The sequence below is a fragment of the Glycine soja genome, chromosome 10 (genome assembly GCF_004193775.1).
Source record: "Glycine soja cultivar W05 chromosome 10, ASM419377v2, whole genome shotgun sequence".
NCBI classification, from domain to species: domain Eukaryota; kingdom Viridiplantae; phylum Streptophyta; class Magnoliopsida; order Fabales; family Fabaceae; genus Glycine; species Glycine soja.
Window position 1 is genome coordinate 1468209 of NC_041011.1, and position 144179 is coordinate 1612387.

The 144179-nt window shown below is 32.6% G+C and overlaps 13 protein-coding genes, 2 long non-coding RNA genes and 4 pseudogenes across 20 annotated transcripts; 8 read left to right on the plus strand and 11 right to left on the minus strand.

The window, feature by feature from the left end:
* Positions 1 to 6813: 6813 nt before the first annotated feature.
* LOC114370713 (kinesin-like protein KIN-14I) lies at positions 6814 to 13182 on the plus strand. Of its 2 annotated transcripts, none has more exons than XM_028328106.1 (20): positions 6814 to 7004; positions 7139 to 7364; positions 7561 to 7727; positions 7813 to 7956; positions 8093 to 8341; positions 8426 to 8497; positions 8753 to 8821; positions 8991 to 9062; positions 9151 to 9282; positions 9373 to 9454; positions 9580 to 9675; positions 9788 to 9961; positions 10045 to 10151; positions 10230 to 10408; positions 10548 to 10709; positions 10809 to 11062; positions 11189 to 11355; positions 11450 to 11632; positions 11993 to 12486; positions 12668 to 13182. In XM_028328106.1, exons 2-20 carry the CDS (start codon positions 7256 to 7258, stop codon positions 12792 to 12794), a joined length of 3039 nt encoding a protein of 1012 aa, XP_028183907.1. In that variant the 5' UTR covers positions 6814 to 7004; positions 7139 to 7255; the 3' UTR covers positions 12795 to 13182. The 2 variants fall into 2 exon arrangements, with proteins under 2 accessions (XP_028183907.1, XP_028183908.1); XM_028328107.1 differs by having other exon boundaries at positions 8093 to 8329.
* A 5730-nt stretch (positions 13183 to 18912) lies between these two features.
* Positions 18913 to 22755, minus strand: LOC114370714 (probable polygalacturonase). Its single transcript, XM_028328108.1, has 6 exons — positions 22588 to 22755; positions 21353 to 21667; positions 20776 to 20896; positions 20476 to 20650; positions 20317 to 20387; positions 18913 to 19962 (listed from the first exon to the last, which is right to left on the minus strand). Exons 1-6 carry the CDS (start codon positions 22597 to 22599, stop codon positions 19286 to 19288), a joined length of 1371 nt encoding a protein of 456 aa, XP_028183909.1. The 5' UTR covers positions 22600 to 22755; the 3' UTR covers positions 18913 to 19285.
* Positions 22756 to 29394: 6639 nt separating this feature from the next.
* On the plus strand, positions 29395 to 34859 carry LOC114372541 (fumarate hydratase 1, mitochondrial-like). The gene is made up of 17 exons (XM_028330147.1): positions 29395 to 29665; positions 29748 to 29865; positions 29945 to 30094; positions 30457 to 30567; positions 30739 to 30822; positions 31425 to 31523; positions 31643 to 31693; positions 31782 to 31831; positions 32304 to 32385; positions 32522 to 32616; positions 32719 to 32785; positions 32920 to 32970; positions 33129 to 33224; positions 33889 to 33987; positions 34086 to 34115; positions 34196 to 34261; positions 34544 to 34859. Exons 1-17 carry the CDS (start codon positions 29514 to 29516, stop codon positions 34628 to 34630), a joined length of 1488 nt encoding a protein of 495 aa, XP_028185948.1. The 5' UTR covers positions 29395 to 29513; the 3' UTR covers positions 34631 to 34859.
* Positions 34860 to 36849: 1990 nt separating this feature from the next.
* On the minus strand, positions 36850 to 38886 carry LOC114369447 (60S ribosomal protein L19-3). The gene is made up of 5 exons (XM_028326679.1): positions 38705 to 38886; positions 38425 to 38547; positions 37501 to 37814; positions 37286 to 37350; positions 36850 to 37205 (listed from the first exon to the last, which is right to left on the minus strand). The coding sequence occupies exons 1-5, from the start codon at positions 38814 to 38816 to the stop codon at positions 37181 to 37183; spliced, it is 639 nt and encodes a 212-aa protein (XP_028182480.1). The 5' UTR covers positions 38817 to 38886; the 3' UTR covers positions 36850 to 37180.
* A 2012-nt stretch (positions 38887 to 40898) lies between these two features.
* Positions 40899 to 42928, minus strand: LOC114369137 (60S ribosomal protein L19-3-like). Its single transcript, XM_028326322.1, has 5 exons — positions 42602 to 42928; positions 42371 to 42493; positions 41490 to 41803; positions 41272 to 41336; positions 40899 to 41165 (listed from the first exon to the last, which is right to left on the minus strand). Exons 1-5 carry the CDS (start codon positions 42711 to 42713, stop codon positions 41141 to 41143), a joined length of 639 nt encoding a protein of 212 aa, XP_028182123.1. The 5' UTR covers positions 42714 to 42928; the 3' UTR covers positions 40899 to 41140.
* Positions 42929 to 45080: 2152 nt separating this feature from the next.
* Positions 45081 to 46680, minus strand: LOC114369558 (ethylene-responsive transcription factor ERF073-like). Its single transcript, XM_028326786.1, has 2 exons — positions 46208 to 46680; positions 45081 to 46126 (listed from the first exon to the last, which is right to left on the minus strand). The coding sequence occupies exons 1-2, from the start codon at positions 46377 to 46379 to the stop codon at positions 45384 to 45386; spliced, it is 915 nt and encodes a 304-aa protein (XP_028182587.1). The 5' UTR covers positions 46380 to 46680; the 3' UTR covers positions 45081 to 45383.
* A 4715-nt stretch (positions 46681 to 51395) lies between these two features.
* Positions 51396 to 52741, plus strand: LOC114370929 (proline-rich protein 3-like). Its single transcript, XM_028328332.1, has 2 exons — positions 51396 to 51751; positions 52174 to 52741. The coding sequence occupies exons 1-2, from the start codon at positions 51472 to 51474 to the stop codon at positions 52506 to 52508; spliced, it is 615 nt and encodes a 204-aa protein (XP_028184133.1). The 5' UTR covers positions 51396 to 51471; the 3' UTR covers positions 52509 to 52741.
* Positions 52742 to 54650: 1909 nt separating this feature from the next.
* On the plus strand, positions 54651 to 55531 carry LOC114370872 (proline-rich protein 3-like). Its single transcript, XM_028328274.1, has 2 exons — positions 54651 to 54865; positions 54979 to 55531. The coding sequence occupies exons 1-2, from the start codon at positions 54688 to 54690 to the stop codon at positions 55311 to 55313; spliced, it is 513 nt and encodes a 170-aa protein (XP_028184075.1). The 5' UTR covers positions 54651 to 54687; the 3' UTR covers positions 55314 to 55531.
* Positions 55532 to 60130: 4599 nt separating this feature from the next.
* On the minus strand, positions 60131 to 64986 carry LOC114370137 (annotated as a pseudogene).
* A 319-nt stretch (positions 64987 to 65305) lies between these two features.
* Positions 65306 to 68156, minus strand: LOC114370095 (endoglucanase 17-like). The gene is made up of 8 exons (XM_028327379.1): positions 67824 to 68156; positions 67533 to 67739; positions 67190 to 67390; positions 66998 to 67090; positions 66737 to 66898; positions 66511 to 66622; positions 66242 to 66405; positions 65306 to 65932 (listed from the first exon to the last, which is right to left on the minus strand). The coding sequence occupies exons 1-8, from the start codon at positions 68067 to 68069 to the stop codon at positions 65600 to 65602; spliced, it is 1518 nt and encodes a 505-aa protein (XP_028183180.1). The 5' UTR covers positions 68070 to 68156; the 3' UTR covers positions 65306 to 65599.
* A 5699-nt stretch (positions 68157 to 73855) lies between these two features.
* LOC114371027 lies at positions 73856 to 74940 on the minus strand. The gene is made up of 2 exons (XR_003657988.1): positions 74863 to 74940; positions 73856 to 74751 (listed from the first exon to the last, which is right to left on the minus strand). It is a non-coding gene; the product is annotated as an uncharacterized LOC114371027 (long non-coding RNA).
* A 1127-nt stretch (positions 74941 to 76067) lies between these two features.
* Positions 76068 to 91931, plus strand: LOC114372170. Of its 4 annotated transcripts, XM_028329609.1 has the most exons (5): positions 76068 to 76621; positions 76709 to 76745; positions 77268 to 77370; positions 77486 to 77567; positions 87988 to 91931. In XM_028329609.1, exon 5 carries the CDS (start codon positions 88912 to 88914, stop codon positions 91804 to 91806), a length of 2895 nt encoding a protein of 964 aa, XP_028185410.1. In that variant the 5' UTR covers positions 76068 to 76621; positions 76709 to 76745; positions 77268 to 77370; positions 77486 to 77567; positions 87988 to 88911; the 3' UTR covers positions 91807 to 91931. The 4 variants fall into 4 exon arrangements, with proteins under 4 accessions (XP_028185410.1, XP_028185412.1, XP_028185411.1 ...); XM_028329611.1 differs by lacking the exons at positions 76068 to 76621; positions 76709 to 76745 and having other exon boundaries at positions 76764 to 77405; XM_028329610.1 differs by lacking the exons at positions 76068 to 76621; positions 76709 to 76745 and having other exon boundaries at positions 76764 to 77376.
* Positions 86606 to 86981, minus strand: LOC114372173. The gene is made up of 2 exons (XR_003658167.1): positions 86916 to 86981; positions 86606 to 86816 (listed from the first exon to the last, which is right to left on the minus strand). It is a non-coding gene; the product is annotated as an uncharacterized LOC114372173 (long non-coding RNA).
* Positions 91932 to 95462: 3531 nt separating the features above from the next.
* Positions 95463 to 105536, plus strand: LOC114372172 (ankyrin repeat-containing protein BDA1-like). Of its 2 annotated transcripts, XM_028329613.1 has the most exons (4): positions 95463 to 95832; positions 95902 to 95988; positions 102737 to 103439; positions 104666 to 105536. In XM_028329613.1, the coding sequence occupies exons 3-4, from the start codon at positions 102786 to 102788 to the stop codon at positions 105359 to 105361; spliced, it is 1350 nt and encodes a 449-aa protein (XP_028185414.1). In that variant the 5' UTR covers positions 95463 to 95832; positions 95902 to 95988; positions 102737 to 102785; the 3' UTR covers positions 105362 to 105536. The 2 variants fall into 2 exon arrangements, with proteins under 2 accessions (XP_028185414.1, XP_028185413.1); XM_028329612.1 differs by lacking the exons at positions 95463 to 95832; positions 95902 to 95988 and adding an exon at positions 102490 to 102653.
* Positions 105537 to 114766: 9230 nt separating this feature from the next.
* LOC114370800 lies at positions 114767 to 121756 on the minus strand (annotated as a pseudogene).
* Positions 121757 to 125058: 3302 nt separating this feature from the next.
* LOC114369516 lies at positions 125059 to 129294 on the minus strand (annotated as a pseudogene).
* Positions 129295 to 130502: 1208 nt separating this feature from the next.
* Positions 130503 to 132343, plus strand: LOC114370144 (annotated as a pseudogene).
* A 3088-nt stretch (positions 132344 to 135431) lies between these two features.
* Positions 135432 to 138119, plus strand: LOC114371057 (probable pectinesterase/pectinesterase inhibitor 41). The gene is made up of 2 exons (XM_028328462.1): positions 135432 to 136419; positions 137275 to 138119. The coding sequence occupies exons 1-2, from the start codon at positions 135432 to 135434 to the stop codon at positions 137964 to 137966; spliced, it is 1680 nt and encodes a 559-aa protein (XP_028184263.1). The 3' UTR covers positions 137967 to 138119.
* Positions 138120 to 141777: 3658 nt separating this feature from the next.
* On the minus strand, positions 141778 to 142526 carry LOC114369742 (pectinesterase inhibitor 3-like). The gene has a single exon (XM_028326989.1). It carries the CDS (start codon positions 142514 to 142516, stop codon positions 141965 to 141967), a length of 552 nt encoding a protein of 183 aa, XP_028182790.1. The 5' UTR covers positions 142517 to 142526; the 3' UTR covers positions 141778 to 141964.
* Between the last annotated feature and the right edge of the window lie 1653 nt (positions 142527 to 144179).

The window sequence follows — 144179 nt, forward strand, 5'->3', positions numbered from 1 at the left end:
ACAAATTTACATTATTAACTTTTTTATTTGTAACAATAAAAAATAATATCAAAAAGTTTATTATAACCCATACATCAAGTTCAATCATTTGAGCTAGATTTCCTTGACATATTATCAACTAATTAAAAAATTATCTTAAATATAACATGTAAGTTAGGATAGTTTATAATTATTACAAAAATGAATCAATTTATCACATTTCATAATTTATAATTAAATAATAGTGTAAAATATACTTTTATAATGTGAGCCCATTCCATTTAAATTATTTTATTACTGTAAATTTTATATAGATCACATTAAAAAAAAAGAGAAAACCTACCACACTCAATAATAAAAAACATTGTCAAGAAGTGGAATATAATCATTATTCTTAATAATTAACTTCTTCCTTTGACTGAACTTGCGTACTTAGTTTTTCAAATAAAAAAAGTCAATTAAGGTCATGGTTAGTTTAAAAAATATTTTATACTTTCAAGAAAAATTATGAAAGAATTTAATTAAAATGCATGGATAGTGTTATTATCATTAATTCAATCACTAATTATCATATACAAAATTAGTTTATTTTTTGTGCCTAAAAAAATCTTATTTTCTTTTAAATTAGTTTTCATGTTAGGCATTAGGCACGCGCAGTGGGTAGTGAGTAGCACGTTGCCGGCGGTTATGATGAAGCAAGAGAAAGGCGCCACGTCCAAACGATTTTTCCCACTCCGTTACCATTACATGCAATCCTGTGTGTGGGTCCCGTCCCGCTTTGGATGCTCTACGTGGCGTGGCCCCTTACCATGCTCCCGAACCTCATTGCTCTGGTTCCGAACCACCATTTTGAATATTTTGAACGTTACGGCGATGCTCTACGCCAATTTCACAATTATACCCTCCCCTTTGTTTCTCCCAATGTTCTTTCTTTTATTCGCAGCAAATGTATTTCTGTCTATTTTTCATATTTAAAAAAGACATTAACAAAAATTATCTTTTAGAGTATTTTAACAAATTAAATTAAAATGTATTTACAGTATAAGTTTTTAAAAATAAGTAACTTATGACTAACAATGTAACGAGTTTTTGTACTATGATTTCTAATTATTAACAGTATAATATTTTTATACCAATAATATATAAAATTTAAATTATTTTTTACATTATCATCTAGTTGTCTACGGTCTATATCATAAGATTATTAATTTATTTTAAAATTCATATTTAAAATGATTTCTAATTAAATAACATGGTAAAAAATTAATTTAAATATACTAATTGTTTAAAGGTCTTTTATATTCTTATTTAATAATCAGTTGTCATGATAATTTTTAAATTTTTGTATTAAACATCGTAAAGTCATATTTACAGTGTTTTTTAATTAGTTGACAATATAAAATATTTGTAATAACAATACTTGAAAATTAAACTGTTCTAAAATCCTTTATACTTACAATATATCATAATTAAACTCATTAAAATATAACTTATTAATCTAAAAAAAATATAACTTATTAAAATATTCTTTCTAAAAATAAGTAAAAAATATTTTAATAAATTCTTGCATTTAATTATTTCCATCAAAATGTAACACGAAGCTGTTAAACTTTAGTTAGGAGGAGTTCAGATAATTTTCATGAAGTTAAAATCTTTCAAGTACATTTGTATTGTTAGGTTAAATTATGAATAAATTCGTATATATTTTCAATAGATTTAAAATTTTATATCATATGTTTTTAATTAAGTCCTTATAGTTTTCGTATTTTGTGACTAAGTTCATACAGGCTACAATCATTTAAACGTATTAAGTTATCATTAATGTGACATATGAGAAGCATTTGACAATTAATCAATTATAACTGTATATCTATGTTCTTACTCATCTTACATATAAAAATTTGGATTTTGACTCCTATTAAGTAAAGATAAATCAAGTAATCTCAATATAATATATGTGTGTGTTTTAACATGGAACCGTGACAAAAATGCTAGCTGTCTTACCTTATAACCTGAACATTTGTATTCTCAACAATATATTGCTGGCTAAAGAATAGTTTTACATGTGTTTTACGCAACAAAAAAGGTTTTCTATTATCTATTTTTTTACACACTTATCTATTTTATTTCTTATGATCTTAAAACTCATGCAAATGTACAAAAATGAAAAAAAAATATTAAATCGATTGGGAAATTAATAATTTTAAGAAAAAAAATGGTGCTAAAAATCCGTCCAGCAAAAATGAGACTTTTTTTGGCACATAGCAAAAATGAGACTGGGCAAACTTACAGATTTAGAGAAAGAAAGAGAAAAATGGAAAATAAAATAGGAATATTTTTTTTTGTCAGCAAAAATATATATCATTGATTAAGGTACCGATAGCAAAAATGAGACTCGGCATACAGCGTATAGATTACATCAATTGCCCACCAAGAATAAAATAGGAATATTGATGGAGGAAAATTGAGAAATGGGTCAAATTCAAGATTAGAGTGAACTTGAGAAATAAAAAAAAAATTGTTTTACACATTGATTTTATTTGTAAGAGATGACTTCTTTTTTTTTGAAGGAATGTAAGACATGACTAATGAAGTGATGATCATATAATAATAATATTGAAGTTATAAAGTTACATTATTGGATATGCATACTATGTATGGAATGATGTCACATATGTGTCATTAAAAATACTTAAAAGAAATTTAAATAGCGTTAGCTTTATATGAAACTTAATTATAAATCCATAGTTTAAAAGCTTTCAAGGGTTTTTAATTAAACAATAAATAAACTTATAGAGACTCAATGTATTAATTTAATCTATTTCTTTAATATAAAAAATGTCTAACCGTTACACCGTTTAGTTTTAAACTTTACATAAAAACATTACATCTGTACTTCTAAATCAACAGAAAAATTTAGGGGTATTTAATTTGATTGTTTCCTATTTTTATTTTCACTGAAAATAAAAAATGATGATGAAAATGTGTTTGATTGGATTTTTGAAAACATTTTCAGTGAAATTATTTTTTCAAATGAACCAGAAAATGAAAACAATAAAATCTCGTTTTCAGTTGAAAAACAAAAATTTCATTTTGGTAAAATGAAAACGCGATAATAATGAATATAATTTTAAACAAATTTAAAAATATAAGAAGATAAAAGTCAATATATAATAAATTTTCATTGTTTTTACTTTTTAAAAACAAAAAATAAGAAGTCAAATCAAACATATTTTCAGAATTTTAATATTTTAAAAATAAAAACAATTTTAAAAAATAAAAATAAGAAATAAAAACACAAAATGTAAACAAAATATATTCTTAATTATCGATATAAAAAAAGGTTTTTATAATGTGACATTGATTGGTAAGCATAAGAGAATTAATTATAATATTTAGAATCAGAAGGACTAAAGGAGATATTCTTGTAGTTTGATTACGCCTTAAGAAAGTGAGTGTAACTATTTGTAAGCATCCTTAAAATATTGTTTTTTAAAATAATTTAATTGAAATATACTGATAATGCAAAGTTTATTATATCATTAAAAATTAACTTTTAAATAATCACTATAATATTCATATTTAAAGTATTATTTACTTAATTAATAATATATAATTTATAAGTACAATATATCAACATTAAACTTTCAAAACAAATATTAATCCTAGCAAATAAACAAAATAAAATCATTGAATTCTATTTCACTTAACCCCGCAAGCTTCAGCGTCCATCTACATCGTTAGACTTTCAAGACTATTAGAATAACTTGGATAAAGGTTATATTTATATTAACTTTTCTAGAATAAAATAAAAAAGAAAATAAAATAATTTATTACAAGTTAAAATCAAATTATATATTTTTATTTTATAGAAGTTATCTTATTTAGTTTCTTTAAAAACTAATTTTAACTTATATAATTTAATTTTAATTTATAAAAAAGGTTTAATTCATTTTATTTTTTTTCTTCTAAGTGTTTATTATTTTTTTATAGATTTAATTACTCATTTAGTATTTATAATTTTTAAATTTTAGTTCTAAAATTTATATTTTAATACCTAAAAGGTCTCTATCATTCAAATTCTTTAATTAACGGAGTTAACAAAAATTTAACAACAATAACTTTTTGGGAATTAAAATGTAAACTTCAATTACATTTATTAACTATAAGAATTAAAATGAATAAATTTAAAAATGATAAGGATTAAATGAGTAATTAAATTTTTTTATATTGATTATTAAATTAAAATATTAAAACATATTACTGATACATTATTATTATGATTTTTAGTACAATTTAAATATAACTTTTAATAAATAAATTATTTACTAATTTCTTAATAAGTATTTTAATAATATTGATTAATAATACTATTTTTTTTTTCATTGATAAAATTTGCCGCCATGTACCGTTAACCATTGTTGCTGCAAAGGCAACTGTATTCCAACAACCACTTCACTGACCGACAAAGACGTTCTGTCTACTAAGAGGATGTGGTGGCATGCTCCATTTAATTTTAAGTTATTACTTAGATTAATTCTATTATTTTATTGTAAAAGATGATGTGAAATTGTGAATACTTGCTTTCAACCTTTCTAACTAGCTCAAGCCAACATTGTGTGGCAATTTCGGTGAAGCATATCCATAATCCACTTTCGTGACTTGAAAACTTGATCACTTTCTATCTATAATGTATCAAAATGTTGAATTCTGTATGATTTTGTGCATTCTGGCTTAATAACTTATTGAGGAAAAAAGCCAGATGCTTAACATCAGACAATGACGTGACACTCACTGGGCGCGTTGTCACAAAATTCCAATTCATCAACACAAGTTGGCTTAGTTAAATTATTCCTAAGGTTAATTAGCCTAAACAATGATAATAAGCCAATTAGTAGCATCTTAAAGATACAAGCTTGTCGTCGTCATCATCATATCATCCTGTTGTTAGAATTATAAAACTATGATTAATTTAAAATTCCAACAGTATGATAGGGACCTACTAATTTTTTGCATTTTGAAATCGAAGAGCAAAATAATACTTTCAAACAAAGTTGATAGACTAAACGTGGTGTTATGTGGATGAGCATTAACGAAGTAGACAAACCCAACCACCTCCAACTTCTCAATGAGATTTTTTTTAAGTGTTTGAATTTTTTATTTTTTATTTTTTGAATCCCAAAGGAGGGATTTTATTCTAAGTTAAGTTAGGCAGGACATAGTACTTCACTTTTTCTTTTCCTCTATTATATTTTTCTCCCTTCCTTCTGAGCGGCCAGCAGATTATAACGAATATTAAGGAGGGTCGTCTGAATGGTCGTGGCATTAAGTGACTGTCATCATATCATGATACTTAAACAATACACTTAAATTTGTTTAAGAAGAAATATAAAGAAAAAGAGGTTATGGCAACAACCAATATAACCTACGAGTATTAGGAACAGGGTCCATGGGTTATGTGTGCAATACTCATATTTATTTTGTAAACATTACTAAGTCTAAACTAGAAACTCGGAAAAAATGAAGATAATTCAAGGGGGAATAGAAAACTGGCAAACCTTCATGTGCACGAGTTGGTTTTTGATTTTCATAAATTAGGTTGATGATTGTCGACATGTTATTGCGTCTCAACGGAGCAGTAAAAAGTAAAAACGAGGGCACCCAGCTAGCACCTAAAGCAGGGCCATTCATGGTTAGCCGCGTAACAAAATTACCAATTACCAATATGGCATGCTGACTGTGCCAGTTAGTTTCGTATTGCACTTAAGAAAAGAAAAACCAAAGTGAATCAAACAAAATCATTGTGATTTATAACAATAAAAGTTTGTGTTAAATGATTATTATTCAGTTTCCTTCTGAGAAATTCATTGGCAGGTGTTTCTTTCGCTTGTTTTTCCGCGTTACAAATAATAAATGAATAATTCTTTTTATAATTATATTATTTTTGAAAAGTATTCATCAAATATATTGATGATTATATTTAATTAAATTTTCTCTTTTAATTACATTTTTTTATCTATAAAATTTAAATTCAACGTCTTGTTTAAAGATATCTAACTTAGTTTTAGCTGGACTAATAACTTATTAGTTTAAATGAATAATTCTAAATGTTGACATTTTCTAATTAATTATCCTAATTATTTTTATATGATAAGTATTGAATTTTTTATGTTTTCAAAACATTAAATATGAAAGGAGAAGAAAACTTTTTGTTCATTCAAACATAAAATTTTCTAATTTGTTTTATATATTTTATTTAAAACATTTATATCATTTTATAAACATATCTATTATATTTTAATATTTTTTATCAAACAATATAAAATTATTTCACTTACTACTTCTCTTCTTTCTTTTTCTTTATATTTTTTCTTCTAAATCAAATATATCCTGAAAACATGATTTTTTTAAAATTTTTAGTAAAATCAGACGTATTTTTTATAGGAAAAAATAATCTTCGAGTCAGTCCGGTAAAAGCATGATTCATTTTTAGGTGTAAAGATAGAGTCGAAAGGTTTTGAAAAAAAATCCAACCAAAATTTCCTTTAAGGTTGAAAAATATGCAACAAAAATGAGCTTTTTAAAAAAAAATAAAATCAAGTGTCCCAAAAATTTTCACTTCCTAGGTTGAAGTGCACACGCGCCTTGAGACGAAGTGAAAGAAAACATTGTTGAAACTACAACGGAGTTAGGAAACAAACCAAAACATTAATATCTATTTATTAAAGTTTAAAACATAGGACCGGGGAGGTTTGGAAGATAGACAGGTTCGGAGGTGAGGCATGGGAAGGTGCGAAGCAACAGAGTGGTGGAGAGAGTATAAAGTGGATACCCAAAGAGAGAGAGAGAAAGGAAGAAGTAATTTGCGTTGTTTTGTTTTAGTACAGAGAAAGATAAAAAAGCAAAAGGTAACAAAGAGAATCTCTGTGTGTTTGAATTGAATTGATAACAAAGAAACCTCAGCAACACTCAACACTCGACACCACCACCATCATCATCAAGTGTTAAAATCAGAGAGACAGAAAGTGAGTGCAGATATAGATAGAGAGATAGAGAGAGAGAAGAGACTCAACTTTTGTTCTATTTCTTTCTTTTTTCTTCTTCTCTGTTGTTCCTCATCAATATTCTTTCTTTTTTCTCCTCTTTTTGGGTGCTGTAGAATCCAGCTCTCTGGTGTGGACAATGTTGATGAGTTGAATTGTTGAACATTGTCTCTGGTGGGAGATAGAGAGTTCAGCTTAATTAAGGCTCGGTTAGTGTGTGGTGTTGTTTGGTTATGGCGGCATTTTCGTTTTCAGTTGCATCTGTGGTGGAAGATGTGCTTCAACAGCACGGTACTCGCCTCAAAGATCTTGACTTGGAATCTAGAAAAGCAGAAGAAGCTGGTAATTTTCCGTTATTTTTTCTGGGATTCTGTCAAAATTCAGTTTTTGAATTCCGGGTTCTATGAATGTGTATAATTATAATCGTTGTTCTACCTTTTATTGAATTTTAATGGCTTGATACATGCCACTTTCTTTTGAAAAAGCAACTGGATTTCGTATTAGTGTTATCCTGAGATTGAAAGTCTTCAAAATGCAGCATCCAGAAGATATGAAGCAGCAGGGTGGCTGAGGAAAATGGTTGGAGTTGTTGCAGCTAAAGATTTGCCAGCAGAGCCATCTGAGGAAGAGTTTAGGCTTGGTTTGAGAAGTGGGATCATTCTCTGTAATGTTCTTAATAAAGTTCAACCTGGTGCTGTACCCAAGGTGAGCATGGTCTTGATTTGATGTACTCTCAGTTTTAATATTGATGTTTATATTATGCTAATGTAAACTCTGTATTATTCTTAAGGTCGTGGAGAGTCCTGCTGATTCTGCATTAGTCCCTGATGGAGCACCTTTATCGGCATTTCAGTATTTTGAAAATGTGAGGAACTTTCTGGTGGCTGTGCAGGAAATTGGAGTTCCTACCTTTGAGGCATCTGATCTGGAACAAGTATGAATTGAATTGTTAATGACACAACACAACACCATTTAATATAATCCCTTGGCACTTAGCAACATTGTGTACATTGGAAGTTTAATAATGTTTTTGTGTTGGTTTTCTGCTAAATTATTGGTTTGTGTTTTAGGGAGGAAAATCAGCCAGGATTGTGAACAGCGTCTTGGGTCTTAAGTCCTATAGTGAATGGAAACAGACTGGGGGTAATGGTGTGTGGAAATTTGGTGGAACTATCAAACCCGCAATCTCTTCAAAATCTTTTGTGAGAAAAACCTCTGAGCCATTTACTAATTCCTTGTCAAGGAACTCGTCCATCAATGAAAAATCCATGACTGTTCTTACCTCTGATGTTGAGTCTAATAAAATGGTTGGTAAGCTGGTAAGCTTTATCTTTGGCATTTGTCTGTTCTCTGAATTTGTCTAGTTGAACAGAAAGATAACTAATTCATTTATTCGCTTGCAGTCTGGGTCTCATTCTTTGAGTATGCTTGTTCGTGCAATACTATTAGATAAGAAGCCTGAAGAAGTTCCATTGGTAAGGGGCTAAGTTGTTCTGTGTTTCACAAAAATAATTTTATTTATTTATACAAATGGAGTATATAAGTCTGTTATGTTGTAAGCATTGAGGATCTACCGCCACATTATAATGCATTTAATAATTGTATGGGTGTTTATAATCATTGTTAAGGACTTCTTCCCTTTGGTTTCTGGATCAATCTTGTCATTTGTAATGCTAGAGGGCTTTTGAGATTACTTGCTTTAAGCTACATTGTTCTTCTGCATGGAACAGTTAGTTGAATCAGTCTTGAATAAGGTCGTAGAGGAGTTTGAGCAACGCATTGCCAGCCAGGGTGAACAGGTACAATACTTTTTACCTTAGTAATGTATAATGTCATTAGTTTTAGGTGATGGTGGGTAAGTTGTGATTTATATCACTCCATTCATAGAAAAGAAAAACTTGTTCTTGCTATAGTTGATTATTTTGAAAAGCTGTGTTCTTGGTTATTTATTTATCATGTAACTTACAGATAAAAATTTCTAGAGGTGCTGTGTCCCAAGGCAATGGATCTGTATCAAAGTTTGTTATGGCAGATAAAAAGGTAATAGAACTGGCCTCAAGCTTAACATATTCCATGACCTTCATGAAACTTGAAAATGCTTATACTCATCAATTTTTTGATTCACTAGATGGATAGCAAGATTCCTATGGTAACAAAGAAAGAAGGATTCTTCCATAAAAACCATGTTGATGATGTGGAATCGAAAAGACAACTTCTGAAGCAGCAAATGCTCTTTGATAATCAGCAAAGAGATATTCAAGTAGGGAGCAGCTAAGATAATATTAATCTTTTTAACTTTGCAATTTTTTTATTACTTATTAGTAAAATATTACCTCTTGTGTTTTTATAGGAACTAAAGCATACAATTCACACCACCAAAGCTGGTATGCAGTTCCTGCAAATGAAGTTTCATGAGGAGTTCTCCAATCTAGGTAATATTTTGCTTATGATTAATTTATTTAAGTTCTTTGCTATATTGTTTCATTCCATTCTACTTTGCATTACCATTGGTAGATGAGGTGCTGCATCTTATTTGATTTCCTATTCTTCTTTATAGGCAGGCATGTTCATAGCTTAGCTCATGCAGCTTCTGGATATCACAAAGTTCTTGAAGAAAATCGCAAACTATACAATCAAGTCCAGGATCTTAAGGGTAAATTTCTGATTGGCTGGCTGCTGTAAGCTTAGTATGAGTTATATCTTTCACACCTTTCTAAAGATTTTGTTCCCAAATAAAATTAAGATGGTTAATTTTGTTTGATCAGGAAGTATAAGGGTGTACTGTCGAGTAAGACCCTTCTTATCTGCACAACCAAATTATTCAAGCACAGTAGATAATATAGAAGATGGAACTATCACAATTAGTATTCCTTCAAAGAATGGGAAAGGGCGTAGATCCTTTAACTTCAACAAAGTCTTTGGACCATCTGCATCCCAAGGTTGGTTTGGTTTTCAGTTTCAGCTATCTCCAAGATCACTATAATTTAGTAAATATTGAAAAAATTTCTTCTCTTGTGTTCAGCGGAGGTCTTCTCTGATATGCAGCCACTCATTAGGTCTGTTCTTGATGGTTACAATGTTTGCATATTTGCTTATGGCCAAACAGGATCAGGAAAAACTCACACTATGGTAAGTTACACTTGGTTGTCATCTAAAAAAACTCAAAAATTTTAATGGCACTCTTTAATCTATGTTTTTTACGTGCAGACTGGACCAAAAGAGATCACAGAGAAAAGCAGAGGTGTAAACTACAGGGCTCTAAGTGATTTGTTTCTTACAGCAGATCAAAGAAGAGGCACTTTTTGCTATGATGTGTCTGTTCAAATGATTGAGATTTATAATGAGCAAGTCAGAGATCTATTGGTTACTGATGGATCAAACAAAAGATATCCTTTTAGCTGTTACCTTATAATTATAGAATACATATATAGTTGACTTCTACTTTGATTACTTTCTAATATTGGTTAGTTAAACTGAAGATGAAAACAACCTTTACTGATGATGCTTGCCCTTAACCATTTATACATTAGAAATTCGTAGTAATTCTCATAGAGGGCTCAGCGTACCAGATGCATGCCAAGTCCCAGTTTCATCAACAAAAGATGTTATTGAACTAATGAACCTGGGCCAAAGGAATCGTGCAGTTGGAGCAACAGCCCTTAATGACCGTAGTAGTCGATCACACAGGTATATCCTATTCATTGTCCTGTCATCCACTCTTGTTTATATACGTTTTTTTTTAATGAAACAATTATCCATTGACTTCTTAAATTATCAATTTTGTAGTTGCTTGACTGTTCACGTTCAAGGAAGAGACTTGACTTCTGGAACTATCCTACGTGGATGCATGCATTTGGTTGACTTGGCAGGAAGTGAGAGAGTTGACAAATCTGAGGCCACAGGAGATAGACTGAAAGAAGCACAGCACATTAACAGATCTCTTTCAGCTTTGGGTGATGTCATTGCTTCCCTTGCTCAGAAAAACCAACATGTCCCATACAGAAATAGCAAACTCACACAGTTACTTCAAGATTCACTTGGTAAGGTTTAAAAAGCTAGTTGTGCATGTATTTCACACAGCTGTATTCTTTTCTATTCGTAAGTTACACAATTCTCTCCAATTTGAATATCTCATATTCTCATTATGTTGGTTGTGTTTATTTCAGGAGGACAGGCCAAGACACTAATGTTTGTTCACATAAGTCCAGAGGTTGATGCTATTGGAGAAACAATTAGCACCTTAAAATTTGCAGAAAGAGTTGCTACAGTTGAACTTGGTGCTGCTCGAGTGAACAAGGATGGGGCAGCAGATGTCAAAGAGCTCAAAGAACAGGTTGATATTCAAATTTGACTGCTGGATCTCCATAATAATCTTCTCTAAGTTTTACTGCTTCAGAGTTAAGTTAAATTTTTTAATTGTGTTTCAGATAGCCAGCCTCAAAGCAGCATTGGCAAGAAAGGAAGGTGAATCAGAACATTCTTTATCAGGTAGCTCTGAAAAATATAGGACAAGGGCTGGTGAGGTATCACCTTATCATGCAAACCAACGGGGTGCTGATATTGTGAGCCTAGGGTGCCGGCAACCAATGCTTGATGTAGGCAATATAGAGGTATGTATATTTCATTTTTTGGTTATTTTCTGTTTTTGATAAAAAAAAAATTAATACTTTCCTCAATTTTGCTAAGTAGTTTGAATTTTGATGTATAGGAAAATAGTAATCTCCTTAAATTTTCAGTAATTTTACATCGCGAGTCCTGATATGATTTTGGAACAAAATCATGTTTGTTAATAACACAAACATACAATGAGATCCTCTAATGAGAGTTTTATGTACACAGCTTCTTATATGGTGTAGGAGCAAATTCATGTTTATCAATAAAAACAGTCCTAACAGTTGCATGAATCTGAACAATCAATTTACCTATTGCATGTTGAACTCTGATGGAATTTTTAACCATTGATCTTGCAGCTTCACAGTAATACCCCATTGAGACAAAAAACTCAGAGCTATGATTTTGATGAGATGTCGACGAATTCACCACCCTGGCCCCCATTGAATAATCTTGGACTAAACTATGGGGATGATGACAGAGAAACTGGTTCAGGAGAGTGGGTTGATAAAGTCATGGTAAACAAGCTAGATGCTACAAACAAAACTGAGAACATCTTAGGGTGTTGGGAAGCAGACAGTGGGAACTTATCTGAGGTATTTTATCAGAAGTATCTCCAAGATCCTTCCAAAATGGACCCAGAAAGATCCCACAACATGTTCATGGGAGGCAACAACCAGTTTAACGTTGCTGGTTCAGATGACATGGATGATCTTGATGATACAACCACTGATTCCTCGGAACCTGACTTGCTTTGGCAATTTAATCATTCCAAACTTGCCAGCATAGCCAATGGCAATGGTTCAAAGGCTAGGAGACCTGTCTCAAAGCCAACAAATAGCCCAATATTGAGGTAATGCAACAAGGGTCTTCTTTGAGAATGCTTCTTTTTCTATGCATATGCATGTTTGGTTTTGTTTGCATTCAAAATCAACAAGTATATTTCAAAAATTCGGATGAAAGAAAAGAAACATGCATGCACTCAATTTCATACTTTTTTTTCTCTGATATTAATCTTCTTTCAATTTTTGCAGCAAGAATAATGTTCATTCTTCTCTTGGTCCTTCACCTTCAAGGAAACAACAATCAAACGGTGTCAATCGAACAGCAAGACATCCAGCTCCAGTTGACATGAAACGTAAAACTGGGAGTAGAAAGTAAAACATGTTATTTATTTGGAACGTTAAAAGGGTGATTTTTTTTTTCTTTCAATTTTTTTAGATGGAGGGCTTTTGCAATAATATATATATATATATATATATATATATATATATATATATATTTTCGGTTTATGCTTGTAAGTTTTGTAACTTGTATTTACACAGATAATGGAGCAATAATGCCCGTTGCTTGTACCATGGGTCCATGACTTTTGTTTTTTTTTTTTTTTTTGTTCATTTTACACTGTAGCTTTTAGGTGATGTAAAAATTTCAAAACCACTGCAATGATCAAAGTAGCAACAATGGTCTGATTTGTAAAGTCTATTTTCTTATGTCTTGGTTGCCCGTCGCCCCTTCTCATAAAAGCTAAAGCTGTACTGTCTTTTGAATTTTCTCTTATTTATTTCCTTTTCTTGTTTGATGTATAAGCTATGTAACATGATGGAGTACGTGTTAAGCAATAATGTAAATGAAACATGAATTTAATGAATATACATTAACCATTTAAAAAATAATGTTGTCATTCAATAATGCAATCATATTATTTCAATTAGTTTAATAACCATTAAAATTTTAGTATAGTAATATCGTCATTCAATAATGTAATCATATTATTTCGATTAGTTTACCTACTAGAGTCAACTTAGTAGTTGGAAACAATTCGAGTAGTATGTACTCTAAATTCTAATCTTTTTTTTAAAATCTATTTAATTAAAATGATTAATTTCAAGCCAATCGAAATGCCTTTTAAATGTAATAGACTAACTTATTTAAATAAACATAATAAATTAGATAATATCAATGATAATGTTATATTATTATTACTATTGTTTTAAGATTATATACTTGTTATTTTATTTGAAAGATTTAATCTATTGATTTACTCGTTTACATAAAAATTTAGGTCCACTAACTTATATAAAAGCAAAAAAAAAAAAAATCGTTTAAAAAGTTTTTATCATAAAATAGACTTTCTGAATAATCTTGATGTTTAAAAAATCAAATCAAACAATAAAAATGCCCTATAAAGTTAAACTTAACTTAATATAACCTTATTTCCACCACTAAGCTCTGTATAAAGCTCAATTGCAATCCCAAATGTCATTTTATGGTCTTCTACTTGATTTCCAAACTTGCGTATAAGACCATTTTTGTTGTTCCACAAAGATAGAAGAGAAATCAATTTTCTCTCATGATGACCATTACCCGTAAGGATTTGGATCGGATCTTCTCTATTTTTTTTTCTCATCATTTCTTCTGTTATTAAGCTTTTGAGAAAATAAATGTTACTCTTCATGAAATGTGTATCATTTTTATTTTATTTATTTTCCCAAAAGCTTATAAAAATGAAAGAAATAGAGAAAATGAAGGAAACAGAAAATAAAGAGGATCCCTTTCCTACGTGTGAAGTGTTATTTGATTATTTAATTCTAAATTATTTGCTATATAGAATTTGAGATCCATAATTTGCTTCTTTTAAATTCTTTTTTTTGTATGTAGCATTACAAGATTTTTTAAAAATATTTTTTACGTGTGACAATAATTTTCATTAAAGATGTTGAGACTACCATTTTTGCCAGTCTTTTCATGTAAGCACAAATTAAATTACTAAACGATGGAAACTTATTTATTTATCGCTACAATTAGACTTTGAGATAATTGTTAATGTCTAGGTTTTTTCCATCTCTAGTCTCCAGAAACAGGATTGATGGCACAGTAAAATTCACTGCTGGAGTGTGACCTTTTGCTGTGGAGCTAATAATTCTTTTTTAGACCGGCTAATAAATTCTAATTCAGGTACATCATTTGTTTGTTATCTACAACGTTGGTGAAACATGCAGAGTGATGACGATAAAGAAAATATTTGCCTGTTGTGTAGTGAGGTGATTAATATGTTGATATCTCCAATAGATGCCCTTAGTTGTGGGGCCGGACCATCTTATTTATGGAAGAAAAATGTTCGACAAGTGGATGACCTTTGCCCTACAATATAAACATCATAATCGCAGGAGAAATAATTGTTGCCCATGACAGGCAAATCTAGCACTTATGATATCTTTGTTGCAAAGAGATGGATAATCATATGAATATGTAACATCTGCGTAATGTTAAGGTAGGGGTCCTAGGGGATAAATGTTAGAATTTAGAGTATGCATCCTAACACGCTGCCAATTTTTTTTACATTCAAACCACTTTTCAACAAACTTATCCAAACAAAATTCATTCTAATTATAATTAATGATACATATAATTGATTATTCAAATAATCTAATTTTCTTGTGTGATTTAATTTTTCCAGTTGTGATTTTCTTTTGCATTATATACACTACACTACTAGTAATATTATCCTAGTGATGCACCAGAAAATTTACTAATATTATTTAATTTTGAGGTAGTCTTAAAATATTTAAACTTATTTATATAGTTTGTGAATAAAATTATGTTTTATTTAAGATAAATTATGTTCTGTAAATATTTTTAAAATAATTTTAACAAATCTTCTAAGTAGATAAAAAGGTTACGAAATACTACAACGCACTTTTTCTTTAAACAAATTTTAAAATGAAAAATCTCTGTAAATATTCTTGTCAAAATTCATTTATAATGTAGATCAAACATAGGTACTAATGATTTGCATGGAAAAGGTCAAAACCTTTATGTACATAGTCTAATAACATAACTATAATAATTTAAAAAAATAAAGTCTAATTACATAAATATAATATTTTTTAAGCTTTCAATACTCTAGAGTTACAAGGTTTCATATACTTAGACTATATTTGTTTTTTTTTAGATCGGCCTTAGACTATATTTGTAAATGATTAATTAATATAGTTTTCAACTTCCAATTAAATTTTTCGTGGAATAATGTTTTTTTATTATTGCAAAGTTTCAAATCATTCTATACTTTTTTTTAATAAAAGGAAGAATAATATCAAATATGTTAATTTATAACAGCAGGAGATAAAAAAAACCAATAAATTAAGAACTACCTTGCCTATCAAATATAATAATAAGCACAACTTTAAAGGTGTTTGAACTTTGAATAGTTACTTACGCTTATCCAGTCATCTGCTCATATATATACATTGCAAGTTTTGCAACAAATGACGAGATTCTCGTGCAATTTTTCGTCTTTACAGGACGCAGTTTGTTGATATTTGAATATAACTTATAATTATCTTATCTTTAATAATAATAATAATAACTTCTTGTCAAATTACTCTGATTAAACTTGCCTAATCCAAATAAATTGAGTATATAAATAGTTATGAATAATAATAGAATTAGATTGAAAATTATAAGATAAATGATGCGAATGTAACCCTCACCCTAACACCTTTGTTCTATATTACCGTGAGTTATAATATAAGAAGATGCATATAATATATGAAACAAAATAAGAATAACTTTGATTGATGAAGACAAAAAATAATATACTGATGTTATTTGTATGAAAATAGTTATATTCTTTGTTTACAAATAAACCATAAGTATATAAATAGTTATGAAAAAAATAACCAGCATACTAATGTTCATTGTACCAAATGAAAAAAAAAAAACTAACATATTGATGTGTATCAAATATAACTATAACTAAGCAAATATAAACTATAACTACAAAACCCGAATCGCAGTGCTTAGTCTGTCATGACAACATAATCAAATTAGGAAAATATTATTTTTAAGAAAGGAAAAGAAATTAGGAGAGACAATTACATAAAAATAGGTAAAAAAAATGCAGAGATACATAATAATAACTAAATGGTAATTTTCCTTCAAATTGAAGGAGAGTGAAAAGGGACAACAATAAAATAGCACAAAATTAGGAAAATATTGTAATGTTCTCATACTCTCCAAATACAATTTCTCAAAGACAGGTGTTTTTAAGAAACCTGTGATGACAAAATATCAAATAGAAAAAATTTGAAGAATTTTAATATGCAATAGATTATCTTCGGTTCACCCCCAAATATCAATGACACTTAATATACTTGAATAAGACGTAAAAACAAAAAAGAAAGAGTGCTTATTATATATATATATATATATATATATATATATAAATGGCTTAGTAAGGGACTATTAGTTAACTAACATTTGAACCTAAGAGAAATATTAGCAATACAATATTTTTTTGTTGGGTGAGATTCATATAGGCCCCCCCTAAATATGCAAGTCTTATTTCCCATTAGGTTGGTATTCTATAAAATAGGGACTAAATAAGACCCATGTAAAAAATACAAATATTTTCGAAACACAATTAATAGAGAAAATACAAAAAAAAAATGTTATTGAACAAAATCTAAAAGAAAATAGGTAAAAACGAGATATTAGTGGCAATAAGATGAGGAGAATGGAAAAGATAAGTGAATAGTGACAATGGAAATAAAGGAAGAAATGAAAAAGATTTTGGGTTTCTTTGGTACAGTATGAATTTGGGTATACAGCACTTGAACAAAGAAAGGTCTAACATACTTAATAAATAAATCATTGATTTTTTTAATAGATAAATAAATCATTGATGAAATGTAAGGATGTGAGATTTTTTTTTTTTTGGGAACCTATAGAGAACTGTTGGGGGTGGAGAAATTGGGTCCCAATGTACTTACTTAAGTTGAGAAGAGTAAAGATAATAGATGTATAAAATTGGGATCCATTTAAGCACCCAAAGATATGTGTTGGGTTGCGGATACTATTAATTATTCACCTAAAAGTTAGGTTTTCTGCCTGAATAAGAAGGAATCACAAGGTTTCATTAAGAATAATGAAACAAATCAGTATAAATTTTGATTTTAATTTCTATGGATAAAAAAATTGGTACAAATAAGAAAACTGATTTTAATTGGTCAGAAGAATGAGGGTAATAATCTAATAGGTTTTTTTGTGTGGTAATTACTATTTATTATTATTGAGACTAATGGAAGGATCATAAATAACATGTTGGAAAATAAAATAAAATGACAAAAAAAAAACTTAATTTAGTCAAGGAAAAATTGCTCCTACATTACCTTGATTTTATTCATTAGGATTACTTTAATAATCAATTCCGCGAGACTTTATATTTTCATGTTTTTTCCCTCTTCTATTAGAGGTGCCTTTGGTTTATTGTAGCAGAAATCTTAGAGAAATTGGATGCCCGACCGTGTCCTGCCCGATCCAAAAAAGTGGTAACAAAAACGTCAAGAGGTTGGGTTTTATCTTTCTCCCTTATATTTTATTTTTTTTATTAAAAAACAAACAATTGGATCAAACCATCTTTAAGAGATTCTCAAAATAGACCAACTTTGCTTAGATTCGCCTTAAAGGGTTGGCCACCCGTCATAGTTGCATCACTATGATAAAGATTAAAAATGTCCAATCAAAGCATGAGATTCCTTACAAATTAAAAGTTGTTTGTATAATTCAGGTACCATTACACTAATTGATGGAAAGTGTCACCCGTAGATTTGATGATAATGATCACCATGTTTTGCATGTCATATGCCAGTTTAGTGCTACTTCCATAAGAAAGTTTTTTTGTTTCCCAGTCTCCAAATCCTCTTTGAGCACCATCAAACACTAAATATAAACCCCTTTCAATAGGGTTTCAAACCTTGGTTCACCACGCTGTAAAAGACTAACTCCTTCCGCTCGATCCAATCCCGGTACTTTCATAAGAAAGTTGACACGAGTTGTTATAGGTTCCCAAGATGGGTAAGAGTGGTACAATTAACTACCATTGATGGACTTAGTGGTGACAAGGAAATAGCCTTTACCACTGTCACCATGTAGCTCTGTCTAGCAATTACAAAATGCTTGAGATGAATCCAAAACACTACCCCGACATTAGGACAGCAATCTTTCAACTTTAGACCATGCAGCACTCCCATGGCTCCTACCTTAATTAGTTAAAGATTGGTAGTACTTGTCATGTCATGACAACAAAACGATTCAAACCCAATTAAGCACACTTTAAGCCCAAAGGCTTTCCTTATCTTGTATTGGGGCACCATCCCCTTCCTCTAAATTTTATCAATCCAAAAAACAAAATGTAATGTCAAGAAACAACGAGCAAAGGTAGTCTAGATTAATCCAGAGGTATAACATAAAGAGAACTATGCAAAGAAAACCGTAATTTTGTCAAAAGCTGCACACCACACCACACACCCTCACAAAGCCCAGCCATGGACAACAAATCAATGTAGCACTCCATATTATACATGGTAAGTTGAAAGCAAATAATGTCTTTAGGCTGTACACCAACATCAAAAATTTCTTTTACATGAATGAAGAAATTGAGGCTGTACATAAAATATACTATTCAGAGACGGACTTTTCATGCACAGACAAGAGGAAGGTTCATTGAAATGTTGAAGAGAAAGAACATCTTTACATCAAGAATTTCCTTTTATTGGAAAATTGTAATGAAGTTCCTGATGGAATATGAATTTTGTGTCTCATGTACAGGTTGAATCAAAGAAATGACTAGATTCTTAGAGATGGCGATCTCATGCGCTTGAGACATAACTAGACGACGGATGTAGGGAAGAAAAGCAAGAGGAAAAGTTTGAATACGTGTTCTGCAGATCAGGACATGGCTCAGGAAACACTTCCTCGGAGATTCCCATTATGTCAGAACAAAACCATGAAGGAGATGATGACTCAGAACTGGAAGAAAAGGTCGCGTTCAAAAGACAGATAGGAGTGAAAGGCGAATCAACTATTCCTGAAAAATTCCCAGCAATAGCAATATTTGTACCAATCACATTCTCAAAAGTAACATTACCAACATCCGGAACTGCATTAGGATCGTACTTGTCATCTGGATGGGAGCCAGAGCTTCCCGTCATGCTGATACCCAAGTAAATATTTTCCAATTTTGCGTCAGAAATGAAGATGTTTTTCATATAACCACCTCTACCCCTAGTTGTCTTCAGTTCAATGCCAATAGTTGAGTTGGTAATATGGAGCTGCTCTGCCATTATATCAGATATGCCTCCAGACATCTCACTCCCAAATGCTAGGCCAGCGCCAGATGAAGATTGTAGATAAACACCCCGGATGTGGACCTTTGAGGTTGGTTTGCCATAGGCAACTCCATATTGATCCCAACCACTCTTCAGCACAATTGCATCATGACCAGTGCTAATATTGCTGTTGTAAATGCAAACATGCTCAGAAGAATCTGCAAGTAGCAAACACTAATGAGATTCATAATGCCTACAAAAAATAGTTCACAGAACAGGCTCCATGAAAACCAAGGTACATGAAACCATCACTACATGACTAAACCACTTGTTGAATATGACTAGAGGAACATTTTCAAGAAATGCATAAACAAAATTAAAAAAAAAACTCGTGAAAGGAAATACACCAAATGAGAACTGGGAAAGATACCATTTCTTCGATCATATCAAGAAGTCTTACTGCTAGCTAAATAAAAGATATAGACAACTAAAAAGTTCATGATTCAAATGTGTGAGGGTTATGTACTGCATCACTGCTCTGAAAAGTCACACGTAATAATTTCTCAATTTACCTGGAACTATACCGCTTGTGTAAGGGAACTCAGTTGGTGCATGAACTGTTATCTTCTGGATTTGAACGTTACTGCAAGCATTGTGTAAAGATGATACTTATAAAACAGAACAGTTCCATTTAAGAATAAGCCAGAGAAACAAACATGAACCACTTATACCTGCAATATACTGGATGGATGCTCCAGGCAGGAGAGTTTAAAAATGTCAAATTTGAGATTGTGATATTATCAGAACCAACAAGTTCTATAATATGTGGTCTGCTGTAATTTAAGGAATGAGTACCGATTAGGTCCCACCAGACAGAACCCTGCCCATCAATAATTGCATTATCACCTGTTGCATTATTAAATACAGCAATTTGAGTATGGTAGCACAGAAATGTTCATCCTATCAGAGAAATACTTACAATATATATATATATATATATATATATATATGCAATGGAAGAAAATCCCTGCCTGTAATCACCACATCACTTAAGTTCTGTCCATAAATTAAACTGCGATATCTCCCACTAGGAACATCAATTCCTCGACCATAGGAGGGTAGGGGGTCCATTGCAGTCCAGTGTGCATAATCCTGAAATGATATAAAACAAAAGGCACATGTAAAATTTTCCAGAGCAAGCAAAATTGGCATTCCAGTAAATATTGTTCGTTGACATTTTCCTTCCACATATTGCAGAAAATTCACTTCATGTACATTTTTTATGCTCCAGCAGTGTGACAGGCAGGATTACTAGAACAGGTTAGAAGAATGGCATTAAAAGGTTTATTCCATTTTTCCTTCTGTGATTTTTTTACACTCTACTGGTAAGAATATGAATAAGCTGAACCTAATTATTTAGCAGTGCAAGTGCAACATAGATTTTATTTGAAAATATAAAATGCTACCAAATACTGACTACATGAATTTCCCATGAGAGAATTTTGATAGAGTGCAAGAAACAAATCTGTTTGGTAACCCTCAGTTTTTGTCTATGAAATGGACAAGGTAATTGGAATGGGGGCTAAAATTCAAGTTAATGATTAAAACCTGTGATGCAATGATGGTTGCGCCTCGCTCAAGGAAGAGAGTGAGGTGGCTGGTAAGGTTAAAACTTCCAGTAAGCCACTTGCCAGATGGAACATATAGTTTAGCCCCACCTTTGTCAGCAAATGACTTGGCATAAAAAACTGCATTTTGGAATGCAACTGTGTTCAGCGTTTTCCCGTCTCCAACTGCTCCGAACTCTAAGATTGACACGCTGTGAGGCCTAGGATCCACTGCTTCCTGTTTACATCGTTCATGATCATCTTCTCCATTGCTTTCCAGAGCAGTGCTTAATACTATAACTAAAAGCACAGCTACCTAGAAAGAAAAAAGAAAAGGAGAAAATTTAAAGCACACTGACATTGCTAATTGGGTAAGAACTACAGAGAGGGCAATGTGGACATCAAAACATATGATATAATGAAATTAAAGTCATCAAAACTTCCAAAAAAAATAAAACAATAGCTTGAAGAGCAAAATAAATATTCCATTTCGGCTTCCTCTTGAAGAGATATTGCCTTTTGCCCAGAGAACCAAATATTGCTAGATAGTAGTAATTACAGAAACAAACGGACAAGAGATGCAATTTGATATTAAAGATGCGAACACTTCATATTTTCAAAAGGCAAGAAGAAACCAGGGATATTTATGAAACACCCAAACAATTAACAACCTGTAATTAAAGCAAACTAATTAAATTTAATATAATTCTTAAAAACGTTCCAAGAAAATTGAGAAGTGAATACTTAGAACAGATATAAATACGATAATTAGAAACCAAAACTGAACATGTAATTGAAACTAGCTGAGCATTAATGGAAAGTTTCCAGCTAGACCCATAAACATTGACCGAAAAGATCTCCAGACCCATTTTTTCAGAGACATGAAATCAATGCCACAACGAACCTGCCACGGCGTAATCAATCACCAACCTATATATTCACTAAAGTCGCTTCGGTAAAAATCCTTTTCAATTGGAGAATTGATCTTGACAACAAGGGGTTGACGTAATTCACGATTAAAACCCAGACATTATAACAAAACTTAACCTTGGAAGTCACTACAAAATCTAGAACAAACACCGAGATGAATTGTGGGTGTTGGGGGGTAAAAATCAAAATAATAATAAAAAAAGACATTTTTTTACGGGCAGCTACATAATTCAAAACAAAACAACCCCACGGTGAAAAAAAAAATCATTTTTTTCTTTCTTTGTAATTTGTTAACAACGTACTTACGAGACTCTTCATGGGTCTGTGCCCCTCTTCTTCAAAGAGAAATAGCAAGCTCTGAAAGCAGTGATGGAACAAGAGTGAAGAAGAGGGTAGAAGAACTAGAACAAGAACATAAGGACAGAACAAGAAGTGGAAGAGAGCAAGTGCTATTTCGTATATAATGCCAACCAAGTACTAGAAACAATAAAACAAACGGGGAGAGGTAGTAGAAAGCGACGGCTATAAAGGAAAATGCCAGCTCTGCATTTCATTTTCCTTATTATGTACTATATTAAACAAATTTCCACGTATACAACAAGGACACTGGATTATAAAAATGTTAATTAATCAATTAATTAACTAATATCAAACAATAATTCCGGGTGTTTAATTTCCCATTAATCTTTTTATTATAAAAAAAAAAAAACTTAGGCTCTATCCACCCAAGGCTACCAAATAGAAATCGATCTGGGTCAATGTGCTTATGGGTTTTAAGAGAAAGAATATAGTGTGCTTATTGATTTTGTTAAATGATGTAAACTAATTAGTTACGTATTTCTCACTTAAGTGACATGTGACTATGTGAACAAGTGACAGGTTTGATCAGTTCGTCTCCTTCGCTCAATCATTGCTGTTATATAATATTTTAGAAATGCTACTTGTGGTAATCCTTAAACCACATCCTTCCCATTAACCCATTTAGCATATTTGATTTGCATGTAAAATATATATTATATACTACTATGTATTTGGTGATTGTATTTTTGATCTTCTAAGTGTATATTATATTTATTTATTATATAAAAAATATGATACATTATTATGATAAATTTATTAATTTTTTTTTGTTTTTATTATGCAAATTTATAAATTGTATGTATTTGTTTATTAAATTATATAAAATTTACAAAATAATGAAATATAGGAGGACAAAATAATAAAATATTAAATTATATAAATAGTGTTTATTTGCTTAAAACAAATGTGAGATGTCATTCAATTTGGAAGAAATGAAGGAGTGTTTACTTGTCTTTCTATCTCATGTTTTCATCTTTTGTTTTTACTTTATAATTACAAAATTTTCACCTTATTTTTAATTTATTTAATGTTTTTAAAAAATTATACAGGAAACAGCAGAAAAAAGTTATTTTTAGTGTTTCTTGCACAAATTCTTAAAAACAAAAAATATATTAAAAACAATGTGACGGTTTTCTTTATCAAAACAATGTCTCAAATTTATAATTAAAAAAGGAAAACAAAAACCAAAAACAGAAAATAAAAACACGAGGTTATTTGGAGTGATTTTTAGTTGTAAGTTTAAAAAAAATTAAAAACAACAATCAATTTTTAGTTATAATTTCAAGAATTTTTAAAAATTAGATTTTAAAATTTAGTTAGTTTATGACGATTGAAATAATAGTCACGATGATAATACAATATTAACGTTGATAATACTAACAACAACGATTATATAATGTTAATCGTGATGGTGGTATTTAAAAGGATTGTTATCAAATGTAAAAAAATATATTTTTTAAAAAACTAAAAGCCAAAATTACATAATCTTTTTTTTTATGTTTTGGAAATAAAGATAAATATGTTTTAAAATTGACTTAAAAATTATTTCAATCTCAATTTTTGTCAAATGCATTGTCTCAAAAATTACATTTAAAAACTAAAAATTATAAATTTACAACCACCCCAAACATACCCAAGTAAACGTTCCCAAAAATTGCCCCCTTTACCTTTTCAAAAATTACTCCCAACTTACATTTGCATTATAAAATAGTAAATTTATTATAATCTTTAAACTTAAATATTTTTATTCATATTTAAAATATCATCTTCAATCAGGGACTAATCTATTTTTTTTTACAACAATCAAACGGATTATTCTCATTTGAATAATGTGATGAATACAATGAGACATTACAGAGAAATAAGAAGCTTGAGCAAAACTAGTCTGACTATATTTTTTTTAGCATCCGCTCTTTCACATCAATATTTTAAAAATTAACTTTACTAAATAGAAAGCCTACATCTCATTACTTAGTCAAACATGGTATTAAAAGCAAATTACGACATTACCATTTTTTGGATGATTTTTTTTATCTACCTTGCAGTTACTTAAAAACATGTTTATTGCCCGCATAACGAATATTTTTTTCACATTGCGTTAATTTTAATAGCACTCGAATAATTTTTCTACCTTGGATAACTTTATTTTTATATATATTTATGGTCAAGATATAAAACTCGAACAAAACACCAGTTAAAATACTAATAGCACTGAGAAATGGGAAAAGAAAAACTATAGATTGAAAATAGCATTGTTACTTAAATGAATTTTTATTTTATATTTATGGATTATTAGATAATAATTCTTAATTACTACGTACTTATTATATTGCTTAAATTTTATAATCTGTTCACTGCATTATTTTACAATTATTAGAAGAGAATGTAAAACTGGGACCCACAACAATAATTGTCGAAAATGCTAGGCTGGCGTTACTTGGCTGGCCAGATCAGAACGCGGGGGTTTCATTGACGTGTCCCGCCAAATCCATTCTTATTGAGTTTGTGTAATTTTTTTTTTTAATTTTAATCCTTGTATAAATTTTTTTGATTGATTGGAGTGTTGTAAAATTTTGATATTATGTTAAATATTTATGGATAAAAATAATAATTGAAATTGATCTAATGATTTTTTTAAAGAAAACATATCCTTTTCTGGAATCTATATTTTTTTTAATATAATAACTAACATGGTAAGGTAAATAGTTTCAGTAAAAAAGAAAAAAAAAGGTAAGTAGTTGCAAGGTAAAATATAAATAAATCACACTTAAAATATATTTGAAGAAGGTTAAGTTAATTAATGTGAGATTATTCTATTAATTATTAAAATTATAAATTAAAATACAAAATATGAATTTTTAAATTTGAAAATATTAAAAATTAATTTAGTTCATATATATGAAGTTACTTTAATTAATGATAAATTATAAATATTTATTATAATTAACATTAATTATATAATGAAATTTAAATCTTGTTTAAAAAAAGACTTAAATATAATTTTGGTCCTTCTATTTTCTAAAATATGTAATTTTAGTTATTTTATTTTAAAATATAAATATTTAGTCTCATATTTTTTAAAATTTATAATTTTAGCTTCTATTTAAAAATAAAGATATTTAATCTTTTAGTTTTATCAAATCTACCATTTTAGTCTTTCTATCAAATTTGAAAAGTGTTAATCAGTAAAAATTGATATGATATGACTCAAATCTAGTGAAATGACACAATTATTTGTTTAATCTGTTATAATCAATGTTAATTTTTTTAACCATTAATATTTTTAGTTTGACGGAATAATTAAAATCATATATTTTATGAAAATAGATGACTAAATGTCTTTATTTAATAATAAGGAGATTAAAACTGAGGATTTTAAAAAATAGAAAGACTAAATATTTCTTCTTTCAAATAGAAGGATGAAAATTATAAATTTTAAAAAATAAAAAACTAAAATTACATTTAAAAAAATGTAATACTATCTTTTGACTAAAGTAGTTATCTAAAAAATATTAATTTTTAACATGAGTTCAGTACATATATTTTATAAAATAAAAAAATGTAATTGGAACAAAAATTATATATTATGATATTAACCCAATTTTAAGAATCGGAATTCAAACTTATATTAGGTGAAGTTAAATGTTACCGTATCTCCTAGGCCATATTAGGTTCCCTGGTGTGTTGTGAAAGATTATACCCTTTTCCTACTGATTCATGAAAATAATACTATAAACAAATTGTTCCGTTTTCCTTCTTCTAAATGTTGCCTGCCCATATATAGTTGTACACTTGTACAATTGATCGATCAGATAAATAATAATAATTTTTTTAATAGAAAATTACCCACTTCACCAGATTTTGATCAAACCTTGATTTAATTTAGAAGAAAGAAGAATGAATAGTGATCCACTAATCCCAGAAGCCAAAACCGAAAGAGACAAAAATGGAGGAGAAAAGAGTTGGCATGATATAAATGGCTGCTGATAGTGATAAGTGGTTGCGGCGATGATAAATTGGCAGAACAACAAAGTTGAATTAATGAATAGCCCACGTAACGTAAGTATATGAGAGTGCTAGCTAGGTGCAGTGCATGTATACTCCACACCAGTGACACCACATGACATGTGCACCGTTTTAAGTTTTTGGCATTACGCTTCATTTAAATAAAACCTATTTTTCTATTTTAGCCATCAACGATAATGTGCCTTTTTGTCATATACTCTTTTAAAGGTGCCGTCGTTATTGCCAGAGTCTTATTTGGTTATACTTTGCAGCAATGTCAGGGCCCCATCCTTCTGGAGAGATAAAGAATCCAAGGGTTTGCATTTAACCAACTCATTGCATATATATTCATCATGTGCGTGATGATGCTGCCACTTTAACTAATATTCCAGGACTAATTAAATAAACCAGAACTTCATATGTTAATATGATATATAATATACATTATACAATGCATGGTTGGTTGCATCCTAGATTGGAAAGGCATATATAACCTTCCTGAATTAGACTAAAAGTTACTATATTTTCTCTGATCTAGTATAATTCATTTTTTAATAGCAGATAACTCACTGTACCAATTTTTTCTTTGCTGAATCAGCTCAGCTCAGTTTCATCAAATTAAAATCGGGTCTGATGAATATCTGTTTGTTGGGCCGGGCGTTCAAGAATAATGTGTGTGTTTTGTCCTTCCATTCATTGTATTTGGAAGGTGTACGTGATCACATAAATTATAATCTTATATTATTGAACATAGATCTAAATGAAATTGACATAAAATTATTTTAATTTAACTAATGATTTTGAATTGAAATCTGGACAAGCAATTACGTAAAATACCCCTTGGATTTCTCATAAAAAATATACTATTAGTCATTGGGTTTTCATAAGAAACAAATAATACCTTCATCCGAATCATTCCTATATATATTTAAGTTCTTTTAAACTAATTCACTAAAATTGTTAAAAAAAAGAAACTAATTCACTTAAAGTATAAAAAAATGTTAATTAGTCGTATTAAATTTGTTGGCAACATGAATTATTTATAATAGTTCACTATACTAGTATAAACAGTCTATAGTATATATATTGAGAGAGACATAAAAAAATAGAACAATTTTACAATCTCGAGAAAGTGTAACCAATTTGTTGCGTGCATGATTCCAATATAATTCTATTGTAATTTTAATAATCTTGTTTTTATTAATTTATTAACCAATACCGACACTTATTGATGGGATTATATATATTTTGATGGTATTGTTTTTTAAAATGTAATGTTCTAGCTAGTGAAGAGTGGGCATTCAACTAACAAAGAGGGGTGGAGTGTGGAATCACTGTGGAGCAGCAATGTCCCCACGTACTAGGCCACTATCAAACCATCCATCAATAATTAGTGTCTTTGCAAATGCTCGTGTAAGGCATAAAAGTGAAGTTTTGGTGGCAAAAAACGTGAAGAGAAGGCTCATTTTCTTGCAAAAAGCGGCAAGTAGTGGCGATGACTTATAAGAGTTGAATTAAATCCATATCGTGCTATTTGCTTTGGAGAAGAATGTGCAACAAGGGCATGCAAACAGTTTAAAAAGTAAAGCATGTATGTGAGTGATGATGAGGCACGCCTTATATAGTCAAAATTGTCACAACGAACTTCGTAGAATAGAATAGAATCCAATACAAGCCAAGACAATTCATAAGACAACGCGTTTGCATGATCCCATGCGAATTACCAATGAGACAACGACCAAGCCAAGACAAAATGTAGAATAAAGGGAATAGGAAGCATGCTTCAAACAGCAGAAGAATGGTGAGTGATTGATGTGTTTAACGAAGACGGGTTACAACTTACAAGGTACTATTGATTTGGTTTTTTATAAACTAAACTAAATTTAAATATGCATATATATAAAGTTTATTTTTTATACATTAATGTAAGAATAAAAAACTTTCACTATCAACAAATTTTAGACTCAAATATAAATAAATTTTAATTACTTCAATTCTATTTAATGATACAATTTAAAATAATCTTTAATCAATTGTGATTCTAATTCGAATGACTTATTTTTATCCTTTATATCAATTTTTCAATGAAGTGTACTTTAAAAAAAGTTTATTTTTTAAATATGATTAGTAGAATTAAATGATATTAATTAACTTTCTTAATTAACATAATCATTTTGGCTTATATTTATATTTAAGTTTGTACATAGTAATTTATAATTGAATGATGATATAAAAATTATTTACATGATCAATAAATACACTATTTACTCAAAAGTAATCAATAAAAAGTGTTTATTATACATATAAAAACTATGCAGTATTAAATTTTGAATTGTTACAATTACAAATCATGAATAAAACGGATGGAATTTAGATTAAAACAAGTTAATTGGAGCAAGATCCTTGTTTTATTGACTGGTAATTAAACCTGGTGTAAGATTTGTAGATTTGACTGAGTCACTTCGTTTTTCAATTTGCTATAAACAATTCCTTTTCCAAATCAATACTCAATAGGTGAAGCAACTTCCTAGGTTCAATCCAATGTTTCCTCAGTAACAACGTTTTTTACTTGTCCACCCACCATTCGTTTGTGCTATTGCCACCACTAAAAATGGCTTGATTGTTTATTTCAGTTCTATTGGGCCTTACACCAAAAAGGTAACCAAATCCAACTAGCAATGAAAAAAAGTCATAGTTGTGGCCCATTTAAATGCTTTTCATGGACACGAACAAAAGTCACAGTTCGGCTCCAACTTGGAAGAAGACTGCGCAATCGCGTGTCCTTATTGGGTACATACTTTGGCAGTATTGTATTGGTGATTGGTCAGACTAGTGTTATTCTCCGGTGGCTCCTTCCTTCCTTCGCCATGGCGTTCTACGTGCTCTCGCGTCGTTTATCAGCTGGATCCAACTCAACGACGCTCCTCGCCCTGCGTTTTGCTTCCTCTTCCAGATCCTTCTCCTCTTCCTTCAGGGAAGAAAGAGATACCTTTGGACCCATTCAAGTTCCCTCCGACAAGTTTGTTCCTTCTCCTTTCCCACTCTTTTCTTGACTATTTCTTAGTATCTGATTGTGTTGTGTTTCTGCACTACTGTTATAGATTATGGGGAGCACAAACTCAAAGATCGTTGCAGAACTTCGACATCGGTGGGCCCCGCGAACGCATGCCCGAACCCATCATTCGCGCTTTTGGCGTCTTGAAGAAATGCGCTGCTAAGGTCAACATTCATATATATCTTCACTTCTTCTACTTGCACTATCCTCTTTCAAAAATTATCAATTGTTGTTTTGATGCAGGTGAACATGGAGTATGGTCTTGATCCCATCGTGGGAGAAGCAATAATGCAAGCGGCACAAGAAGTAGCCGAGGGAAAACTAAACGAACATTTTCCTCTCGTTGTATGGCAAACTGGCAGTGGCACTCAAAGTAACATGAATGCTAACGAGGTTAGTTACTAGTTAATTAGTGCTTCCTTATTCCTACTAATATTTTTTGAGCTGCACCTAACGTTGATGTTCTGCATACAATAATACTATAGCTCACAATCACATTTAAGAATCTTAGATTAGTGTACTTATGATTATAAATATTCATTGTGCATTAGATAGATAGTTTATGATTGTATTTTAGATTTAAGAATTCATTTTGTTTTTTCAAAAGAATATTTCTGAAGTAATAGGTTCACAATTTTTGTTATTGTTCAGACTGTGTGGATACTGAGTTACTGATAATAATAACTCCTTTGTTCAATCACACTACAGTGGCCAATTGTAAAAACAGAAAGTTTTTTTTTTCCTGAGCTTTTCAGGTTATTGCAAACCGAGCAGCAGAGATTATTGGCCATAAGCGCGGTGGGAAGTTCGTGCACCCAAATGACCATGTCAATAGATCGCAGTCTTCTAATGATACATTCCCAACCGTAAGCCTCTTGTAATTATATATATTTCCAATTTTTTTTTTGTTGAATTGTCTTGCTATCTGTGTGGTGCAATTCCTGATAAACTGTTTCTTATACTTTGTTTACCCACTGTTCTGGTCTTGTTTAAAGTATTGATTTCTTTTTAATCTGTAATTGTTTACTTCTTTCCAGGTAATGCACATTGCAGCCACAATGGAAATAAACTCAAGACTAATTCCCAGCTTGAAAACCTTACACGGTACACTAAACTCAAAGGTTTGACAAGTTCATACTTTTACACTAGTTATAATTTATAATATGTTGGATATATTGCAGTCCCCCTCTTGCCATTTTGTGAGTTGTGTCATTCTGGTTAGAGCGGATTCCATGTGATTTGCATTAGACTTGATATGTTTTTATCGTGCTACATCGAAATCTGTGATATAAATGTAAGAATTCTGGTGAATTGATATATTCTGAAGTCTTTATATGATTATCTTATGGTTCTGGCCTTCTGGGATTCTGGTCATTTTACCAGTACTAATACTGTCAACACAGGGCTTCCTTGGTTATATTATAGCTTGATAAAATTTTCTAGTTCTATTCTAAGTTTGTGGCTTTCTCTGGCTCTTTATCTCAATTTTCTTTTTGGGCTACCCAGTATGCAATTTGCATTTGGAATTATCTAATGAAGTTATTATGACAGTGAACATGTTAGGAATCTTTTAACTTTGATAAAATATGGAGCCTCAGAAATGGAATTTTATAAACTGAAAGCATTTGACTTTGTAACTAATTTTCTTTAATTGGTTTTCATCATTGTTTTTGTTTTATCAGTTTTAATTTATTTTTTGCCTCTTCTTTTTAAAATATAACAGTCAATTGAATTCAAAGATATTGTCAAGATTGGACGCACTCATACTCAAGATGCAACACCTTTGACTCTTGGGCAAGAGTTTAGTGGGTATACTACACAAGTAAGCTTGCTTATGTTTGGCTTTTGCTGTTTTGTATTTTCTCTATCATTGGTGTTGCATTGTAAAATCCTGGCAGTTCATGGGGAGTGGTTTATCATTACTTTTTCCTTTATCTGCAGGTGAAGTACGGTATTGATCGAGTAATTGGCACTTTGCCGCACCTGTATCAGGTTAGACATTCAAGTACTAAAGCTAACTGCTTGTTCTTCACTATTTACTTTTGGAGTTCTGACTAAAGCAGAGATTTTACTTGAACAGCTTGCCCAGGGTGGTACAGCTGTAGGGACTGGATTGAATACAAAGAAGGGGTATGTATGCTTTCTGATAGTTATGTGGGGGTTCTTATATTTTATTTTTATTTTTGTAACATTTCAGTGTTTTTTTTTTTTTGTAAATTGCTATTTGATGTCTACCAAAATGGATTTGATACCAGTTTTTCTTTTCATTCTGCTTGGCATATTATTACATATGATATGAGATTTTCATCACAGCATGGTCTTTTTTCTTACCATCATTCAGTACCAAAAAGGAATGGGCATTGCCTGGACTGACGTGCATTCACATTTTCAACCATTGAGTTTAATTTATTATGCAATTGTTGAAAATTAGATATTAGATATTTTCTATATCCGCTAGAGACCTTACGGATATGAGTTTGTTTTATTATGAAAATAAATACCACAAGCTTGTAGTGGTTTATTATGCTGAAGAAAATATGTGGTTTAACTTCTAAAGAAATAAATTTGGATAAACAATGATAATTTCCTGGATGAAATTCAGGTTTGATGCCAAGATAGCAGCAGCAGTAGCTGAGGAAACAAATCTGCCTTTTGTTACGGCAGAAAATAAGTTTGAGGCCTTGGTTTGTTGCTATAACTTTTTCCCACCTTATATTTAATGTGTCATGTGTTATTTCATTACACCAGCTTCATTCATTGAACTTGCTTCACATGCAGCAAAACATTGGCTTGCAGTGTGTTAATATTCTCCTTTTGCAGGCTGCCCATGATGCTTTTGTTGAAACTAGTGGAGCACTTAACACTATTGCGGCTTCTTTGATGAAGATTGCTAATGATATACGGTTGTTAGGAAGGTAGGTTGCTAATTATATGACACCGATTGACGAATTGCTTTCTAATGTTCAATAAAAAATTATTTATATTCATTGGTTTTCTTTTATACTATCCTATTATAGTGGTCCACGCTGCGGTCTTGGTGAACTCATTCTTCCTGAAAACGAACCAGGAAGTAGTATCATGCCTGTAAGATCCTCATGCTGACTGAATTTAAATTTGTTACACAAACCAGTTGTTTTCTTTTTTACTTGCTATAGTTCATTGTTTTATTTTTGTTACAATTGGAATTTGACTCTAAGCACAACTGTATTCTGTTTCAGGGGAAGGTTAACCCTACCCAGTGTGAGGCTTTGACAATGGTGTGTGCCCAGGTAGACATCAATTCACCTCATTTTATTAAAATACTTTAATGTTATGACTTATGGAATACTGATTGGCAAACAGTTTCTATGACTTGTAATAAAATCACAATTTGAATTTTATGGTGACTGGAAATTTCTGAATTGGTGTCATGATTCATTTATTTCAGGTCATTGGAAACCATGTTGCAGTTACAGTGGGTGGATCAAATGGTCATTTTGAGCTTAATGTGTTCAAGCCAATGATTGCCAGTTGTCTCCTGCATGTATGTTTTATATACTTTTGTGGTGTTATGTTATTTCTTAATTATCAAGTACATAAAGGGGAACTACTGACTAGCCGTTTAGTCTGGTTCAATTTTCTTATATGAAATTAGAACAGATAAAATCTTGGTTATAGATTACTTTGGCTCTTAGAAATTAGAATAATATTATCATAAGGAAACTGATTTCTTTTCTGTATACTTTTGCCTGGACTATTGAACTGGTTCAAAGCACACATGGTGCATAGAAACCAAGATTGTTCAAGCAGCACTAAGCTTGGTATATGGGAGCTGAAGTTAATTTCTTTATTGTTCCTTTGTCAGTTTGGCATCAGAAAATTATGATACAAGTCAGGTGGACTTGGCTCGAAAGTTAGATGCTCTTTGCTATGTCAGTAAAATAGGAATGAGGATGGAAGATACTTTAGATACCATTATGTTTTATGATTTGTTTATTTTTTCTACGCTGCTTATGTGTCTGTTGCGATGACGTGGTATATGGTGATGCCCCAGAAAAAATTAAGATAAAAGGCTGAGGTGTGTGCAATATAAGGACAGCACGTTGGCTTTTATGTTATTCCAAAACTTTGCAATATGAAATCATATTTCCTACTGCATTACCTGAAAGATGTAAGGAAATGCTTAATCTTTATCTTTATTCTGATAGTCGCTGAGACTGCTTGGAGATTCATCTGCTTCCTTTGAAAAGAATTGTGTGAGAGGCATTCAAGCTAATAGGGAAAGAATTTCAAAATTACTGCATGAGGTGAGTTGTTGACTTATTTGAAACAAATCTCAAATGATGCCAAATAGGTTTAAGTCCCTCCGCTAATCACTGTGTTTCACTTTTAATTCACCTTGCAGTCACTGATGCTCGTCACATCCTTAAACCCAGTAAGTGTCCTCTTGTCTACTTTTGTAACTTGCTAATTTTCACATTTTTTTAAAAACTGAATTTAATTTGTCTGTTCCAGAAAATTGGTTATGACAAGGCAGCAGCAGTTGCCAAGACAGCCCACAAAGAGGGGTGTACTCTTAAGGTGATGATGCCATGTTATACTTGTTTTTCCGTTTGTCTTGCTTATTTTGACCTCTTTCTGAATATTAAATAAAAAATCATGTTTGACATGCATTAATTCTTAACAAATTAAGTTCTTTATGTAAGTATATCCTTGCAGAAGCATTTCAACTCTTGTATTCTCTTTCTTCCATTAATAGTTGTGATTTTTATATGAATGAATTGATCCCTTCTTAATAATTTATGTTTTTCGTGGATGTTCAAAATATCTTGGCTAAATATCGAAATTGAAATGATTGTTTAGGAAGCTGCATTGAAACTCGGAGTGCTCAGCTCTGAAGATTTTGACAAGCTTGTGGTACCTGAGAAAATGCTTGGACCGTCTGATTGACTAACTCGCAATGTTTTGTTCTAATAATTCCTTGTTTCATCATATCGGCTACATTTGAGGTAGTATTTTTTTAGCTACACCCGTTGATTGGTTTGAGAAATGGCAACCCAATGAACAATAATTTGGCTTCCTCAGTTGATATTCGCGAGGGAAGAGTTCTTCCAAATTTGTAACGAGACAATGTATTGCAGAAATTTACTGAGCCAAATAAAGGGAAATTTTTTATTCATTGTCCTTGCATTATATTTTCAATGATTTCTGGATTGTAAATTTGTCATAATAGAGTTATTAGTTTTTACATAGTGTTCTGTCTTGCTTAGGCGATGAATTTGTGTCTGTGAAAAAGAAGTGAACTAGTGAAGGAGATCTAAAACGGGTGTCTAATAATTTTACTATTAAATATATCTTTTTTTTTTTATAGAAAATACAGTTAAATAAATTTTAGGTTCGCTGTCATTTTTATTTCAGGTTCATCTAATGTGTTTTTCTAATAATATTTTGTAAAAGGATAGATTATTAATAAAATGTGCTTTTTTGGCTTTTCCCTATAAATTTTGAATGGAGTCTATTCTAATTGATATAAATGGCTTAAATCTACTCAGTGACTGAAACTCCCAATTAACCACTATTAGACATTTTAATAACTTTATGAGATTATTAATTACATATCAACAATTGTATAGAATCACGTTTATGCTCGATTTAGACAATTTTTTCATATTGAGAAAGAAAATAAGAAAAAAAAATATTTTTAATAAATTAAAATTTGTTTGTGCACGAGTTAAAAAAAAAACTTTTTGGAGAATTTAAAAATATTTGGCTTTTTTCTGAAATGTTAATTTTAATTTATTCATGAGCTAATTATAATTTATATAAAAAATATAACATGGCATTAATGTAGACTATATTCTAACTTTATAACTAATTAATTTTCATCAAAAGAACATATTTTGTAGAACTTTTTCTTTTGATCATATTATTTTTTTTCCATCAAATTTAATCTCACGAATCACCACATAAAAAACCTGACAACACAAAATCTTAAAGTTCAGATTTATATGTTTTCCCTTTACTTATACAGACCATTACATAAAAAAACATATATATATATATATATATATATATATATATATATATATATATATATATTAAAGGAGAATGTAAAATTGGGACCCGCAACGTGAATGTGTCAAAAATGATAGGGTACTAATGGTAGAAAGAGTTGCACTCCCAATAATATTTATTAAAAAAAATTGAAAATCATTTAAAAATTAAATTTGGATTTGGAAGTGAATTACGTATAAAGAAGGTTTTACGATGTTGGTCCTTAAATTTCTTGGAAACAAGGGGAAAGAAAACAAGAAACTAAACCCGCAAAAACTGAACTCCTATGTCATCAGCCACGAGGAGAGAAGCTAAGTCAGGGATAGGCAACTCCAATGAGATCCAATCCAAATCCTGTTCGTTCTTTTGATAGTTGCTTCTAATTAAATAAACAAATTGTTTATAATTTTAAAATATATATTTACTCAACAAATTTAAAAAAAAGCTATGACAAAGATTTGTTTTATGTATTTAATATGTGCATTTATTTTATCTTATTTTGTTGAAGATTAAATTTCATTATTAATATAAAAAGGAAGATTATTATTATTATTAAACTTATCTACTATCCCTTATCCAATATCTTGTTTGTAAGCAATCATTTAAATCACCAAGTTCCTATCATGCCTATTATATGGCATCTTGAGTTCATCATTATCACCCTCTACGACTTTAACATTATCACCCCAATCACTTGATGGACTTAAATCGCCATTATTTTCATTAAAATCTCCATTATCGTCATCAATATCCACGTTTTCATAATCAATTTCCTCCTGTTGCGAATACTTCAATAACCAATTAAAAGTATAATTTGACCTTGATCTCAGCAACCCTATGGATGCCACAAGTTGTAAAGCAAATGCAGTACCCCACCCCACAATTGTGACCAAAACACTCGTCCCAGGTTCAATAAAAAAACCACCCTAATGACATTAATGAACAGCTAAACGAGGATTTTATTTCTAAGACACAACTCAGTTCCATTTTTAAGGAGGGAGGGAATGTATACAGGGACATACCGTATGAGTTTTTAAAATCTTTCCTGATAATTAGTATAACTTACTGAAGTTGCTCATGAAAGCATACAAAGTGATCCAAACATCCCTACATCGTCTTCGTCAACCTGACAAAAGCTCATTATAATTGAATATGGTATAATTTCATCGTGAAATTAGTACAAGGTACGCAAGAATGCTTATTGAGACAGGAAACTTTCATAATTAACAGGCAAGTATATCGAAGCCAGGTGCAACCCCATCTTCATGAAAAAATAGCATAAACAAATAAACATAATACAAATTGCAGATATACAACTTAAATTTTGAATAAAACTAACACGGTCTAAGAAAAACAGACAATCTGTCAAAAAAAACACTAGCCATGTAACTCAGGATGCCAGCCAAATAGAAGATTCAATGCCCTTCCTTCCAATCTCCCAAAATGTCACTTCTTTGATTTCTTTGATGCTCTGCACAAAGCAGATTTTCATTTAGACTGCAATATGGACAACAAATAAAAGAAGCTAAAGGCATGAACCACAATACTCACTGGGCTGGCAGGGATGCTATTGCAGATGGAGCACTTGGGGCTGCTGATGGCTTCTCTCCAGGGCCCTACACATTTAAGAGAAAATGGTTCAAATTCCTCCATACAACTTTATCAACAATTCTTAGTGATGTAAATTGACAAGCAGAGCAACTAAGAAAACACAAATTCATCTATATATAGATGAACAGATAGACTCTCAACATTAGAAAACTCACTTGAGCCAAACGCTCTTCTCTCCTAGCATTTTTCCTCTCCCTGCTAGCCTTGTTCTTGGCACGCTTTGCCTCAAACTGATCAGACAAGGTCTTTTCTCTTGCCTTTTCAGCCTTGGACTTGTGTATGCTCTCCATCAAGACTCTCTTGTTCTTGAAGACATTACCCTTTACCTTCATGTACATATCATGGTACATATGCTTGTCAATCTTCTTTGCTTCCCTGTACTTGCGGAGCAATCGTCTGAGGACACGCATCCTCCTCATCCAAAGGATTTTGGTGGGGAGCCTAGCCTCTCTTGTACCCTTACGCTTACCTATTAATTTTTATTTAGGCAAAAACTGTTAATGCTTTTTGCTAGTGCCTAGGACCATATAGAAATTCATGGCATGATGCCCAGATAGCAATATTTCATTTTTGAACAAATTGTCAATTTAGTTCCTAAATTTGGAATTCATTGTCACTTTAGTTCTTAGATCTTTTTTATTTTTTATAATAAAGGTCTCTAAAACTGTAAATCATTTCATACAAGTCCCTACCACTAACTGCCAATTTGGTCCCTGGACATGTGTTAACATGTTATATGTTCATTTAAGTCACATGTTCCGTTGCATATAACTTTTGGGTGACGGATCACAGTTTCAGGGACTGTTTGAATTTAGTTAATTCTAGGACTAAAGTGACAACAAATCACAATTACAGGAACTAAATTGATCATTTACTCTTTCATTTCCATGCCCATTTTTAGTCTCCACTAGTCTAGAAAAGCTTGTTCAGCCTAAACTAATAGCATGGCACATCTATTACATTGATCTTTCCAATTGAAATGCAACTCAGTTTAATCCTACAAGGTTTTAAATGTTTGATGACCACAGGTTCATTTGCAATTAGCAAAAACACACTTAATGTTAGAAAAAGTTACATACCATAACCAGAGTGACGTCCCTTCCTCTTGGCCTCCTTCATTCTGCGAGCACGGGAACGGGAATGAATCTTAGTTGGCTTCCTGATAATGAAACCATCCTTAACCAATTTCCTTATGTTTTGTCCTGCAAAACGAATCACACCATACTATGAAACCAATTCGTCAACAATATAAATCAAACAGCATAATATTCCAATAAGTGAAAAATGGCGTAGAATTAAGTGAATTCGGTGAAAAGAAGCTAATGATAAGTGAAAGAGAGATAGATTGAGAGTGCGTACGAGAATTAGCCATGGAGATTTCATTGACCTCATTAGGGTCAAGCCAAACTTTGCCTCTACCACACTTGAGAACGCTAGCGGCAAGCCGCTTCTGAAGTTTCAGAGACACCATCTCTCTCTCTCTCTCTCTCTCTCTCTCTCTCTCTCTCCTGTGGAATAGGAGGCACGTTATATACCACTCGCATCTGTCAGAAACCCTAGGTTTTGCTTTTTTTTTTTTTTTTTCTGTGCTTGCAGCGCAAGGTATTTTAATTTGACCATTTTCTGGGCCTTGTTGACAATTATACGACAATATTGGGTTTGACAATATTTCACGCGGTCCATTCTCAAATACTACTCCTTTAGAGCGCTCATATTTTTCAGATAAACTTTTGTAGTTACAAAAATAAGATAGTAAATTTTATAAATTTATCCTTTGAAATAATATTTTTTTAAAAATTTTCTGTTGCTGAATCAAGTAGATCTTCTCATTAAAAAAATATCTCATAGGTACGTATAATGGGTTTAATTAAGAATAAATTCAGAAAACCTTCACGGGAGGGACAAAAATAAACAAAATTTTAGATATATAATTATATTAATAAATTGTAAAATTATAATTTTTCTATGAAATCTTATGAATAAATTTTTAAAAGAAATGATGGAGGGAGAGCTTTATTCCTTATACTTTAGATTCATCCTTAGTTTCAAAATAAACACAAATCAAATAAATTAATAGGTACAACCTTGGTTGCGCTTTATTTATTTATTTTCACGGATCATCAAGAAGTTCCAAATCCAATAAAAGGTCAAATTAAAATACCTTGCCTACGCGCACAAATCTTACCATGTCATAAACTAAATCTAATGAATGTTAGCTCAAATAAACATCTTGCATCAAGATAGGTTCTTGAGCTACCTATTTAACATCAAGCACATTTTAAGTTGAACTAAGTTTTTTTTAGATGAAAAAGTTGAACAAGTACTTAAAGTTTAAGTTTGGTTTGTAAAAAAAATGTCTGAATTATATCATTATTTAAACAACTGAAGGATTATGTTTGAGTTGAGCTTGCTTTAATCGCTATAAAATGATGATCGGTGTTCAATGTCTGGAGAAATTTCAATATTCGAGTACATGAAAAATTAAAGATGATGTTCTATTAGGCGTATGTTTGGTTGCACGTTTTGATCAATTGAACATGAGTCAGACTGAAGCACAATTCTTAAATTTTCTGTTATTTCAATGTTTTGACACAATTTTAACACTTTAACGCACGTAGCGGATGCAGAAACAAACACACACTATGTTGCACAGGCTTTATGAACCTATAATATATTATTGGGCATCGCTCATTGAATTCTATCCAAATATTGACAATTGTTTTTACAATTGCTTTTTCACGAAAAATTACGGATATTTTTTTTTATTAAATGCTTTAAGGCTTCTCGCTTAATAATGGGAACAAAATATGGATTCTTTATGAAAAAAATGTTGGTTGCTAATGTAGTTCATATTTGGATAATAGTTAGAGGCTCAAAAGTACTTTTAGTGCCAAAGCATCCTTCCTTCTTCATTTGTGTTTTGGAATTCGAAAATATGCATTAGAATTTATAAAAAATACATTTCTAACTTTAATCTGAACATAGCCGTAATATCTTATGTGCATAACTTTTGTGGTAAGTTATTTTACAATTTTGTAAGTAGCAATTAGTCAAGGGTATGCTTTGTTGGGAGGGTCGAAACTAAAATCATTGGTTATCCTCTCCTTTCCCAGCTATTAATTTAAAACTCGAACCTTGAGTTTGTCTTGATACAGATACAGAGCTCTTTTCTGAAGTTTAAGCTTGAATGTTAGTTTACAACGATGATCATCTCCAACTAGACTGATGAGTGCCCTCATTTCAATTTGCGAATTGTCAACGAAATTGGTAACCAGGTCATATAGAACAATTCTTTTTCAAGACTCATAAGAATTTTACGAGTCCAAACCATTTACTTAATGTTTATACAAAACCAATTTGGATGAATTGTGCAAAATTGGAACATGAGAGGTTGCACAAAGTTGCTATTTTTTGCCAGACCTCTAACTATCTCAATGACAATAGCAATTCTGTAGTTGCAACCAATCCGGCTAATATTCTTGTTGAATTGTTTCATCAAGTATTTCATCAAAATCATGAATCATCATAGCAAAAAAGTAGAACAACAACAACAAAGGGCAATAAAGTCTTATTTTACCATTAACAATACTGTGGAAAATTTTATCATTAATGCAAATCATAAAAAAACATCCGATAAAGTTCTATGTTGGCTATATAAATGACAAACATAGGTCGGAGTAACTAAGTCTATATAACCAACATAAAGAAATGTGACAAAAAATACTTGAGCAGAGCAACTGAAGATGCCCGCATAGATAAAGACCTGCCCATCCACCAAATCTCTGTATATGCGACTCACTTCTTGGATTTCTTCGATGCTCTGCATAAAAAAGGCTTCACTTAGATCACATCATCACAACAAACATAGCATTGCAGGAAGCAATACTTCAGAAGCAGAAACAAAAAAGCATAAACATAATACTCACTGAGGAGGCTGGGATGCTGTTGCAGGTGTAGCAGTTTGTGCTGCTGGTGGCCTCTCTCCTGGACCCTAGACATTGAAGGAAAAAGACTTTTAAATTACTCATCACCAAATCTGGTGACAACAATCCTTAGTGCATTAAATTGCCAGGTGCAATACTCAGAAAATATAAATTCAACATAGTTTCACACAAATAGATTCTCAAAACAGTAGAGAACTCACTTGGGCCAAGCGCTCCTCCCTACGAGCATTTTTCCTCTCCCTGCTAGCCTTGTTCTTGGCACGCTTAGCCTCAAACTGGTCAGACAAGGTCTTTTCTCTTGCCTTCTCAGCCTTGGACTTGTGTATGCTCTCCATCAAGACTCTCTTGTTCTTGAAAACATTACCTTTCACCTTCATGTACATATCGTGGTACATGTGCTTGTCAATCTTCTTTGATTCCCTGTACTTGCGAAGCAAGCGCCTGAGGACACGCATCCTCCTCATCCAAAGGATTTTGGTGGGAAGCCTTGCCTCCCTTGTACCCTTACGCTTACCTAATTGTATTTAGGCAAACAATTATAATCAAAGGTTCAAAATAGAATGCCTTCCAAGTGCAGCCCAACCAGCAATAGCAATGTTTATGCACATTAAGATGTTGGATTTACATTTTTTTTTTTCAATTGATATCTTTACACTAATAATTACCAAAAAGGCCACTTTATTTCACTTCCCTGTTTTTATCAATTTACAATGAAACTAATGAAGATAACAAAATCTCGTTTTCAGAATTTCCTTACCGAATCCCAACAACTTGGAACCAGGTGACAATCTGGTGTAACATTTTTTGGGATTATTATAATTGTAAAACGACAACTATATCACCTAATCTATAAATTACATCCGCTGAACTATTTTGAAGAATTACGACATTCATCTTTCTAATTAGAATGCAACTCAGTGGAAGGTTGTGCGTATACCACAGATTATAAATAAGAACTAGCTTTCAAATTGTCAGGTAATATTTACCAACATGAAGTGTCCAACTCATGAATTACAAATCATTAGAAATGAAACAAAATTAATGTTGAGGATATAACTAAATATAAAATAAAAATACGAACCATAGCCAGAGTGACGTCCCTTCCTCTTGGCCTCCTTCATTCGACGAGCACGAGAGCGAGAGTGAATCTTAGTTGGCTTCCTGATAATAAACCCATCCTTAACCAACTTTCTTATGTTTTGTCCTAAAAAGACACAAGGATCAGAGCATGTATCAAACATAACTTAACAACAGTATCTATGTGAACAAAATTATAGGGAAAAAAAAAAACAAGGAGAGAACGAGAGGGTACGAGAATTGGCCATGGAGATTTCATTGACTTCATTTGGATCGAGCCAGACCTTGCCTCTGCCACACTTTAGGACGCTAGCGGCGAGCCGCTTCTGAAGCTTCAAGGACACCATCTTCTTCTTCTTGTTCCCCTTTGCGCCGTGTGCAACTGCTACCTACGGCTACAACTTTCCAGTGCTATAGCAGACACAAAGATTCAACTTAGGGTTTCGAGGTCTCCGTTGGGCCTTCTGTTGTTAATGTGGAAGCCCACATATTGTACCTGCTTAGGGCCTTCTTCTTTTTTACATTTTATATGATGAAAGTTGAACCTAAGCCCACAACACACCATAAACAAAAATAAACAATGTTGAGAATACTTTGAGGGAAAAAAATAAAAAAAGAAAAAGAAAGGGGGTGGTGTATATGTAAGACGGGAGCGAGTAAATAGCAACTCCCCCAATCCCAAAATTGTCCCTAATTTTATCATGATTTATGTTTTTAGTCCTAAAAAACGTTTGATAATTCTTAGTCCCTAAAAGATAATTCGTTTGATCTCCGGTTAAATTAGATTGCTGAAGTTAAAAGTTAATTAATAGTTGGATAAGTCTTAGTCCTTCAACAGATTTTCGTTTGTACATTTGGTTTCTCCTATTAACTTGGACAGTTAAAGTTAATAATTGATTGAAAATTATTATTTTTACATAATTGATATTACGAGTTTACACTTATAATCCACTCAAACAAGTTTTATTTTCAAATATTATTTTAACTGGGCAAGCCATTAATTGTGCAATAGCTAAGTCAAGCAGCATACGATATAGAGAAAACAAAATGGCTTGAGTCTGTCTAGCTAGTCTGAATTCATCTGGTACAATATAGGGTTTTGCCTTAAATTTTGAACTTGAATGAAATGCAATTTTTTAAATCCAATCCAATGAAGCTTGTGCCATAATTGAACTATTTTTTTATTTATTTCATTTAAGAAATGAATGAAAAATAATGTGGTTATTCTCGATGTGAAAAGCTCTGTTAGTTTCTTTGTTAACAAAATTACAAAATGAAGCAGGCAACCTGATTTTTTATTGGTGAAAAGGCAACTTGATTGAATCTGACCAAGCTAGCCTTGCTTGAGCTTGATAATGACACATGTTTCATCGGATCGAGCTAAATTGTGAAGTTACACTTATATGAAGGGCCACATTAATTAAAGTGGTTGCTTAAGTTATAAAGTTTGAAAACTACTAAAATTATAACTTTCTCTTAGCATGGCACTGGAGAAGGGCGGGGACGGATATCATATCCCCATTCCCCGCTTCGCTTATTATTTTCTCATCTAAATAATAAAAAACGATCAAGTTGAAACATATGAAATAACCCATGATTGTAATTAAAAATATGAAATAAAGGAGAACAAAATTAAGAAACAAAACATATAATTATGTGTAAGCTGAAAAGAAAGAAAACGGAAAAAGGAAAAAATGTTTTAAAGAAGACTGTTAATAACACGCTTTAACACATTATTTTAATATAGGTTTTTTATGCGTTTTCTTAATATATATAATAAACAAAACAAACACGGGTTTTCTACAAGAGATAGAAGCTTAGGTAACCCGGTACGCTGAGTAATCGATACTACAGTAGAAATAAGCAGAAGCAGGAGTACAAGGTTTTAAACCCAAATCCATAGGCGCCCACCGGCTGCAGCATCTGTTGTTTTGTTTTGTTTTGTTTATTTGCTTTCAGGAAAAAGAAAGAAACGTAGTTGAAACTTGCAACTTCCCAAAACCAGCTGCGCTGCGCCACTGGATTCTTTTTATTCTAACCATATGCGTCTATTAACTGCTTTGGCGTCTCATCGCCTCAATCATCCAAAGGATTATTACGTTTTTCACGACAAGATCCCCCCAACGTATTCTCGAACTAAAATGGTTAACATTTTTTTATTAAAAGAGAATGTCTTTGACCCACCCACTTGATCATCCAAAGAAAAACTTCTTTAATAAAAAGTTACAACACCAAACAAATTATCAATTCTTCTCTTTGATCTTAATTCAAACAAAATATTTTAAATTTCAACATTTGCAAATTTTGTCAAGATAATTGTTTAAACATTTGCGAATTTTGTCAAAAGATAATTGCATGTCCGCATGTTCTTTTCCGGCGCATAACAAAAAGGAAAATGTTTCATGGACATTCTGTACATTAATATTTAATACTTAGAGAAAAAAAAATGATAAATATAATATATATTTGATATAATAAAAAGAGAGAAACCAAAATAAATGAGAGATATAAAAAATATTAGGATGTCCAAATATGACTACTCTTTTAACAACAAAAGTACTTTGAATATAATTTCCCATATTACGACCTCACGCAGTAATGCTTGCCCGAGTCATGATATTCTTGACTGTTGGATCTGCCAATTAGGGGCGGAGACGACATAACATAATCAACAAGTGTAATGAATAAATAGATAAAATTCATCGAAAGAAAAATTGGAATTCAAACACGGTTGAATATATCTAGTAAAATTACAGTTCGACATACCACCAAAAGAAAAATTACAATTCAACAAAACCAGATGATAGCCCTAAGTTCTAGAAACAAATAAATTAATATTAAATAAATTGGTAAAAAAAAAAGTCGGAAAATCATGAGACCATTTCTACCGAAGCACCCAATTTACATTTTTGTCCATCCCTGCTAAAACGCAAAGATGTTAGTCAGCAGAAGCTTTCACAGCATTGACGAAGAAACAAACACATGCATGAAAAGAACATCCTTTGATATATTCCTCGTTAATCAAAACTCCAGAGATCCCCGACCAAGCTTTCCTGAACATTATTCGGTGGAGCCGTGGATTGTCCATCATAGTACGGAATCTGATAAAACTTCATGTAATTCTCGTACGCCATCAGCTCCTCAGAAAGCTCCTGCACTTTGTTCTTTTCTTCTTGAGCTTCAATAACCTCTGTCTCTTTCTCATTCTTCTCCATTGCGGTAACACCCAGATACCCGTTCCCGTTTTGACTGGATCCCATAAACTCCGTTGTCGAATAAGCACCCTCTGAACCCGACGCTAACCCTGAATTTTCATCGCCGGAGACAACCACCGAGTCAGCGTTGACGGCGTCCACGTGGGACGGAAATGCCCCCGCGTGGTTCAGGTCGTACCCGAACTCAAAGTTGAGATTTTTAGGGGCAATGTTGAGATCGCAACGGTACTGTTGCTGGTACAGGGGAGGGTTTTGTGTTTGTGGTGTGAAAGGAAGGGGTGGAATCGGATGACGTGCTTGAATGGAATATTCGTCGTCCTCGTTGGGGAAATTCACCTTGGCCTTTTTGCCGCGGATTTTTCGAGCTTCACGATCATAGGCTCTTGCGGCTTCTTCTGCAGTGTTGAAGGTGCCCAACCAGACACGAACCCCTTTTCTTGGATCGCGAATCTCCGCGGCCCATTTTCCCCACGGACGTTGCCGAATCCCTCTGTAGAGATTCTTCCTCTGCCTCTTCACCGGCTTATTCTCCACTTGCTCGCTAGCTGTTTCGACAAAAATCCCGTTAGAAAAAAAAAAAAAACTTAACATGCTTATAGGAAATGAGCGAGTGAACAAGACAAAACCTTTGGGAGGTGGGGACATTTTGAGAGTGGAACGTTGTTGATCGGCGATGTGGGAGTAATCGAAGTCAAAGTCACCGTCTTTGCCGAAGGAGTTAGGCCAGAGCTCGGAGGCCGTGAGGCGGCGGCCTCCACGGCGGGGAATGAAGTCGGCTATGATGGCACCGCCACACATGATTAAGAAAATGAGTGAGCAAAAGAAAGAATGGGTTTTTTGTGAGTTGGGTGTGGAATGAGTAGAGAGTAGAAATGGGTTGTGAGAAATTTTAGAGAAAAGGTTTTGAAGAAGGGTTTTTGTTTGTAACACAAGTGTGAGAGTGATAGGACGTGAGAAAAAAGAACAGGTGGAGTGGCTTATGTAGTTGGAAAAATTGAGGAAAGAGTGCGTGACAGATACATGGGGAACCTTCCTTCCTTCCTACCCTCCTACGCTGCGCGAGCCACAATTCGCTTTTGTTTTTACTTTAACTCTGGCTTGCGTGGTTGGCAAGCAGCCCTCAATAGAAAATATAAAGTCTAGGCTCTACGGACTTTTAGGATTTAAGCCACATTTTATTAAGACCACTTGCCACTGTGTACAAGCGGCATTTTTAATACATTTGTCTTAATTCAACTCAAGGTCTATTCAAAAAAACAACACCTCAAGGTCTATAGAATCCTTATCCTAACTTTGAAAAAAAATCATTTGTTCAAGATGTATTTTTTATAAAATATATAAATAAAGTGTATTATTTTTGTAATTGAAAATATAAAAAAAGTTGCATGTTTGGATTATTTAACTTTTAATAAATATTTTTTTAAAAAAATTTAAGAAAAAAATATAATGATTAGTTATAATGTTTATACTTATTTCATAATTGTCGTTTTGTCAATATAATTTAGATTAATTAAAATAATCTTTTTTTATTCTCAATAGTGTTACTATTATCATATAAACATAGTAATGGTGATAGCCAATAGGCATTTTTGGTTTCTACTTTTTCCCCCTAATATAACAATGGTGATCGTGGAATAATATATATTGTAATTATAGAATTATAGAATTTATTACATGTATAATTTCATAAGAAATATTATTTTTGTATAGTTATATTATCATCCTAGGAATCGTTATTAATAGAGTGAATCTTTTAAAATAATAAATATATCATATTGTCAATTTTATTATATATTAAAAAGGATTTCTGTTTGTTTTATTTCTATTTTTAATATTTTTTATAAATAGTTTTTAGATTTAGATTTTATTTAATACTCCGTATTATATTGTTCTCATTTTAATATTATTTATAATATTCTTCTCATTTTTTTTCTCTGGTGAGAAACCAGGTGCCTCTTCTTTTGTACACCTTGCAATCTCTCATTAAACCAATAAACTTAAGTGATGTCATTTTGTAAAGAGATTATATGAGCAACAAGAGAAACTACAAACATCGCATTACCGAAAATTTAGATGGCACCATCGTGAAGCTCTTTTCTCATATTCTCAATGGTTTTAACCTTCATTCTTTTATCAACAGTATCATAAATTAAAATAAGCAAACTCTCCATTAATTGCATTAGAGTGGTAAACATCACTTTATTTCATCAAAAGTATTACAAGGAAGCAAAATCTGTGACTATTTTTCACTAACAACCCCCTTAATTTTTACTAAAAACAACGAAGAGGAGGATTAATTAATGAATAACAAGGAAAGTCACAGGGTCAAATTAAAAGGAATTAGTCAAACTCAACAAGCTGACCAAATGATTAAAAAAAAAAAAAGAAGCAAGATGTAATGGACTGTGGTGAATAGCTCATGTACTACATGATATATTTGAGGGAAGAACAATTTAATAAAGTCACCATAAGCTGTAGTACTAGTAGAAGTCTAGATGTGATGAGAAACAACAAGCACATCGTAAGGCCAACTCGTGGGCAAAATCCACATGTTGGTGGTTTTAATGAAAAAGACGTCAAGGAGTTTTTTGGACTTTGAATGAGAAGGTTGCTAATAAACATATAGTTAGACTGCATTCTTTTTCTTTTGCTCTTTTAGCAACATTGCATGGAGTTCGCAACATCGTAAGTTTATAATTTATCGTGTCATCAAAATTTAATTACTATTATTAAACAAGAACACATGTTGGTACACCAACAATAAAGAAGACATCAAAGAGCATTTTGACTTTGAATTTAAAAGATTGCATTTTTTTTCTTTAATAAAATTGCATGGATTGGGAACATCACGAGTATATATTTTATCCTGTCATTGTAAAATTTTAGTAATATCAAATACGAAATTATCCTATTACTATATTAAATAATTTGTTCACTTAATATATTAATATCAATCTTTGATAACTTTTAAACTGGCAACACTATATGATATATTAATATTAATTATTAACGTAAAAGGCTTTACATGTGTTGTAAACCCAATCCAAGATTATGGTCCGAAGTACTAAGCAACAAAGCTGGGCCAGAACCCAACCCACAAAGCAACCATCTTTTAGGCATTAGAAATTGGAACACGTGCAATGCACGGTTCTTTTAGTAAAAGAAAAAGAGAAAAAAAATACTAGTAGAATAAATTATTTATTTATTTTAAAACAAAAATAAAATTAATTAAAAAAACAAAAAAAGTGTACGTTGACACATGATAACCGTCTGACAAAATATATATATATATATATATATATATATATATATATATATATAAATGAGAAGTGAAGTCATATCAAATATACTATTTTTTAACAAATGTCATTATAATGTTTAACTCATTATAACATTTTTTTATTATTGAATAATATTTATAAAAAATATGAAATTATGAGTATGATTTATTAAATAAGAATTGAGATATATAAGGGTGTGTTTGGTTTACATTTTTATTTTTTATTTTTATTTTCTGAAAACTGTTTTCATTTTCAAAAGATTAAAATTCTGAAAACATGTTTGGTTTGATTTTTTATTTTTTTTCATGAAATAAAAATACTGAAAATGTATGATATATTGACTTTTTGTCTTTTTGTATTTTTAAATTTGCTTAAAATTACATTCATTGCTACCGCAATTTCATTTTACCCGAAACGAGGTTTATGTTTTCAACTGAAAACACTGAAAATGATATTTTATTATTTTCATTTTCTGATTGTTTCCTATTTTTATTTTCATTGAAAATGTTTTCAGAAATCCAACCAAATACATTTTTATCACCCTTTTTTATTTTCAGTGAAAATGAAAACAGAAAACAATCAAACTAAACATCCCTAAATTTGTGATAAAAATATACACTTAAAAGAATATGTAAAAAGTATGTGTTGCAATCATTTTTCTTTAGAATATTTCCTAAAGCTTTAACACACAGGATCTCACAATTTTTGAACTATTGGCGCCTTTGAGCGTGTAAGAAATTTGACTTTGTTTGCATGGCTATAAGCATATGAGACTAAGAGTAACTTTCACCAAAATCTTGTATATAAGAATTAAGAAGCACCATATTTGGATCATAAAGGTGACAAGATCTATGAAACACCGACATTGACACGGACACCAGACACAACAAGGACACGTGGATATCTGTAATGTCCAAAATATAAAACGTAGTACGGATGTTGTGTCGGTGTCGGACACCAGACACAACAAGAAACTGAGGTGTCCGTACTTCATAGGACAAGATGAGTTTTGTACGAACAACTCATAAATAAAGTTAGGCTCTTGAAATTTATGATTTTTTTTTTTGCCAATTTAGGATGTGCCCATAAAATTCTAGTTCATAAACAATGGGACTTGTTATATCTACTCTCCTTCTTTGTTTATGCGCGTAGTTTGGTGGGATCACCCAATGAACATTGCATGAAAAGTTATCAGAATGTGGTGAAATTGTACTAGTCAGCTTCATTGACATCTCAAAATGCTTTTCGAGAAGATAAACCATTTGACAATGATTATGAAGTGGCTGATACATATCTAAATATTGATAATCCTCATATGAAAAAAGTGCACGGTGAAGCAAACAAGAAACCAACCTTCCCACCACTCCCTCAGCCCAGATCTGCAACCACCTCTGCGTCTGAGCTTCATCCAAATCCGAGGCGAAAATGGCGTGCGAGATCTGAGTTTTGTCTTCCAGATCCGAGTCGATACCTCTGCAAATAGTCACGACGTCACCGCACTCCGCGATCGCTCAAGACCAACACCATAGGGGGCGCTCTCCCTTCTTTCGAATTGCCCAACTTCACCTATTTTCACACCTTGGTCCGCCAGACCTAGTTTCGTATTGTCCCTTTGTCACTTCTACCTAAGGATTAACATGAATAAGTTGAAATGAATTATCTTTGTTAACTAAATCATCAATTTACTCCCTGAATATTGTATCTCCATGTTATATTAGTTCCTATAACTAAAAAAAAAAAACTCAAATAAGTCTTAAATGGACCAAATAAGCTCACATTGTGAACCAACATTTTATTAACTTTTCCTAACTTGCTTGATCCATGGGACCTGGACCCCATATATATCCCCCTCTAACTACTGGGTATTGATCAAATCAAGTTAAGATTCAAATAAATGACTCTATCATAATTTCATATTAAGTAGAGACAAAGATAAGTAAATGGTACAATTTAGTCATTGAAATTGTATCACGCTGCTTATGACATTAGTTTCTGAAAAAATTTCGTGCTTTGTACTTGTACTCTACGTTCAAATGGCACTATTGCATGACTTTTAAACAGATACATTGTATTCGGCAAATAAGAAGTCGATGATCGGTCCTACGTTTTTTCAAAACATGCTTGCCTAAGAATTATCCATATGCAATCCAATGCGGTATGCAAAATCCCAATCGTGCTAATTAACTTGTAATTTTGTAGGAAATTTCATATTTTTAAGTGTATATATATATTTTCGGATCAACGTGTTCTCCATTAAATAGGTGACGCAGTCATATATTTTGGTATTTAAACTTTTCATGTAAGGAAACACTCTGCAAATGAAATCTGATGCCCTGTACAGTATCTATAGATGTGAAAATCACGTTCTAGGCCACACAGGACATGTTATTGACCATGAACTATGTGGCTTCTAAGTCCTTAACGTGCTACCAACTATCTTGCTGAATCCAATCATTAATATATTCTTACAATTTCCTTAATGCATATGCTTGAGCTCGTTAGAAAATCATTAGGCTAGCTCTATCTATAAATACCCAAGGGATTCATGGAATTGGTACCTCATCACTACTTCGAAGCATTTCTATATACTATTACTAAGAAATTTATCAATGGCTTTCCTTCGATCCACCTTGGCGACCTCAATGGTTCTTTTAGCAATGCTAGCCATTGTCTCCGCAACTGACTATTATGGATATGGTCCAACACCAAAGCTTGAGAACCCCAAACCCAAAACAGATTACAAAGTTGACAAACCACACCCCAGAATACCAGATTACTATGCAGTGCCCAAACCAAAAGGAAACGATGAACTACATCTGCTTCCCACAATCATTGGTGTCCAAGGTGTTGTTTTATGTAAATCGGGTTCCAATTATTTCCCAATTCAAGGTAATTTTTTCTTAGATGCAACTCTGACTATGTTTTATTTACAACATTTCTAATCTACGTTGTCAATAAATGTTTATTTTCATTTCTTGAAATTGAAATTAATTACTAAATACCAATAATGATTGGCACATATGACTAACACAAGTGGTAATGACTTATATCATTTAACTAATAATTAAGTGATATAAAATTTGAATCTTGTAGATTTTAGTTATGAAATAAATGATATTGGAAAAAAAAAATACCCACTTATATGGTACACTAGACGGGAAAAAAAAAATACCCACTTATATGGTACACTAGACGGGAAAAAAAAAAAGAAAGAAAGAAAAGAAACTAACTAATTAATTTATGTAAGTTTTGGACTTTTTTGGGATGCATATTTGTTATTTAATTGTATTTACTATGTATGAGGGGTGCAGGAGCCGTTGCAAGAGTTACATGTGGATGTGAGAATGAGCTTGGGTACGAGACAGGTCCTATATCAGTGTTGAGTCATGTGACAGATAGTAAAGGCTATTTCTTTGCTACATTGTCACTTGGGGAGCTTGGATCGAAATTGAAGATCACTGAGTGCAAGGCATACTTGGAGAGTTCTCCATTGGAGACATGTAAAGTTCCCACCGATGTCAACTACGGGATCAGTGGTGCTCGTCTTTCTTCTTATCGCCTCCTTGAGAATAAGATGAAGTTGTACACTGTGGGACCTTTCTTCTGCACCTCCCAACCTGCTAAACCACTCCCTAACGGTTATTAATTAATGAAGCCACCTTCTATATGACGTCCGTTGAAATGGCTGCAAAGTGGAAATCATCATTTTTTTTTTATATTCAATTTCTATTTTTGTGTTTTTTTTTTGTCTGATGTTTTGTTAAGTGTTGGTTTCATATGTAATTCATTGGTAGGGGGAATTGATTAAGCCTCCTTGCCCTTTAAGAGATTTATGTTAAGTTTTAATATGTTATGATATTGGTTCCTAAACCAAAATAAGGTTCTCTGTCTTGTTTAGTTATCTGTTTTCCCATTATTTAGCCCCTGTTAGGAATTCAAACTCTAAGACATCTAATACAATTGCAAGTAAGATTGAGATCTCATTTACAGAAAAAGATAATGAATATATATATTTAGAAATTATTTTTTATATATTTTATAGATGATCTGATTCATAAGGACCCTGATTAAGAATTTTTGGATGCCTTTCTCTGAGAAAGAAGTTAAAAACAATCAACTACAGTTATCCGAAACTTTAGTGAAACATTGATTTATCATTATTATTTTTGTTATTTTTGAAGAAACATAGATAGAAATAGAGGATTTCTTCAAACAACAAGGGGTTGCAAATGACATTGAACCTGTCTCGTATCTTCTTGAGAAACGAGACCCAACGCTTCTACAGCTTCCATGTTTTATCTTGATTGGTCCTAAAAACATTGTTTTATTTACATGTGATATTTGGCTTCGTTCCAAACATGCTACAAAACTTCAAATGATTTTTCTTTTTGCCGTAGTTGAAAACTTTCCTTCATTTTCATCCATTTAGAAAGAAAAAAAAATATTTTTTATGAATCAATAGTTTTGTAAGGAAGGACAAGTCTCGTTCACTATTAGAATTAATCAATGTTTTGTAAACCGGATTGGATCGGCCAGTTCGACTGAAAACCAATCACGTATCCAGTTCAATGTTTCTTAAAAATCAATATATAATAAAATCGGCTAAAAATCATTGAACTAGTAAAAAACCGGTAAATTCATTGGTTTAACCGGTTTTTCTTAAAATCGTTTTTTTTAATTTCAAAATGACATCGTTTTGTTTTCTTTTAAAAAAAATATTATAACTTATGACACTTTTAAGTTAAATTTATTTTTTATTATTATCAATTTATGCACTTTATATATTTTTTATTCAATATTATTAGGATATTGTATTATTTTTTTAAAATATTTTATTAAAATTAATTCAATCTCGATTAAATTATTGACTCTTGAACCAGGATCTTCATCGGCTCAGTGACCAATTCAATTATGAAAACATTAGAATTAACATATAAACTTATTTTTTAGTATAAGTATGTTAGTAAAATATAACTATAAGACTATCTTAAAGGTTAGAATACATAAGTAATATAATAGCTTGTTAAGACACTCATATATATATATATATATAGACACACGTTAGCAAATACTTATCCAATATTATAATGTTTTCCTCACATTCATTATATGACAAAAATATTTTAATGAATATTGTTAGCCTTCTTGAAATTAATAATCACAAGAACAATTTTATATGTGCAAAATAAAATAAAAAATACTGACGTGGGTTCAACACAAGTTAAGTAATTAATGAAAAAGGAAAAATATAACATTGTTGTTTGAAATGAAATATAGGGCGAAAAATGACACATTCTTAATTAAACCTTTGGTATTTCTTTCCACTTTCTAAATGTAAGATAGAATTAGCTAGCAATGTTATAGATTAAAAAAAGGGAAAAATACAGCGGTATTTTTTAAAATGCAAAATAGGGAGAGAAAAAAAAAACATTCTTCATCACTCTATAACCCATGCAGATATTAATTAAGTTGTCCGTGGACTAATAATAATGTAATCCAATAATATATGCATGTTTTATACATGCATTTTAGGTCGTGCATCCAAGTCACATCCTACTTCCTATATTAATTGGGACAAAACGTTGAAAATTCCCGACATATGCCTACATGCTATATAAATATATTATATCACAGCACAGCACATGAAAAAACTCGATACGTGATGGCTAACGTGATAGGCAAATACTTAAGAAAGGAATAAAAAAATGAAGGAATTAATTAAAAGAAAGATGCAAAAAACCTAAAGTTGCATGCTATATATAAGGTCATCTGTTCTCTTCTCTTTATTTTGTAAACTTAATCTGTTTTCAACAATAGAAGGACATATGAAAATGGCCTATTTCCATAGTACCTGCTTTCTGGTTTTTATGCTTATCGTATCACTGTTGGTCCCCGGCAGAGGCGGTGACTACGGTCCCGAAGAAGAAAAACTTCTATCAAAAACTATAGGCATTCAAGGCATTGTCTATTGCAAATCTGCCTCTAAACTCACCCCACTTGAAGGTAATTAATTAATTTTAAAACTAAATTAATATAGTGTGCTATGCTATATAAACATGCTAAACTAACAATATATGCATTATTGAATATGTTACTTGTTACATATATGTTTATAGGGGCCTTGACAAGGATATCATGCGAGGCTGTTGATGAATATGGGTTTGAAACGACACCGTTTTCTTTCTTAAGTGAGGCAACCGACTCGAAAGGCTACTTCCTTGCAACTTTGAGTCCACAAGAGGTCGAAGGAAAAGGGGTGCTCAAGGAGTGTAGGGCTTTTCTTGACGCCTCTCCTTTGAACAATTGCAGTTATCCCACAGATGTTAACAAAGGGATTAGTGGTGCTGTGCTTCGTTTTCATCGCTTCCTCCATGACAAGAAGATGAAATTATACACCGTGGGGCCTTTTCTATTCACCGCATCACCGACACCAATCTCTGATGGATATTAATTTATTTATTTTTCCATATAAAACCTTATCATGACTCTTTAAGGGGGAGTTGATCAAGTTGCAAGATTAGTATGAAATTTCATGGACGAAAAAGAAGTATCAAAAAGAGTGTATTGGTATTCAAATCTTTTGGTTTATCTTGTATATGAAATCAACAATCTCCCAAAATTAAATTGACTTGTCTTGAATCAAGATTATCAAACTCGAGAGTTTACGCACTTGTGAGAGTTTCATAAAGTAAAACAGTAAATCATAAAGTTCAGAATATTTAAATAATAAAGTCTAGTAATAATACATCACTAGTAGACAATAACTTGTAGGGGTTATAGTAGTGGTAAATCATTCTCATCGAGGGTTTGATGTTATTATACTAAAAAAAGAGTTTACTCCAAAGTCAACTCACAGAGGACAAGGAGACTCGTAAACTCGTAAGAGTTAACGAATTAACTCGAGAGTTTGATAATCATGTTTGCAATAATTGAAATTGTTCAAACTTCTTGTTTTTTTTAAAGTGGGGTCATCATTCATCAAATTTACGTTATGAATAGAAAATTCATATTATAATTGCATTGTTGGGCCATCAAGGCTCAAGCCTCCCACCTCAAATTAGACAAAATTTATATTAAAGTTGACACGGTCATCCTATGCACTTAACATAAACGTAAAAAAAAATGGCAAATAATATACACTTAACATGAAATAGCTAGTCATCCTATGCTGGCAAAGTGGCAAATAATAACATAAACGTAAAAAAAAAAATGGGTCCTGATTAATCCAGATAGTGTTACACATTAATATCTCATGTACATGATTAGGAGTGCTCTTTGAGTATTTACATAATTATAATTATATCTAATAAATAATTAGATTATAAGTAATTTTTAAAATATGGATATATAATTAGTTATAAATAAACTAGTTATATAATCAATTATATAATAAATTATGTCCAAAATCAATTATATAACTAGTTATGAATGAATAAAAATCAATTATTTGAAATATTCATTTCTATAAAACTAGTTATATTTTTTTATAACTATAACTAATTTTTAAATAAAAATAAGTTATTTGAAATATCTATAACTATAAAATTACACTACCGAAGAAAAAACATATTCAATCACGATTTTAAGACATATTTAAAGACAATTTTGAATCATCTTTAAAGTCAATGTCATGAAAAGTTAAACTGTTTTAGAAAAATTATTATTTTAAGACGATTTTCAGACAAATAAATATTTTAAGATGATATTCTTTTAACACAGTTCTAAACTAAAATTCGTCCTAGAAAAATATCATTCTAAGTCACTTTAGAACTGTCATAAAAAAGTATTTTTCTAGGATAATTTTTTAATACGGTTTTACATTAAAATCGATGTGATTATTTAAATATCATCATGTATTTAATTATTTTTTTTCAAAAAAATAAACATAAAACATAATAAAATTAAGTACCCATTTAATTATATTCTTTCCTTATGAGACATAGATTAGATTTTAATTAAGTATATGAATTTAGCATATGCAATCTACAGAAAAAATTATTACCAAACTTTATTTAAAGGATACATGATATTAGAATACAACATGTCAAATAGTTTTGAAAGGATCAAATACCCCATAAGTACTCCATTCCTGAGGTAATAAAGAAGTCCCTACAGCTACAAGTAAACAACATATTCTCATAAGATAAGATCATAACAACTATGGTGCAGGGGAACTGATTAATTGAAGTATTTTTAAATGGTGAATTGGGTTAAGCAGAGATAGGCATGCTAGTCTCTGTAGTTTTATGCTGGTTTGATTCAAAAGAATTGACAACGTGTAATATGATGGTCTTAAGGGTGGAGGTTCTAGTGTATATTGTATTTTGAGTGGTCAATTACATATACTAGTGGGGTCAAAGGTGGAGGACTATTTAATTATTTTGTTAACATAGGTGTAGGTAATATCCTGCAGCATAGATGTTTGTAAGCCTTTCAGATTTATCTGCACCACACACATTATGTTTTTCATGATGCAAAAAAAGTTTTATTTGGCTTTTAAATAAATAAATAAAATATCACTTCTATATTTTTCTCTCTTTTTTTTCTCCACCAAAATGACATTCAGTTTTTTCCTTTGAATTGACTCTTCTCGAGACTATTCAAACGGCAAAGGATCGATGTCAAAATTTTTTTAATCCAGAAAATGAATGAAATTATAAAAATTAAAACATAATTTACTTCTAACCAAATACTATTACTTATTTTAATGAAAAATTATTGAATTGAATAATTAATCCCCCGTTGAGTATTGATTTGGCCTGAGAAAAATTCTGCAAAGGAAATTACCATTGAAGAAAGAAAAAGTAGCTTTAATTCTTTTAGTGAAGTGACAACAACGTGCTTCCATAAGAAAGAACAAGAAATAGTGTTGAATACTAAAAATAGCTCTCAAAGTATTAAAATAAAGAAGAAAAGACAGATGGAATTTGATGTTCCCTGGACATAAAACTATATTATTTGCATATAAATTTGATCTCCCCTGAATAGAAATCTATATTATTCATGCTTGTAAGCTATTTTCTCTTCTAAACTATATGATTACCAATTTTATATAATAACATATATTTTCAAAATATTTTAGTTTCCCTGTCAAACCAAAATGAAAAATTGCTTTCATTTTCTCGGACTAGCTAGGTCTGTTTATGTTAGTATATTTTCGTCACGTCTTGATTTGCAGAAGGAGGACACAAGTCACCCGCTTTGTTCCTGGAAGAGATATATAATGTCACTATCGACTACCCATGGCCCCATATACTTGTAATAATGTTATGTTAAAGCCAAGAACAAACACAAATTTTGACCAGTTTAAGGTACGATGCATGAACTTGGTAATAGGTATAAACTTAGATATTATCACTTTACTATATCAATTCAAACAGTCTTATAAATTCCCATATGAAATGGGTCAATAATTTGAACATTGTAATACTGAAAAGTTAATATGATTATTCATTAATCCTTCATTTGCATATGGTGTACCATTGTGGCTGAGTTACTAGGAAGAACAGATAACAAAATAAAGAACCATTGGCACACCACACTCAAGAAGAGGTATCAACAAAACACACTCACAAAGGAAGAAGCTAGAGCCTCCAAATCAAAGGATAACGTAATTCCCAACCAAGGTGTTATTGTTACTCTTCCAGCTACTTCTTTCCGGGTTTCAGATAATTCATCATTATATCATATTCATTACAGATCACACTGGAACTGGTTAGGTCGCTGACAACACAGTTTAAGTACTGACGGTTCAACTAATTGTTGTCAGGATGTGTGCTTTAGGGGAAAAGATCCCAGCAAACATCTGATATGGAAATTGAAAGACTGAAGGTTGAACTTGCTGCATTGGCCAAGCAGGCAGATGTGTCACACTTGGAACTAGAGACTCTTAGGAAGCAAATTGTAAAGGAAAGCAAAAGAGGACAGGAGCTCTCAAAGCAAATCATTAGCTTGAAAGAGGAAAGAGACGCACTCAAGCTTGAATGTAACAATCTCAGATATTTTCACAAACGAATGGAAGAGGCCAAAGTGATTAACAAACCTCAATTGGATAGTGGGGATCTTTGTACTCTTGTTGAAAAAATTAGACAACAATTGAAGTATGAGAAGGAGCTGAATGCGAATCTCCAATTACAGTTAAATAAGACACAAGATGCAAATTCTGAACTAGTTCTTGCAATGCAACACCTGGATGAAATGCTGGAGCAGAAAACATCATTCAATAATAAACACAAGCACCTACAGTGGGGTCGTATACTACTCGAGGCCTCTCTATGATGGAATCGGCGTTGCGGGAATGTGGGTTGTTCTGACAATGGTGGTAGTGTTTGAATTCAGCATATGTAAGTTTCAGACATCCTATACATATTTCTCCTTATTATAGAATTGAAGACCAAAGTAGGTAAGTTTTGTACACTGGAATTAGACCAATGAAGAATATAAAAATGAAACGTGTTCGTTCATACTTCAAAGACAAACAAAACATCATTCAACAATAAACACAAGCACCTACGGTGCATGATTGTATATTTCCCAACTGGAACTGTAATCTGTCAAAATAACATAAACATAGAGTATATAGTGCTAAAACGAAAGCATTTTAGTTCGCGAAAAAGTTGGGTTCATACCTTCGAGGTCGCGGCGTGACAGAGGCGAAAGCGAGATTGACGGTTCACTGCTCGTTCGTTGACGGCGACACAAGATGACGATCATCGTCGTGCGGCGCAGTGATGCAACGGAGAAACCATGACGACGCGACACTCAACGGAGACAGTCTTCAGTGCGACAGTAAACTGTTTGAGGCCGGGGAGCAAAGATTGGGCGTGAGAGCACAGACGAAAACTAAACTCCTTTAAAAGTTTACTTCGTGAAAATGACGACGGTTTCTTCGTAAAACCTTTGTTGACCAACCTGGTTCTAAGTCGATTTATGATAAACCATCGTCAACCAACTAATGTTACTTTTTTTAAAAAAAAAAAAATCATTATTAATGACACCACTTAATTACAAAAATGTCATCATGAGTTTATTTATGACAGTTTTTAAATAACTGTCATTGATTGGCCATCCTGATTTTTTTTTTAATAGTGTTGGTTATAATTTTATTCTTACTTTTATATAATTAGTTATATAAAACTAGTTATAATTATAGGTATTTTTTAAAAACTAATTTTTTTTTATCATCCCCAGGCATGTGTATAAATATTAAACAGGCTGCAATTAAACCCGGCCCAAAGAGCGTTAACGCTCGTTCCCCCAAAAATTTAATTAGCAAGCTGGTGGGTTGAGTATCCCTCCAAAAATAGTTTTAGCATTGGAGCAAGAGGATACAAAACTTGTATTGTGAGGACGGCCAGCATAAGCCAAATCTACATCGGCTATCTCAACTCCCTCGCAGGGGTTGCTTGTGCTACATTGCAGAGACACTGCAACGTTTGAGACTGTAGTTCCTTGTATCTTACGGAAATGAATATTGCTTATCTTCCACACCGAACTTGATGGCTGAACGCGTACGTGCATGTGTATACATCATATATAGTTAGATAACAACAAGGGTACATGAGTTTCACTCAGAATTAAAAACTCTTATACATAAAAAAAAGTTCATGCTAAATCATTATTTCAAATATATCACATTATTATTTTTTTTTCTTTACAAAGCTAGACAAGATTTTTTTGTTCCTGAAGTTTTACAAGCTAGAATGACATGTTAGCTTAATTTGTCCATCATTTTATTCTTTAAATTCATTTTAATTTCAGTTCTAAAGATAATGTAAATTAGTTTTATTCTTTAATTTCATTTTAAAGCCAAATTTAAATCCATTTCCCCAATGAATTCTTTGGTTACTATTCCCTCTTCCCCTCTCCGCTTGTCAATTAGGGTATATTTTGATTTAGAGGAGAAAAATATAATAAATGAAAATAAAATAATGTTACATTGATTAAGAGAAATAAGTGAAAAGTAATATTTTTTGTGTCGAATAAGTTGCTTACCACTCTTCTTTTTGAAGCCATAACTCTGGTCAATAACGATAGGATTCTGAACACCCTTCATAATGAGGCCTTCATAGGCAATGTTTTTGGCTTCCGCCGGCACTGTCCCCATCCACGTTTTGATTCTGGCACCGTTGGTCGTGTTCAGGAACGTGCAATTCGTAACGCTGATGCCGTTCACGCTGCGTTCCTCTGGCCACTTACCAAGGCTTCCAATACTGACGCCATGACTGTGGGCGCAGGTGATATTGGTGATGGCAATGTCGGTGGTGCTGTATCCAATGGAAATGTATGTTAGAGTACAAGCCTGAGGTGCAGTCCCAGGTTGTCGCCTGTTCCAATGACGCAATTGAAAACCTTGATCCTGTCGCTTGTGCTTATGTGCATGCCGTCTGTGTCCGGACTGTTTCCCGGTGCTGTTATTTTGAGATGTTGCTGCAGCCATGAATGTGGAAGTGGAACTGCATGCTGTTCAACGAAGAGATGTCTGTCACGATGGAATTGTTCACCTTTTCGAATTTCAAAGACTGCATGCATACTTTTAAACTTATCACTACTTGCCATTGAAATATCAACTCATTTTTATCAAAAGCATGTTTATTCAAAATAATTTTTGTATCACTCGTAAAGTTTTTTGGGGCATTAAGAGTAAAATTAATGTACATGCAATCACCTTTCCTTAAATATACCATCTTTAATATTTTTAACTAATTATATTTTTTACTAAATGATACTTTATTATTTTTTACAAGTAGTTGTTCTTAGGGAAATTGAATTCAAAATTTTTAAACAAATTTTAGGTTGAAGTCTTTTGGATCACAAAAATAATTTGAAAGGAATCAAATATCACATCAAAGATAATCAGTTAGTTAGATAATTTAATAGATATTAATAATTAGTTTTCATATAACTCTAACATGATAATTAAAAAGAAAATATTTCTATCTATTGTTTCTTTATCTTGGTGTATATATAAGAAATAAAACCTTTGAGTATATTAACATCTTTCCAAATAAGTCTAGGTGAATGACCAAAGATACTCTTTGCAATTATGTGTGTCATGAAAGAAAAACTATTCTAAATGATCTATTTAGTATTTACTAAGATGGAATTGCAAAGAATGTACTTACAGATGGGAGGGGAGCACAATTGCCTTTGGTCTTCTTGCAGTCGTTATATGGCCAAGTGGCGGCTCCTTGGCCGCCAAAAACTCCATTGCCAGTCAACACAAGACCGTCAATGTCTAGAAAGCTGAACCATTCTGGACTCACTTACTAAGATGGATCTGTGCTAGCTTTAACAGTTCCTATAACTTCAATGGTTATAGGCTTTGGGCTGGTACATGGCCCCGCGAACATAGTTTGTGCAGCACGAAATGTTCCCGCTGGGATCAAAACCTTTGCTTGAGTAGTACTGTTTCTGCATGCTTCTCCCCATGCAGCCCTAAATGCCTGCATATATACATAATCATAGAAAATCATTAATTAATTAAACATGCCTTCCTTGACTTTATGACATGTTCGAGAGTTTCAATATTCATTTACTCTATGCTCATATATATGTAACAATTTCTATTTCCCTCAATTATTCCATTCAATAGTTTGATTATCATTTGTCCATGCATATGTTGGTATTTATGTATATAGTTTGGAAGGAATTTAATTCATTCGTTGCATCTAGGAAGATAATGAAATAAATTAGAATCACATCAATATTGTCAGTTTTGTCATCTGCCACAGCACCAAATTTTGTCACATCAAAAATTGCAGGACCGTTTTTCGGAACTGGAAGGAGGAGGCTACGGCGAGTCTCAAAGCCACACGAAGATGCACCTATCAAGGTGCAAGAGAGGAAAACAACGCCTAAGAGAAAAAGGGCCCTCCCCGTAGCCGTGGTGATTAGCAGCTCCAACCTCAACAACACAGAATGTTAAGGTTTTTAATCGCAGCTTGTGGCTTGATATTATGTTATTGCCATGGACTGCAGTTTAAAACCTATGTTCTATGTTTCTGGATGAGTTAACATACGTGACTTGAAATATTTTTATACAAGAGAAATCTATCTTTGGGGACCATCCCCCAATTAATCTGGATATTACACAGTGGAAGTTTTTAATTTGGTTTTAGCTTTTCTCTATATTTAGTGTTGCCTTCCTCTACATTTAGCTACACAGTTATCAGTTTGGTTAACAAAAAGCTTAAATAATTAGCGTGCATAACTGGCATAGCTTCTTATTTTTTTTTTTTTACTGCGGCATAGCTTCTTCTGAACCCTCTTTTTGCAATCAGGTTTTTAAAATGTATACAATATATGTAATAAATGTATAATTATGCAATATATGTTCTGTCACATTAATATATATATATATATATATATATATATATATATATATAGTTTATTCACCTTTGGATTCAAGTGTATTTGTGTTGATGAATCTTTTGCAAAAGGGAGAGAAAGTGCCTAACTGATCTCTTAGCTAGGTTCAATTCATTATATATATGGAAATAAAGATAATTAAGTAATTAATTACTTAGATAAAGACATGTAAGTACAGAAAATTAACCAGAAGATCATCTTAATGCTTATCCTGAAAATCCTTGAAGACAGCAATATTCGGAATAGAAGAAAGAAGGAACTAGGGCTTAGATTTGGTGATATATTCTTATTAATTTGTTCATTCCCAATCAGATTGTGACGAGATGCTAGGGGATGCCAATGATACATAAGCGGATGAGCAAGACTTCTGCAGCTATCTTTTTAAGATGTTAAAAATGCTGTGTTTTGAACGAGAGACCTTTAAATCACTATTTGAAAACTTAAATTCACAGATGATTTTTTTTTCTTTCAATTTTAACACATATTTGGCCTTACATTTATTTTATTTTTTATTTTTCCTTTTAAAATTAGTAAAAATATATAATAATTGGCAGTTGCTATTTCTATTCTCCCTTGTTCCTAATACACTCCCCTTTGTATTTTTTTTCTTCCAAAGTACCCGGTGTTTCAGAAACTAATACGCTACCCTTTTGTCAAATAGTGATTTTGCACATAGGGGTTGGTTTAGGCGAGAGGACTGCTAGAAACCATTATGCTTTCAAACCTTCATAGACGAAACACGAGAACATGAATTTGATCAATGTGTTTTATTAACATATAATACACTCCCCCTTATTTTAAATAAGGGTTTTAGGGTTCGGTCATAGATAAAGATGTATTCAACCGGGATTCGATCATGCATGATATCTTATATTATACTTGGTCTTGGTTGAAAAGTTTTGCGGCCAATTTCAAATACTCATATAGCCAATGGATGGTATGCCCAGGTGTGTGTCTAACTACTTCAAGGGTTCATGCGTGATGGATCTAATGATTAATTTGAGGATGTTTGTGCAACAATAATATAACATTATTTGAGTAAGTGGCATGGAATCTAACTGATATTTTGGGGTATATATATACACATAGTCGAGACATTTGTGGTCTGAGAAATATTGTATACTTGTATATAACATGGGAAGGGAATTGCAGGCTTAGTCACCGTGTGAGAATTGAACTAGATAGCACATTTGTTAAAGTTCATTGTTTCTAGCTTTGGTAAAAGGGGAGTGTATTAGTTTCTAGAATACATGGTACTTTGGTAAATAAAATAGAAAGGACAGTGTATTAGTAATAGGGGGAGTGAAAATAACAACGTAACTGACTAATAATTAATATAAATTTAAGCAAAAAAAAAAAAAAAAAAGAGGCTAATTTGGTCTGGTTGGACCACGAAAAATATGGTATTTGAGAGATTGACAAAATGAAAACAAGAATTTCTTAGAAACTCTAACATGCAGCACTAACAAGAGTTCAAACATAAACCAGGATGATGAGATAGAGAAGATATATTTCTGGTAATCAAGCTTTGTTTAATTTGTACATATGAAGACACGAATTAGAGGAATGTTTTTGGGTCCCATTAGTGCTTTGGAAGCGATGTGTTACGTTTTGGGGGAAGTTCCCTCCTTGTCAAGAAAGAGTTGTAGTCCTACTTCTGACATCCCTGACACTTGTCGTAGACCCTTAACTTAAACCAGCTCTTTCTGTCCTGCTTCACGTGTCTCTCCCAAACGAAAATCGTCTTTCTCCATCGTCCTCACTTTCAACGGTCAAATACTCTTTTTCCACTTTCACACTTCGGAAAAATTTTAAGATGCTCTTTCTATTTCTTTCGTTTAACTTGCATCAACTATATATTTAGTATCTTGAATGGAATTGAAACAGGAAAAAAAAATACGAACCAGAGAGATTAGAATAATAGAAATAAAAGGTGAATAGAGTACTCTTTGAATAAATACAAATGAGAACGAAAAAAATAAAATAACTGTGTACTTTTTGTACAAGTGAAAAACTAAGTAAAAATAAATAAAATAATTATATGAAAATTATTTTAGGAACCGATACCCTAGCTATTCCAAACTTAATCCATTTTTTACACCCAAATAACATGCAAAATCAAACACATCTACATCACGGGAGATACATATATAACACTTTCCGAAATCATAATACTTACAAAAGCATGGCGGCAATATGAAGTTACACATAGTAGTAAAGTTAAGCTTGTAAGCAAGTTTATAAGGCTTAGTGGTGTGGTACTGCCGTACTGGTCTCAAATGAGTGTGTGCATAATTCTAGGAGACACAAGTAAGTAACTAACGAAACTAGTAAAATAAAACATTGGATACACGATATGGTTGGTTCCTAGAGTTGACCGAATGAGTGTGCAAGATAGGCCAGTGCTCCTACAAGGGGTGAGTTAATGTATGTAGCTGGCTCTGATTGCTCATAATCTGACCGTTGATCTGGGAACCTATCATGCTCATCCGGTCCACCAACAATGGCCCCCACTAGAATGTTTGGGTTGGGAGATTGTGAATTCATCACACTGAACCCTGCGGAACACTGGATCTTTCCCGGGTGCACAGCAATCGACGGTAGAGATGATCCCCTATGGTGTATCCTTCGTGGGTACCGTGGACCATACCCCACCATGTACGACATCTTCAACGGGTTGTCTCCAAGCAAGTAATCCACCTAAAATTACAAAAATTAAAAAAAAAATCAAGTTCAACTAACAAGAATAGGAAATCTAACAACACTTTTTCTGGTGGCACTCTCTTACATTCTTTGTTTAAGAAGTTCTTCATAATTGGTTAGAATTTTTTTTTTGTTTGTTTTATTTCTCATCTAATAATTTTCTCTTTTCTGCTCCTGATTTAGTTATGTTGAATAAGAAATAAAACTTATCAAAATTAATTATTTTAAATAATTTTTAACTAATCATATAGAAAGTATTTTAATTGATTAAAACTTATTCAACATATAATAGACACATTTTGTAACCTGTTTCTTAGCTATTGTCCGGAGTCTCCTTGGGGTTACTGTGATTCCACCACAGTTAACAAGCATATGGGATTGGGTCAAGTATTTGGCATATGTTAGCAGTAGGAAGGAGGTGGATGTGACATACTGCATGTTGCTATCACTCATCTTGAAAAGAAGCCCACCTAGTAACAAGCAAGTAACCGTTACAAAAACTGGACCACACACACGCGCAGTTTCCACTGGGAGAGAGGATAAGTAAAAGAATTAAGAAGGAAAAGGGACTTCACCTGGGGTATATTGAGTGGAAGAAAAAGAGGTTCCAGGAATTAGAGAACAGACGAAATTGTCCGCATGACCCTTGTAGTCATGGAGGGATTGTACCCTTTGAACCAGGAATTCCTAAAACCATGGAACACAAAAATGTAAATTTCAAACCATTATTAGTTTTTACTTTCTATCTAGTTTTGCAATATATATACAGCAGAATACATGTGATGGATGAGTAATTTGTACCTTGGAAAGAAGTATTCTTGCTCCAGCATGCTTGTTATCCCACCCAAAGGTGTTGTCAAACTCTGCAGCCCCAAGGATCTGGCCATTAACTTTGATGTAGTTTAGGTACATTGGATTCCTGGTAGCCTTGTGCAGCCAGGCAGCACCCCACAACAGCTCATCCTACCATAATAATTATTCATCAAAAGAATTTGAGTAATGATTATGTCTCATCCAACTAAACTGAACAACATCACTCATATGGAACAGTTGAAACTTTACCTGATAACCAGAGTAAGAGCAATAGAAGGGGCACACATAAGGTTTCAAGGCATTGCTGTAGGATCCCCTGTACTTATCAGCAAACTGGAAGACCTACACTCAGAAACAAAATAGTCTTTTGAGATTTAGTTGGGAGCAGTTTGGTCTATTAAAAATAATAATTAGCAAAAATTGAACCAAAGGTTTACTTACCCTGATGGCTCTCCTCACTAAAACTTTGGAGTATGTGGGGTCACTTCTTCTAAAAACAAGAGAAGCAGCTGCAAGAGCTGCAGCAGTTTCCGCGGCAACTTCTGAACCAGGTGTGTTTGCATCTATTTTAAACGCGCTTCTTAGTGTGTCCATGTCCTCTGGTCTCTCCCAACAAGCATGGTCCTTCTTAGCGTCTCCCACCTGCAAAGCCAAATAACAAACAAACAAACAAATATCAGAATCTAAAGAAGACTTACCCCATATTTGAAAAAAAAACTTTTCCATAGTTACTTTCAAAAGGGTATAAGTTGATTTTAGCAAGAGTGTTGTTGTCTTAACTGACCTGAACATAAATGGTGTTTGGATGTGCAGTGGCTTTGAGAAGATAATCAGTGCCCCAGCGAATGGCCTCTCTGGCATTCTGCAACTCACCTTTCATTAGCCCACCAAACTCAATAACGCTCCATGAAAGCATGGTGATGGTGAAGGCCATGGGAAAACCAAATTTCACATTGTCCCCAGCATCATAGTACCCTCCAACCAAATCAACCTGCATTGCACATTCACACATAAATAAGCAAACCAAAAACAAAAACAAAAAAACATGGTAATGTGAGAGTTGGTATATGCATACGTGCATGGCTGAGCCATCAGAGAGGCCAGAGTCTCTCCTCCAAGACATTCTCTGGTTAGGAGGGAGCTTCCCTGACCTCTGGCCTTCAAAGAAGAGAATGGATTTAGTGAGAGCATCTCTGTAGTTATGAGTGGCAAAGCGAGGGTGGCGATGTATGGGGACTGGGAAGGCATTGGCATGAAGCAGAATTAGAGAGAACAGAGAAAGCAGAGTGGTGATGGTGAAGAAGGAAAAGGAGAAAGTCATTTTGAAGAGGCAATGTGAAAGTGAAACCAGCCTCACTCACTCACTCAACGACCAAACTGCCACACTGAGCTCTTTGGTTGTTCAATCTCTGGTTTTTATAAAGCAAAAGCTGCCTCTCTAACGTTGAGCTTCGTTACAATACAACAATAATTAGGTCCACATCCTACTCCTGCTACAGCGTTTTGTTATGACTTTTGTTTTTTCATTTTTTTAATAATAGCTAGAGTCTACAAAGGTTTGGGGAAGTTAAACTAGAACTGGAAGAGTTAACTATTAATATTTTAGTAATTGAAATTATATAATGTTATTAATATTTCATTATGAAATTAAGAAAAATCTAAAGTTTTTAGACATTTAATTAGTCAATCATACAAGTTTAAAATTAAAAAATGTAAGGTAAGGGATAATATTAACAACTGATATTTCGATGACACTTTAAAAAACTCAAATCAGTTACATACTTACATTGTCAACTTATAAAAAGTATCTTTCATAAGATTTTTAAGGTAATTGTTATAAAATCAACAAAGATAGCAAATATAATAATTGTGACCGAATGAAAATACATAGAAAAACTTTATACAATCAAATGCACATATTATTTATTAAAAAAAAATATAATCTCCATGCATTATTTTTATATTCCTTTCTTAAAGTTTTTTAAGAAATATATTTGGTCCAACTTATTCTTTTAAAAACAATAAGAAAATAAGAGAGAATGTTATTAAATGGCCCAACTTATTTGGCAGTACATTTAAGTTAATTTTTATATTTTTTTTACTAGTTAAAAAATTCTTTAACATTTAGGTAAATCAGTTTTAGTGTAAAATAATTTTATAATATTATTCAATCACATATTATTATATATGATAAATTTATTAATTTTTATAATAATTAAAAGTGTTATTAATGATAACTTTTAATTGTTTGGTAGTTTAAAAAACTTTACACTAATAATATATAGCTATGAAACCAAAAACAAATTGAGTCAAGTCTTATTGTTTAAAAGTTTAATATACGTGGAATGTTAGTGTAAAAGTTATTAAATCTTCAATTAATTATAAATTATTTTTCATCTTATATTTAAGAGTTTAATTATTATATCATCTATTTTATTATATATTTTCTATTCTCTTTCTACTTTTTTGTTGTAATTTTTTTTAAAAATATTATTTGTACAAAAGTAATTTCACAGACAAAAGTTAATAAAATTACTAATACAAATACACTATTCATAATCAAACAAATGTATTAAACCCAACAACATTTTTTGGGTTATCTTTTTATGCATGTTTACGTGAATAGAACATTCCGTCTTTCTGTTCTCTCTCGCCTTTGGATTAACGATAAATGTACTTAAAGAGGAATACAGACACACCAATAGTTGGGTGATTCGGTGCATGTTAGGTTTATCATTTAACTTGTTGTGCACAAATTTTGAGATAGTATTTAACCAAATAATGAATTACTTATTAGTGTGTTTGATTTATCATAAGGGATATAAGATTGATTGAGGGTTAAGAAAAAATAAATAAGTAAAAGATTATGTGTTGAATTTCTCATATTAATAAAATTAACAGATTAATAATTAATATTTACCAAAAAAATATTTTATTTTTATTTTTCACGTGCATGAAAGTGTGTGTTATAACGTGTTTCTTATTTTTTTATAACAGGATGATATATCGGGTAACCTTCTTGAAGTGTGAATTCGGATTGAATTTTCAACAAATAATATTTTATTTGAATTTTTAAAAAATTATGATTTATTTATATTATTGTGATTCTTTTATTAATTAACTATTATTTTACTATATTTATTTAAAATGTTACATTAACAGGTCAATACTTTTAAAATTACATAATTTCACTTCTGTATATTTTTTCTTTAGTCAAACTATTTTTTTCCTATATTTTCCTCAAATATTTAGCTTCTTTGATAATTAATTAGTTTACTTTTTACATTACTTAAATATATGAAAGTAGTTGTTTATAAGGATGAGTTTGTTTATTCAGTATAAAGGTAAGATTTTGATATTATATTCCTTGAACAACTTTTAAAAAATAAACATCCTTAAATCCTTAATTATAATGAAATGACATTTCTTTTATAAAAATATAATAATATTATAAATGATATGGTTTGGTTCAATTTTGATATGAAAATCGTAATTGAATAAAAGATATTTTTTGGTTTTTTAGTTAATGAATTCATATTTTCAATTTTGAAGTTAATTTAACAATTTAAATTCGTTTTGAAAATTTCTAGTGTCATCGCACCAAGGCCGTGGATAGTTCGAAGCATTTAAGGTCATTGTCTTAGGCTTCTTTATTTTATTTTATTTTAGTTGTTATTATGTAAGTTTTTACTTGAATCCGTTTCTATTTTTCAATTTGCAATGGACAATAATATTCTATGATTGGAAAATTGCCTAAAAGTTTGCTACTTGTCTTAATTAATAATTAGAGGAGAAAAAGCTAAATATCAAAATCATATATATAATTGAAAATTGAATTTGTAGCTTATTATAAGAAATTATACTGTTAATTAGGAGCATGGTTATTAATGTTAGAGATAATTTTTTTTACATTAAGGACTAGAGATATTGATACATGACTTATCATTTACTTTAATTAAAAATAATTTATTCAACATTCTCATTGTTTCTCTATCTCTTTCATATTTTTTAATACCTTAATTGATATCATATTTTTAAAAAAAAATTATTTTGTTTATATTATGTAATGCTTCTTATTTTATTCTTATACTTTATAGTAATAGTAAAAAAAATCAAATAAAAAGTAGAAACTTGGTTTTTAAAACTCAAAATAAAAAAGAAAAGTTAAAAAATTAATTCAATCTCAATATACATAAAAAGCATATAAAAATGAGTTTAGTTGTAAAAAAAGTCATAAAAAATTTTAAGAAAATAGTTTGAGAAATAATTTATATAATATTATGTTTCTTTAAAAATTTGACTAAGGCCCTAGAGTTCCTAAACACGGCCCTGCATCGCACTACTTTGGCTAAGTGAAAAGGCGTGGAAAATTATGGACATATTGCGTGTTTGTTTTAGAATTTTGTTTATTTTAATTTGTTTGTTAAAATAATCACAAATCTTCTATTCACAATACACTAACCTTTTAATTGTTAAATAAAAATATTAAATATATCTTTTTACTCATTGTTTTTATAAATATTTTTAAAAAATGTAAAGAAGCTTGAAGAAATAACATTATTGGGCTTGGGTTTTAAAGTTGACATTAATTCTTTGGGCGTGTCTTGTTTGCATTATGTAGTTGAACTGAGAGCCCCAAGCTCGTTGATAATTGCTGAGAGAAGTTGTTGCCCATAACTCAAAACAGAGAGAGATCAACAGTGTTCAGTGAAATGAATAAATGTGCCCTATCGATGCTTGAAACTCGGAAGATAAGTAAGGGAAAGGCCAAGAACACAAGCATGGAGAAGACACCGACCTTCAAATTCGCTGATTAGTTATGTAAAGTTGTGATTGTGAATTGTGATGGAGGATTTTTGAGAAAAATATATAAAAACTAAAAAAAGACACAGAGAATGACATAATTTTTTTTATTTCAAGCAAATATATTTTAAATTTAATTTTTTACAAAAAAAATTATAAATTCTTGTAAAACATTTTATTTTTTATTTTTAATAAACATTATATAATTTCTTTAATTCAAAAACAATTTATTTACCCTTCACCTTTCCAAGATCACTCCATCTGAAACTTTTCCGAAATTAATGGTCCATGATGAAAGCCCATACATGGTCATTGAGCTTCAATGGATAAGCTAAAGGAACTTCAGCATTTGGTTCGGTTCCCACTTACATACCAACCTGACCCTACATGTTCATCCCATTTGGATAGACTCAACATGGCATATAATTGGGGGGATATTAAATTACATTATGCGTTTCAAGCGCACTTCTCGTTCTTTGGTTGTTTTCAATACTTTTCAATAAAATGAAATTGTCTTGGTTGAATGTTATAAAGTATCAGTTGAAGTGAATATGGTAAGTCATAATTAGGCAACTTTTGGTTTATTTTGTAATTCTATCATAAGTGAATACGAAGTGTAAAATTAGTTTGTGAAACTATCATAAAATTATCTACTTGTAGATGTAGGCAATGTATTTGTATATTCTTGAGTGACTCATTTTATTTTGTAATTCTGTCAAATGGTATCTAAGTATCTCATATCAGAGACATTCTAAGTTTTTAACGAGGCAGAGGAAAACGCCGGATAAACATTATTAAAAACAACAAATTACTGCACAGAATAGATATATCATAATTAATAGTATAATACTATCAAAAATATTTTGCCCGGCCGAAAAAGGGTGTATTATCAGCATGTGAAGAAGAATAACTTTCCACTATGATTCTCTCATAAAATGATTGAAGTTGTGCTGCATGTGTATCGCATATGCCATACAGCATTATTTGGTTGGACCAATGTATATTTTCCTTAAATTACTTCTTTATTACTTAAGGATGGTTTTGAGAAAGCAAAGGGATATATATTTAAAGCTGCACATTATAGCAGTAGATGGACCAATAGTCTAGACTGGAAGATGAAGGAGCAGCACAAGAGCAAATGCTTCTTAGCAACAGCACATTATATGAAGTTTGATCCGAGAGAAGAAACAAAGAGAGAGTGTGGTAGTAGTATTAAAACAGAAACAAAATGGTCATCATTATACCCTTTTAGCAGTTTTATACAGAACTTTTAAGATCATATATATTTTATGTTAATTCCTTTTATTTTAATGTTTCCCTTGGGGCTTAGCCCCTCTCCCCAGAATAAAAAACTACACTGAAACCTTACAAGCCGCAATAATAATTTTACGTATTAGTATCATTAACTAGTAATTCAAACCACTAGAAAAAAAGTACTTCACATGTTTAAAGTGAAAATTGTATTTTATATTAAAAGGTACAATGTGAAATTAATAGTAATTGTAACTTTTTTTAATTAAAAATCAAGCTTAAGATTTTATTACGTACAAACATTTAATTCAATCGCCTATATAACGAATCACATGCATGAAGAATCCAAATTCAATTCGTGCAAGGCAATCAGTTCATGAAACTAAAAGAAAGAATAAGAATGAAGCATGTATGAAGTTGTAAAGGCGAGAAAATTAGCTGGGAGAACTGAGAAGTGAACTTTTTTCCCGTTTTGCCCTCTCTCGTTTGTTGTTGTTATTTGTTATGTTAAAAAAAAATAAAATCAATTAGGTAACCCTATGGTCAGAAAGCGATTGCACAGATTTGACATAATGACACATCACCATGTGCTTCTGTTGTCCTCCCACATGCAACAGTACGCATTTCATGCCCATTTTCTTCGTATCCCCTCTGCAGCAAAAAATGATTGACACACTTTTTTCTCATTGGTGTAGAACTGGGAAAATAGAACCACCCAATAGTCCAATTTCGTGACCTGGATATGGAATATTAAGGATAGCATAGTATGAATACTTAAATATATGGTTGACTGTGAGCCTCTAATTTCTCGTATTTATTATATTTGGCTATAGCTAGGTTCGTTGTTGTAGAACTATAGAAAAAGCCCATGCACGGTTTTAACCATGCAAAGCTGGAAAGATTATTTGCAAGTACATGCTTTACAAAAGGCCATCTATGTCTCCCTCTTGAGCAGCAAGGTTAACTCTTGACCTATCTTCTCTTGTCGTGTTCATGTTTGAAGTTATAATTCTTCGAGATGAAGCTTGAGGAGTTTCAGTTGGGTTGCTGCCATCCATTCATTTGTTTATATATTCGTTATATTTTAAGCGTGTTACTTCATGATGAGCATATATTTGATGATTTGTAATTGCATACAAAAAATGTTGTCATAATTATTATTAGACTTAAATATATTTTTTATTCCTGATGTATACTCAATTTTTACGTTTGATCCATGATAAATTTTTCTTTCGAATCGAATCCTTAATATTTGAAAATTTTTGTTTTAGATTCCTGCTGTTAGTTAAGTGATGATGTGTCTATTAAATATTTGATAACACGATTTGTGACGATTCAAAAATCGTCAATATTTATTTCAAAATCAAATTTAAATTTTTTGACACCACCCGCAAGGTCCATGCAACCTCGATTCACCCACAAAGAAGAACATTGCCTCACATGTGAAACTCACCCTCGACATCAAAGTCACGTGCCACGACTTCCACAAAGACTCCTCCACCCTCCGCCTCCATGGCCGCAACCTCTAATCCAACCAGCACGTCACTGCTAGCTGCTTCCGCACCCTCACCGTCGAACCTCACAAACCCTTTCACCTCTGCAAGAAGCTTTGGCAAAACGATGTTGTCAAAACCCTAAATGAATCCACCAAGAATTCCAATCCCAATACCAATTCCCCTAACCTCGTTGTGGTTCTCTTCCACCTGAAGCTTTTCACCTACCTTCTTATCCCTTCAACCTTCATTTTCTACTTTTTTCAATCACCGCACAATTCTCCTCCAATCTCCAAAGTGAAGACTAAAGAGGCAAACACGTGCAAGTGAGAAAGAAGATACTCGCTGTCGTTCTCTTCCACCTGAAGCTTTTCACCTACCTTCTTATCCCTTCAACCTTCATCTTCTACTTTTTTCAATCACCACACAATTCTCCTCCAATCTCCAAAGTGAAGACTGAAGAGGCAAACACGTGCAAGTGAGAAAGATAGAATGTAGAAGTGAGTGTTTGTACTTTGTAGTGTGGGATATAGTGAATGAAACTAGCAGTTTACCAAAAATCCTTACCTGGAAAACTAGGAGGATCACGAATGCGTCAAGCTAGAACCCCTTCAACGATCACAGGTAATGCAACACAATCTAAAGCATGTCCCACAATTTCCTACACCCCATCACAAGCGACTCCCGCGACACGTATGCCAACTTGAACAGTAGCCACACGTGCAAAAGGTGCACCATGTTCACACACGTGCGCGCCACGGTCACCATCTCCCCCAACCCTCCATCCATGTACTAGCAGAGCGACCCCTCCCTTCCTATTGACAACAAGTAGAAGATGAATGCTGAAGGGATAAGAAGGTAGGTGAAGGGGTGAAGAAGTTTCTCAATGTTTGATTTATTTATTTTTCTCTTTAATTAATTCTGGCGTTTAGAGGATTTAAATTTGATTTTGAAATAAATATTGGTGGTTTTTGATTTACCACAAATCACGTTATTAAATATTTAACGGACACGTCATCACTTAACTGATAATAGAGATCTAAAAATAAAACTTTTCAAATATCAGTGAACAAATTCGAAGAAATTTTTTATTAAGGATCAACTACAAAAATTGAATATATATAAAAGATAAAAAATATATTTAATCCTAATTATTAACTATATAACATCACATACTTGTTAGTTATTTCCAGTTACTGCGAGTGTCTTACATATACTAGTTAATGAATATGATGAGCAACATTCGATCCGATAAACTAATTGAACAAGAAAAGTTCTATGCATGATATGTAAACTAATTGTCTTATCGATCAACGAAAGTAAATATGCAATGCAAAGCCTAAGAAAGCTGTAAAAAAAGAAGAAGAAAGAAACATGCTATTGATGCTCTGAAATATTTGGATTAATTCTGACAGCGCACAACCGCACAAATTCACATTTCTTTTAACATAAAAGACATGTCCCGTGAGAGTTAGAATAATAAGAAGAAAAAGTGTGACTTAAGAAAAAGAATGATTTGTAGTTGTATAACAAGAATTATGCATATTAATTATTAATAATCACTACTACAAAAAGCCTTTTTTAAGACACGCACTTTACGTCGGTTGTATAAGGAACTGCTTTAATAAGTGGTGCGGTGGCATTTTTGAAATTATTGGCTTGCAAATGGCATTTTAGGACGCACATTCTAAGGCGGACCGCCTTAGAATGTTATGTTTCTTATAATTTACGCCGGTTTTTAGTAAAAACCCGTCGTAATTTTCAAAATAAAAAAAAACAAAACCGCAACCTCGTCGTCCTCTGCTACGAACTCCTTTCTTTGTTCTGCTTGTCCTTTCTTTGAACCCTAGCACCGGTTTTTCAAAACCCGTCGCAAGAGAAAAACGCGGTGGTAATTCATTGAACTTGAAAAGAAGATCTGAATCCGAAATCACTTCAGCTCTTCCATCATCCTCCTCTTCTCATTCTCCAAGCCCCTCAGCTTCCTCCCCAAACACTGCAAGAGAGATCTAGAGGCAACAAATCTTCTTGATGGAGCTTTAGAGGTGACAGATCTGTTCATAGATCTCTCTGGTGTTCCTGCTCGTGTTTGTTGCCATAATTGGAACCAGCACGGCCTCGAAGACGACAATCTCGTTGGGCTTTTACCAGAATAGAAGTCTCTGGTGTTTCTGCTCATGTTTGTTGGCATCGTCTGAACGCGCCACCACAAACCGTGCACCGCTCGTCGTGCACTGGTGGCCTCCGCGAGGGGTTGAAGTCTTGAACCCTAAGTAGGGAAAACTGTTGATTCTTACAGAGAGTCGTAGATACACCTGCGAAGAAGGTTCTTTTATTTATCACTTTATCTTCCCTCTCTGTGTGTTTTAGATTTTGACGAGGAAACTGATCTGTTTGTTGTTGATTCTTGTAGAGGCGAAGTAAATTTAGGAAGGTCTTGGAAATTCGAGGTACAGAGGCATGGAATTTTGTAAAGTGACTTTTAAAATTTTGAATTCCTAATTTGGCTTATTTTTTTTTGTGATTTAACAAATTCCTTGATATTATCCTTTGTTAATATACTCCAAGTCCAATGTGTCCTTTCAAAATCAAAGATTAGTCTTGTACGTTACTTACCACACTTTGTTAAAATTTCTTATGGAACCATAGCCAGTTAAGAAGAGTGATTCATCTACATCTTAGATAATTGTTAGGAATCCAGAGTAGAACATAGAGAAAAGAAAAGAAGGACTTTATTTATGGAAAAAAAATTGGACAGAACAAGGAAAAAAAACTATCTACTAAGGGTTCCCCTTCACAAAGGGTTTCCCTTTCTTGACAAATCTAATTTTCTGAATGGTTCTTTATACTCTGTTACCCCTATTTATCTAATTTATCCCTCTAAATCACTAGTTGCTTGAACCCTAGCCTGTGTTTCTGCTTGGTCCTTTCTTTGACATTCAACATTGAACCTCTTCTCTTCGACATTGTAGCCTTCTTCCATTGAACTGGACGAGGTCGACTTCATCGCTCCAAGTTCCTGGGTTGAAGTTTCATGAAGAGAGAGATTTGCTAGTGACTTACAAACTTTGTTAGGTTAAGGTTATTTGAAGCTTGTTTTTGGTTAAGGGGTTCGTGTACTGTTATTATCTAAGTTCGCGGGTTCCATATAATTTCTGTTAATGGTGATGGTTGCTAATCGTGGTTGCAGGGAAGAAGCGCGCATGTCAGCGATGAGTTGTTGGTGAAGAAGCTCATCCAAGAGATCATCCAAGATATCAAAATATACCAAGGTACAATAATAATTATAAAATGAAATTTTTTCTTGATATACTAAGTTTCTAGCATGAACAGAGCATGTAACTTTTTTTTCCTCTGTTGCCTTTGGCTCAGATTTGTGGTTGGTTCTATTAGTAAAGTCTCTTGGTAGAAAAATCATGCCGTTATCAATGATGGAATATTTATGATACAAGGGAACTGAGGATTAAATCCAAAGAGAGAGTTGATTTCACTTATTAGTCTGATGGACCTTTTGGGGGAAAGTATTATAGTTAATGACAGCCTAACCAGTAAAATTACTCCTGAGAATGTTCGAGGCTAAGGCTTCTCTGATGTTGTAGGCTATTTATATAAATGAATTCCTTGTTTTATGGCACTCATCTACGAATTACAAAAGCACCATGAAAATTGATGTGCGGCGTAGCCTTCTAGAGCTATTTTACGTTATTGTTTTTCTTTAGCTTCCTGCTTCTATTTCATGTCTAATTGCTGAATACATATCTGCATGCTTAATGCTTGACCAAAAGACTAACTTATCTGCATGTCTATATCATTAACATTACCTGCTATTTTTCTTACAAGATTTTCCACCTTTAGTTTCAACTTCTCTAGGAATGCAATCAGAATTGAATTCTGAATGGCCATTTGTTGGATTCCATTGAAAATTGTGTCAAAAGATTTCTGCCTCTCCTGAAGTTTTCCATATATGTGGTTCAGGAGCATTTGGTCTTCTTCAAGCATATCCTCACCGAAATGCCCACTGTTATTGTCAAGAGTCTTCAACACCTGAATCAAGCCAATCCTTAGTATTTTAATTTTCTCAGACAGAGAATTCACATCAACATGCTTTTGAACATTTTCAGTCTCCAATTTAGATATCATTTTGTCAGACATTTTGGAAGCCTCCAATAGTCTCTGACACTCAACTAGAAGGGAGAGGTTCTTTTTCTCCAAATCATCAATACATTTCTGCAAGATGAAAATTTCAAGTTGAGCATGTGTAGCTCTGTCCACTTCCTCCTCATATTCCTTTTTCTTGCAATTTGCATCTTCTTGTAGAATAAGAATTTGTAACTCCTTCTCAGCCAATTCATCTTCATTCAATTTCAAAACTTTGGAATTCTCTTCCCTCTCAGAATATAGGGAAACTAGTAGCTCTTCTACCTTTTGAAGTGCAGGCTCCCTTTCTCCTTTTAGTTCCAAATGCTTCAATTCCAATTCACTGTGCAGTTTCTCAAGATCTTTCAGTGTTTGATGAGTTATGTTCAACTGTGAAACTAAGGTTTCTTTCTCTTGACAGATACTAGACTTCTCATGGTCAAGTGATCAGCATGTGTCTTCTAATACCTTGGACTTTACCCTTAACCCTTCAAGTTCAGCATTCACATCAAATAGTGAATTTTCCAATAGGTTGCTCTTTTCTGAGAGCTTCTCCAACTTTTCAGTTGTGGATTGTAACTGACAAAACAAGGTGGCCTTCTCAGTAGCAAGATTTGATTTCTCCACTAGTAGAGATTGGCATGTTTCTTCCAACACATTTACCTTTCCTCTGATGCTATCCAGCTCAGCATTCAAGTCTGAAAGGGAATTCTCTAAAACAGTATTTTTCTCCAGAAGTCTCTCCTCTTGTATGCAACCCCAAAGTCTACCCAATTCCTGCTGCTTCTCATTAAGTTCTTCACTTTGAGACCCCACTTTTTGTGCCAAAGATTGTAATTCTGACTGCAGAGTGTGATTTGATGTCTCCAACAGAAGACATTTCTGTTCTGAACTCTGTAACTTTTCAACCCCATCAACTATCTTGGAATTTAGCCTATGCACCTCCTCTTCAGCACAAGAGAGCTTATAGTCCAAACTGGAAATTATCTCCATGCATTGCTGATAGTGGAGAGCAGCATCTTCCTTTTCTTCATTAAGTTTAGTAACTTGTAATTCCAAAGCTTCGATTTCTTTTTCTGCTATATCGGCATGCTCCTTAATCCTTCTTGCATTCTCCTCAGCTTCTTTTATTCTCTCCTCCAGTTTTGATATTGTCTCCAAGCACTGGTTATATTGAACAAGGGTAGCTTCCTTTTCAGCTTCTACTCTAGCAAGTTCCTGCTTTAGGGACTCAGTCTCAGTTTCAGCTTTAGTAGCTCGTTCATTAAGTTCCACTATTTTGCTCATTACTCTCCTCCTGCGTCTCAAAAAAATTGAGCCCCCTTCTAGCAAACTTTGGAAGATTTTCTTGTTCTCCAGGGAAAACATAAAGTAAGCCCCACCTTAATTGATATATATACTAGCCTTAACAAAAATTTTGATGTTACAAATATATAATGTATGGTTACGGTAGTGTATCAATGTCTGATGATGAAATTCATGTCATGATGGCGTCAATATCCAATCCATGATGACTTTGTAGCCAACATCATAATGAAGCTCCCACATAAAAAAGCCACTAAATATCAACTAGGAAGAACCAGACCGTAGAACAAGTCTGTAGTTGGATAATGTACAGAAGAAGAACTGTTAATATTCTTTGAAAGCTCTAGACATGGTTATATATATATATATATATATATATATATATAGTGTCCCATTATATCTATCAATCGTTGACCTTTCCATATAGATTAATTCATATTGGAGTAATTCAAGTGTCATAACTTTATCGGATGTCATAATTTGAATGCTTCTCACTATAAACTCTTTAGTGGGGTTTAGTGTATCACATGCTCTACATCAGTGTACTGACAAATTATAAGGTACTACTAGTTGATAATTTTCATGACATCAGCCAATTTCACATCACATTATTGGAGGAACTTTCCAATTCTTAGAATGTCTTAGATCACATATATTATATAGCTAAGAAATTATTTACTTTTTCTGGTAAATGCCTGGAGCTGGGAGCATGCATGTATCAGAAGTTGGAGTTAGGTTCAGAAAAAAAGTTAGACTCTAATAATTCCACAAAAATAAGAATAGCCCGAAGATCTCTATAGTACATTGCTTTCTATTTTTTAGCCTCTTTTTTATTTTATTTTATTACTTTCTATGGCGTGGTTTTGCCTTTTTGTTTGGCCTAGTGGTAATGTCTCTATCACTATTTTATACAAATTCCACTCAAAAGATTGAATAGGCCTGGCATTTTCTTATTAGTGTACAACATTAAGTGATTTTCAAAGTTCCCCACTAAAATGAGATCCCTTCAGTAAATTATGCATTCTTCATCTTGATTGATTCCACCTCGAATCCAGAAAATGAACTTTGTCAATCATGATACCTTTAGTAACAACATATATATTTAGGGTTCTATAGCCAAAGAAAAAGAAAACATCTGGCCCTCATTTCTCTCTGCACCAGATTTTTGTCCCTGTTTGAAGTTCTTTTAACAGAAAATAAATTAATAATTGTGCATTTGCTGATATGCATAGAAAGGCCAGAACTTGATACAAGATGCATGGAGTTAGCAATATGTTTTAGAAAAATGAAATATAAAGATAAGAATATATATATATATATATATATATATATATATATATATTAAAAAATTAATATATTTATGCCAAAAAATAATATATTGAATTTAATTAGTAAGTGAATTATTTATAGTAATTAATATTTATGTAAAATATAAATTAAAAACAAAAGAGAGTATTTCTGGGGTAGTGTAAAAAAACACAATGAAATAACACCCTAACATCTCTTTTAAAAAGATTAGTTCTTATAACATCCTTTTAAATCAAACAATATTTTTTCTTAAATAATGAGGAGATCATCAAATAAAATTAAATATACTTTTATAGTTAATGCTATTAATTTTATTTTCTCTTTTTCGGCTAGTCAAGGCCACCCATTGTGTACATATATTAATTATGGATTTAACAAAGAATTAAGCCGATACATAAATATTTTATAAAAAGAATTATTATAAATATTAATATATATTTATAATTTATAGGATATCATTATTTTTTTAATAAAATTTTACTTTTATACATATCTATGTGATTTTGAGGTCAGTCACCATATGTATGAGGTATTCGTAGTTGGAATCAAATTGTAGAGGAAATGTTATTGGATATTATAGAGAGTAATGATGTGAAAGCCTCATTGTGTCAATCCTGAATTCACGAGTTGAGACGATATATGATGAAGGACTATACACTGATGGCATGTGCTGTAGTGATATGAAGAGTTAGACTTTGGTACACTACAAGATGAAATGCACCTATATATGGTCAGGGTAGTAGTGCATTCCATGACTTGATAACCGTAACACCTATGGCCCTTCAAGAGTGGATGGATGCTCTTTAGGCTGTGCACTTGAGCCCTTAATTCACATGAAGGTGACGAGATTCAAACCTTCATAGAGCTACCACTCTCGAGAATCATTTGGGTGTTTTTGCCCCTCAGTCCTACTCCGTCTTCTTAGGATTCTCACCATTAGCTATACTTTTACCTTACTCGTCTTTCTAGTTCTTGTTCGTTTTCAGCTGTCTATTAGGTAATCATTGCTGATGGATGGTTGTTCCTCACCTCTTCTTCTAGTAGTTTTAGGCAACCTTAGCATGAGGGGATAGTTTACAAATAAACATACATATGGTGTTGATTCTAATGTGGAGGATTCTCAAGCAACAAAAGACAGATCATGGAGAGGACTCTTTCTTTACCTTTTTTTAAGGGAAAATAATTTTTACTTTAAAATGATATAATAAAAATTTAAATAATTTAATCTGTAAATATTCTGTTGAATAATTTTTATATTATAAGATAGAGATTTTTATACTAAAACATAATTTATATCTGACTAGTTAATATGTATAATGTGTTTATATATATAAATATATATATATATATATATATTACAAAATAATATTTTGACTATATATATATTTCTTATAAAATAATTTAAATTACTTTATAAAAAATATCATAAATTAAATTAGTTTTAATTTTTTTAATGGTACAAATCATAAATATATATTATCCACAAGAGAGAATCATGCTCAAAATTAATATAGATGATCAAATTTTCTTTTTGAGTATTTCACACAAATGTTGACCAAGTATTTGATAATATCATAAATTAAAACAACAGAAAGTCCAAAAATAAAAATATATCAGAATTTGGCAAATCAATAAAAACATGAATTTTTTAAAGGCATCAGAAGATGACAAATCAACAATCCATTCTCAAATTTTGACAAGAATTATGATGATCATACATGAATAAAACAAATGAATAATTACAAAGGAGAAGTCCTGAATTCAATATATCTTGAAGCAACAAGGCATGAAAACAATAGAAACATTGGTTCATCCTTCATACATAAATTGTCATTACACTGGCCTTCATTAACATAGCCAAGCCTACCCATGTATACCTGTTTGTGGGACATTCTAATGCCCTTGGATTCATAATCCGGCATGTTATCTTCATGTTGGTCAACCATGTCAGTTGCATTTTCTAGGCAACAGTCTTCGAGTTCTAGTGATTGTTTTATATCTGTGATAGATGACAAAGAAAATGACCAAGACCTAGAGATATTCTGACGTCGTTTAAGGATAGAAAGCTCTTCCTGGCCCAAAAATTTATCATTTTAGTTAAATTAGCAACTCACATAAAACTTATACTACAAGAAATAGCGGATACCACCTTCAAAAGTGGAATTTGATGTTGTAAAGGAATTACATCCCCAGTAGAATCTTCGTTGACCACAGCCTACAAGAACAATATATGGAATGTATAGTGATAGGTTGATGAGATTCATTCCTTTGAAAGAAATTCAGACTGATCATAGAAAGCGTTTACAAGAGGCTCATAAATCCAATTCTTCAAAAATATATGTACCAATTCAAGTGAGCTGTCATTTAATTTTAAGAAATAAAAGCTTCAAACTTGTGGGTGGTTTCTAGGTTTGGTTAATTGGGCACTTGGTTGGTAGATCCGAATAACTGTGTTAGTGAGTATGATTCTGAGTAATTTGTTACAATTATATCGACTGATATAATTTAATTATTAGATTAAATGTTATATTATTAATATTAATTATGAAAATAAGTTTTATGGTATTTTAATTCATCAATATTACTTGATTTTAATTTTTGGCCAAAAATAGAAAAAATAATTTAGGATTTTATTCTTAATATTAATTATAAGAACATAGCAAAACCTAGCAACATAGTTTTGGTCGAACAGACAAAAATAATTAACTTCTGCAAATCATCTTGATGGAAAGAAAGTTAACAGGTTGAAGCTTAAAGAAAATAGTCTCATACTGTTTGTGGTTTTTATAAGTTTTCACATAGCAGAAAATGACTGTTCAATACTGAAGGAATAAAGAAAAATAAGTGACTGTATGCATAATTACATACCAGAACAAGTCCAATAATATTTGTAGGCTGCTCATAATAGACAGGAACTCTGCTATGCCCTTTCTCCAATATTGGATTCATCAAATCCCTGCTTAATAATAAGCATTCAGTTGGATGACAAAATGCTGTATAAGATACAAAAGCTAGTTTGAACTTGTAATTTTTTTGAGTCACAAATAGAGTCCTTACCTATCAAGCTTTGCATTAATATCAATAGAAAATATATCAGTTATGGGAGTCATGGCATCACCAGCTGTCTCTCCAACTCACATGTCCCAAGATCCATTTCATTTTTCTGTTCATCCTCTGTCAATTCACCTTTATTGCCACCCTCTTGAACTTTTTTCTCATCCTCTTTGTTTTCTGTCCTTTTCTCTAGACCATCAGAACTAACAACATGAGTCACCAGGTTCATCGTTGAAGGTTCAGAAAACAAAACTTGCTTTATAGGAGCCTCCAAAGAACCAATCTCTTCCTTGTCAAATTTAGTCCTTCCAATCTTATTGTTGTTTCTAGGGAATTCATTGCGAAACACCGACGATAAATCCTTGGCTTTTATTTCTAAACCACCATAAACATCCAATTTCTTCCCTGTGAAATTTCTTATTCTACTTGTTGCATTGTATGATGGACACTTATAAAGTAAACTACGTCTCTCATTCCTGATCATCTCAGGTGAAATTTTTGGTTCATCCCTTTTCTCCCCTCCCTTTTCCTCCTCATTGTTGACAATATTAAGGAGGTTTTGCTCAGAACTCCAAAAGATTCTAACAAAAATGGCAGTGCACATGAAAAATGGGGACAAGAAGACCAACAAGTTATAAATAAAAGAAAGAAATATGTACAAAATGAAGAAGACTAACAAAGCACCCGAAACCAATGGATTCCTTTGCATGAAAGTGTAGCTAATCTCAAATGAAACATGAAGTACTTTTAATATACGAAGTTGAATGTCCCTTGCATTCAAGCCCTTTTTTGTTTCCTTCAAAGTAGGTTCCATTCTCAAATTATAATGCTTTTCAAGGTCTTAGTTGCATGCATGCATTTGTGACAATCCCACAATGGAAAACTCATAAAGGGGACATTTTAGCCATTACCACATCAAAACAAGTCATTATAATCATCATAGTAATTATCAAATGTAAATGTGACTCTGGTGTTCTTGCTGAACAAGTCCCCCCTTGAAGAAAAAATTAAAGAAAATGTAAATGTAACTCTGGTGTTCTAGCTGAACAAGGTTAAAGATCAATGATGGGGAATGGAAATATTGATGTGATTTTTCACTTTGAGTCCATAGAAATCATCCTGAAAATTCAAAAACTAAAGAAAGAATAATACAGAAAATAGGTATAGTAGCTCATAAATTATGGTCAGCAGTGAAAAGTTTGATCCTCTCCCTAACAAATGGTTAGCCGTTGAAACTATAACAATTTATTATTTTCTTTTTTAGGATAATTTTTCTTTTGGTTGAGAATTTTATAGGAATCTCTAATTTAGGAGTTTTAATGTGTGTTTCTTATCCATTTTGATAACCGCAAAAAAGGGAGAGAATGAATAAAATTTACGGAACAATTTCACAAGTCAAAAAGTCGCATTACTCCATAGTGTTGGTGTCTTCAACTGATAGTAATGCACAACACACTCTTATCTTTAGTCAGATTAGCATGCGTATCTAGAAATTTTGGATCGCCGAATTTCTTTTCTAATTTTTTGAAGCGCAAAATTATTAATTAATATTAACTTAGGGTTTATCAAAACCTAGCAACATAGTTTTGGTCGAACAGACAAAAATAATTAACTTCTGCAAATCATCTTGATGGAAAGCAAGTTAACAGGTTGAAGCTTAAAGAAAATAGTCTCATACTGTTTGTGGTTTTTATAAGTTTTCACATAGCAGAAAATGACTGTTCAATACTGAAGGAATAAAGAAAAATAAGTGATTGTATGCATAATTACATACCAGAACAAGTCCAATAATATTTGTAGGCTGCTCATAATAGACAGGAACTCTGCTATGCCCTTTCTCCAATATTGGATTCATCAAATCCCTGCTTAATAATAAGCATTCAGTTGGATGACAAAATGCTGTATAAGATACAAAAGCTAGTTTGAACTTGTAATTTTTTTGAGTCACAAATAGAGTCCTTACCTATCAAGCTTTGCATTAATATCAATAGAAAATATATCAGTTATGGGAGTCATGGCATCACTAGCTGTCTTTTCATAGAGTCCTTACCTGTAGGCTGTAAGGAATAGAATAGAAGAAAAACCAATACCCTCAAATAATAGATGAGAAACTCACCTAATGCTTGTGCTGCAGTCATTCTTTTCCTTGGATCTTTATTTTGAAGTCTCTTAAAAAGGATTTACAAAAGAAAATTTTAAATTTTTTTGATTTATGTATCAAATTTATTTAGTAGGAAAAAACATGATTTTATTGTGATAAGATAAAACTCTTAAGTTGGATGAAACAAGGGCTAGTAAATCCAAAATTTGTTGCCAGCAGCTAAGAATAGACCTGTCTTGGAACGGTACATACATTAATGTGATTAGGTAGGTAGGTAGGTACTTTGTTCCTTTGGAAATCACTATCGACCCGGTCATGATCCCTTGAACATACTTAACATTGGGGAAAAGCTCTGGTATTAGGCCATACCAGTTGGTAAGCCCCATGCACTTGTTAAGTTTTAAGTTGGCCAGCTCAATGCTTATATTTAAAATTCTTGATAATTTTGTAATTGTAAGATGACCTATCTCGTACTCAACATAAATAAATAAATAAAAACTACACACAAAAAACAATAAAAAAATTGCTCTATAAGTAGGCATTGACCGATCACAAACCTCAAATGCACCTATAAGAAAATTGCTCTATTTGTGAATAGTTATATTGTTGACCTTGCCTGCATATTGTTTAGAAATGAGTCAGTTACTTTTAGCCTTTTCATCAAGTGATAAGTAACAGGATAACAAATAAGAAAAGGAAAGAAAGAAGGACATACCTTGAATCTGCAAAACAATGTTTTGGCATCCATAAAGAAGAATGAAAATGAAGATTGAAATTTACCTTGGCCAAGAAGAAGAACTAGAAAATAGTTAATGAAATGGAGAAAAGTAAAACCAGAAAGTCATTACCAAAGACGTAGAAGGGCAAAAAAAAAAAAGAAGGAAAATCCTAGAAGAAGTGCAGAACACATACTGCATTAAATCTATTAATGCAAAAAATAAACTCCCCTGGATCATGCCATCGTCAGCTAAAAGTCTTTCTATTAAATCTACTCCAAAAAATAAACTTTTTCACGATGGAAATATCATTTCTGAATACAATTTTGTGATGCAAACACCAATTTAACGTTGCTAGGGAAGATTCTTGATATTGACATACTTTATAGGGCAAAACATCAACTCCTCAAGCCTCTATTTTCAGCCCCAAAAAAAATGCTATTTTCTAATTGCTCTTGTCTTTAGTCAACTAGGCCTCTACCCTTTAGAATCAACCCATTGTTTCCGTTGATCTAAAAGCTAGCCAGCTAGGCAGCCAAAAATGGAGCAATCATAAATAATGGAAAACAAATGAACAAAAGATATAATAATTTTCAAAGACAATAACAACACAAATGAGCCTCATGTCACTCATGAATGCCCTTACGTACAGGGAATTTAATTACTTGACTTTTGTACATAATTGACATTGTTATACACCTACAAAATCGGGCCTTGGTTAATGGATGTTGTACTGATTGAAGTAATATTTTTGTGTAATTCAAGCTCTAATTCAATGTAATTAAATTAGTGGGCACATAGAAACTCTGGAATGGTATTATTATCATGTGAAAGAAGCTTGTTGCCCTCAACATGTTAAAGAATACATGAGTATGCTTTTCCCTGTTCTGGTCAAGTTAAGATGTTAGGCAAAACTTAATTTGTTTCCATTTGACTAAATATTTAAATTATCCTTATTTCACTTAAAATAAACCTCTTTACTGGTTGTACTATTTTATAAACCTCAAACATGATGCATTGTTATTTGAGTATGATTGATCCAGCTGATAGTTTCCCCCATTGATGGTACAGATTATATGTCGTCATTACAACATTTGTGTTAGTGTTTTCCCTGTAACTGCATCCCCGCACTCGTTGTCATTGACACTGAGCATCTTTCGAGGTATGTCTCTATTTTTAAAAAGTGGTATGATTGTAACATGTCGTTGTTCAAATATCGATATTGTTTCATGTTACTAGTTAGTTGCATTATGAGTGAACCTTAGTTCCCCGTTCGAGATTCGATACATCGATTAATACGGATAGTTTGAATTAATCGATGTATTGATTCTTGAATTGTCCGTTTGGACAGTTTGGGATGACATATTTTTATAGTTGAATCATACGTAGAGGTAAATTATCTTTTGAATGATTTGAATAAATTTCGGTATACTGCATTTGACATTGTTCTTCGGGTGCATATTTGATCGCGGTGATTGTTCACACATTCATCGCTTTCATCTTGTGTACTTGAAGACCAATGCGAAATGCTACCGAAATTTCATCAAATCACTCGAAAGAGATTTTACTTGTACGTTTGATTCAACTATAAAAAATGTCTTCCTGAATGGGGTAGGGCCACACCTTCAATGCAAAAAAGTGAGTTTAGCATGCATCACAGATAACTTATTCATTGTCATGAATAGCAAATACGAAACATGGATCGAAGTTGGATGAAAGCAAAACGCATCAGTGATGAGTATGAGAACGGGGTGGAACAATTTCTACTGTTTACGCAACTTAATGCTGAAAGTTTGAGGGGCAATTATTTTTGCCCATGTGTTAAATGTCTTAATGGTAGACGAAAGTCAGTTGATGAAATCCGATCACATCTGATATGTTACGGCATCATTCCAAAATTACACAAAATGGATATGGCATGGGGAATCGGCCGACATTCCAATTGTTTCTCAGTCTCAGGCGGTTCACGAAGACAGCGGAGAGCGTATAGAGGAAATGATCCGTGATCTTGGACAAGAGACTTTTGAGCAAGCGCATGCACCTCTGTATGATACAATAGAACGTGATTCCAACACGCCATTGTATCAGGGGTGCACATCTTTCACGCGGTTGTCAGCTGTGTTAGCTTTGGTAAACTTGAAGGCAAGATTTGGGTGGAGTGATAAAAGCTTCACTGAATTGCTGGTCTTATTGAAGAACATGCTTCCTGAACAAAACACTTTGCCGAAAAATCACTACGAGGCCAAAAAGATTTTGTGTCCAGTGGGAATGGAGTACAAGAAGATCCATGCATGCCCTAATGATTGCATATTGTATAGAAATGAGTATGCAGAACTACGGCAATGCCCCACGTGTGGGGTATCACGATACAAAGTGCAACACGATGAATTAACTGATGATGCAGGAACCAAAAATTGTCGTCCTGCCAAGGTGTGCTGGTATCTTCCAATAATACCAAGGTTTAAGCGATTGTTTGCTAATGCACATGATGCAAAAAACCTTTCATGGCATTCGGATGACCGAAAATCTGATGGATTACTGCGACATCCTACCGATTCGCCACAGTGGAAGACAATTGATCGTTTGTATCCAGAGTTTGGGGATGAGCCAAGGAACCTAAGGCTTGCTCTTGCTTCTGATGGAATGAATCCTTATGGTAGCTTAAGTAGCAACCACAGTTCCTGGCCTGTTTTACTGATGATTTACAACCTTCCCCCATGGTTGTGCATTTTGCGTAAATACATTATCCTGTGTATGATGATCGCGGGTCCAAGGCAGCCAGGGAATGATATTGATGTGTATCTTACGCCATTAATCGAAGACTTGAAACAATTGTGGGAAGAAGGGGTAGATGTGTGGGATGCAAATGTGCAGCAGACGTTCAGGTTACGCACAATGGTGTTTTGTACTATTAATGATTTTCCAGCATATGGAAATTTAAGTGGATACAGTGTGAAAGGGCATCATGCATGTCCTATCTGTGAGAAAAACACAAGCTTCATCCAACTCAAGCATGGAAAGAAGACAGTATATACCAGACACCGAAGATTTCTAAAAGCTTTTCACCCTTATCGACGATTGAAAAAAGCTTTTAATGGAAGTCAGGAGAATGAAGGCCCCCCAGAAGCATTAACTGGAAACCAAGTTCATGATCGTGTAAAGGACATTGTAACCGTGTTTGGCAAGTCCCAGAAGAAGACATCATCTCCCAACAACATGTGGAAGAAACGCTCAATATTCTTTGATCTTCCATACTGGTCTGATCTATATGTGCGTCATTGTCTAGATGTTATGCATGTGGAGAAAAATGTATGTGATAGTTTAATTGGTACTCTTCTTAACATTAAAGGGAAGACAAAGGATGGTTTGAAATGTCGTCAAGACTTGGTTGACATGGGAATACGAGAGCAGTTGCATCCCATATCACAAGGTCGACGAACATATTTACCCCCAGCATGCCACACACTGTCAACAGCAGAGAAGAAAAGTTTTTGTCAATGTCTGCGGAATGTCAAAGTTCCACAAGGATACTCTTCAAATATCAAGAGCCTTGTCACCCTCAATGATCTTAAGTTGGTTGGCTTGAAGTCTCATGATTGCCATGTCTTAATGCAACAATTATTGCCTGTTGCGATTCGCGGCATCTTGCCTGACAAAGTTAGAGTTGCCATAACTCGTTTGTGCTTTCTTTTTAATGCCATATGTAGTAAAGTCATTAATCCTCATCAATTGGATGACTTGGAGAATGAGGCTGCCATTGTCATTTGTCAGTTAGAGATGTATTTCCCACCATCATTTTTTGACATCATGGTTCACCTCATTGTTCATCTTGTGAGGGAAATTCGGTTGTGTGGTCCGGTTTTTTTGCGGTGGATGTATCCAATTGAACGCTACATGAAAGTGTTGAAGGGATATACCAAAAATCAATACCGACCAGAAGCTTCCATTGTAGAAAGGTATGTTGCTGAAGAAACTATTGAGTTTTGTTCACAATACATGGAAACAGTTGAAGCTGTGGGGGTACCGAAAATTCGTCATGACCGGACACGAGGAGGTCAAGGGACACGAGGCTTCAATGTTGTTACCATGAGTCGACAAGATGTGTCACAGGCGCATTTGTATATCTTGAATAACACACAGGAGGTCGTTCCATACATACAAACTCACAAACAATATCTGACATCTATTAACCCAAAATTGAACATGATGAAATTGTTACAAGAGCATAATAGAACTTTCATGAACTGGTTTAAAGAAACAATAATGACTGATGACAATGCTTCCAAAACATTAAGATTGTTGGCTATTGGTCCGAATCTAAATGTCCCTACTTGGCAGGGGTATGACATAAACAATTATTCGTTCTATACAAAGTCACAAGATGATAAAAGTAGTGTGCAGAATAGTGGGGTGCTTGTGGAGGCTCATTCTGAGCACTTTTCTAGAGCATCTGATAACAACCCAATTGAAGCCTCAATGCCTTATTTCGGAGTTATTGAAGAAATCTGGGAGCTTGATTATAATCAATTTAGAGTGCCAGTATTTAAATGTAACTGTGTTAATGGAAATACCGGTGTTCATAGAGATGAAATGGGATTCACTTTAGTAGACCTTAACAAGGTAGGTTACAAGGAGGAACCATTCATAATGGCAGAACAAGCTAGACAAGTGTTTTACATCCAAGATCCAAATAATCGTACATTATCAGTGGTTCTACAAGGAAGGCCAATTGGTGTTAGGGAACAAATTCATGATGCATCCCTTGACATTTGTGAGACTCCTCATTTTTGCACAAAAATGCCTTCAATATGTGAACAAGCAGAGGTGGATGACGTACATGCGATTCGTAATGATCATGCTGAAGGTTTATGGGAGAACATTGCTCCTTAACCGCCTTGTATCAATGTAATGTTACAATATTATTTTATTTGTTATTGACTTATATGCTCCTTAACCGAAAATGTTGTCATAATTATTATTAGACTTAAATATATTTTTTATTCCTGATGTATACTCAATTTTTACGTTTGATCCATGATAAATTTTTCTTTCGAATCGAATCCTTAATATTTGAAAATTTTTGTTTTAGATTCCTGCTGTTAGTTAAGTGATGATGTGTCTATTAAATATTTGATAACACGATTTGTGACGATTCAAAAATCGTCAATATTTATTTCAAAATCAAATTTAAATTTTTTGACACCACCCGCAAGGTCCATGCAACCTCGATTCACCCACAAAGAAGAACATTGCCTCACATGTGAAACTCACCCTCGACATCAAAGTCACGTGCCACGACTTCCACAAAGACTCCTCCACCCTCCGCCTCCATGGCCGCAACCTCTAATCCAACCAGCACGTCACTGCTAGCTGCTTCCGCACCCTCACCGTCGAACCTCACAAACCCTTTCACCTCTGCAAGAAGCTTTGGCAAAACGATGTTGTCAAAACCCTAAATGAATCCACCAAGAATTCCAATCCCAATACCAATTCCCCTAACCTCGTTGTGGTTCTCTTCCACCTGAAGCTTTTCACCTACCTTCTTATCCCTTCAACCTTCATTTTCTACTTTTTTCAATCACCGCACAATTCTCCTCCAATCTCCAAAGTGAAGACTAAAGAGGCAAACACGTGCAAGTGAGAAAGAAGATACTCGCTGTCGTTCTCTTCCACCTGAAGCTTTTCACCTACCTTCTTATCCCTTCAACCTTCATCTTCTACTTTTTTCAATCACCACACAATTCTCCTCCAATCTCCAAAGTGAAGACTGAAGAGGCAAACACGTGCAAGTGAGAAAGAAGATAGAATGTAGAAGTGAGTGTTTGTACTTTGTAGTGTGGGATATAGTGAATGAAACTAGCAGTTTACCAAAAATCCTTACCTGGAAAACTAGGAGGATCACGAATGCGTCAAGCTAGAACCCCTTCAACGATCACAGGTAATGCAACACAATCTAAAGCACGTCCCACAATTTCCTACACCCCATCACAAGCGACTCCCACGACACGTATGCCAACTTGAACAGTAGCCACACGTGCAAAAGGTGCACCATGTTCACACACGTGCGCGCCACGGTCACCATCTCCCCCAACCCTCCATCCATGTACTAGCAGAGCGACCCCTCCCTTCCTATTGACAACAAGTAGAAGATGAATGCTGAAGGGATAAGAAGGTAGGTGAAGGGGTGAAGAAGTTTCTCAATGTTTGATTTATTTATTTTTCTCTTTAATTAATTCTGGCGTTTAGAGGATTTAAATTTGATTTTGAAATAAATATTGGTGGTTTTTGATTTACCACAAATCACGTTATTAAATATTTAACGGACACGTCATCACTTAACTGATAATAGAGATCTAAAAATAAAACTTTTCAAATATCAGTGAACAGATTCGAAGAAAATTTTTATTAAGGATCAACTACAAAAATTGAATATATATAAAAGATAAAAAATATATTTAATCCTAATTATTAACTATATAACATCACATACTTGTTAGTTATTTCCAGTTACTGCGAGTGTCTTACATATACTAGTTAATGAATATGATGAGCAACATTCGATCCGATAAACTAATTGAACAAGAAAAGTTCTATGCATGATATGTAAACTAATTGTCTTATCGATCAACGAAAGTAAATATGCAATGCAAAGCCTAAGAAAGCTGTAAAAAAAGAAGAAGAAAGAAACATGCTATTGATGCTCTGAAATATTTGGATTAATTCTGACAGCGCACAACCGCACAAATTCACATTTCTTTTAACATAAAAGACATGTCCCGTGAGAGTTAGAATAATAAGAAGAAAAAGTGTGACTTAAGAAAAAGAATGATTTGTAGTTGTATAACAAGAATTATGCATATTAATTATTAATAATACTCAATTGCATTAACTCACACAGGGGAGGTTCATATTGTCTGTAAGCATATTGTACTAAACGAATTAAGAAATTTGATTTATCATAGGACATGTGGTAGACCTATGAATTTAACTTCACTTTTATTTTCATGTCATCAATTATTCATTATTAGAAACCAAGTAATTTTTTATTATCAATACTTTCTCAAATAAAATTACTTATACGCACAAATGATTGTGAGAATAAGTCAAAGATTACACAGTAGAAAAAATAATAATAAACACAAAAAGTTAATGTGATTCGGCACCTCTTACTTACGTCTATAAAATCGTCTCAAAAAATATTTTACTATCATAAAGATGATTACAAGATTGTAACCCATCCCAAATAGTGTATCAGTCTATAAACCTGAGCATCTCACTCAATGGTTACAAGAAATAATAACACTCTCACATAGACACTTTCCTTTCAACAAAGTGACTTTGTTTCACAATCTCTCTTCTCACACACTCTTTATGTGTTGTTATTTTCCACTATTTTTTTTCTTTATTTATAGTGAAGATTGTCACTAACTATAATAAATAAGCTCTCTTGAAAGTTGAAACAAAAATAACTTTCAATGTATCCATTCAAATAAACTTCATCTAGTAAAATGCAATCTTTTACTTTGCATTTAAGCCACCTAAATCTTAGTGATAAAAATTTAATTTTCAATATGCATACACCTTATATTTTAACTTGAAACTTTACAATAATTAATTATGAACTTGAAATTAGAGACTGAAGAGTTAGTATCATCACCTGTTGAATGTACACATATTGATGTATGGATTCAAACTCGTCCTATAGATTCATCTTCTTTTGACATTCTTTGTAGTAGGAATTATATATCCTTTCCTTGGGGCTTTGGAGTTGGGTGCCGATTATTATTTTTCCTTTTCAGAACCTTCATTCCACAACGTAGTCCATGATGATATCATGGTCTCCTAACTTGTGCCACCCACCCAATTTAGGAAACAAAAATTAATGATATGAGAAACTAAAATTAAAAATAAAATAATAATGATAAGATTAATTTTACAAAATTGATATGTTTTTTCCTCCATTTATAATTGTATTTATCAATTTTTGTTTGTCAATACAAGGTATTGACATTGTAATTGTAATTTGTAACTATTTTTCGTTTTGTTGTTTGCATCCTTATCAAAACATTCATCGTTGTAGATTGTTAGTGACTATCTTTACAAGGACGAATATCTTCACATATGTTTTTATATAAGTAAATCTTATGTCATTTGTTCAATGTTGAATGTCATTTGCAGGCACTTTTCCTTTTACACTTGGTATCATGATTACGACATTCATTGTTGAAGATTGTTAGTAACTATCATCTTTCATACTTTTTTTAGGCTATTTTTCCTTACTATTGATTTTATAATTTCTTTTATGTGATTAATAATTATTGCTTTATATTATTATATACAATTAATGTTCATTATGAGTGAACCTTAGTTTCCTGTTTGAGATTCAATACAATGATTCTTCCGGACAGTTTGAATTAATCATTGTACTGAATCTTGAATTATCTATTTGAAAAGTTTGGAATGAATGATATTTTATAGTAGATTCATACATATAGATTAACTTTATTTTCTTAAATTTGATGAAATTTCAGTATAGTGCATTTCACTTTGTTCTCTGGGTGCATATTTGATTCAATATAATGATAATGTTCCCTTGTACATAAAGCATGAAGATCTTTCTCAACTAACACATGATAGTCAATGTCTCAAGATCTCTGTTATACAAATGTGGATTCTGTAAATCACAGTCCATTAATTAATTGATTGTTTTAAATTGATGCATAATTTACTTTATTTTAATAACAATAGGCATATAAATGAGTTAACTGTGCGATCGGGGAATGCTTTTATGTATGAATTTCTTGAGTTACAGTCCATACAGAGATCTAGGCAATCACATTTTGAATCAAAAGATTATATAAAGAAATGGATGCAGAATTCCCAAAAAGATGTTTACCTAGGAGCCTACTTAAATGAGTAAGTAAAATTGAACAAATCAATTTAAATAATGTATGCACTATAATAATTTAATGTTCTCTAATCCAGTGCACATTGGAAAATTGTCGTTATATGTCTTAAGGACAGTTTCTTGCACAATAAGTCCAACAACTACTTGAAAAAAATTATTAACAGGTAAGTTGTATTTAGCAATACATTTACTTTATCATTAGTATTTGATAGAAATATTTTAATTGTATAATATGCATGTATGTTCTTGTTAACCAATGTTTTGAAGGAATTCAACAATAGTCAAAGAAGTAAATCCAAGGTTATTGTTAAATGAATTCAGTTAAAGTAAGTTATTTAAACAATGATTCATGCTAAAAAATTACATTTTGTTACTCTTTACACTAATTTTTTATTAACTTTTAATATCTCAATATCCTATTCAATTTAGTGTAACGAGCTAAAAGGAAGCACTGAGTGCAGGTACTACGTGATGCATTGGATGCCAACGACAGTCCTAAGAGATTTTAAGAATAATGAGAAATAACAATTATTTACTGCAAAACTAATTCAATTTGTTAGAATTATTATTATTTAAACTGATTCGTTTGTGTTTTAGTACATCATGCAATATTTTATTGATCCAAAACCATTGGAACTAGAAAGAATAAAGACAATTCACATTCAATAAATAGTATATTGTCTCAAAGTTAAAAGGTAAAATTGTAAATTTGGTCTCTCAGTCTGTCTCCAATTTCGGATTTGGTCCCTCAGTAAATTAATTCACAAATTTTGTCATCCTATTTTTTAAAATCATGCAATGTTGGTCCCCCCAGACTATAATTGGACGTTGACTGTTAGCAAGTGACGTTAATTGTCACGTGTCACGTTCTAATTGGATGATGACTGTCATGTGTCATGTTCTGATTGATCAATGAAAATAACAATGCATTTCATCTTTCATAGAGTTGACATCTAATCAGAACATGACACATGATAGTCATCATCCAATAAGAACATGACACGTGGCAGTTAACGTCACTTGCTAACGGTCAACGTCTAATTGTAGCCTGGGGACCAACATTGCATGATTTTAAAAAATAGGAGGACAAAATTTGTGAATTAATTTACTAGAGGACCAAATCCAAAATTGGAGATAAACTGGGGGACCAAAAATGTAATTTTGCCAAGTTAAAAATGAAACACTAGGTGTTTAAGTAATTTTACAAATGTAGAGTTATATTATATTAGATTAGGTTATAGATGATTTTATGTATTGACATTATTGTTTTCATTACTTTCACTATTTTTTACAATTGATAGTAATTTATTCATTATAATAAAAAATTTGAATTACCTAATCATGAAAATTGTCTGAAATTATCTAAAACTACTTGGGCTGTTCTGTTTTTTCAATTTACAGATTTGAGTAATATTAAAAAAAATATACAACATATTAAAAAAATTATAAAAAAACATCAATTTTTATAAAAACTAATGTTCAGCAAAAAACTACATCGATTTTCATAAAAAACCGATATTGTGTAGCATATTTTAACATCGATTTTTTATAACCAATATTAACATTGATACTTTTAATATCAATAATTTCAATATCGATTATAAATTGATGTTGAAAATCCTTTATAACCGATATAAAAACTTATTTTTTTTAGTAGTGATAATTCTATGTAATATTTATGGGATAGGTGTGTTGGCGAAAAATGCAGCGAAAACGAAAACAGAGTTTCAGAAGTTAGTTCAGAAGTTCAAGTCCTGATGACCAGTGCCTCAGAAGTTGTGAAGAGCACAGAAGTTCTGAAGCAACTTCTGAGGTTCTGAACTCAAAAACTAAAAAATGAAAATGAGAGAAAGATGGTGGTTGCAATCTATTTCATTGAGATTATTGGAAACAATGATTACAACAAGTATTTATAGCCTAAAGTTAAGTAACTAACTTTCCTAACTTCTAGGCCAAGTAACTAACAAACTAGTTACTCTAACAAACTTGTCCTAACTATACGGTTAAGACTAACACATGAGTAATTATGGATTAATCTCAACACACCTCCCTAATCCATAATCTCTACACCAGTCAGACCCAGCTTCCTTCTGAGTTCTTCAAATCTGTCCAGCTTCAGAGCTTTTGTAAAACCATCTGCAAGCTGATCCTGAGTAGGGCAATACACCAATTCAATCCTCCCACTCATCACCTGTTCTCTTATGAAATGAAACCTTGTTTCAATATGTTTTGACCTTCCATGTGACACTGGATTCTTGGCTAGATTGATTGCAGATCTGTTATCAATTAACAGCTTCTGAGGCTTCTGCAACTTACACTTCAACTCCAAGCATAATGATTCTAACCATACCAGCTGACAAGCTGCATAAGTTCCTGCTATGTACTCAGCCTCACATGATGATAATGCTGTCACTGGTTGCTTCTTTGATGACCAACATATGGCTACACCATTAAGCATGAACACATATCCAGATGTGCTTCTTCTGTCTACTCTGTCACCACACCAATCAGAGTCTGAGTAACCAATAAGATCCAGCTGATCCTCACCTCTGTTTGCAGGAAATACCAAACCATAGTTTGCAGTGCCCTTCACATATCTCAAAATCCTCTTGGCAGCTATCAGATGTGATTTTCTAGGCTCATTCATAAATCTACTGATGACACCTACTGCATAGCAAATGTCAGGTCTGCTATTGCATAAGTATCTGAGTGAACCTACCAGTTGTTTGTACATGGTTGCATCAACTTTCTCCTCTTCACTACATTCTTCCAGTTTTGAACTAGTTTCACAAGGATTTGAGATTGACTTACACTCAATCAACCCAAATCTGTCCAGTATCTCAAGCACATACTTCTGTTGATGCATGATCATCCCTTTCTCTGTCTTCACAAACTCCAGACCCAAGAAGTATGACAATTCACCTAGATCAGTCATCTCAAATTCTTGGTTTAGGGTAAGCTTGAATTCCTTTATTTCTTCAGGATCACTTCCTGTTAGCAAATCATCTACATACAAACAGATGATCAACATTCCTGAATCCTTTGAATTCATCACATATACACCATATTCAACTGTACACTTCTTAAACCCCAGTTGAATTAGGAATTCATCAATCCTCTTATTCCAGGCTCTGGGTGCCTGCTTCAAACCATATAAGGCCTTATGCAACCTGTACACCATACCCTCCTTTCCAGCTATCTCAAACCCTGGTGGTTGAGTTACAAACACTGTTTCTTCTAAAGGACCATTTAGGAATGCATATTTCACATCTAAATGGTATAAAGGCCAATTCCTCAAGTTTGCTAGTGCCACTACTAGCCTCACTGTCTCATGTCTGGCTACAGGTGCAAATACTTCGTTATAATCAATTCCTTGCTTCTAAAGAAACCCTCTTGCAACCAGCCTTGCCTTGTGCTTTGACACACTTCCATCTGGATTCAATTTGGTTTTGAACACCCACTTCAGATCAATTGTTTTCTTATTCTCTGGTAGTTTTACTAGCTCCCAGGTCTGATTCTTCTCAATTGAACTGAGTTCTTCCATCATTGCCTTCTTCCAGACTTTGTTCTTCAAAGCATCTCTGTACTCAACAGGCTCAGCATCTGCTAACAATGCAAAATGAATGAGATCACCCTCATCACTCACTGCATTGTCCAGTGCTCTTTCACAATCATCCAGCCTCCTAGGAGCTTGTCTAATCCTCTGAGGCCTCACAGAAGCTTCATTCTCCTGTGGTACATTACCATCCACTTCATTATCACCTTCATCTTCTGATTCATCACTCGAATCAGGGTATACGAAGCCTTGTTGAATCTCACTGCTGTACACTGGTGTCACCTGCCATTTCCAGCTTTCAAATTCATTCACTATCACATCTCTGCTAATATGCACCTTCTGAGTTGTAGGATCATATAGCTTATAAGCACCAGTTGGGTGGTAACCTATAAGTATCATGATCTCACTCTTATCCTCTAGCTTACTTCTTCTGACATCTGGCACATGCTTGTAACACAATGAGCCAAAAACTCTCAGATGCTGTACACTAGGCTTCCTTCCACACCAAGCTTCCTCTGGAACCTTCTCCAACTTCTTTGTGGGACACTTATTGAGGATGTATGCAGCTGTGGTAACTGCTTCACCCCAAAACTGATGTGGCAATTTCTTCTGCTTGATCATGCTTCTGGCCATGTCAAGTAAAGTTCTGTTTCTTCTTTCAGCAAGCCCATTATGCTGTGGTGTATATGGAGCTGTCACCTCATGCACAATACCCTGACTTGTGCAGAATGCTTCAAAATCTTTTGAAGTATATTCACCCCCACCATCTGTTCTTAAGATTTTAATTGACTTATCACTCTCCTTCTCAATTAAAACCTTAAACCTCTTGAACACATCCAAAGCTTCACTCTTCAGCTTTAGAGTATACAACCACAACATCCGAGTAAACTCATCTACAAAAGTGATAAAGTACTTGCTGCCACCTAAGGAGGGCACTTCAAATGGACCACAGATGTCAGAGTGTACCACTTGTAATGCAGCACTGGCTCTCTTAGGTGCTTTAGTCACAAATGGTAGCCTACTCTGCTTGCTCTTCACACAAATTTCACAGATTTCCCTTCTAGCGTTCAACTTAGGCAGGCCATAAACTAAATCTTTAGAATTCAATTCACTCAGACTTCTAAAGTTTAGATGACCATACCTCATATGCCACAAAGCCTCAGTTTCTTCACTTGTAACTCCAGACATGCACATCATCTTATCACTGGAGATGCTGCACTTGTAGGTCCTGTTATTTGACAGATTAGACTTCAGCACCAGATTCTTCTCTGCATCAAACAGTTTCAGTGAATCACCATCCATGGTTATTGAAAAACCCTTCTCCACCAGCTGACCTATGCTCATCAAGTTGCAATTCATTTCTGGAACATACAAGACTTTTTCAATTATCACCCTCTTCCCATCATTCCCTCTGATGACAATATTTCCAATTCCTTCAGCTGCAAGCTTTCTATTGTCACCAAGCTTGATACTAGTTTTCTTGCTATTATCAAAGCTTGTTAACCATTCTCTATGTGCAGTCATATGATTGGAACATCCAGAATTAAGATACCATTCTTCATTCTGCACCTTATCTTCACAAGTTGTAGCCATCATCAACACAGTATGAGGATCTTTGCCCTGAGCCACATTAGCTTCTTCATTATTCTGCTGATCCTTCTTGAACCAACACTCATCAGCAAAATGTCCATACTTCTCACAGTTGTAGCATTGCACTTTACTCTTATCAAACTCCTTCTTCTTGTTATGACCTCTGTCAGAGCCTCCTCTTTTAGAAGATTCAGCTTTGTCATCAGTCTTGGCCTTCCCATTATTAGACCAATTTCCTTTGCCTTTTCCCTTCTTCTTGGAGTTCTTTGAATTTCCTTCCTTCTTTGAAATTTGTGCTTGCAGTGCTTGTTGTACTGATCTCTCAGTACCTCTATCAATTACCATGAGCTCATGTGCTTCTAATGAACTCTGCAGCTCCTCAATCTTCATGGCTTTCACATCTTTTGCTTCTTGAATAGCTACAACTATGAAATCAAATTTAGAGGTCAAGGATCTTAATACCTTTTCCACCACCATTTGATCAATAATGACTTCACCACAAGTCTGCATCTGGTTCACTAAAGATGTCAGTTTTGAGAAGTAATCCCCAATTTTCTGACCTTCCTCCATCTGCATCATCTCATACTTCCTTCTGAATGACTGAAGCTTCACTTGCTTCACCTTTTCACCACCATCATGATATTTTTCAAGAATATCCCACGCTTCTTTGGATCTTGTGGCCTTTGCAATCTTCTCAAAATGATAAGAATCTACATTCTGCTGAATGTAAAACAGAGCCTTACAATCTTTCTTCTTTGCTTCTTTGAACACCAGTCTTTGTGCTTCAGTAGGATTCGCACCCAAATCCTCATAGCCATTCTGCACAAGATCACTCACTTCTTGCGCACCAAAGAGAGACTTCATCAAAGCACTCCACCTATCCCAGTTCTTTCCATCAAGAACCAAGATATTGGATGAAAAACCACCGTTGTTATTCATTTTACTCGCCAAAGATCAAATCACACCTCACTCAGTGTTTCCCAATGTGTTTTCCCTTCACAAATTCACTCGTGTTTCCCTAGATTTCAACCCAACGCTCTGGATACCAATTGTTGGCGAAAAATGCAGCGAAAACGAAAACAGAGTTTCAGAAGTTAGTTCAGAAGTTCAAGTCCTGATGACCAGTGCCTCAGAAGTTGTGAAGAGCACAGAAGTTCTGAAGCAACTTCTGAGGTTCTGAACTCAAAAACTAAAAAATGAAAACGAGAGAAAGATGGTGGTTGCAATCTATTTCATTGAGATTATTGGAAACAATGATTACAACAAGTATTTATAGCCTAAAGTTAAGTAACTAACTTTCCTAACTTCTAGGCCAAGTAACTAACAAACTAGTTACTCTAACAAACTTGTCCTAACTATACGGTTAAGACTAACACATGAGTAATTATGGATTAATCTCAACAAGGTGGGTGGGGCTTTATATATCTATATATTTTGTCACATTAAGCGTGTACAAGTGCAACCCAATATATATATATATATATATATATATATATATATATATATATATAATTGTAAATTTCTTTAGCTTTTCGGGTTGGAGGTTTCAATGTTGTTGCCCAGTACTACATCCTTCTTCTTGTAACTTTCATAGTCTTTTTCTAAGTAAGTAATATTGCTAGAAAATCCTCCCTTCAAATAGGCTAATAAGAAACCACTCATAAGAAGACACCAACAGTTTGTGTATGTATTCTTCTCCCATGTACGTTAAGCAGTATTCTGAGAAATAGGTGGTTCTGGTTTTACGCCTAACTTTCTTGTTGCAGGAAGCAGGAAAGTAGCTGATACACTTTTCAAGCGTCATCTCGAAGAATTATGACTTCAAACATGAATACAACAAGCGAAGATCATCGGGTGAATTTGTACCGTGCCGCTCTAGAGGGAGACATAAACTGTCTCTACACAGTGATTCAGTTAAACCCGCATGTTTTGGAGGAAATAGATTCAATACCATTTGTTCAAACTCCTTTGCATGTTGCTGCATCTGTTGAGAATCTCCTTGTCGAGCATCTCCAATTTTCTATTGAGATTATGAGATTGAAACCTTCATTTGCTGGGAAACTGAATCCAGAAGGATACACTCCCATCCACCTTGCTCTACAACGCGGCCATGATAAAATGGTTCTCCGCTTTATATCCATCAACAAAGATCTTGTTCGTGCCAAAGGGAAGGAAGGTTATACTCCGCTGCACTTTGCAACTGAAAAAGGAAAAATTGATCTTTTGGCTGAATTTCTTCGGGTTTGTCCAGATTCCATTGAAGATGTGACAATTAGAAACGAGACTGCGTTGCATATTGCAGTGAAACATGGAAATTACGAGGCTCTTCAAGTCCTACTTGGGTGGCTCATGAGAACTTTCAAAACAGGTGCTAGGCAGTTAGAAAAAACAATATTGAACTGGAAAGATGAAGAAGGCAATACCATTTTGCACGCAGCTTCGTCACGCCAAGATGACTCAGGCGTACGGGTAATGTATCCTTTACTTCTAACTCATAACATCTTCAATGCATTCATTTTAAGCAACTTTGCATTCTTAAAGTGGGTAAAAAGTGAAAAATTATTAACTGATTCAAGGCTAACCACTCTATCATCTGTGATGTCAACCTATCATCTGGTGACATATTGTTAATGAGTATATTTAGTGAGAATATGTTTAATTATTCATGTGTCATGCCATTATCACTCGAGACCACGAATGACTTGATAATACTGAAAAATATAATAATTTCTCTCTAAAGAGGATTATATACGCAATTCATTCACATGTTTAAGCAATTCACATTTTTTATACTTTTTCTTTGAACTTTTTTTTTTTTGTTTTGTCATCCATATAGTAATTTTTTAAACAAAAAACAAACTTTTTATTCATAAACAACTATGCTTAAATTTAAATAGCTCACCTTGTCAATAAAATGATTTTTATTCATAAATAATTATGCTTAAATTTAAACAAATTACTTTGTCAACTACTTTGGCTTCAATAAAAAAAATCCTTAATTTATGATTAAACGAGGGTAAAAACATTTATGTGCACTCTAATTAAATGAGTATAAAAATTTACCGCAATATATTAAAATTAATCTCTTTATTATTTCTTTTTTACAAATAAACACTTCATTGCTAAAATACTCAATATTGTAGAATATCTTGATGAGTTTAATTTTAATGCATTGATATATTTTTTTCCTTCATCAAATAACTAGAAATAACTTTCCATACGACTTTATTAAATGTTAACAAATTTTTATTAAATGTTAGATTATGATTAGATAATAATATAAAAAATCTTTATACTTCAAATTTATTTTTTTATCAAATTCTATCTTGATTGCTATATCTTATTGAATGATTCAACAATAAATTTTGGTTAGTATATATTGGTTGATTCCTTAATATTGTAAAGTTTAGTTTTTTTTTTGTGTTAGAGTCAGTAAAGTCTAATTTTTATGCAAAATAATATATATATATATATATATATAACATTTTTACACAAATATCTATAAGAAAACCTTATGTGTACATCATATTATCATTGAATAAGAAGACGTAATACAATGGTTAAATTGAATGTTAGAATAAAAAAAAATTGCAATTAAGTTCGTCTCTAATAGGTTTGTATGTTTGGGGTTTTTTTGTTTTTAATAAATCTAGTCTCTAATAGTTATGTAGTTAATTAATTCTTCGATATCACAGATGGTTCGATTGTTGGTAAAGACTAAGGTGGATTTGAAGGCCAAGAATTTTGAGGAAAGATCAGCATTTGACATGGCTGAGCCTGATGGAGAGATCAGAAGTATATTAGTTGGGGCAAATGCGAATTCCTCCGTTACTGATGTGGCCACCTATGCAGAATTATTAAAATCGAAAATGACATTTATTGGGAGAATAAGTATCTTTATATCTCGCATTAAAAGAGATATAACAGAAGACCAACGCAATGCTTATCTGATTATTGCAGCTCTTATTGCAACCGCCACATATCAATCAGTATTGAGTCCCCCTGGTGGACTGTTTCAGGCTAGCGTTGGGGACAATATTGCAAACACTACTTCTCTCAATTCTACATCTATAGCTATCCCCATGGATTTATTGGGGACATCGATTCTGACTGGACCTGAATTCTTTTTTTTCTTGATTTACTCTATAATTTCCTTTCTGGCTTCAACTATGATCATCATTATTCTGACTCCAGCAGGGATAGTGGACAGAATGATGTTGATGTCAATTTTTTGGTTTCTCATCAGCTATGTCTTTTCTTTGTTGTTGATATCACCTATCCCTGTAAACCCACTTGTTGGTTTTGCTATTGTGCTTTTAACATTATCAATCTTCCTATCTATGAGGAAGTTGTTCCAGGTCTGGGAAGAAAGGAAAGGTTGTGGTAGATAGAGTGTGGGAGGAAATAGACGGTAGATATAGAATTGCTGCAAATTTGCTTGTACACTACGGGTCATATTTTTTTTTTTAATCATAGTTAACTATGCGTCAGCGATTGCATTGTATGTTGCATTTGATTGAATGTATGTATTTTAACTATGGTTTAGAAGTAAATTGTTTGTTCCTACATGTGTGATGTGACGCACGGACTCATGCATGGCCTTATGTGCAGGCACTTTTCATTCTCTAATTTTGATCTTCGATGATTAGAAAGTTTATAGATTAAATTAGAAGAAAGAAACGAAAGTTTAGTACAAGTGACAACAATTAAAATATTTTCTTGTTCAACAAAGGTAATCATAGACATGGACTTAATAATGAATGAACAACCTATCACTAGATTAAAAAAGAGATGTAGAACAACTTTTTAGTACGGTTATAAAAACACCTTTCTAAAAAAATGCATTGGCATTTTTTATAAAGAAAAGCGTTATTTTAGAATGGATGTAAGGAACCATTCTTAAAAGTTCTTTTTAAAATAACTATAAGATAAATTGTGCTAAAAGATTACCTTTTTTCAGAATGGTTATATGTCAAATTGTTCTAAAATGTTATCTTTTTAGAACGGTCATATGTTTAACCATTCTAAAAACTTTGGTGCTCTAGAAAATACCAATAAGTGACTCATTGTCTCTCACACTTTGTTCTCACTCACTCTCTCTCGATGCTTCTCTTGAATCATCGTTGTGTGCCACTACTGAGACACAAAGAGTCTTGTTCACAACAAAGCTCCCTTGCCACTGCCATTGTGTGCTTGTTCAGAGTCTTATTCTTTCGCCTCCGCCATAGTCCACAATGAAAGAGAATACGAGTGTTACACATATAGTAGAATAAAAAAGATTTATTTTGTATCTAAACTATATTAAAATAGATTAATAAGACAATTAAATGTGTACCTATTGATAAGTTCTTAAAGCATAAAATTTTATTCAATAGTATAAAAATTTCATGTGTGTTCATACCGAGACTAACCATTGTTGTTAACTTCTTTGACAAGCGGAATAAAGATTAAAAAAATTAAAATATTTTGATTTTTCCATTCTAAGAGAATAACAAAAGAATATGTATATGTACATTTGTTCAATGTGCAATCTAAGGTCCTTCCTATAACACATAGAAAACTTCTTTTTTCTAACAAATTAAATCAAAAAAACTAATATGTTCTTTATTTTTATTTACTAGCTATTAGCATGTTTAAATTTTTCTAACATAGAGTCTTATTCTTTCGCCTCCGCCATAGTCCACAATGAAAGAGAATACGAGTGTTACACATATAGTAGAATAAAAAGGATTTATTTTGTATCTAAACTATATTAAAATAGATTAATAAGACAATTAAATGTGTACCTGTTGATAAGTTCTTAAAGCATAAAATTTTATTCAATAGTATAAAAATTCCATGTGTGTTCATACCGAGACTAACCATTGTTGTTAACTTCTTTGACAAGCGGAATAAAGATTAAAAAAAATTAAAATATTTTGATTTTTCCATTCTAAGAGAATAACAAAAGAAGATGTATCTGTACATTTGTTCAATGTGCAATCTAAGGTCCTTCCTATAACACATAGAAAACTTCTTTTTTCTAACAAATTAAATCAAAAAAACTAATATGTTCTTTATTTTTATTTACTAGCTATTAGCATGTTTAAATTTAAAAACAAAATCCCCTTTTTGTTTCTATATGGTAGCTATTAGCATAAAAATGAAATCCTTTTTTGTTTCTATCGGCTAACTATTAGAATATTTAAAGATTGAAACAAAACTTGTTTCAGTTTCCAAACGTAAACATGAAGTCCTTCACATTTCTCAAAAAGCTTACTATGCATGAAATGATCACCTCACGTTCAGTTTTGTTTTTCACAAAAACATTTCAATTATATTGATATTATTTATATTTTTAGTACTAGCAAAAAATATAATAATATTACACTTAAAAAATTAATTAATCATTTGATCATAATAAATTCTCAAATTTAATTAATCATCAAATATTAAAATAATTTGTTTAACAAATATTAGAACATTGTGTGTAATTCCATAAGTTCAAAACTAAGCCAGTAATATATTAATCAAATTAATATATCAATCAAGGTAGACATCTAGCAATACTCCTTGATGTATAGATAACATGAAGTAATATTTATTACTCGTAAGAACCAAATAGAAAAATAATATAATATTTTCTTCTATCATTTATAGCTCTAAATTAATTCTAGAGTATGATATTTATGTTAAACTCAAATAAGTTAATAAATGTATTCAGTGAATAACTTAGGAAAACTCATTTCTTTATTCATTCAATTGTCCTGTCCAAGGTCTTAATTTTATTATAGAGCTCAAAACTCATTAGAGAGTTGATGAATTCCATCTTGATTAGTGATTAACCACTCTACTAGTATTTAGTTATATCCAATGTCCGTTCAACTAGTACTCTAAAGTATTAGGTGTTCGGAATAAAAAATATAACAAATGACATGTTAATTACTATGACAATCTCAAATCAAAGAAAATTTTACACTTCTTTTTGAGAATTTCCTATTAATAGTTTAAGGTATCATTATCCAGTAGGAAATCTCAATTGAGTTAGTTCAATGATCAAATCCCTATGCACATCATCTAAATTAATAAATGAGATCTATTAATATTCATCAAATGAATATTATCACATATAGTCTATTTGAATTATCAATATCATATTCATAATAATTATATGATAAAGAACAATTTAACTTAAAATTATAAGAGACTTGTTTTTCATTTTCATAATCTCTATTATGATAACAAATCTTTAATTTTAATCAAGGACCTTATCAAGTTAACTATTTTTATCAAATAGTATAAAAATGATAAAGAAATAACAATACTTTATTATTAGAATTAGAATTGATTTCATGTGAGATTTTTATGCCTCAATTGCAATTTCACCCTTAATTGTTAGGGATTTTGATTTCACAACCTCTGATTCTTCATTCATTAAGAGTAACATTGCGACTCCCGATGTCTTCTTTGGTGCATGCTTAAAATTCTGAGGGTTTATTTGAGGTAAGAATCAAGATTGGAGTTTTCAAAAGTGGTGAATGTGGAGTTTTGTAATGTTGTCTTTCAATCATATGATCTCTAATTTGTTGTTTGACTGCAGCTTCTTGAACTCAACAACAATAAGGAGGTTATTTATGGTGCTCTTGATGATTGGGTTGCCTGGGAGAAAAACTTCCCCATCATCGTCGAAAACAATATCAATCTTTCTTGAGAAGGAGCAATTATGGCATAAGGTTGTGTAGGTATCAGTACTTCTTAATTCCTCTTCTTCTTTTATATGCATTTTGGTCTGATCTGTTGGCATGTTAGTTTTAGGATTTAGAGTGAGTTTTCAATAAAAGAAGTTAAGGAGTACTTCTAATATTTCAAGATAAAGGGTTGGATTTTAGTTCATCTCAGTATTGTTTGTAAACTACTTTGCAGGTTTAATATCCTATCCAAGGTAACTAAATGGATGTTGAGCAAAGGGTAGAGGATGACAATGGGGACATATGGCCAACTAATACTAGCTTTAGATATGGACCATAGAGTGGAAGAAGCACAAAAATTTTGGGAAATGAAAATTGGTTTTGATTTTCATTCAGTTCCTTGGTAATGTGTCATCTAATAATATATGTATATTATTGAAACAACATGTTGGAGGATCTTGTAAAGGTATGCTCTCCATTTTTTGTGACATTTCTTATATTATTTCTGATAAGCAACATCACTTATGTAAGTCTTCAATGTGCTTGCACTCACCAATTTAATTGTCATGTACATTATGAAATCACGTTTTGTAATGTTCCATGCCCTCTTTGTACATGTGAAATCACTTTAAATAGAGACCAATTATTGTACATGTGCTCTAATTAACATTTTATTGCTCAATTCATAGATGTTTTGATTGGGATTATTAATAAGTAAAGGGGTCATAATTACAATATCCTACTAACCTAAAATCTTGATTCTTCATATATAACAAACATTGGTTAGTGGTACTTACTAGATAACATAATATCCTTTTTATAGCTTTTAGATGTGATTCACGAGGATCAAACTGAAATCTAGCACACAAACATCCACTATACATAGTATTAGGTCTACTACTAGCAGTTAGATACAAGATAGATCCTATCATACCTTTGTAGATCATCTGATCTATTGGTTTACCTAATTTGTCTTTGCTTAAAGGAGTTGAAGCATGCATGGGGGGGGGGGGGTTCATAGGCTTAGAATCCTTCATCTTAAACTTCTTCAAAATCTCTTTAGTGTATTTTTGTTGGTGAATATAGATACCTTTGTTATCCTGCTTAATTTGAAGCCCTAGAAAGAACTTGAGTTCTCCCATCATGCTTATTTCCAACTCACTCTTCATTAGATAAGGGAAATCCTTGCACAAAGATTCATTAGTAGCTCTAAAAATAATATCATCAACATATATTTGAACTATAATAAAATCTTTGTCGACTACTCTTCTAAAAAGAATTATATTTATTTTGTCTCTCATAAAACTGTTTTCTAAAATAAAAGATCCCAGTTTGTCATACCAAGCACGTGGTGCTTGCTTCAGACCATACATAGTCTTTTGGAGTTTGAAAACATGGTCTGGAAGTGTATGATCTTCGAAGCCATGAGGTTGTTTAACATATATTTCCTCTTCAATAAATCCATTTAGAAAAACACTTTTAACATTGATTTGAAAAAACTTTATGTTTTTATGAGCAGCAAAAGAGACAATGATTCTTATAACTTCAAGTCTAGCAATAGGAACAAAGGTTTTGGTAAAGTCCATAGCTTCTTGTTGGTAGCTACTAACCTTGGTTTACTTCTTACAACTTTTCCTTGTTCATCTAGTTTATTTTTAATGCCCATCTTGTTCCAATGATGCTTTTGTTTTGAGGCTTGGGAACAAGAATTCATATATTGTTTCTGGTAAATTGGTGAAGCTCTTCTTTCATGGAAGTGATCCATTCATCATTTGTAAGGGCTTCATCTACGGTCTTGGTTCTATCTCAGACACAAGAGCACAAGAAGCAAGATCTTTAAATGATTATCTGGTCTTGACTCCTTTAGTTTAATCTCCAATAATCTAATCTTATGGATGATAGTGGATAAATTTCTAATACTTCATATGTGGCCATTAATATGAGGAATCTTCAATTTGGCGAAATATTTCATTAACTGTTTGATCCGTCTTTCTTTAGGGGATACAGAAGAACCTATCTGCATATCTACAAAATCATCCTTAAGATCTAACTTCTTATTAGACGTTAGTCGATCATTGAATTTCGCATGAATGGATTCTTCTACAACTAAAGCATTAAAAACTCTATATGCTTTAGATGAATCAGAAAAGCCAAGAAAAAGATTCCTTTATCCACTTTAGAGTCAAACTTAGCAAGTTGATCTTTAGTGTTCAACATAAAGCACTCACATCCAAATGGATAAAAGTATGAAATGGTGGATCTTCTTCATCTTCATAAATCATAGGGAGACTTTTTGATCAATGATCTTATCAATATTTTGTTTTAAACATAGCATGTTGTATTAACTGCTTCTACCCATAAATGTTTAGGAAACGAGTTTTGATAGAGCATGGTTCTAACCATCTTTTATAGAGTTCTATTTTTCCTTTCAAATATCTCATTTTGTTGAGGTCTTATCGGTGAAGAGAAGTTGTGGAAAATATCATTTTTTCACAAAATGATTTGAACTTAGCATTTTCAAACTCAGTTCCACGGTCACTTTTGATAGAAGAGATACATAAGTCTTTCTCATTTTGAACCCTTTTATAGAATATTTCAAAGACCTTAAAAGATTGATTCTTATGAGCAAGGAAGTATACCCAAGTATGTCTAGAATAGTCATCAACTATAACAAAGTCATACTTCTTCCTATCATGAGTTGAGCAACCTGTGTCTAGGTACCAATAATTATCACTTGCCCCTTCAATTTGAGTAGTTACCATTAGCAGTACCTGTTCAGTGTCATCATCTTCTTTCTGAGCCAATTTTGCATCATCACCTTTAGGTTCTCTTTTGTTATTGGGTTTGCTGTAACACTCATCAGCAAAATGCCCAAACTTTTGACAGTTAAAGCATTGAATACTTCTTTTGTCGAACTTCTTTCTATTTGAAGAGTTTTGGGAATTGGATCCCCTTCCTTTCTTATGGTCCTTATCATTGTTCTGATTTCCCTTCCATTATTGCTCTTTACTTCAGTTTTCTCTTTCTTCCATCTATCACCATGCTTCTTTGGATTAGACCGTGCTTGCAAGGCTTGTTCACTTTTCTTCTCATTTATCCTTTCATTCATTCTCTATTCATGAGATTCTAAAGATCCTTGCAATTCCTCTAGGCTAAGCTCTTCAAGATTTTTGGATTCCTCAATGGTCAAACTTGGGTGGCATGGTTCTAAGCACCTTCTCTACAACTGATTGCACAATTATCTTTTCTCCATAGCCCTTCATTGAATTCACCACTGTCTGCACTTTTGTGATGTACTCAGCAACTGATTCATTCTTTTCCATTTGTAGTAGTTCATATTGTCTCCTCAGAGTTTGCAGCTTGATCTTCTTGGTTTTTGTGGCTCCATCATGAGATTTCTGCAGAATGTCCCATGCTTCTTTGGAGGTTTGAGCCATTGCTATCTTTTCAAAGTTAGCAGCATCTACACTTTGGTGCAAAATGAAAAGTGCCTTGCAATCTTTCTTTTCTTTTTCTCTATCAGCAGCCTTTTGTTCATCTGTTGCTCTCTCTCCCACAGGTATATAACCTTCTTCTACGAACTCCCAAACCCCTTGGAATCGCATCACCACCCTGATCTGAATCTTCCAATTTTCATAGTTCTTTCCTGTGAGAACGGGTAGATTTGCAAGAATTGAGCCAGATACTGCAGCCATCAAAGAACTCCTTCAAGAACACCTCCAAGAACCTTTCTTTAGCGATTCTTGCCCCTTTTATCGAAACCAATGCTCTAGATACCAATTGTTGGAACACACACTGTTCCTCACTCAATTGCAAGAGATGCAATTCACTCCCTCACACATTCACTCGTGTATCACTCACTATTTTCAAGCAAAGAATTGCACACCTACACACTAGGAATAGCACTAGAGATTGAAAATGATAGAATGAATAATCCTCTTTATTAAGATGTATGTATGTCCTTTTATACAAGCAAAACAGAGTAACAACCCTTCACACTTAGGCTAGCACTTATAACAGAATTTTAAAATTTTGTTACTCTCTCTTATATTCAAAGTACAAACAAATCTACACCACACAAAACAGAATTAAACTCTCACATAGGTGTTCACTTTACTCATAGTCACCAAATTTAAAACCGTTTGAATTGAGACTTTTCTTGTTATTTTGATATTAAAATATGTTGATGTTATGTTTCTGATATAAGTTAGTATTAGTCAGCATGTAGTAGGTGAAATTGACTGAAAGACCTTGTTTTAAGGGAATGGTTAAGCTAAGTCAATATGGGGTGTGTTGTGTTGCTTGTAACTTTGTATTTTCACCAATTTCCAGTCAGTTGTGTATGCTGGAAAAGCCAGAACAAAAATACAATTCTATCTTCCACCATTTTCTGCTGGTTGTGATCTTTCTTTTATGCTCTCTTCTCCCACTTCACTCATGTTCAGTTTTTAGTTTCTTACTTTAACACGGTATCAAGAGCTTCAATGATCTTTAAGGGTTTGTGTGAGAGAGAGAAAGATAATCTGAAAAGCAGTTTGAGTGTGTAAGAGAAAACCAGCAAGAAAACCTCACTCAAAAAACCTTCAACCAATGGCTTCCAATAGTGAATCCTTACCTCCACCTCCAGTGCTTGCAAGAGAGCATTATGATATGTGGGCTGCCAAGATGAGAACTTATTTGAGAGCTCAAAGTCTGTGGGAAACAGTGGAAAATGGAAGCAATCCAGCTCCTTTACCCGATAAGCCTGTTGCCACTCTAAATGTTGTGAATGAAAAGTTATCAATGAATGATGGTGTTGATAAAGCAGATGATTCTGTTTATAGAAGTATAATTGGTAGTTTGTTTTATCTGTCAGCAACAAGACCAGACATTGTGTTTGCTGCAAGCTTGCTTTCTAGATTCACACATTCACCTAGTCAAATTCATTTTTGTGCTACCAAGAGAGTTGTGACGCATATAAGAGGTATAACTGATTATAATTTTTATTTCTTAAAAACTGAAAGTGGAGAACTTCAAGGATATGCAGATAGTGACTGGGCAGGAAGTGTAGATGATGCTAAGAGCACATCTGATTATGCTTTCTCATTTGTTAGTATTGTTTTTTCATGGAATTCAAGTATGCAAGACGTTGTGGCCCAATCCTCAACTAAAGCTGAGTATATTTCAGCTGCAGCTGCAGCAAATCAAGCTATTTGCCTGAGGAAGATTTTGTTAGATGTGGGTCAAATTCAAGATGGAGCTACTGTCATTTGGGTGGACAATAAGTCAGCCATTTGTATTGCCAACAATCCTATCCAGCAATGAATAACTAAGCACATCAAGGTGAAGTTTCATGCCATTAGAGAAGCTGCGAAGTCGAGAAATTAGTTTGGAGTATTGTAGCTCTGAAGAACAGATTGCTAACATAATGACAAAATCACTTTCCAAGGGAGAGTTTGAAATGTTGCTGTTATGTTTATGATATAAGTTAGTATTAGTCAACATGTAGTAGCTGAAATTGAATTAAAGACCTTGTTTTAAGGGATTGGTTAAGCTAAGTCGGTATGGGGTGTGTTGTGTTTCTTGTAACTTTGTATTTTCAGTAACTACAAGCCACTTATGTATGCTGGAAACACTAGAAGGAAAATACAATTCTATCTTCCACCATTTTCTGTTGGTTGTGATCTTTCTTTTATGCTTTCTTCTCCCATTTCACTCATGTTCAGTTTTTAGTTTCTTGCTTTAACAAAAACATGTTGGTGCATACTTCAGGAAATATTCACTAGCGAGACCCAGATCACTCAATGAATCGGAACTTCACTGACCTTCATAGAATATTAGACATAGCAGTGGCAAACCAATATAATACATGCTACATATAAAGAGAAAACTATAGCAAAATACAAGAGATTCTATTACTTTGCCACAGATAATGCTAGATGAATTAGTCCTTTATTTTTAATAGAGTATATTATAACCATTACATTAATACTCAATTAAAATACAGCTAAGTGGACATAATACTAATAGTAAATGTCTTGTAAATACATAAGAAGGAATAATATACTTTACATAAGAATAATGCTTCTTAATGTATAGAAACTCACAACCCTTCATCTTCTGAGACTTCATTTTCTAATTATTATTTCAAACATAACTATCTACACTACAGATAGTCAAATTTGAAGCCATAATGCTACCGCTACCATATATTTCTTCCTGTACTATTCCTTGTTCCAATATCCCTCTTCTTTTCATGACACTTAAGTCTCTTGTACACTATGGAAAATGTCCACCATACTCCCGAGTACAAGAAGAAGAATAAACACAGCATAATCAAATTGAAATATTTGGTAGCATTAGTCGGGGATATTACCCTTATAGAATATAGATAACAGTAGGCAAACCAAAACATTGGCGTGAACAATATAGTACCCACTATCCCACTTGGCGTGAGAATATACATTGTTACGGTTGAAGTCAAAAGAGAAAGTGAATTGAAAATCGATAAGGTCAAGAAATCACCTTCAGAAATGACAGAAGTCCCAACATTAATTCCTTGGGTAGCAATAGTAGTAGAATTGAGGGAAGTGATATTAACATTATTATTATTATTGTTTCCAGCATTAGCCTGAAAAACTCCACCAGGGGGACTTAGTGCTGATTGATAAGTTGCGGTTGCAATAAGAGCAGCAACTATGAGAAAAGCTTGGCGTTGGTCCTCTGTTATGTCGCTTCTAATGCGAAGTACAAATATAGTTATTTTTCCCATGAGTGTGATGTTCCATCTTAGTTTATCTGCAAGGGTGGGAGCATTAGTAATTGATGAACCTTGTTTTGCACCAGCCTTAACTAATGCATTCCTTATCTCTGCGCTAGTTACTACATCTAGTGCTGTTGAGTTCTCCAAATTCTTGGCCTTCAAATCCACTTTAGTCTTTAGCAACAATTGAAGCGCCTATCCCACCAAAATATAAATGAAAACAATTGTTAGAACATCTCCAATGACAATTCTTAATTATAAGGTTATTAAGTTTATAGAACAAGTTAGTCAAGATCACTAATAGAGGTGACTGCTACGACTTCTAGATGTAGGAAACAGTTCTTATATAGGAACTAAATTCTTATGATTAAAAAAAAATATTGAGATGATAATTGAGATTCATTTTATGTTTTCTTAGATAATTGTATCATTAGAATAGAAAGTAGTTAATATCCTTAATTATAACTAGGCGAAGAGAGGCACTCCTTGCCTCTCTGTATATTTTACATAAAAATAATAAAATAAAAGAAAGAAGAAAAGTTTAGAAGTTAAAAAAAGAGTAAGGAAAGAAAGTAATTAACTAAAAAAAGTAGTGGAACAGTTGTTAAAAATAAAATAAATTGCTGAAGGATAAAACTAAAATGTAGACATCAAAATGGGATGTTTCCTTTATTATTAGAATAGATGTAACATGATAATTGATAACTAAACCATATTTTATGCGTGACGGGATGAGAGTTTTTTGCCATAAAATTCTTTAATTCTTATGTTTTATTTTGGCACAGCTCACATTTTTAGTTAACAATGCAACAAGAATGGAACAAGTAGGAAAGTAGCCTAAAAAGGATGACTTGAAGAATATTTGGGCACCTCCTGGCAGTTGTGCTATGCACAACACAAGTGTGCTGCAATGATCGTGTTCATCCATGAAGGCACCATGCAAATTCAAATTTCAAAAATCTTGCACTTTCAACATGATCATGCTAATCTGAGCATGACCATGCTGGAATTTGCACCCATTTAGTCACAAAGTTGATTATAAATAGAAAAAAAAAAGGACAATGAGAGTTATTGTATATTTTACTCTGTTTTGAAATTAGAATACCCTGAGTGAGTGACTGAATGACTCCGAGGGAGCTTTTGAGGATAGGAAAGAATGTGAAGAACCTCACGGGGGTTCTGAATGCAAAATTTCATACTCTTTTTTATTGTTCATGCATCTCTGGTGTTGTTAATTTGCCTCCACGTGCCTATGGCTGGTTGATTTCCCCTTTTCAGGGTTATGATGTAATTGTGCTTGTAAATGTCAATTCTTACTAATTGAATTTTGTAATTGACCAGTCAATTGAATTGTTCTACTGCTGTTATTTACCTATTTAGAATTGATCACTCTAATACATTAGTTTTTTATTTGTTAGTGACCATCTATGTGTAATTGACGAAATTATAGAACAATTGGGTTTATAAAATAGCAAATGGCCAAATGTATTTTGTGAGCTTCTGACCAAGTTAATAATCTTTAATATTTCTCTTTGTGTTTATGTCTTCCTCAATTTAAATCCTAAATGACCAAATAGGAATTAAATTAAGGAAAAGACTATCAATAACACTTGATCATAATCTATTAGTTATTTTAAGATAATTATGGTCTACAATTGAAAATTAATTAAAAAATCAATTGAAATAAGAAATTGGAGAATTTATTTGTGATAATTATTGTGCATATTGTTTCATCTAATTCCCACAACAATTATCTCACTTTTTTCCTTATTTATTGCTTATTTAACTCCATTTAATTAGGATTTATTGTTCTTTTAGGTTTTAGTTTCATGTAGTGAGAAGCTAGGAAATTTATTAGCTTTTATTGTGTTTTGTAGAGTGTTAGTGCATTTGAAAGAGAAGATGAAGATCTCAAGAAATTTGTCGCTCAACGAATCAGTTTAATCACTCAACAAGAAAGGCTCCTAGAGAGAGAATGCATGACACACTTCTAGGAGCCATAATAGTGTTTTAGTGTTGCTCAACGAGCAACTTCTCGTTAAGCGAAGTAATGCCTCTACCAAAAGAGGAATTAAGGATTTTTTTAATTGGCTCAAGAACTCATGCTCGCAAAGTGAATTGTTCGTTCTACCAAGAGAAGATTTTGCAATTTCCTGTAATTCGCTAAGTGAGCGCTGCTTGCCAAGTGAGTTGGCCTTTATGCAGAAATGACAAAACAAATACTCTCATCCTAGGGGAATACTGACCAAGGGCTTTGTGTTGGCAGTTGAAGCTTCACCTATCTTTGTCTTTCTTCATCTTCCACCTTAGTTCGCCATTTTTGCTTGCAATTTTACATTTTATATGTCTCTCATGACAATGAGAGGCTAGGAAATCCATTGATGGAGGTGCACTAAACACTCTTTATTGTAATTATTCCTAGTGTCTATTTAGTGTTATTTTGTTTCATTGTCATTGTCTTCTTTCCTATATTATTGTCTTATTTATGCTTTAATCACTCATATGCAAGTGCTATAGTATGATTGTCATTGGGAAATACTATATTACTAATTAAAAACTGAATGAAGGCTTCTAATGGATTCATATCTAGATGGAATGATATTTATTAGCTCTGTTTTTAATTCTTTCTTTGATCCAAATAACTTGGTTTAACTTACTAAGAAATTAGGAATAAGTTAAGTGACTACCCTTTTACTAGGGTATATTTGTGAGTTAGAGTTACATTTAACTTAGTATTGAAGGATGAAAAATTGTATCCAAAGTTAGTTTAGTAAAGCCAATCACCCAACATCTTTCAAAAATCTGCATTAAACTCAGCTTTGCACACAAACTGTTTGCTTGTTTGCCTCTCAGAAATTTACTTTGTTTTAGTCATTTACAATATTGTTTGCTTTAAATTTCTACAGTCTTATACAAAAAATCAAATTATCCTTTGCCTAGAAATTGGTTTACACAAATGGATTGATACAAACATAACCTTTGTGGATACAATCTGTATACACATTTTAAAAAATTATACCGAATTGGTACACTTATCAAATGACGTACGTAACACTTTGCTTAATTGAAGTTATAATCCTAGGCTTTTTTATATGCTAGTCTCTTTGATGGTGAACTTCTTGCTCTTCGGATTCTATTTCTTCTGAGTAATTGAACATCCTTTTTCCAAACCGTGAATTAAAACCCAAATTATTCAGTTTATTGTAAAATTGGATCATTTTGGAATTACATTTAATCTTTGGATACGATATCTAAACTTAAGTTCATTGTAACTATTGTATATTAGCAAACATATTTTATGCATCAATAAAGCTCACTTAACCCTAAACCTTAAATTTGATATGTTATTATATATTAACTTCTACAGCAAAACCTCTTAGAGTTAAATATTTAATTTGTATCGATAATTAAAATATTTCCGTGCAATGCTGTATTAAAAAGTTTAATTTGTATGTCTTATTAGCATCAAATGCTTTTGTATAAATATCTAATAAGATTTGAGCACTTTGTTGTATTATCCAAGTAATTAATTGGCTTAAATCTACTTCTAGTTTCTATAATTTTTTATTGCACAATTTTAATCTATTAGAATTTTTTATTACACATTTAATCCTTATATTTTTAAAATTTAATAATTTTGATTTATTGTTAGTTTGTCGTTAATCTTTAATAAAAATTATTAATGGGACATTGATATATAGATAACATGTCAGTCCAACAAACATATTAACAAACCACAACACTATCAATATCATATCAACACATTATCAATGTTACATTATCAAACTGTCATGTACAACATGAGTTCCACATCAACACAAGCTTGGCAGGCCAACAATTTTCATTTAAAAAGTTGACAGTAGGTACTGCTAAATTCTAAAAATATTATTGAAGACCAAATGTGCATTAATTTAAAAAAAATGTAGGATCAAAAGTGAATTCAAGTATGATTAATATTATGTGAGGATAAGGTGAATTCTTATGTGTAAATATTTTACACTAGCAGCTTATATAAGTTAAACTCTTAATCAAAGTTAAGTTCCAAATAGACAGAGATGGGTACCTTTAGGTCATTCATGAGTGCAGAAACGTGCAAAATGGTGTTGTATATACGCGCAAATCAAAGTTGGATGGAATCGATGAGAAAAATGAACTACCTATCAATCCAAAAATGTATGCACTAATTAGGCAAATTTATGAAAGGGGGTTAGTTTTAAAAACTAATTACTAAAGAGGGTTTCTTTTTAAATAATTTACAACCAGGGTCTGTTTTTTGATGGGTACCGTCATTGAAATTGGCGAGAAGCTTGGTGCTGCCATTGAAGATGGCGAGAAAGCTTGGTATCGCCATTGAAGATGGCGAGATAGCAGCTTACGTGGAGGTGCTGCCCGTGCTACTGGCGAGACACATCCACGACCTTGTCTCGCTGGAGCCACTGGTTGCACAAGGCCGTGGCGAGAAAGCTTAGTATCGTCATTGAAGATGGCGAGATAGCAGCTTACGTGGAGGGTGCCGCCTGTGCTACTGGCGAGACACATCCACGACCTTGTCTCGCTGGAGCCACTGGTTGCACAAGGCCGTGGATGTGTCTTGCCAGTAGCACGGGCGGCACCCTCCACGTAAGCTGCTATCTCGCCATCTTCAATGGCGGTACCAAGCTTTCTCGCCATCTTCAATGGCGGAACCAAGCTTCTTGTCAACTTCAATGGCGGTACCCATAAAAAAAACGGACCCTGGTTGTAAATTGTTTAAAAAGAGACCCTCTTTGATAATTAGTTTTTAAAACTAACCCCCTCTCGTAAATTTGCCCACTTATTACATTCCTAAATTAATAAATATATATTAAATATAATTAAATTTAAATTAATTAAATACATACGAATTAGTATTAATAACTCTTTTAAATGCTATATAACCACGTTAGCAACTAAAATCTTTATGATTAGTGTACGCAGTAATTATTCATATGTTCACCAAAATTGCAATAAAATTACTAACGTAGATTGTTCAAATTAAGGGATTTTTTTAGAATGGGATGTAGTTTAGTTAGTTAAATAAAGTGTGGGAATGTTATAAATTTCACGAGACATTAGATTCAGTCAAGAAGACATATTTTAAAAGATTTAAAATAAATATTCTCTTTTTTTAATTATAAAATTATTTCAACTAATGTACATTATTTTAGAAAATTAATTAATTTAATTAATCACATTAAATTTATTAATTATTTATACTATCATTTTAAAATTATCATTTTGTTATTTTTATTTAATTATTTATTATTAATGTTCGGATAAAAAATAATTAAATTCAAATGAATAATAAAAACAAATAGTTAATACATAAAAGAATTTTATAAAAAGTGACAAAGTTATGAGAAGAATCTTATAATTAACTTTCAAACATAGAGAGAAAAAAAGATACGTTACCTGTAAGTTATTTTTGCGTGACGAAATATGCAAAATGGTATTGCCTTCTTCATCTTCCCAATTCAATGTTGTACGTTCCAAATCACGGGCACCTTTATGGGGGAGTTCTCCTAAGCCACCCAACTAGGACTTGGAGAGCCTCGAATTGTCCACATCTGACTGCAATATGCAGTGCAGTCTCACTTTTAACTGTTACATCTTCAATGCAATTTGGACAAGCCAAGAGGAATTTTGTCAAAAGGTCAATTTCTCCTTTTTTACTTGCCAAATGCAGTGGAGTACGACCTTTCCTCCCTTTGGCTCGGACGAGGTCATTGTTTATGGATACAAGGCAAAGAACCACGTTATCATGGCCGTGTTGTAGAGCAAGATGGATGGGAGTCAATCCTTCTGGATTTTGTTTCCAAGCAAAGGAAGGTTTCAACCTCATAACTTCGGTAACAAATCGGAGATGTCCAACCGAAGCAGCAACATGCAAAGGAGTGTCAACAAATGGAATTGAATCTATGTCTTCCAAAACATGTGGATTTTCCTGAATCACTGTGTAGAGGCCATCTATGTCTCCCTCTTGAGCAGCAAGGTTAACTCTTGACCTATCTTCTCTTGTCGTGTTCATGTTTGAAGTTATAATTCTTCGAGATGAAGCTTGAGGAGTTTCAGTTGGGTTGCTGCCATCCATTCATTTGTTTATATATTCGTTATATTTTAAGCGTGTTACTTCATGATGAGCATATATTTGATGATTTGTAATTGCATACAAAAAATGTTGTCATAATTATTATTAGACTTAAATATATTTTTTATTCCTGATGTATACTCAATTTTTACGTTTGATCCATGATAAATTTTTCTTTCGAATCGAATCCTTAATATTTGAAAATTTTTGTTTTAGATTCCTGCTGTTAGTTAAGTGATGATGTGTCTATTAAATATTTGATAACACGATTTGTGACGATTTAAAAATCGTCAATATTTATTTCAAAATCAAATTTAAATTTTTTGACACCACCCGCAAGGTCCATGCAACCTCGATTCACCCACAAAGAAGAACATTGCCTCACATGTGAAACTCACCCTCGACATCAAAGTCACGTGCCACGACTTCCACAAAGACTCCTCCACCCTCCGCCTCCATGGCCGCAACCTCTAATCCAACCAGCACGTCACTGCTAGCTGCTTCCGCACCCTCACCGTCGAACCTCACAAACCCTTTCACCTCTGCAAGAAGCTTTGGCAAAACGATGTTGTCAAAACCCTAAATGAATCCACCAAGAATTCCAATCCCAATACCAATTCCCCTAACCTCGTTGTGGTTCTCTTCCACCTGAAGCTTTTCACCTACCTTCTTATCCCTTCAACCTTCATTTTCTACTTTTTTCAATCACCGCACAATTCTCCTCCAATCTCCAAAGTGAAGACTAAAGAGGCAAACACGTGCAAGTGAGAAAGAAGATACTCGCTGTCGTTCTCTTCCACCTGAAGCTTTTCACCTACCTTCTTATCCCTTCAACCTTCATCTTCTACTTTTTTCAATCACCACACAATTCTCCTCCAATCTCCAAAGTGAAGACTGAAGAGGCAAACACGTGCAAGTGAGAAAGATAGAATGTAGAAGTGAGTGTTTGTACTTTGTAGTGTGGGATATAGTGAATGAAACTAGCAGTTTACCAAAAATCCTTACCTGGAAAACTAGGAGGATCACGAATGCGTCAAGCTAGAACCCCTTCAACGATCACAGGTAATGCAACACAATCTAAAGCACGTCCCACAATTTCCTACACCCCATCACAAGCGACTCCCGCGACACGTATGCCAACTTGAACAGTAGCCACACGTGCAAAAGGTGCACCATGTTCACACACGTGCGCGCCACGGTCACCATCTCCCCCAACCCTCCATCCTGTCACCATCTCCCCCAACCCTCCATCCATGTACTAGCAGAGCGACCCCTCCCTTCCTATTGACAACAAGTAGAAGATGAATGCTGAAGGGATAAGAAGGTAGGTGAAGGGGTGAAGAAGTTTCTCAATGTTTGATTTATTTATTTTTCTCTTTAATTAATTCTGGCGTTTAGAGGATTTAAATTTGATTTTGAAATAAATATTGGTGGTTTTTGATTTACCACAAATCACGTTATTAAATATTTAACGGACACGTCATCACTTAACTGATAATAGAGATCTAAAAATAAAACTTTTCAAATATCAGTGAACAGATTCGAAGAAATTTTTTATTAAGGATCAACTACAAAAATTGAATATATATAAAAGATAAAAAATATATTTAATCCTAATTATTAACTATATAACATCACATACTTGTTAGTTATTTCCAGTTACTGCGAGTGTCTTACATATACTAGTTAATGAATATGATGAGCAACATTCGATCCGATAAACTAATTGAACAAGAAAAGTTCTATGCATGATATGTAAACTAATTGTCTTATCGATCAACGAAAGTAAATATGCAATGCAAAGCCTAAGAAAGCTGTAAAAAAAGAAGAAGAAAGAAACATGCTATTGATGCTCTGAAATATTTGGATTAATTCTGACAGCGCACAACCGCACAAATTCACATTTCTTTTAACATAAAAGACATGTCCCGTGAGAGTTAGAATAATAAGAAGAAAAAGTGTGACTTAAGAAAAAGAATGATTTGTAGTTGTATAACAAGAATTATGCATATTAATTATTAATAATATGTTTTCTAAAAACTGGTTTCAGAGATCATTTTTGAAACTATTTTTTTTTTTTTGAAAACAGAATTCAAGCATGACTTTAATTTTTATCACAGACGCTATAAATATATATTTTATACATTTTATTTTGTCTACCATCTTAATAATAAATAAGTCTTTATAGAAACAGACAACACAAACATAATCAAGAATATTGCTATAAATTTTGTTTTCAAGTTAAATTTTTTTATAATTTAAATACCTTTTAACTTTAAAAATAAATTTAATATCCACTCTAAACCTTTAAACACATACTTAGTATCACATTAATCTTTTAGTTATTAGCAAAATTAATATAAATAATATATTTTAAATTTTATTAAATTGATTTTTCCGGTAAACAAGACTAATAGCACCAATTGTAATTAATATTTATATCATAGAAAAAAAAAATAATGTAAAGTATATGTTTAATCTGACTTAATAATAGAATTAAAATGCATCAAACAAAGAGCATAGATGATCATATACTGAAAAAACAAAGAAGAGAACTTGGAAGGATCAAAGAATTGGAATTTTCTTATTATAGATAAAGGGATTACCCACTTTGATGATATTTCTATTTTGAAAGAAATCAATCATGTTAACTTAGGGATATTTTTGTACTGAAAAAAATATAGATAATGGAACGGGCCTCCAACCAAATAACAAGACGCTGGTCAAGAAGCTAACGAACAAAACTGGTAAAATTATGCAGCATAACAACTTTTCCATCCTTCTTTATTTTCTCTACCAGAAGTTCAAAGTTATGGAGTTTTATTGGCATTAAAGCCCATGGGCCTATACACAAGTGGAATATACACTGGCCCATTCCATACCTCGTGGTTGTGCTCTACAACTAGACACACTAACGGGGCACTCGTGCTTGGTGGTATACGACCTAATATCTAGATCTACAATTTGAAGAACATATGATATGAAGGAAATGTTAACAACCCAGTTTGGTTGAAAATGATCATTTGAATTTAGCTTCGTTATTTCATGAGCTACGGGGAATATTTATTTTTAATAATTGTATATTTACTTAAATTTGTGCCATGCATGATATTATATATTTTTTTGGTAAGGATGCATGATATTATATTTAATTCTTCATGTACGAGATTTTTTTACATACATTTATGCATGAGATTAACAATCTTTACTTAAACAATTTTTACAAGCAACATCTCTTTTTTATCATTTTATTGTCTGAATTAATAAATGAGAAAAAAAGCTTCATGTATCCTAATTACTAGTATTAATTTTAATTTATATATACTTTACCGTTCGTTCTAACTGAGTGTTAATTTTTTAACTTCTTTTATTTAATAAATGAATCTCATATCCCATAAGTTACATGCAATGTATATATACTTGCAAGGAAACATATAACTTTTACATTATTATTATTCTTTAAGAAAAATAAGGAGATTTTATTTCCAAGTGCATATCAATAATGCATTTTTCTAAAAAGAAATTTAATTAGTGCATATAATGGGGATATCTCTGGTGGGGTTAGTTGCTTTTATTAGAGCACTAAAATATATAATCCCTCACAAGACTAATTTTTGGGTATAGTCATCACGTGACTGCTATAGCCACAATAGCCCTATACTATAGGAACTCCAATGAAGTAATACACAGGAATGTAATGTAATGTAACCTTACAAATCACGTGATCTCCTAGGTTCAGCTCAACCTAAAAATATTCTCAACTCAAACCAGAGAAGAATGGGATGCCAGTGTTGTTCAACCAATCATTGTCTTGAATAAACTGTCCAACTGTGAATTGGCTTGCCTCAATGGAGCTGTTAATGACCCTATAACCTGGCCACGTAACCCTACCACTTGTGTTTGAACATGGACCCCTATTCATGTACTCCCCATAATACAACGTATCCAATGCAAATGTTTCATTCCATTCCAACCACCCTGCTGGGTCTATATCCACGTAAGATTTTAACACAACAGTCATAGAGTACATTTTCCAAGGACGTCCTAGGTAGCTCTTGAACGAGGATTTCACAGGGATCAAATCTGCAGCAGCTGCAATCTTGCAGTTCAAGATGGATATGCCAGTGTTTTGGTTAGGGTCCTCTCTGCCTTGTGCCATGAACAAGTTCTTCTGATTTTCGTTTGGCTTGCGTGCGTATAAGTTGCAGTTTTGGAATACCACAGCTGCATTGCCGAAAATGAAGTCTACAGTGCCATAAATGTCACGTTCACGGTAGAATTGACGCAGGGAATGGACGTAGAGAGTGTCCTGGTAGCCAACGAAACTGCATTGGTAGAAAGCTGAGAAGTCAGCACACCACTTCTCAGTGCCACAGCTTGGTGTTTGTCGGGTCCTGCTGACTTCTCAAATGTTATACCCTTTGCTATGAATCCTGCTCCTACAACAGCTGCAACATACCATTTTCTTTTATTAACAACAATCATAATCATTCTGTTCGAGACTTAATTACATTTTAAATTATTCATCCTTTTTCTTGTAAGGATTGAACACAGATTTTTTTTCCATAAACTTAAGATCTGTTGCCAACTGAGTTACAACTGAATAGTTGCAACATACCATTATTGTCAACGCTGTTAGGATTAGATTTTGGATCATTATTCATAAATGAACAATAAAGAGCAAACTTTGCTGAGAGACACAAACTCAACATAAAGGTATCATTGAAACGAAGAAAGAAAACTAAAAGTCTGTTAACTTTGTACTGCACATTATTTGTCACATGAATAATAAAGATCATAAAATTCACTTTCTTTTATCCATGTTATCCCAAAAGAGGAAATTAAAGCATTTTTATTTGTTAAAAGCAAAAGCAGAAAAGTAAAAGGGGAAGCATAGAAGAAAAAACAAGCAAAGTGGACCTAATGGCACTGAAAAAGTAGTTTGGTTGTGATGAGAATTATGCAGATCTTTAGGTGGGCGTGGATAGGCATGTGGACCCTTTACTTTGACCAACCATAGAGGTAACTCTACTTTTCGCGAAAATATAAATAAAATTATCATGTATCTAAGGCCAGAGATAGTCCTACCTCCTCTGCCTGCCTGCATGTATTTTTTTTTTTTTTGGTCTTATAAAAGAGTTTCTAATTCTATTTTTATTTCTTCTCATTAGACCACACCGGTTATGTTTTTTTTCTCTGTTCTTTTTCTATCTTTCACCAAGATTACTCACGTCATTTTCTTTCCAAAAAATGGTGTCACCACTCATAGCTCGGAAAATATTAATAAAGAAAACATGCTTTCGGGCAGGAGATCCCAAATCTAGGTTTATTACTGCTAACTTTAACAAGAAATAAGAAATTTGATTTATTTACAATATATATTTGCTAATGTCATTGTGATTGAGACGCGTTGTCTGATGGAGAAGTCCAATTGATATTACTGGATTGCAATATAACTGGAAAAACCAAACAGAACACTGAAAACACAAAATTAGAGTCCTCAAAATTTATTCCCATAACAGGAATAGTTGACAACGGGCAATGATAAAAAAAAAAAACAACCATTTTGGAATCTAGCTAGTCAGCATTGTAACCAATAATACTAGCATCACTTTGACACTATTTATATTTCATGCATACGTCATTGATAGCTGGGGTAGTTTAAATTTGCAGTGATGCCTTTGAAAATAGTCTTTAAACATATATACATGTACTCATCACCTAGTCTTTAAAATGGCAAAGCCTTTTATCTTTTGAACTTTCCTTGGTTTTATTCCAAACATTCAAAACTAAGTTGTGCTTATTCTCACCAGAGGTAGGATTTTACTAGTGTACACACACAAAACAAAAAAAAAATAATTACATGCATCAACCTCTACAACACTATTTTTCAATGCAATGCAGGAACTGCACGATGTCTTGACAAACCCAAGTAGTCCGTGTCTGTCCAAACCATTTAAAATGATCTTCCCACATCTACATTATGTATTTTAACTACAAAATCACCTAGCAAAATTAGTTTATTAATAATTTTTAAACCAACATGTGGGCTGTGCATCAAGTTGCCATTTTCGTTGTCTTGTTCTAACTTTTTCTAATGATTTTTTTTCTGTCTTTGACTTAACAATCACAACGCCAGCCTCAAAGTAGAGCATTTATAAAACTTTATTAAGTGACCGAGCTACTAATCAAATCTCACTTATGACCATTCTATATATCATACCTATTTTTATTTTTCAAAGTTGGAATATCAAACCAAGAAAAAAACATAACTAATTAAAAATAGTAGCAGAAGGTGGGAAGAAGAAAGACATACTTACCAACAGTAGCAGATTGAAAAATTGTCCACCCGTCCTCAACATTCCTACTGCCTTTCACTACTGTCTTTCCAATACCGTCTCCAACAAACATTAGATTCGTCTTCTTCCTTATCACTTCCACATTCTCGAAGTATGCCCCCGCCGTTACGTGTATCACAAACCTGTTATCACTTACACTCATTTAATTTTACAACCCAATGAAGAAATATTTCTTACAATCAAATAGGAGAGGTATAATGTAAGAATGAGTTTCTTACATCGGATTGAAAACAGTACATCTAAGTCATATATAATTATACATAGATATAATGTGAGAATGAGTTTCTTAACGTGATTTTTAAATAACTCATATGACTTCTGTATTTTATTTTGACTAATGCTTAATATTTATTCTTTTCACTTATACATAAAAAAAAAAAAAAGCTCACTGTATATAGTGTATACATTTCCAATTGAATACATGGCATTATTAAAAATCTTTAAAAAAAAATTGACACTCTACTAACACCTTTCTCTTTTCTCTTAATTTGTATCCCATTGGTACTACGTTTTTACTATGTAATTCATTTATACTAGAGTAAATTATAATCAATCACATTGGTCTGAAATAAAGTATTTTGTTATGTACCTAGTTGTGCTTGAGTTGGGAGCCACAGACAGTGCTTCCCCTATAGTGGTGAAGTTGCCAGTGCCATCTTTGGCAACAACAAGATTGAACTTGGTCTCATTCACTTTAGCTTAAAGAAGCTTTCGGTCTTTGGAGGACACCCACGAAGGGAACCCCTTTTGCATCTTTCCATATTCTGGAAACACCTCATCAGAATCCGAAGAAGTTGTTAATTTCTCAACTCCAGGCACTTTGTTCAGCATGGCCAACGAGTTGCTCACGTGATGCGATATTTGAAGCAGCTTCTTCTCGATTCTGTCCCCCACGCGCCCTTTGCTGTACGCAAAGCCATCGAGGTACGTGTACAAGTTGGTCATTGCTCCACTCAGCAGAGTCTGCAAGTCATGATGCCGTTTCGACCCTATGGTGCTCTTGATGGAGAGATCGTCGATGGTGGCTTTGAGCTCGACGCTGGTGTCTTCAAACAGTTTGAGACAGTAGTCGAGGGCTCTCTGGTCGAGTGGGTTGAGGTTTTTGAGCATCTTTTTGAGGCCGCTGCAGTTGTAGGACGTTGATCTTATCTCGTACATGGTATGGTTGACCACTGAGGATATCACTTGTGGGACAGATTTTGTTGTGAGATCTGGGAATGTGGCTAGTGTTAAGACACATAGGTCTGGGTAGAGTGTTCCTTCGCATGTGGATTGGGCTACTACTTGTATATGCTTTTGGAAATGGAGGTGTTTATGTTTTTGATCTGGGACTCTTGTTGTTTGGGTGTTGGTTAAATGAGTTGTTCCAAAGAATAGTAGAGAAGAAATCACGGTCAGAATGGATGCAAGTGTGAGGTTGTTCATGATGTGATAGGACTTAGGAGGTGGGTTAGGATTACTGTGTATGTGTAACTAGCTAGCAGGGTACGTGCTGTGGATAAATAGAGTGGTTGGATTGTAACATGGAGTGGGGTGTTTCACGTTGACACTGTGAAACTATATATATATATATATATATATATATATATATATATATATATTTTGAAAAAAAATGAGCTAGCTTTAGTCATAATGTGACATGGACCTCATACTGACTAGGTTAAATATGCCACCTCGATTAATTGAACTCTCGAGTATGCAACGTGTTGTTATGCGTGAGATCCTTAATCATTTTAGCTCCTGCATCAAGTACTGGAGCTTCAATTCCCTTTTCCACTCTCTTAATTATTTCATACCTGCCTTTCTGGTAGGAAAGCTTTAAATATATTGCTTCAGGCTAATTCTGTTTGGCTGAAATGGTAATTCCTTTTGCAGTTTATTTCTTGTTCTTTTGGAAGGGCTAGTTTTATAGAAAGATATATACAAAATTAACCTGAAATGTGAAATTGATGTGTAAAATCAAGTAACATAAAAATCTAAAAGCTTTGCTCCCAAAGCATATATGAATATTTGATCTTCAATTTCAGTTATGTGACTATGTGTTACGTCTGACTTGATAATATTCTGAATATATCTTAATTTCCTCAATAGCGGGGCAGGGCCTCCTGAGCCAATACAATATCCAAGAGAAATATTATTAATATAAGAAATAGAAGCATGACCAGCAATATATACATACATGTTTTTTTGTTGGATACCAATCCCGCGTTGACAAACTAAAATTAAATTAAATATATGTCACAAGGTAATAAACCATGTACCAAAACAAACCTTAATATCAATTCAAACGAATAAATATAATCCCAAGGAATATTTGCATACATGGACGTTTATAGTAAACTTAATGTATGTTCCTCCTAAGCTCCTAATAAAAAATTTCAAAATGGCCGGTTGGGACTGCATTCGTGGTAGCCATGGCAACAACTTCAAACACACCAAGACAAATTCCTTTTGGATGTTGACTTCTAACTGACAAAGCTCCCATAGTTCATTCCCACTAATCCTTATAATAACACAAAATCTTCGTCCGCTATATAAGACAAACTAGTCATGCACCTTATTTGTTCATCCTTAGTAACAACAACCCTAAATCCTTCATAAAAAAAAAAACCAATGACTGTCAAGTATATCTTTGACCTTAAGTTGTTTGTTTCCTAAATGCTTTCCTTCTCGGTCTTGGCCTCATTGTCCATAGCATATACCAGTTTATCCTCCATTGTTCCACCCGAAACTATTTGTAAGTCCACCCTAGACCCTACTTATTGCAAAACCATGCTTGCTAATCAAAATGGAAACATCTTCGACTATGGTCGTATTTCTTTTCGAAAGTCCTTGTCCCAAGCTCGTAAGTTCTTGAACTTAGTGGACTCATATCTTCAAGGTAGCTTGTCTTTGTCTCAATACTCACTTGGTGCTCTTGAAGATTGGCAATTCGTTGTTGAACAAAGTCTAGAATACTTATCAAACATCTATGCCACTGCTAACCAAGTTAGTGGTTTTCTTCACACTTCTGAAGCTAAAGATTTTGAAACCTATCTCAGTGCCGTTTTGACTAACCAACAAACATGTTTAAATGGGTTACAGAGTTCAGACGCAAGAGCGAAGAATGAGTTGTCCTCATCTTTCTCTGATGACTTGAAGCTTCACAATGTCACATTGGCTTTGTTCATAAAGGGTTGGGTGCCTGAGATAAAAATCATGACACCATTGCCCCAAAATGGGAGGCATTTGAATTTAAAAAATTACCACTTACCAGTGATCATGTCCAACCGAGTGCGTGCTGTTTATGATTCTGCTAGACATCACAGGAGGAATCTACTAAAAACAGATTTAAGTGTTGTGGTAAGTGACTTTGTGGTTGTTAGTCAGGATGAAAGTCGAAACTTCACCACTATCAACGGTGCAATTGTTGTTGCACCAAATAACACAGTTGTTGATAATGGCTACTTCCTTATTTTTATCGTTAAGGGACACTCACATAATTTAGGACTAATGTGATGTCCTTATGGTGTATCAAACGCAATCAGGAATCTGATTAAAAATTTCATGTTGTGGGGATAATTTAATGCACATGTGCACACACTTACACTCACATATACATTTTTTACATAACTATTTAAATAGAATCGGTTCTACTTTTGACCATCCTACTATTGTTAAAATTTAATTTTTTCCATGAATGGATCCATCCTTGATCAAACATTTGATAAATTTGATGCATGCCAAGAGGGACAAGCTTGAGTCCCGCTCACTCCATCTTAACCCTTTTTTAGTTGTATCACATATGTATAAACCATGATAGAATATTTTTTTTAATAAATTTAATTTTAATTGTTAAAAAAAACTTAATGTTTTTAGTCCTTACATCTACTAAAAGCAATGTGGTTTTAGTCTTTTATCACAATATATAGCTTTTTAATTAAAATGTCAAGACTAAAAATGTATTAAATTTATATACGTGTTAAAACCAACATTTTGAAATATGTGAAAACTGAGAACATATTTTACTCAATATAAAGTATAATTTTAAATATAAAAAGTTACAATCTTATTAGTCCTTGTACATTAAATTGATTTTAGAATCTCTATTAAATTTTTCCTGATTTTTAAATGTTCCTACATCTAATTATGCTTCATGTGGATTTGTAGATGTGGTTGCTCAAGGGTTTGTAGACGCTAACATAACATTCCGCAACATTGCTGGAGCAAGCAATTGCACAAAGAAGTGGAATCGATATGTCCACCTTCTACAGTTGCAGCTTTGAAGGTTATCAAGATACGTTATATACACATTCTCTGAGGCAGTTTTACCGAGAATGTAATATATATGACACAGTTGACTACATATTTGATAATGCTGTTGTTCTACAAAACTGTAACATCTAATATCGACTCTCGGTGGATAATTCAACACGATCACAACTAAGGGTCGAACTGACCCAAATCAAAACACAAGCACTTTCATACAAAATGTGACTATTAAAGTCGTTGAGTTGTGAGTATGCAAATGTTGATAATATCTATAAAAAAACAAGTAGAAATGTTATGTGAACTCTGGTATGTGATTGAAACAAGAAAATATGAGTGTTTTATAATATAGGTTTAGTTGTTAACAAGGTGATCTTGGTGACTAAGTTGGAGAGAATGTAGATAAATATATGAATTTGTAGGAAAAACTGTGAAAAAAATATTTGTGAATTTTAAAAAATATTTAAAAATTACCTATAGATTTATATCAAGAGAATTCATAAAAAAGTAAAACTTTCTAGCAAAATTCTCTGTCAATTTAGATATAAGTGAAAACATAAATCATTCAATAGATTGGTACGTAACAAATTTAGCTCAAAATACTCGCAAAAAATATTCACGATAAAATTGGCAAGAAATTCTAAAATTCTAGTAATGACAACAATATTAAAAGATACAAAGAGTAATTTAATGTTCACTATTTATATTTTCAATACTACACACTCCCAAATTATAATGGACATCGAACTCACATTGGGCCTAGAATCACATTGGAGCTAAGGATTATTCATCTAGAATTAGGGAATTGCTATTATCAGCTCCAATTTTATTAGTTTACTCTTCTCAACCCCTATCATTTTTTAAAAATGTATGAAAATACCTAACTGCCCTTAAGCCATTTCCTTAGACCCCCTTCTCCTTCTCTCATCACATTTTTCCTTTCCCTAATTACATTTGCACCGCAACCCATCTGGCCATCCTTGTTTTTCCTTTTTTTTTCTTCTTATGCCAACAGATTTTTCTTCCTATTTTCTATTTTTTTAGATTCAACGGAATCATAATTATTTTATATATCTAAACTCAAATACACAATTGCCTAATTTCAATGTTAAACCAAAATATACGTTATGAGTCATGCAACGAGTTAGGCATCATTGACTATAAGTGCATAATTCCAAATGCCTTGTTACCAAAAGATAGGCAAGTCTTTACCAAACGCTTTATGTCCGTTGTGACTGCCTTCCGTCTTTTTCTATTTTATGTTTGAATCCTATAATGTTTAAATGAACTTTTTAGTGTGATTAATCACAATGAGCAGGGGCGGACGTAGGTATTGAGCAAGGGGGACCTTGGCCCCCTGATCTTTTCAGAAATTTGTTTTTTAATATATATATATATATATATATATATATATATATATATATATATATATATATATATATTATTAAAATAATTATTTTATTTGAATATTATTACTATATAAATAATAGTATTAATTATTTATTTTTTATAAAATATTTTATTCCTTTGTTATAGTATTGATTTAAAAAATAATGACATTTTCCTCTCTTTTTAGACAAATATTTTATTTTTTTATAAATATTAATTTTTTTATAGTTTTCATAATTCAAATAATTACATTTGTTTCTTTTTTAAAATAAAATATTTGAAGTAATTTATTTTCTTTGTTAATATCTTTTCCTTAATTAATGTATTCTTGTAATTTAAATTTATAAATATTTGCATTGGTTACAATTGATTTGAGAAATTAAATGTTATTTATAATTAATTTGAGAAATTAAATGTTATTTATAATTAATTTTTTTCTAGGAGATAAACTTACACTTTATAAGAAATTGATAATTAACTTAAATTTTGAGACATACTAATAACTATTATTCATTTTTATTACTATTATTCATATATATATATATATATATATATTTTAATTTCTCTTATATATTTTTTCATTGTTGTTATCATTGTTAGGCTCCAATCTATTTTTGGCATCAAATATATGAGTCCAACTTTGAATTTATGAATCTAAATATCATTATATAAATTTTGAAAAAACAAATTAAATGTAATTAAAAGAAAAGATTCCACTAAATATTAATAAATATTAATTATTGATAAAGTTGATAAATATTCCATACAAATAATATAATATAATAAAAATATTAAGTTGTACAAGATATTCATCGAAATTGATTTTAATATATTTTGGATTTTTTCTTATATAATATAAATTAGTTCGTGTAAATTTTTGTTGTAAAGATTATATTTCGTCCCCTAATTTTCTTTTGGCGCTCTGCCCCGGACAATGAGTTCCATTAAACTTATTATAATGACTTTTTATGTTCAAACTTATGGTATGAATATTCATTCAGTAAGAATTTTCAGAATAAATTTTTAATTAAATTGTTTGATCATACATAATGATATGTTTAGATAAAAAAGAAAATAGAAAGGAAAAAAATATATGATGATAAATTTTTATTTAATTGAAACAATATGAAAAAAGAGAAAAAATAATTTTAAAAACATTTTTTTTTAACTTTATTTTCTCTCCTCCAAGGTAAATATTGAGTGAGTTTGTTTAAACTTAAATAACTTTAAAATAAGTATTTTTCATATAAGTATTTTTTTTAGAAACAACTAAGATTTATTTATTAAAACAAACAAAAAACTACTTTTTTAAGTAGAAATAATTTAAACAACTATACTAAAAATATATATATATATATTTATTATATTAAAATAAATATTTTTTAACAAATAAGCAAATCGACTCAATATTGTTAAAAAGAATGTAAATTTCCGATGATTAATTTATAAAGTGTGCGTTCCATCGAATCATCCATTGACTTTGTCAAATGTCACATATAAAAGTCAACATTATTTTTGTATAACATGCTAGACTCCTTCTGTATTTGGCAAAAACTAATTGGATTTGTGGGAGATTAGGTTGAAGACAACTCCGCTTGAGAAAGGAAAAAGTTTTTTTTATTAAAGAATAGATAAGTGAGTGAAGATGGAAACATAGAAATGGTATATCACAAATATATTCATAATTGTGCAAATGCATAATCCTTTTCTCATTACAATTTGCAAAGACTGGTCCATGGTTTGCATTGCAGTTTCACGTAGCAGCCACTACTACGCCAACAATATACTACTACACATGTAAAACGTAAACGCATTACAGAATATTTTTCAATTAAAAGAACCTCTCCATTTCCACTATAAATTGCAAGTGATGCAACCCAATTTCCATCACACTCATAAGCTCTTCCAATCTAATAGTAATAAACTCTTGCTATATATCAATCAGTACCAATGGCCAACAACAAGTTAACCTTTGTCATCATCCTCATCTTCCTACCCTCATTGTTAGCTTTGGCTGACATCACTCCCAACACTTCCGTTTCTCCCGGAACCATATGCAAATCCACTCCAGACCCTTCTTATTGCAACTCCGTGCTACCTCCCCAAAACGGCAACGTTTACGAATATGGCAGGTTCTCGGTAAGAAAGTCCCTTTCACAGGCCACCAATTTCTTGAACTTAGTTAACAGATACCTCCAACTCCAACGCCGTTCTTCTCTTTCCACCCCCGCAATCCACGCGCTCGAAGATTGCCAAAGCCTCGCCGAACTCAACATAGACTTTCTCTCCAGTTCCTTAGAAACGGTGAACAGAACAACCAAATTTTTACCCACTTCACAGGCTGACGACATTCAAACTCTTTTAAGTGCCATTCTAACCAACCAACAAACATGCTTGGAAGGCCTTCAAGCCACCGCCTCCGCTTGGCGCCTCAAGAACGGACTCTCCGTTCCGCTCTCCAACGACACTAAGCTATACAGTGTCTCTCTGGCCCTCTTCACAAAGGGGTGGGTCCCAGAAAATGCTAATGTCACCGCGTTTCAGCCAAGCGCCAAACATCGCGGGTTTCGAAACGGGCGTTTGCCGCTCAAGATGTCGAGCAGAGCGCGCGCGATCTACGAGTCGGCGAGTCGGAGAAAGCTCCTGCAGGCGACGGTGGGTGACGAGGTTAAGGTGAAAGACATTGTGACGGTGAGCAAAGATGGAAACGGGAACTTCACCACCATCAGCGACGCCGTGGCCGCGGCGCCGAACAAGACTTCATCCACGGCGGGGTACTTCCTGATCTATGTGACCGCCGGTGTTTACGAGGAAAATGTTTCCATTGATAAGAAAAAGACGTACCTGATGATGGTGGGAGATGGCATCAACAAGACAATTATTACTGGAAATCGCAGTGTTGTTGATGGCTGGACAACCTTTAAGTCAGCGACATTTGGTACGTACTACTACTACTCCATAATCAGCATAAAAAGTGGTGTATTATTAGTAGAACTAGTACATCTCTTTACCAAAAAATCATATAAAAACAAGTTAAAAAGAAGAAAAATTATAGATGAAAGCCAATACATGAATAGACCCTTAGACATAGAAAAAGATAAAAGGAAAATTTTAAGTTTTAACAGGTAGAAAAGCGAATAATAAATACACCATCAATTATTTTTTTTCCAATTATTTCATAAACTCTATTATATCTATTTTTATGATATTTTAGGTGTTGGATAACATGTTATGTCCATTAAACATTTTCATTTATAGGTAATATGATTGTTATTTTAGATTATAAATAACATGATTTGATATAAAAAAAATAAAAATAAAAGATGTATACAAAAATGATTGTTGATAATTACTCTAAAAATAACAACTATTATTCTTGCATTATTTTTAATAATAAAATTAAACTAAATACTATTATATTTTAAAAATGATAATATTGTCTCTGCTGAATGCTAATATTATGAATATAAAACTATATATTTGTTTACTCTTTATAGCTTAAAAAGTTAAAGTGAATGTCTATTTTCATTCGTGTTTTGGTATTGAAAATAAATTTAAAAATGTAATAAATAAAAGTGGCTTCATAATAACGTTACTGTTGCTGTAACTTTTTTCGCTTCACTTTTTACAAAATACAGATTGAAAATAAATTATAAAAATGTATATAGTAACTTATAGTTTACGAAAAAACATTATGATCAACAATCTTTTAGTTGAAAAAAAAAACATTATGATTGGCCATTATGAATTTATGACTGACTAGTATGATGTTATGATATCATGCATGTTGCAGCGGTGGTTGGAGCGAGATTCGTGGGTGTGAATATGACCATCCGCAACACTGCCGGAGCAGAGAAGCACCAAGCTGTAGCACTCCGCAACGGCGCAGACTTGTCCACGTTTTACAGCTGCAGCTTCGAAGGGTACCAAGACACACTGTACACTCATTCGCTGCGACAATTCTACAGAGAATGCGACATCTACGGAACCGTCGATTTCATATTCGGAAACGCCGCGGTTGTGTTCCAAAACTGCAACCTCTATCCTCGTCTCCCAATGAGTGGCCAATTCAACTCCATCACCGCACAAGGCCGAACCGACCCTAACCAAAACACCGGCACTTCAATCCACAACTGCACGATTCGACCAGCCGATGATTTGGCAGCGAACATCGATGCCGCTGAAACTTATCTGGGAAGGCCTTGGAAAAATTACTCCAGGACAGTTTACATGCAGAGCTTTATGGACACTGTCATCAATTCTGCTGGGTGGCGCGAATGGGACGGTGATTTTGCTCTGAGCACTCTTTACTATGCAGAGTTTAACAACACTGGACCTGGATCTACCACTGCCAATAGAGTCACGTGGCCGGGTTACCACGTCATTAATGCCACTGTTGCTGCTAATTTTACCGTCGCTAATTTCTTGCTTGGAGATAACTGGCTGCCCCAGACCGGAGTGCCTTACGCCAGTAACTTGATATAGATGCATTAACTCACTCATTCATCAATATGTTCTTATTTTAAGTTGTAATTTCCTCTATGAGATTATTTTTTCTTATTGGTAAAATAAGCAGGCGATCACTGCAATTATACCCAATCCTTGCAATAGTGCAACGCCAAACCTAAATTGTTTCAATATATAGTAAATACTATCACATATTAAATATGGCTTGTAAGTTGTAACCAAAAATATTATGGCTTCAACATGAACTTTTTATTCTTGAAAATACTACATATGATATGATTTGTTTCGGCCCTAAAATTTGCTGGCCCAGAAATTACAAGACTCGATCAATCACTCCCAACAACATACAGTGATCAATTAGTCAACGCTGTCCATTTTTTGTTTGGTATACCCCCAAATTCTTAATATTCCCTTCTTATTTTTTTTTCCTTTCAAAAAGTTGCCTCTCTCACAAATCTCTATATGACCATCGCACCCAACCATCCAACACCACCCGTCACGCCCAAACACCACAGTTGCAACCACGGCGCCGCCACCCAACAAAAAAAAAACGCTTCATTCAATATCAAGCACACGGAGATTAAGCACCACCCTAGCTCAAAGAAAGTTATACAAGACTAGTAAAATAAAGGAACACTCTAAATTTTTAAGAGAAATGTATCATAGGAAATACATATATATATATATATATATATATATATATATATATATATATAATATGCAAAAAGATAAAAAATAGATATATGTAAGGTTTGTTTAAAAGACAACTACAACTACTAGTAACGTATTCTTAACATACTATTCCAAATGTTCTTCTATTTAGCTAAAATTTATTGAGTCAAGGACTTATGACTAAGACATATATACTAAACAAAAAACTGACAGCAATATTAATTATTGAATCACAAATAAATCTCAAATCAATAAAAAAAATTGTGTCAAAAATTTGTATTAAAAACTATGATACTAAGAAATTAAAATTATTTTTTCTATAATTTTTATAAAACAAAGGAGAGTGTTAACAATTTGTCCTTAAGACATTTCTTAAGAAATTAAAATTATTTTTTCTATAAATTAAAAAAAAAACATCTTAAATTACTTTGTAAGTTCCTGAACTATTTGCAAACTTTTAAATAAGTCCCTAATTTTTGTTTTCTTTTAACTGGGTCCTTAAACTAAAAAGTAGAACTTTTCAAATAGTTCAGTACCTATAAAATAATTTTAAAAAATAGTATTAACAATTTACCCTCACTATGAAATTAAATAAAAAGAAAACAAATTATCTATTAAATCTTCGATCAACTATCTTTTTTATTTGTTTTTTTTTTATCAGAGATGACGGGTGTGTCCAATCCATTGGTCATTTGAGCAAATTTTACACACAATTGAAATCAAAAAGTTCTTTTGTTAAATAAATTATAGGTGAGTTGTTTAGCTTACAAAAATAGACTACGATTTATCCCAAAAAAAAAGAGGCTACAACTCCTATAGTTTATTTTAACTTGTTTAAACGAACATTTTAATGTTACTTGCTAAAATAAGTTCTTTTTAAGTTATATTTTAAAAAATGAACTGAAAGTTAAAAATTAACTGATAGTTAAAACTCTTTAACTCGTAATTAAGCATAAGTAAGTCCGCATGTATCTCGATCTGAAAAAAATCTGCTTGTCATTGGCCCGTAAATCATTCCATTAATTACTTATATAAATTTTAAACTTCTTTTATATAAAAATAAAAGTAAATCTTCAGGCTACACGTAAGAAACTCTTAACTTTTACTATTTTTAGTTTTAATGTGAGAGATAATGAAGTCAGGTAACTTTCCCCTTCACGTCTCATACACCAAAACAGCTGCTCTAGCCTCCAGAAACAATTATATTAGATTATTGCGTTTATACTTTGCCTATTGTATATTAGGTAGAGGTACTATTACATACTACATCTATTATTTAGCTATTATATTACGTTTATACTTTGTTATACTTTGTCTGTTATATATTTAGCTAATGAATATTATCTAACAGTTTAATATTATGTCATTTAACTTTTAACTTCTTATTCTTACACTTTATGCTATTCTTCTTTTTAAATTGTTGTCTTTGGACTACTATATATAATTCTTACTTTATCCTGATTAATTAGATGATTTCTTTTAATATTACGTTATGTTTGTGTTTGGAAAAAAATGCAATTGAATTATTAAAATATGACAATTTAAAGAATTCTTTTTCATTTTTTACAAAAAAAAAAAAAAGAAGCTAATAATTTCTATCCATTTGGTTCAGAGTCAATAATAAGTTAACCCCTTTCCTTCATTCTAAATTTGTGAGAGAGGCATGTATCCTAAATTTTTTTTGGGTGTTTCCTTGATTATACATATATATTTTTTATTTTTTTTATCTCTCTCACTAAGAGTTAAATAACAATTTAGGATTATAAAAAAACATTTTTAATATCATAATTGTACAACGTCTTCAAAAAAAATGTCATAACTGTACAAATGAACTTGAGAAGGATAATCCTTTTCCCAATTTACATTTTACAAAGATTAGTCTGGTTTGCAACTTTGCATTGCGATTTCACTCAAATAGCATCCGATAATTCCAACAACACTGCATGTTTAGATTAAAGTTATTAGAGTTTAAAAGTTTTTATTTATTTATTTATTTTAGAAGCAAAAAAGATACTATATTCATTTAGTGCATTAGAATTTGTTATTGTGTATTAAAATTTATAAAAAAATACTTTCAAAACTTTAATTCAATACTACGAACATGTAAAACGTAAATGAATTACTGTTTGTGTTGTTCTCGGTTAAAAATCAATAATCTAGGTGATAAAAGTTTGCATTAAAAAATTAGGTGGATTTTTTATGTAAACTTGAATCCAAATGGATGAACAGTACAGACTACAGACGGTATCTTAACTTGTAGGTAGGTTTTATCCTTAAAAAATGTCTCCATTAATTTCCTCTATAAATTGCAAGTGATGGAACTCAATTTCCATGAAACATACTCATGAGCAATCTAACCAAGTCCTCCCAATGGCAAACAAGTTACGTAATTCCCTCCCAACAATATCAACCTTTCTCCTCCTCCCCTCATTATTCGACCCATCCTTCTGCAACTCCCTCTTCCCTCCCCAAAACGGCAGCGTCTCCTTCATAATATCCCTTTCACAAGCCGTCATTTCCTTGACCTTAGTCAACACATACCTCCTACGCCGTCCCTTTTGTGAGGCGTCCAGCTCATAGGCACCATCATGACTCCCATAATCACTTCTCAAACTTGCATAGCCAATTACTCCAACAACAACAATTAATCTCAGGGAGATTTTGCATTAACCCCTCCAACATTATGTTATTTTTAATTATAGAAACAGTTTATAAATGATTAAATTATTTATCCAATTATACTCTAAATTTATAAACACGATCACTATCTTCCATTGAAAAGAAAATTACAGTCAATATTTTGACAATTAGATCGATCGGTTTTTTGGACCTATATATAAAAATACTTACATATATTCACAGTTAATTAGTTTAATCATAATTTCATCATGCACATTTACTTCAGATAATAATGAAAATTGGTTCAACACTAAATCTAAAAAAGCAAAAGCAATTCAAGAAATTAAAAAGAGGAAACTAGAAAAGGCTAATAGTTTCAATAAACTTTATCAACTCAGTTTTACAAGAATTTCAAAGGTGCAAGGTTGAACAAAATAAACCTCTGACCAACTTCTTTATAAGATTTTCTATTTTACAACTTCTGGAAATTAAAAATAAGGAAAGGAAAACTCTGCTCTAACACATTGCTAGCTGTGCATTCATTATTCAAATACAACAACATATTCGTGGTTGCATCACTTGCATGAATGTTTGAATCCAATTCAACAAAATGCTAGTTTATTCTCTCTCACCTGACTAAAAAAACTGAAAACCACATTGTTGATGAAATCCCTGGGAATTGCGTAGTTGTGAAGAAAAGAAAAAAGATAGAAACATGTTAGAATTTAGGTATGAGTGGCCAACATGGCCTTGTTGATGGCGACGGCAATGTTGCACAATTGGCGAAACGCCACACTCTTTCTAGAGAGAATATCATCATCGCCGGGGATAGAATCGTCACATGTATCAATAGCAGCCAATGCAGCCTTGAGCCATACCTGAGCATCAAGCTTGTCATTGGACAATATGGACGCAATAGCATCCTGAATTTGACTCTCTGCGTCCAACAGATTCTCCTTGCAATCAGCCAAACCCTGTTGAACCTTAGGTTCCAAATTCTGGTCGTCGATCATTCTCTTACAATCATTTAGAATGCTGCTCGCATTTGACGCCGCAGCCTTCAGAGATATCATTGCCAGCTCCTCTAGGTCCGCGTGATCACTGTCTGGGTCCGAGGAAAGCACCTGCATGCACAATTCATTGTTTCCCCTGTTTTTGCATATGCTCTTAATTAGCTCCTTGCCTATTTTTTCTTCCGCCGCACCGCTTCGGTGATGTGCTAGAACCAACCACATGCATATGCCCATCACCCACAACAAGTTTCTTTTGCTTTCCATTTTTGTTTTGCTTTGGTTTTCTGATTCACATTTACAATGTTCTGTTTTCTGTCTTATAAGCTGCCGTGGGGAACAAGAGCCGGAGGCAGAGATGCGCAAGGCCTCAATTTCTTATGCTTACGTGTTCGTGTAACGCTTTATTGCTATAATCAGAATGTTAATTTTGGGATGCATAACCAACACTCAATTGTTTTCGTTGCTCATGGGTTCTCTATTTTTGGCTAGACAAACGCACATTCTGCGGTGTAGTAACGGGCTTTAGAGTTTAGATTGTGTTGGGTCCATTTAATACTCTGGCATTCACAAACATTCTTAAAAAAACATATGAAGACAACCGTACCTCAATTTTTCAAGAGGTAACAGTATCCGTATTCCATGTAACTAACAAATTCCGTACACACGCGAAATTTCATGTCGTTTTCTAAATTCTGTGCATCCGTGGCGATATCGCTATCACTCGGGTAGTGGCATCCACTCATGGAGCCCGCATGACCCGTATTCGAATTGAAAATGCTAATCATGAATTTTCATATTTGTATATATGATCATTCATGCAAATGCAAAAATCTCATTTTTAAATTAAACAAACAGTTAGACTCCTTTCTCTTAAATAAGATTTTAGGAGGTGAAAAAACTTATTAGAAGAAGAGAATTCCACTAAACTTAACCCATCATTAGTAAAATTAGTAAACGCTCGTCTATTAATGATAGGCAAAATACTAAAATTTATATATCCAACTGCTTCTTATGACAATCATTTTGACAAAATATAAACATAATCATATTATTTCTTCCTTTGTTATAGTGCAAAAGAAGAGTGGATATATCAATCAAGAAAAAAACGCCACTAAAAACACCAACCGCTAAGGCTTCAAAATATCTCTCTTAATACGAAGGAATCCGATAATTCAACAGTCTCGATTCTCGACCCGTGATATCGTGGGTCCACGACCCGGGTCCGAAACCGGGTCTCGTTCTAACTCCACTATCATGCCAACGAGCTCCAACGACTTCCTCGGGCACCAAATCGGTGCAGTATCAGAAGACGGTTGAAAATGCGAGAGAGAAGAGAGAGTGACTTTTTACGAATAAATATAAATATATAATTAGAACATTTTTTTGAGTAGTGTGTATAGCATGGGAGGGAAATGAAGAGGAAGATGAAATTTCAACTTAGCTTTACTATTTACTACCATCATGCATTTATTTCTTCTCGTTTGCCTGCCTTACGTTTATCTTTATTTGGCTCGAAATCCAACTTTGCTGTTTTCATGGTTCAACGATTTATAGCTTGCAGACCATATGGCGCAACAGAAATGATCAAGTCTGGAACAATATTCATCAACCAGCCCACATTCTTGTATCGGTTGGATGAATGGCTTTCTGTAAGAAACAACAAAGCCCATGCAAATCACAACCTTCCTCCAACAACAAGTAAAATATATAAAATGCAATTTGGATGAGAATAGTTAATTTCTTTAATAGAATCAATTTAAAGTTGGAAGAATGGATTTTGAAAGAATTATGATTAAAAATAATAATTTGTATTTAGAAATAATATTTTAAGTAAGATGAGAATAGTTAATTTCTTTAGATAATATATAATTTTTTTTACGTATGAATATAACTATATTTTATGATCTTGTACTCAGAATTAATTTTT

Coding starts and splice junctions, on each gene's coding strand:
- LOC114372541 (XM_028330147.1), top strand. CDS start 29,514: ATGGCGTTCTACGTGCTCTCGCGTCGTTTATCAGCTGGATCCAACTCA. Junction 30,095..30,456: donor GTAACATGAATGCTAACGAG/GTTAGTTACTAG, acceptor TGAGCTTTTCAG/GTTATTGCAAACCGAGCAGC. Junction 32,786..32,919: donor CAGGAAGTAGTATCATGCCT/GTAAGATCCTCA, acceptor ATTCTGTTTCAG/GGGAAGGTTAACCCTACCCA.
- LOC114372172 (XM_028329613.1), top strand. CDS start 102,786: ATGACTTCAAACATGAATACAACAAGCGAAGATCATCGGGTGAATTTG. Junction 103,440..104,665: donor AAGATGACTCAGGCGTACGG/GTAATGTATCCT, acceptor TCGATATCACAG/ATGGTTCGATTGTTGGTAAA.
- LOC114370872 (XM_028328274.1), top strand. CDS start 54,688: ATGAAAATGGCCTATTTCCATAGTACCTGCTTTCTGGTTTTTATGCTT. Junction 54,866..54,978: donor TAAACTCACCCCACTTGAAG/GTAATTAATTAA, acceptor ATATGTTTATAG/GGGCCTTGACAAGGATATCA.
- LOC114369137 (XM_028326322.1), bottom strand. CDS start 42,713: ATGGTGTCCTTGAAGCTTCAGAAGCGGCTCGCCGCTAGCGTCCTAAAG. Junction 41,804..42,370: donor GGGACGTCACTCTGGCTATG/GTTCGTATTTTT, acceptor AAATACAATTAG/GTAAGCGTAAGGGTACAAGG. Junction 41,166..41,271: donor ACAGCATCCCAGCCTCCTCA/GTGAGTATTATG, acceptor TTTTTTATGCAG/AGCATCGAAGAAATCCAAGA.
- LOC114369447 (XM_028326679.1), bottom strand. CDS start 38,816: ATGGTGTCTCTGAAACTTCAGAAGCGGCTTGCCGCTAGCGTTCTCAAG. Junction 38,548..38,704: donor AATCTCCATGGCTAATTCTC/GTACGCACTCTC, acceptor TTCGTTTTGCAG/GACAAAACATAAGGAAATTG. Junction 37,206..37,285: donor ATAGCATCCCTGCCAGCCCA/GTGAGTATTGTG, acceptor TGCTTTGTGCAG/AGCATCAAAGAAATCAAAGA.
- LOC114369742 (XM_028326989.1), bottom strand. CDS start 142,516: ATGGAAAGCAAAAGAAACTTGTTGTGGGTGATGGGCATATGCATGTGG.
- LOC114370713 (XM_028328106.1), top strand. CDS start 7,256: ATGGCGGCATTTTCGTTTTCAGTTGCATCTGTGGTGGAAGATGTGCTT. Junction 7,365..7,560: donor TAGAAAAGCAGAAGAAGCTG/GTAATTTTCCGT, acceptor TTCAAAATGCAG/CATCCAGAAGATATGAAGCA. Junction 9,283..9,372: donor ATCAGCAAAGAGATATTCAA/GTAGGGAGCAGC, acceptor GTGTTTTTATAG/GAACTAAAGCATACAATTCA.
- LOC114370929 (XM_028328332.1), top strand. CDS start 51,472: ATGGCTTTCCTTCGATCCACCTTGGCGACCTCAATGGTTCTTTTAGCA. Junction 51,752..52,173: donor CAATTATTTCCCAATTCAAG/GTAATTTTTTCT, acceptor TGAGGGGTGCAG/GAGCCGTTGCAAGAGTTACA.
- LOC114370095 (XM_028327379.1), bottom strand. CDS start 68,069: ATGACTTTCTCCTTTTCCTTCTTCACCATCACCACTCTGCTTTCTCTG. Junction 67,391..67,532: donor CAAACACCATTTATGTTCAG/GTCAGTTAAGAC, acceptor TTGGCTTTGCAG/GTGGGAGACGCTAAGAAGGA. Junction 66,899..66,997: donor GCTCTTACTCTGGTTATCAG/GTAAAGTTTCAA, acceptor TTATTATGGTAG/GATGAGCTGTTGTGGGGTGC.
- LOC114370714 (XM_028328108.1), bottom strand. Junction 20,897..21,352: donor CAACCATCATTGCATCACAG/GTTTTAATCATT, acceptor ATATCATTTCAG/GATTATGCACACTGGACTGC. Junction 20,388..20,475: donor ATCCATCCAGTATATTGCAG/GTATAAGTGGTT, acceptor CAATGCTTGCAG/TAACGTTCAAATCCAGAAGA.
- LOC114372170 (XM_028329609.1), top strand. CDS start 88,912: ATGATCCGTGATCTTGGACAAGAGACTTTTGAGCAAGCGCATGCACCT.
- LOC114369558 (XM_028326786.1), bottom strand. CDS start 46,379: ATGTGTGGCGGTGCCATCATAGCCGACTTCATTCCCCGCCGTGGAGGC. Junction 46,127..46,207: donor AATGTCCCCACCTCCCAAAG/GTTTTGTCTTGT, acceptor TTGTCGAAACAG/CTAGCGAGCAAGTGGAGAAT.
- LOC114371057 (XM_028328462.1), top strand. CDS start 135,432: ATGGCCAACAACAAGTTAACCTTTGTCATCATCCTCATCTTCCTACCC. Junction 136,420..137,274: donor CTTTAAGTCAGCGACATTTG/GTACGTACTACT, acceptor TGCATGTTGCAG/CGGTGGTTGGAGCGAGATTC.